This window comes from Felis catus, chromosome D3 (assembly GCF_018350175.1).
Source record: "Felis catus isolate Fca126 chromosome D3, F.catus_Fca126_mat1.0, whole genome shotgun sequence".
Lineage (NCBI taxonomy): Eukaryota > Metazoa > Chordata > Mammalia > Carnivora > Felidae > Felis > Felis catus.
The window spans coordinates 79,631,969-79,776,147 of record NC_058379.1 but is presented as its reverse complement, the minus strand read 5'-3'; the positions used below and the strand labels follow the sequence as shown (position 1 = coordinate 79,776,147).

The 144,179-nt window shown below is 44.9% G+C and overlaps 1 protein-coding gene and 2 long non-coding RNA genes across 9 annotated transcripts; 2 read left to right on the top strand and 1 right to left on the bottom strand.

Moving 5' to 3' along the window:
* Nucleotides 1–38,699: 38,699 nt before the first annotated feature.
* Nucleotides 38,700–117,388, top strand: RNF152 (ring finger protein 152). Of its 7 annotated transcripts, XM_023242060.2 has the most exons (5): nucleotides 38,701–38,838; nucleotides 40,116–40,239; nucleotides 40,891–41,003; nucleotides 47,679–47,787; nucleotides 109,635–117,388. In XM_023242060.2, the coding sequence occupies exon 5, from the start codon at nucleotides 109,782–109,784 to the stop codon at nucleotides 110,391–110,393; it is 612 nt and encodes a 203-aa protein (XP_023097828.1). In that variant the 5' UTR covers nucleotides 38,701–38,838; nucleotides 40,116–40,239; nucleotides 40,891–41,003; nucleotides 47,679–47,787; nucleotides 109,635–109,781; the 3' UTR covers nucleotides 110,394–117,388. The 7 variants fall into 7 exon arrangements, with proteins under 7 accessions (XP_023097832.1, XP_023097828.1, XP_023097831.1 ...); XM_023242063.2 differs by lacking the exon at nucleotides 40,891–41,003; XM_023242061.2 differs by lacking the exon at nucleotides 47,679–47,787.
* An 8,273-nt stretch (nucleotides 117,389–125,661) lies between these two features.
* Nucleotides 125,662–126,892, bottom strand: LOC109493070. Its single transcript, XR_002147097.3, has 3 exons — nucleotides 126,840–126,892; nucleotides 126,125–126,282; nucleotides 125,662–125,964 (listed from the first exon to the last, which is right to left on the bottom strand). It is a non-coding gene; the product is annotated as an uncharacterized LOC109493070 (long non-coding RNA).
* A 745-nt stretch (nucleotides 126,893–127,637) lies between these two features.
* LOC123381085 lies at nucleotides 127,638–137,701 on the top strand. Its single transcript, XR_006587573.1, has 2 exons — nucleotides 127,638–128,097; nucleotides 137,456–137,701. It is a non-coding gene; the product is annotated as an uncharacterized LOC123381085 (long non-coding RNA).
* The last annotated feature ends 6,478 nt before the right edge of the window (nucleotides 137,702–144,179 follow it).

Here is a 144,179-nt window from a genome sequence, read left to right as displayed (position 1 = left end):
GTCTCCCATGGTCAGTAAGATGCCAGATATCAAAATATTGGAATAAAAGACATGCTTAATACATAAAATTTTTGTCTACTACACCCCCATGTTGTAATTTTATATCTTTCTCTGTCCTCTGTATTTGCTATAAATTGGTAATAAAATCTGAAGTCTTGATCAGATTCAAATTCTATTTTTTGTGACTTCCATTACAAAGAACATGGTATCCAGTGATCTTTTTGTTATGCTAGCAGCCATCGATGAGCAATGTCTAGATTAATTATTTAATTACGAATTGCAAAAGAGGGATATTCTAATCCTACCATTCCTTCTTTATTTACTAGCATGATAATTTTTTTCTGTAAAGAGATATGTCTTCTCATCAACTATTCCAAAACCCAGAGATGGATCCCATAGGAAAGGTAGATTAAATGCTTGATTCTTTCCCCTTTGTTTACCTGTTTTCAAAAATGATGTGTCGTTAGCATCCTCTGAAAGTGACCGGTGAGTTTGTTTTGTACATTTAAACATACATGATCAGTTTCAATCCGCTGTGGTTATTCTTACTGATGCTGCAATTGTCCCAGGTTAGGCCACTGGAAGCTTCTTCACATTCGCTCCTAACTCATTTTGACAGAACACCAGGGGCTTCCTGTCTTCAGAAATGAGAAGAGTTCCAGGTATCTGTTATACATTTCCTCCCTCACACCTGGAATCAACCATACCCCAAAAAGCCCTGTTCCTTTTAATGGGAGGGTATATTTAGAAACTGTAATCTTATTGCTTTCCAGGGGTCATCACTTCTGAGTTGGTCATTGCCTTTATCAATGGATAGAACAAGGAAAAACATGTATAAATAATTGGTTGGCATGTTTATTAAGTATCTTTTAAGTACTGTTTTTCCCTATCATTTTTTCTTCTTAGATGTGATGTGATGTGGGCCGGGAGCGAATGGTCAAGAAAGAGTTCTTGAGATGTTTTCAGTGCAAAAAGGTGTTTTTATTAAAGCATGGGGACAGGACCCTTGGGCAGAAGGAGCTGCACTGGGATTGTGACAGCAATTGATTATATACTTTTCATTTGGGATGGGCTTAGGGATAGCAGTAAATCTCCAAGGAATTTGGAAGCAAGGCATCAGGACCTTGAGGGGCTAGCTGTTGTTAAGATAAGGTCACTTACTACTGTCTAGTGAAAAAAAAGCATTAGTCATGAGACCCTTCAGATGTGTGTCAGTGGGCCATATGTTTGGAGGATGGTTGCTAACATATACCTTGGGGGGTAGAGATAAAGAGAGTTTCCAAAGGGATATTTTATATGTTAAAGAAGACTTACAGAATCCTGGAGGTCAGGCTAATGTCCACCTAAGGTTGCCTTTTGCCTCTAGCAAAGTATTCACTTGGAGGCAGCTGAGTTCCTGGAGGAAGGTCACTCTGCCTATCGCAAAGTTGTCAGGGGGCTGCAACTTAGAAGAAAATTTAACTTTTCCCCTACATTTCTTTGCCTTTGTTCTCCACATCACTTCCACTGTTTTAGTTTTTGGTTTATCTTTTCTTGCTTCTTCTCCTCTTTTCCTTTCTTTCTTTCTTTCTTCTTTTTTTTTTTTGTATAAGCAAATTTTAAAAATATAAACAAACATTTATTCTCTCCCCCATAAGATAAAGATAGCATACAATACACGCTTTTCTCCAGCTTGATTTCTTCACTTAATATAGGCTACAGATCACTAAATATGACTATTTTAAATGCTAAATAAAATACGAGTTCACAGGCTCTCATCCACGATTTCCAAATTCTCAAAGGTCTGAAAAGCCAAAATTTTATTATAAGCTTGCAGCAAACTCATTTGGACAACAACAACAAAAAAATCAGACCCAAACACATGTAAAGTTATTTATTGTCTTTATTTTTTATACTTGTGTGCATTTATACTTGATACATTTTTGATGCTGGAATGTTTAATATATGAGTTGTTAAATAATATATGGCACATGTACTGTATTACCTTCCTGAAACCTGAAAATCAGGAATTCTGAAATATATCTGGTTCTAAGGATTTCAGAAAAGGCATACCGCACCTGTAAAATCTAAATCACTTACTAGTAACTTTTAGACACTTTTCCTTCTCCCAACATCTGTTTTTGGATTTCTTTTTTCAGTTTATTTTTTGTTTTTTGTTTTGTTTTAAGTAATCTGTATGCCCATTGTGGGGCCAGAACCCACATTCCTGAGGTCAAGAGTTACACGCTTCACCCACTGAGCCACCCAGGTGCCACAGAGTTTTTTTTTAAGAATTGTGTCTAGGGGCGCCTGGGTGGCGCAGTCGGTTGAGCGTCCGACTTCAGCCAGGTCACGATCTCGCGGTCCGCGAGTTCGAGCCCCGCGTCGGGCTCTGGGCTGACGGCTCGGAGCCTGGAGCCTGTTTCCGATGCTGTGTCTCCCTCTCTCTCTCTGCCCCTCCCCCGTTCATGCTCTGTCTCTCTCTGTCCCCCCAAAAATAAATGAACGTTGAAAAAAAAAAAAAAGAATTGTGTCTATAAAACTTAGCCTCCCATTTTAATATAACCAAGTAAAGAATGTGACTCTCTCAGCACAGCTTGAATGGAAACCAGAAACCCATGGGTTTTCCCTGCACAAGCCAAGACTGAGTGAGGTGGTAAGATTTCCCCGTAGGTAAAGTAACCCTAGTGGCAAAGATTTCTGTGACAGGCTTGAAGACTCAGCTCTTAAGTATTTTAAATATAATTTTAAGTATAATTATGAAGCATATACATTTTAAAGAAAACCCTGGCTGGAGTGTTTTCATAGAATTCTCAGCCTTTGTGGACCCCCTCTGTGTTAGAGTATCATAGAATTTTGAGGTGGAGAGAACACTGGTGGTTGCTGGTAAGCATCTTCTAGAAACATTGGACCAACCATGGCCTGAACAAGAAGCCGTTCCTAACTTTGCCTGTTGCTTTTATGAGGAACCATTGCATATATGGTACTTACAGAGGGCAGGTATGAACAATAACTGTAATACTACCCTACTTTATTGCCAAGTGGTCAGAAGTATTACATTATAAGCTTTATCTGGGAGGTAACTTTTTCACAAGTGAATAAACAGACCTCTCTCCCTGGGACAAGTGTATAACCTGCAGAATCCTTGCCACCCCTCCTTGTGAAAGGATTATTTGTCCCTGCCCCATTGACAGAGCCGTTGAACTTGCTCTGGCCAACGGTCTGTGAGTGGAAATGATGTGGGCCACTTCTGGGGAAAATCTCTGAGAGCCAGCATGTTATTTTCCACATGCTCTTTCCCCTCTGTCACAAAAATGGCAGATTCAAGATAGAAACTGCTCCATCAACCTCCATCTAAGAGGCAGCATGGCATGGCACAAAGCCACAACCACCCTGTGATGGACATGTGGTGTAAGTGGAGAATAATCTTAGTTATAAACCACTGAGATTTTGGGGGTGTTTTGGTATCATAGTATAACTTAACTTACGCTGACTGATCCCCTTGTCAGTGGTCAAGCAGCCAATGGTTAAATGTGACAGGCAGCCCCGATGTCCTGATGAAATCCTCCAGTTTTTACTAGAGACGACAGTTATCCTTTGGTTTTCTAAAACTCACTTTCCTTACCTGTTCTAGTTCTGAAATCGCGTGAGACACCTAATTAATATCTTGAAACTTTTTGAGATCCTATACATATGGCAGATGCTAAGTACGATGGGACCAGTATCTGTAGATATTGCAAGTGTTAAGTATTATAAATATGCTCCCCATCAGAGTGGGAGTGAACACAAGGTGAGTGAGAAATTAGTAATCTAGGAAGTAGAAGAAAGATGAAAGGGAGACAAGAAGTACGTCATGATGGATGAATGTGTTTGGTATTTTAGTTCTCCTTGCTCTGAACTGACAGAGAGGACTTTGGCAAGAAAGGTGCTTTCATCAGTCTTTCTCATCTCTTTCACCAAAATGAGATAGGAAGATCTCAGCTCATGAAAAAAGACTTCAAAAATTAAAAAAAGACCACTCCTAGGATGGAATTTTTATTTTATTTATTTATTATTATATTTTTTAAAACCATTATGCCTTATTAATTAAAATATATTAAGTTCCCACATAGACTAAGCAATGCATTTCAAATCCATTCCATAATCCTTCTTCAAAATGCAGGATACAAGAATTAAAAAAGTATTTGTGTGCTGATATCATGACGTGGGGGTAGTTATTCTCATAAATTTCAGGCCCCAGGTAATTCTGAAGAAATGTGGATGTACAATTGTCTGCCGTTTTGGGGAAGGGTTAGCTCTTCTCTTTCTGTTAACTAGGAAGACTTCTTCATTTCAACCACATCAACTCATTTTTCTAACTATTGCTATTATGAAGATATATCAGTATTTTACTGGACAGCCACCCCTTTTTCCTTAAACACCAGCTGGTAAAGCCTTTGATGTACAATATTCAGGAAGCTTTTTAGTTTTAATAAATGGAGGAGAATGATGTTCTCAACACCTATTTCACATTGACTCCCATCAATGTTATAACCGCAAACAGCATCTCCATTTTAGGTTTTCTTCATATATTGTATATTCTATTGCCCACCATCTTCCCTGAAAAACTAGATGCACATGAATCCCACACAATGAAGAAAGGCATCTCATATCTTTGATGCAGCAACAATGAGCCACATGGCTTCAACACCCACTGGGAATCAACGAATTTTCTGAAGTGATTTGACAGTAGAAATACATTAACATTTGCTAGTCATAAACCTCAAATAGGGTCAATGTAAAAAAAAAAAAAAGAAAGAAAGCACACATTGAAATTCATTATACCTATGCAAAAACCCATCCACTGAATCTTTTGAAGCAGAGTAGCATATACATTTTCCAAGTGTTTAATGTTGCATTATCCCTTATAATAAGTATTTTGATGTAATGTCTGAATAGAGTGACTGATGTCCTGCTTTCTACTTGATTTCTGTGACATTTATTGACATTTGATGTTCAAGTAAACACTTTTCGGGATATTTGTGTCTTTCAAGTTGCTTTCTTTTATGCACACTCTGGTGCTTACTAAAGTTATGTATTTAAAATGAAGGTCTTTCCTCATTCATTATGTTTGTAGGGTTTGACTCTAGTTTGCATTTTGGGGTGTTGAGTAAGGACTGAATTCCAGTTAAAGGCTTGGCCACTTTCTTTACATTTTACAGTTTTGCTCCTGGACGATAACTGATATTGAGTAAGTTGTGAGTTCCAGATAGAGGCTTGCACTAGGATGGAATTTTTAAAGTTCAATTTTAGCATTGTATCTTTCTGCTCTATATGTTCATATGAAAATGGTGAGTTTGGCGATTAAAGGGCCTTCTCTCTCTTTTCTCTCCCTTTCCCTTTCTCTTTCATTTTGTTAAAGGAAAACCCTTAGGGCCAAGCTATCCTGTTAGTACCCAAGTCCATGTAAGAGGGTGTGTTATAAAGGCTCTTGTAGCTCAGATAGTGAGAAGTTTTATTTTTTTCTTATTTTTATTTTTTAATGTTTATTTATTTTTGAGACAGAGAGAGACAGAGCATGAACGAGGTAGGGTCAGAGAGAGGGAGACACAGAATCTGAAACAGGCTCCAGGCTCTGAGCTGTCAGCACAGAGCCCGACACGGGGCTCGAACTCCCAGACCGCGAGATCATGACCTGAGCCGAAGTCGGACGCTTAACCGACTGAGCCACCCAGGCGCCCCTGAGAAGTTTTAGATGGACTACTGAAGTCTGTATCCTCATGGACTGGGTAACTGTTCGGCCCCAGCATGTTTATTCTAATATCTGTGGATCTTTGAGGACATTAATGAAGAGTGGGAGATGATATGATAATAAAGAAGCTGGAAGAACTCATCCTTTCCAGGAATTCTATTTAGTGCTCCCTGTTATCAAAGTCACCTGAGTCAGTGTGTCTTGTGCCAGGAACATCTTGCCTCTACTGTCTGTTGAAAATACAAATTTTCTCAACAACAACAACAACAACAAAATACCATGTGTATGTATCAGGAGTCCATAAACATTTGTTTATTTTTATCTTTATCTAGTTAAATTTTTCTTTTTTCTTTCTTTCTTTTTGTTTTTTGGTTTTTTTTTTTTTTTTTTAGAAAGCACGAGCAGGGGAGGGGGGTAGAGGGAGAGAGAAAGAGAATCTCAAGCAGGCTCTATGTTCATCATGGAGCCCAACATGGGGCTCAATCCCCCAACTCTGGGATCATGACCTGAGCTGAAATCAAGAGTCGAACACTCAACCTACAGAGCCACCCAGGCACCCCCCCCCCAAACATTTATCGAGTGCCTACTGTGTGCCAGAATTTCTAAGACTCATCCCCGAAAATAGCAGTTTGGAATAACTTCAGGATTGGCACAAGATTTCAAGTCATCTTGGACCCAACTCATAATTAGAGAACAATAGAAGAGATGAGAGTGAACCAGCTTAGCTTATAACATTTCAATTTAAAATGTGAATTGGAAAGTCAAGACCCACAGGTAAGCAACTAAATGGAAGAGGCTCTAAGTGGGCACGGGTCTGGTGGTCTCTGGACTTTTGGGCAGCCGAGTGGCCAGGATCAGAGGTGCAAATCCACTAGCTGAGATGCTCATGAACTCACTGACTCGCTCTGAGAATTTTTACTGCCATGTAAAACACGCATATCTTTTGAAGGGTAATTGCAATCCAGTAACTGCAAGGAGCCACACTTTAATGGACTTGGAAGTTCCAAAAGAGGCAAATAACTTTTTGAAGAACACGGAGCATATATATTTACAACCCCAATCCGCATTCTGTTTCACTGTATAGTTCTGACATAATCGCAGGGAAAAATATCCTTCATTCCATCCTGGTGTCAGTATCAATTCAGTTCTTTAAATGGCCTATAATCTGAGGACAGCAAAATATCCTTTTCCTTCCATCAGCTTTTTCTTGCTCACAGATAGATGTTTGAACAGGTATGAGAGAAGTAAGTTCTGACAAGCAATAACTTGCAACTGCAGCCGTTTGGGGGAAAAAGGAATCAAGGTAAGTTCAATCCACGGCAAGTAGAAGCCTATTGGCTATTGTCAGAGAAGCAGGATCAAGGACCAAAGGCTAGCTCTCCACCCAGCCATAATTTACCACTTTATTACTTCCCCATAGCAGCCTGGAAGGCACAGGGAACCCTTGCCTTATGTAGAAACACTTCTCTGCTGAAACACTAATTGGCCAGAGTCAGGGAGGTTAGCTGGGCTATTTCTGTGTTACTTACAAGGCACCAAAGACACGAAGGCGTTTTTATAGGCTAGAGCCGAACTCAGTTGGGCTTCACATATTGCTATTAAAAGATCATTTGTGGGGCTCCTGGGTGGCTCAGTCAGTTGAGCCACCGACTCTTGATTTTGGCTCAGATCGCGATCCCAGGGTCATGATATGGAGCCCTGTGTCAGGCTCCATGGAGCCTGTCTGGGATTGTCTCTCTTTCCCTCTCTGTTTCTCTCCCCCCACTCACATGCTATCTCTAAAATAATAAACAAACAAACAAACAACAAACAAATAAAATAAGCATTTGTGAAAGGTGCTAAGAAAAGAGATTAAAGAGATAATTAATGAAACATATCAAAATAAAGCCTTGCCCTAATGCCCACTACCTCTGCCCCATTCTAAGTAAGGAACTTATTCTGTAGCTCGTAGGGCAGGGTGGCAGGGTCATCCATTGATGGGATTTAAGTCCCAGTAGTGCAGTCTTTGATAGCATTTACTTTGCTGGGATTTGGGATCGGGTAAAATAGGTTAAAAACATGTGCAGTTCAGGAAATGGGGAGTTATTGATAAATGGCTTAGAATTTCATTAAGAACTGAAGGAAAATGGCAATGAATCACAAGAAGGAATGCTGCCACTTTCAGGTAAAGAGCTGGCAAGTTTTGATGATCTCACAAGACCAATCAGCTGTGCGTGCATTCTCCATGTCGTAGTTATCTACTACTGTGAGACAAGTGACCCCAAAACATAGCCGCTTAAAAAAGAAAACACAATCATGTATTTTCTCTCACAATTTCTGAGGGTCAGGAACCCAAGAGTGACTCAGCTGGTGCTTCTGGCTCAGGATCTCTCATGAGGTTGCTGTCAAGAAGTCAACCAGAGCTGTATTCATCTGAAGGCTCAACTGGGGCCAATCGACCTGCTTTCAAGATGGTTTGTTCCTGTTGCTCTTCTTGGCTGGAAGGCTTTCTTGCCAAGTGGACTTCTCCATGGGGCGGCTCAAGTGTTTTCACAACATGGCAGCTAGCTTCCCTGAGAGAGTGGCCTGTGAGTAAGGAAGAAGCCACAACACCTGTTACAAGCTTTCTCAGAATTCCTATGTGGTTGCTTCTGTCATATTCTCTTTGTTAGAACCAAAGTGCAACTCACACTCAGAGAGGGTGATTAGGACCCAACTTATGAACGTAAGAGTAGCAAAGAATTATGAATGCATTTTATTTTATTTTTTTAACATTTATTTATTTTTGAGACAGAGAGAGACAGAGCATGAACGGGGGGAGGGCCAGAGAGAGAGGGAGACACAGAATCTGAAGCGGGCTCCAGGCTCTGAGCTGTCAGCACAGAGCCTGATGCGGGGCTCGAACTCATGGACCGTGAGATCGTGACCTGAGCAAAGTCGGACACTCAACCGACTGAGCTACCCAGGCGCCCCTATGAATGCATTTTAAAACTGCTGCAGAGTAGCGTGAGTGGTATGGCTGCTTAAGGTCCAACTTCAGCTCAGGTCATGATCTCGTGGTTTGTGAGGTTGAGCCCTGCCTTGGGCTCTCAGCTGTCAGCATAGAGCCTGCTTCAGATCCTCTGTCTCTCTCTCTCTCTGCCTCTCCCCTGTTCATGCTTTCCTTCTCCCTCTCTTTCTCTCAAAAATAAATTAAAAAATATATTTTAAAATCAAGTTAAAAAAATGGGGCACCTGGGTAGCTCAGTTGGTTAAACATTGGGCTTAGGCTTGATTTCAGCTCAGGTCATGATCTCATGGTTCATGAGTTCAAGTCCTGCATCAGGTTCTGTGCTGACAGCACAGAGCCTGCTTGGGATTCTTTCTCTCCTTCTGTCTCTACCCCTCCCCTACTTGTGCTCTCTCTCAAAAATAAAATAAAACTTAAAAAATAAATAAACAAAATAAATAAACTTAAAAAAATCAGCAGTAATTGGGTTCCTGGCTGGCTCAGTCAATAGGGCATGTGATTCTTGATCTTGAGGTAGTAAGTTAGAGCCCCACGTTGGCCGTGGAGATTACTTAAAAATAAAATCTTAAAAAAATACTGCCACAGTAATGAATCACTGGAAGAAATTCTGTCCCTTTAATGCAAAGAGCTTGCTATTTTTGATTATCTAATATAAACAATCGTTCATGCACTCTCCATAGTTCAAACTTCGATCTTTCTTACATGACAGCACTAAAGAAGAATATCCTTTTAGGTGACAGGTGACAAGGAAAGAGTGAATTTGTCTGGAAGTTTTAAAGAAAATAGAATTTCCCAGTTGACTGACCTGGGGATGGGTAGGTCAAAGCCATTCAGGAGCCTCAGTAGACCTGCTGCATTAGAACCACACCAAGTCCATTCCACTGGTATCAGATTTGCCTAAATATTCTTAGCTGTTTTTGTGGCTTGAACTTATTATGGTTTCTTCTACCCTTGATCAATGATGGTGCCTATTCTATGTTGTGCTTGTTCTTTGTGGGACCAGAAATTTGGGGAATGAGAAGTCTGACCACACATAGAGTATAATGTTCAATTCTAAGCTAAAAAAAAAAAAAAAAAAAAAAAAAAAAGGCAAGAGCATCTGATAGAACAGGGTGGAGGAGACCCCTAGCTGTTCTGTGTGCAGAACCCTTGAGGACCCCTGGGCATTTTGACCTAGAGAATGTGCTGCCCATATTCCCTTGGATCTTACCATGGAAGTACTTGCTGGCTGAATTGCAGCTTCCAGCCTATCCATCTCTTTGTTTGAAGGCTTTTTCTGAAAGCTGGAGCCCAATCTCTCTCAAGAGCAGCCCTCAACTAATAATTGATGGGCGTCGGTGTGTAAATCCCCAGCTTCCTCAATCTTTAGGTGGGATAACCCTGAGGCCAGTATTCTACGCTGGCTTCCATGGTTTCCCAAGGACTGAGCTCAGGTTGTCCACAGTGGTCATTGGCTTGATAACACTCTTGTTGACTGCTTTCTTTTCCCTCTCGGTTCCCTCCTCCTCTACTGCTGCTTCCTAGACCCACCTCCCAGATACTACTTGCATTTGAATACATCCTTATGAAAGAGTCTGCCTCCTAGAGAACCCAAATTAAGACAGTGAATGATGTGACCACAGTCTTCAAATGTGTGGATGACTGTCATGTAGAAGAGTGATTAGATTTACTATTCAAATGGGAGACTTAGGAGGTATCCGGTTGGCTCAGTCAGAAGAGCATATGACTCTTGATCTTGGAGTTGTGAGTTTGAGCCCCACATTGGGCATAGAGATTACTTTTAAATAAATTAATTAATAAGCAAACTTTCAAAAATAAAGGGGGAGGCTTAGAACCACTGGATAGTAGTTATTAGGAGGTGGGATTTGGTTTACCACAGTTCAAAAATAATAAGATGCCCATGATGATTAATTTTATGTGTCAACTTGACTGAGCTAAGGGATGCCCAGATAATGGGTAGAACATTATTTCTGGGTGTGTCTCCAAAGGCGTTTCCAGAAGAAATTAGCATTTGAATCAGTAGACTGAGTAAAGCCGATGCCTTCACCAGTGTGTGGGTGAGCATCATCCAATCTGTTGAAAGCCCAGATAGAACCAAAAGGTTGAAGAAAGGGGAATTCACTCTCTACTTGGGCTGGGACATGCATCTTCTCCTGCCCTCGGACGTGGGTGCAGCTGGTCCTCGGGCCTTCGGTGTCAGACTGAAATAGCCCCAGCTTTCCCCTCTCTTCAGCTTGCAGACAGCAGATCATGCCACTTCTCAGCCCTGAGAACTGCTGAGCCAGTTCCTATAATAAATTTCTTCTTATGTGTATTTATATCTATCCTAATGTCTCTGTTTCTCTGGAGATCCCTGACTAACACAATGCCTAAAAACGGATAGGGGTGCTTTGGGAAGTAATAAATTAAGTATTACAGGGGGTGTTTATGAAGAGGCTGGTTAACCACCAGGGGTAACTAATTGATATGAAACCTAAACTAAGTGCTTTTGAAGGTCAGAGGTGGGTTTACCATGATGGTAATGAAGCCAAAACTTGTGGATTCTCCTCTTCACAGACCCTTTCAAGGCCTAGCAATGGGCTTGCATGGCCACACATTTTCATAAATGTGCAGGTCTTTGTGTCACTATCGATTAAGTGATACACTATCTTTGTATCACTTTGTATCACTATCTTTGTATCACTATCAATAGTGACTTTTTTAAATTTATTTTTTATTTTTTTAATGCTTATTTATTTTTGAGAGCAAGGGAGAGACAGAGTGCAAGCAGGGGGTGGGGCAGAGAGAGAGGGAGACACAGAATCCAAAGCAGGCTCCAGGCTCTGAGCTGTCAGCACAGAGCCCGACATGGGGCTCAAACCCACAAACTGAGAGATCATGACCTGAGCCAAAGTCAGATACTTAACGGACTGAGCCACCCAGGCATCCCTAAACCCAGCCAAAATTTTAAATGTGGCAAAAGGAAGTATGTTATTAGAAACCCAAAAGGTAATCTGAAATAAAATGGTTGTAGTATTTCTCAGCTTTTTAGAGTTTCTATCTGTTGACATTTTTTTTCTCATTTAAAAGAAAATTCACTTTTGTACCTAATTTTGCATTCATAATGTGCCCTCCTGTTTCTTTTACTTCAAAGGACCCACATATGATTGGGAACTGCCGCTGTCTGAGATACTTTTTGATTCTGAGATTCTGAGTCATGAATCTTTCTGCTTCCACAAGCTGAAGGGTAACTATGTTGTTGACTGTCTGATAAGGAATATTTTGTGGAGTAGAATAATGAGGTGTGTGGCCTTCTAGCCCTAAGTGCAGAGAAAATTCCCAGACGTACTTTTATTTATTTTGTATTTATTTTTCTTATATTTTTTAATGTTTATTTATTTTTGGGAGAGAGACAGAGTGCGAGCAGGGGAGGGGCAGAGAGAGAGAGGGAGACACAGAACCCAAAGCAGGTTCCAGGGTCTGAGCTGCCATCACAGAGCCTGATGTGGGACTTGAACTCACGAACTGTGAAGCCATGACCAGAGCCTAAGTCGGACACTTAACCGACTGAGCCACCCAGGTGCCCCTATTTCTCTTATTTTTAAGCAATACATACATACACCCAGTGTGAGACTCGAACTCACAACCCCGAGATCAAGAGTCACATGCTCTACTGACTGAGCCAGCCAGGCGCTCCTCCCAGGCATGCTTTTAATAAAATCTTGAAATACAAAGTCAAGGCTGGCAAGACCCTCTGCTATCTCTCTATGACCTTGTCCCCTTAGAGGGACATCATTTTGGATGCCTAGCCACACTTTCTACAAAGATCACATAAACTAAAGGGACTCTATAAGAGAGTTACTGATAACAAAGAAAGCGAAATGGTAAAACTATTCTTTGGAATGCTTTCTAATCTATATGATGCTGCCCCAGGGATGAAGAAAGTCAGTGCTTATATAAATATGTATGAAATATTAATCTGAATGATCAACCTGAGGAGAAAACCGAATAATAAGACAATGAAAATTGGCCAGTTACAAAAGTGGGTTAAACATTCCTTGACTGAACAGGGATAAGGTTATGTGGCTATAGCAGGAATTGGCAAACTATTGTGCATAGACCAAATTTGCTCCTGCCTCATTTGTAAATAAAATTTTATTGAAACAGCCATATTCACTTATTTACATATAGCATATGGCTGCTTTCACGCCGTAACTTCAGAGTTGGTATGACAGAGACCGTAAGGCCTGCAAAACGTAAAAAAAAATTGGCTCATTGGCCCTTCATAGAAGATGTCTACCAACCTCTGGTCTAGAGCTAATCTTTGAGCTAGACAAACTTAGTTTCTGTGGCAGTTTGTAACATAGATATGTATAGGGAATGATTCTTATTCTGTAAAAAAATTCGCAGTAAGAGAGATCTTCATTTTGTTATTAGAACTTTAAAATTGAAAAAAAAAAAAACTTTGACATTGAAAGTTGTGAAGCTTCTCTATTCAGGCCAGGCTCTTAATCATGACTGCAGAAGAGGAGAAAGATCATATTTAAAAATAAGGCTTAAAATTTTTTTAATGTTTATTTATTTTTGAGAGACAGAGAGACACACACACACACCACACACACACACACACACACACACACACACACACACACACACACATACATAGTGTGAGCAGGGGAGGGGCAGATATGGAGGGAGACACAGAATCCAAAGCAGGCTCCAGGCTCCGAGCTGTCAGCACAGAGCCGGATGCAGGGCCTGAACTTGTGAATCATGAAATCATGATCTGAGCTGCAGTTGGACGCTTAACCCACTGAGCCACCTAGGCGCCCCTTTGGTAAACACCTGAGCTCAGCTGCACCCATCTACCTTGCCTGCATCACTAACCAACACTGTCCCTACAACCCACTGTGTGTGTATGTCTGTGCATATGTACCTGGGTGCAGGTAAACGCACACACACACACACACACACGCACACACACGCACACACTGGGCTATGGCTGCACTCGTCTGATAGCTCTCTATACTCCTTAAATTCATGCCTCCTATGTCCTTGCTTGTGCTGCTTTCATGCCTTTCTTGTGGCTTAAAATCACTCATTTGCCCCCAAACTCTAGCTGTGAAGAGCACAAAACCAAATTCCTTTTCTTGTCCTTGGAGCGTGCTTGGGAAATGTGCTCCTCTGCTTCAGTCTCCTGTTTCTGAACTTTCATTCCCCTGCCTCTGGGTGAGTGAGCAGAAATTCAAAGGGTCCAATCAGTGCTCTACTGCTGTGGGTCTTCTGAGCTACCTTTTTAATACGTAGAGGAGAATCCTAAATTCACCGAAGTGCTAGCATCTGCAAAACACAGGGAGGTTTTCTGGCGCTCTTTCAGGCAAGAACTAGTCTTTTTAACTTCAGCCACAACTTCCCTGCGAGCTCAGGCAGGGCAAAGCTAATGTGTCATTCTCTGAGTGGCCACCGATGCACCCAAGGGAGCGACTGGCAGATGAAGGTATGTAGCCTACGTTTATTGTGGGAAAGAATGAATGAACATGGTGGCGTGGATATAGAGGAATTCTTAGTAAGGAGGTGAACTATTAGAATCAGATTGCTGTTTTACTGGCCCGTTAAACAACTTGGGCATGTCTGGCCATTCCTCTCACACAACTTGTTTGCAGCGATTGCAACCCCATGGCCCAGGGCGGGGCTGCCATCTTGCACAACTCTGGTACACTCAGTGTGCAGGCTGACCCGCCATATGCAGCTGGCCTGAGGTAGTGCTAAGTGCATGGGTTTTGAGGTGCACATTGCCAGGTTTGATTTCCAACTTCAGCATTTACTAGCATACTGACTCTGTGCAAGTTCCTTCAATTTCTCCAGGCTTTTATTTGTTCATCCTTAAAATGGGTGAATCATACATCATTGTGTTGTTATAAAGATGATATGAAGTAAAGTATGACACTTAAGAAAAGGGCAGATGCTCAGGGCGCCTGGGTGGCTCAGTCGGTTAAGCATCCGACTTCAGCTCAGGTCATGCATGGTCTTGTGGTTCGTGAGTTCGAGCCCCACATTGGGCTCTGTGCCGACAGCTCAGAGCCTACTTGGGATTCTCTCTCTCTCTCTCTCTCTCTCTCTCTCTCTCTCTCTCTCAAGATAAATAAACTTTAAAAAAGAAAAAAAATGGCAAGTGCCTAATAAATAAGCTTTTTGGGATATGTGTTTGTGGTTAGTTGTGAATCTTCACTGGAGATTTACGTCGCTGTCAACGATCTTTGTATGGAACGGGTTTCGATGCTGTTACACGTGAACGTTACTGGATTCGTTCCCTAGGACTGCTCTAACAAGTTATCACAAAGTGGGTGGCTTTAACAATAGAAATTTATTGTTTCTCTGTTCTGGAGGACAGAAATCCAAGATCAAGGCGCTGGCAGGGCCGTGCTCCCTCTGAAGGCTGTGGGGAAGGATCCTTCCTTGCCTCTTCCAGCTTCTCCTGGATTCTCACAACTATTGGCGCTTCTCGGCTGGCAGCTGGGTTGCTTCAACCTCTGCCTCTGTCATCACCTCCTTCCCTTCTTTCCATTATGTCTGTGTCCAAATTTCCCTCCTCTTATAAGGACATCAGTCATTGGATTAAGTCTCACCCAAATCCAGTGGGACCTCACTTTAACTTACTTATATCTGCAAAGACCCTATTTCCAAATAAGGTCACACACACACTTACCTGGGCTTGAGGCTCAAACATCTTTTGGGGGGACACAATTCAACCCACAATAACGACCATGAACATAGTTTGGCAGGGAGGAGAAGATTCTCTTCAGGAACCCATAACCTTGGACAAGTCACTTAGCTATCTTTTGTCCTCAGTGTCCTCATCTGTACCATCCGTGAGATGAGGAGATTGGGTAATGTACTCGCTCACATCCCTCAGTCTTAATGCTTTATGGTTTTATGAAGGCTCTCAGATTCCAAATCCAGTAAACCCGAATTCCTGAGGTTCTTCTATAATGGTGGTCTGAGATAGCTGAAGGGAGGACATCGGCCTCACGAGTGGGTCCTGTGGTGGGTGGCCTTCGCGGGTGAGTCCATTGGCCAGCGGGGATCCCACCTATGGTGCTCCCCTCCTCTGTGCCCCAGGAGCAGCTCCTTGACAGCTACGTTCAATCTATGAGGGCCCTTTCCCACCAAAATTTGTTCTTTATTCCCTTTTTTTTTCATTCAAAACCACTGATAGTAAATTTGATTTTGACTTTTGCAAAACCTGCCTCCATTTCAGTAGATTGCTTTAGGGTCAATCTGTGTTTCGATCACTACTGTTGGCAAGTTTTGAACATATTAAGAGCCAGGATAGGACGCGCAGATTTTTTTGGAGGGGCGGAGCAGATAGGAAAGCCCACACAGTGGACTTCATATGTGTTTATGTTCATTCCATGCAGAGGAAGATGTCCTTGTGGTTCATTGGCTTGACCATGGCCCTTCACATTCACATGCCACTTGAACCTGAAATAAGGGGGAAAAGGTCCTTTAGTCTAGCAAATACTCCATAAAGAAGACGATTTGTTTCACACATGTGAAGCAATTGAACATATTTATAGCTTGGAAGAACCTTTAGGATCTCCCTAGAGATTTACTGTTAAATAACTTCTAAATCCCAATGCTACTGGAGTCTTATAAGTCTTGCGGTTTTTATTATGAATGATATCATTACCTAGGAAATAACCGCCTGAACCACATTCTTTGTAAAAATTCTATAGAATATACCTCAGAAGTATATATTTTTCTGTAAACAAGCATTAAACAATATAAACTTGCTAAATTGATTATGCAAATTTTGTAAAAATAAACAAATACAAGCTGCATAAATATTTCTAATATCTATATATTACATACGCCAGGAACTATATTTTACCCTTCTATTAAGTTTTGCAAGTATGGATTGAAAATAATAATGATGATGAAAATAGTCAAAATAGCATTGCAGAACTTTAATTGAGAATAATATAGTGCTCTGGAACCTGATAATGAATATAATAAATCTCACACCACAATGCAATTAATTTCCCGATTTATTAGGAAAGTGTTTGCAAAGGTAAAATTCAGCCTGGTTCCTATTAATACAACACTGACCTTGAATTAGTGGCATCTGAATTAATGAGGTTTTGTTTTGAGGGAAACTTTTTTTTGTTTTTAAAACAATTTATTTTGATTATATTAAACTTTTTTGTGTGTGTGGTTGCATCCATGATGTCGTCAGTAACTCAAAGTGCCCACTCATGGGAGCCAAAGATGTCCCCCTCAGAGCCACACTGGCGGAAGCATCAATTGTGAAGACATGCCCAATTCCTGTTATTTGTGATCCTTGCGGGTTACTTTAATCCTGATCCAGTGGTTTCTTCCGCAGTAGTCTGCTGTCACTGTGGAGGCGAGGCAGAGGGGTACCAAGTAAAGAGCTCAAACCCTGGAGTTAGACAGACCTGAGAGCTCAAGTGACATTTCCACAGCTTACTGGCATATGACCTTGGCCCTCCTTGACTTCTCTGGCCCTCAGGGTCCTCATCTGTAACATGGATCCTATTGCATAAGATAGTTAACAGATGGAATGGGATAGAGCAGGGACCCCACTCTTCAGTGTTAGCCAGTGGGGTGAACGAGCCCTGGGTCTCACTCTCCTGCCCCTGGCAGTGACTAACACTCAGAATCAGCTTGTAGGAAATGTGGATGGAACAAAACTCAAATCTCCACTAGATACGCAGGGGGTTTGTGGAGGTGAAAAGGAAATGGGCCTTATTTGATCTTACTGTGGGATAGTTGGTCTGGATTAGAGGATCTCACAGCCCTTTGAGGTTTAATGCTAGATAAGAAATACATGTTTTACTTCTGTCCCAGGTCCTGGCACAGAGCTCCTAAAACCCTTGGAATTTCCTGAGGTATAGGGGTGATAGGAGCATCTTTTGTCATTTATAATGAGCTCCTCTTAACTACTCAACCTGAGTTTCTGCTAATGAGGTGACTTTTGGCAGAATCCCTAGACAGCTTCAGGATGGGGGTTGGTGGCCGGAAAGACCAGGCCATGATTAGAAGGTTGGAACTTTCAGCCCTACTCCCTGACTCTGAGGAGGGAGGAGGGGCTGGAGTTTGAATTCAGTCACCAACGACCAAGGATTTACTCAATCATGCTGCCATAATGAAACCTCCATCCATACCCCTAAATGAGGGAGTCTAGGGATCTTCCAAGTTGGTGAACCCCTCCATGTGCCAGGGGGATGGTGTGCCCCAACTCCAGGGAGACAGAGGCTCCTGTGCTCAGGGCTCCTCTGGACCTCACCCTCTGGACCTCTTCATCTGGCTGTGTTCATTTGTACCCTTTATAATAAACTGTAGTAGTAAGTATAGCATTTTCCTAGATTCTGGGAGTTGTTCCAGGTAACCATCAAAACTGAAAGGGGGGCATGGGAACCCTAGAATGTATAGCCAAGTCGGAAGGAAGTGCGAGCAGCCTGGGCATCCCATTTGCACTGGCATTTGAGGCGAGAGTGGTCTTATACTAACTACTCCGGGTAGTTAGCATCTGCTAGATACCCAGTCAGTGATGGAGAATCAGGGACTCTGAGAGCCTCCAATGACCATTTCTGATAAGTTTTGCAACCAAACCCACCCGTGTCTCTTGTTTTCAAACCATTACCCAAGAGGGGTGGCTGGGACAAAGTTTCTCAGGTACTAGGCTGCTGCAAAGCAGGCACGTGTGTGTCTCTTCCCAGTTTCCAGTGTGTGTGTGCAATGACACCGATGGGGAGGGTCAGCTCTCTCCTCTGGACAGCTGTTACCAGATAGGCATCTTAGGGTGAGAAATCAGTGGCCTAAATGAGCAACCGGGAGCCAAGGGTCAACAAAATAAGGACGTGGGTTATAAGCCAAGGGCTTCCTTGAAGGGCAAAAGGGGAAGCTGTGTGTAAGACCCCTCATAGGTACCCTACTTAGTATGACAGCCTTGCAGGTATGTTCAAGACGCTGGCTGACCCAGACTGAAAATATCTCCCTTGTTCTCCAGGATTTTCTCATTCACTACGATTCTTTCGGAAAGTGGGTAGGGTAGAACAAATGTAAATAAACACATAAATAAATATATGCCATCTTCATTATCTTGTTGCATCACTAGGATGAATCTCATTTTCAGGAACTTCCATGCCCCTCGGGAATCATGTGTCTCCCCCTGTGGTTCATGCTCTCAATTTTGAAAAGCTTTTCCACAAACCATTTTCTTCTAGTTCTGGGCCTATGAAGCGAAATTAATTTACTTGCCTCCTTTCTGTGGTGTCAGCTCAGCCCTGTTAAGTTGGATGCTAGAGGACATGTGTTATAACGCTCCATGAGAACGAAAAAATGTTTTCCAGCTTGTAAATTGCTTTTTGTTTATTTAATTTTGTCTTTCACGGACTATATATTCAGCATATGCCTCTGGGGTCTTTTGTACATTAACAATTCAAAAACCACTGACCTATAATCATATTAAAACTCCCATTTTATCTCCAGTTTAACCATAATAGAATCCTCTTACATGAGTTGGGCAGAAGCCTTGTGAATAGATAATCTTGCCTCTAAAATGCTAGGGCTTTATGAAGTAAGTAGGGATTATAAATTCAAATTGTGAGCCATTTTATTATTGTAGATTCTGTCATTATCATGCAATTACCAAGCATTCCAAATTTTATTGGTTGATCCATTTAGCTATCTCCTGATCAGCTCAGTTGTCGTGTTTTGTTTTGTTTTGGTCGCTATGACTGACCCTGCTAACAGGAGAAAATGAGTGTAGTTCACAGTGCAGGTGACAGATGAGAACTGGGCATCTCAGTGATTGAAAATCAAGAGACCGTTTTCACAACAACCTGTGTGGGTTGTCATCACTTAAGCATTTTGACCTTTTAAAAAGTAGCTTAAGCCTGGGACTTCTGAAGGCTAGGCTGAAATTTGTTTCTCCAGCTAAACTTGGTCCTTACTAATCACTGGGGCTAGTCCCTTTACCTGTTTCTGAGTGGAAAAGTGTTTGTTTAAAACCACAATTACACTGACTGTCTGCCAGGTTTTGATTATCCAGACAAGTCGTAATGTCATCTTAATGACAGCTTGGTCTGAATTTTATTATTCAGTTTTATTGGCAGTTATGGGGGCAGAAGGGAGAGAAGTCTAAAGCTGCTGTTCTCCGTGGCCGTTCAGTCAACCTTTTGTGTGGCTGTTTATTTGATTTGATTTTTGCACCATTATTTGGATTACCGTGTAGTTAAGCCAGCCGGGTCATTACAACTGCTAACAGAATCAACTACGTAATAGCGTATTTCCTTGACCGTGTTAGGACAAATGAGGTGACATTGTAAGATTGCGTAACTAGTTTATTAAATGCAACGATCTCAGTGGATACAAACAGGACATGGCGCGATTTTTTTTTTCCTTTCATGGCGTTGCCAGTTCTCTGCTCCCTGATCCATGATGGCACAGTGGACACATCTCATTGCTTAGGAGTGGCTTTCAGTTATAAGAACAATCTCACTTAAGTAGCTATGACTCATTTTCAAGGGTTAAAGTGTCTCTTCTAGTCGAAATCAAAACTTCAGTCTCCCATTCAGTCCAGAGCTTCTTCCTCCCGGACTCTCAGCCTCACCCTCTGGGCTCAGAGACCCAGCAGGGAAGGATGGGTCTTCTTCCTCGTTTCTTTGCCGTCCTAGTGTCTTTTTTTTTTTTTTTCATGTTTATTTATTTTTGAGAGAGACAGAGACAGAGACAGAATGTGAGTGGGTTAGGGGCAGAGAGAGAGAGGGAGACACAGAAATCCGAAGCAGGCTCCGGGCTCCAAGCTGTCGGCACAGAGCCCGAGGTGGGGCTCGAACTCACAAGCTGTGAGATCATGAATGACCTGAGCCAAAGTCAGGCGCCCCACCGACTGAGCCACCCAGGCGCTCCATCTCCCAGTGTTTTCTTGAGGACACCCCAGCCTCTCTGGTGGGGGCTGAGGCGGGGGTGGCTTTTAGTACCCTCCCATCTCTGGCCTGGAGTGGAAGGAAGCTTTCCCTCTTTCATTTGGTAACTTTCTCTAATTACTCTTTCTTATTTCTAGTCTTTCTTAAATAGGCTGCAGATGGACTTAGGACAACAAGAAAAGTCCCATCAAGCATCTGTTTACAGACACAGACATCACAGCGCACGTGGATTCCAGCGTAGAAACCTCACCTCACATGATTAGAGAGATCTTCAGAGAGCAACATTGTTCCTAGAAGCTCTTCAGTTTACTAGGAAAGAGGTGACTGTAGAAAGCGGGTGTTGAGAAGAATAGCCCATATGGACCCCTGGATGCTGTTGTTTTGCCTTTTAGGGCCCAGAGGATCTGGGTGTTTTCTTTGCTGATCTCCCTTGTGCACGTGATCAGGTGACATTGGTGTCTGCGCTGATAGGGGTGGCTCCTGTCTCCTTTTGGTACCACCTCTTGGGCAGTGGGTGGTCCAAATAATGTGGAGAAGAGTCCTGAGTTTGTGCTGTCTCTGCTTTAATTTGTGTACATTTTCCTTTAACTACTCTGCTGGGAACATTAAATCAATGTGGATGATTTTTGAAGAATGTAATCTAGAAAATTCAATTATTTAGCGCCTGGAAGGGTTTCAAAGATTAAAATGCTGTGCAAAAATGTGTAAGCATTTATTATTAAAATTAAACAAATGTTTTCTCCATGCAATTAAATTGCATTGTCAAAATGGTGTGTTTGACTCCTCCAAACACATTTTGTGTTATTTTTATTTGGACTTTTTCTAATGCTCCCAGGCAGAATTAGAAACTTCTCTCCTCTGTTGCTCCCATAGCTTTGTCTTTATATCCCTATTTTAGCTGAATTCAATTCAATTTGATTTTATTTAGTTTCAAATAACACTTATTAAGTGTAAACTCGGTACTAGTTACGGTTCTGGGCTCCAAGGAACAAAACGTTAAGTTGTACCTTTCATCAAACTACAAGTGTGTGTGTGTGTGTGTGTGTGTGTGTGTGTGTGTGTGTGTGTGTGTTTTAACTTTAATGCAGTTAGTTCCCTGGTAACAACAAAATTCAAAGGAGGCAGAGGGAAGGGAACGAATGCCTATCAGCATTCCAGGTGCTGACAGCTTCAAAGATGAATGATTTTGATTGCATTGAATTAACTATGAAAGCTTTCAGCAAAACTGAGTCCTTTCCCTTTTGGAAGGATTCATCTTTTTTTAAGTTTATTTTTGAGAGAGACAGAGAGAGAGAACACAAGTAAGGGAGGGGCAGAGGCAGAGGGGGACAGAGGATCTGAAGCAGGCTCCATGCTGACAGCAGAGAGCCCGATGCAGGGCTCCCACCCACGAACTGTGAGACCATGACCTGAGCCAAAGTCGGACACTTACCCAACTGAGCCATCCAGGCGCCCCTGGAAGGATTCAAATCACCGTGGATGGGGAGAGAAAGGACTTCTCCCGCCTACCCCCATGGAAGAAGCACAACAGAGAAGGATGGTGGCAAAACTTGCCTTTCGTTAGTTTTGCCCTTGAAATTGGTGAATACAGTTCTGCAAATTGGAAATATTTCCTAGGTTTCCAGGTTGCTCAAGCGCCCAGCAACTGGGCCAGGCATGATGGCAACTTTCTTCCTAAAGTCAAGCAGTTTTCTTCATTTTCTCATATAACTCCGACTTGTTTACAGAGGGATGATCCTGAATATTCAGCTGATATTCAGAAAAAAATATTGGTAAGGAACAGCATTCATGGTTATAAAGTCATTGCAAAGATAAGAATTGCAGCATCAGGATTTTGGCCTCGACCTTTGAGTATGAGCAGACATTTTTTAAGAGGGAAGGACATCAAATAAACTAAACTAAGCCCCCCAAAATTGTGTATTAAAATTACAATACAAAAAGACAGAATAATAATCACAAACCATTTGCCTGTGTTAAAAAGCGCAGGATAAGGTCACCCACATTGTAGATACTTACTATTGAAAGTTCGGATTCTGAAAAGGATGAGAAAAACATTTTCTTGTTTTCTTCTCATCTATAAACCTGTGTCACAGCCTATTCAAAACTCCTCAGAAGCAAAAACGCTTTTGAAACGACTTTTGTGAGGCTGCAAGTTTGATAGAATACGAGGTTAACTGAGTGTAAAAGACCAATAAAATAAATAAATGGTGAAATATAGGGGCAAAAGAAAATGAAGGGAAGGATCACAAAATGAATGGGGTAATTTTGCCTTTTTTACGTGCCCTGGAACAAATATGGAGGATGTGAAGCTTCCTCCTTTGAGAACTTGAGAGAATCTATTAGTAAATGATCTGGTTCTGGAACCTTAGTAGGAAGTAGTTCTTTGACAGTTCTTGTTATTGCTTTACTAGTACATTATGGTATTTCTAGTTTCAATTTTGGAAATTTCCGTTTTTTTAGAAAATTGCCAGATTTTGAAATTTATTAGCACAGACTTGAATATGGTGTGAGAATTGCATATGCAAGTCTATGCTTATCTATTTAAAGTCCCCTCCATATTTGTTGTCGCATACTTCCCCTGTTCTAAATTTGTGGTGGTGTTTTTATTTTTTTCTTCATTTAACTTTTCAGATATGGACTACTTTGCTTATTTTTTCTCACATAGAAAGTTCTCGAATTTGTTGACCAATCCCTAATTTTATTAATTTGGGCTTTTTACCTCTATTATTTTCTTCCTTTTCTTTATTTTAGGTATCTTGTAATCTTTTTCTAGCTTCCACATTCAAATAACTAGATTTTCTTTTTTCAACCTTTCTCGAATAACAGTGAAAGCTTTTAAAACGTCAAACTTGTTTCTGGGCACAATTTTGGCTAAATACCTTAAGTTTTAATATGTGTGGTTCTAATTTCTGTTTTTTCTAAATACTTTGTATTTTTATGGTACCATAATAGAATGTGTATTAGATGTCAGATGGTGGAGTGTTTTTTGTTTAAACTTCTATTACTTTTTTATTTGTACTGATAACAGAGAATGTGACCTATAATATTTTTCCTATCTGGAATTTATTGACATTATCTTTTTTTCTTCCTACATATTTAACTATTTGTGTGTGTGTATATATATATACACATACATATACATGTCCACGTGTGTGTGTATTCCATGGATACATGTAAACTAGTATTCTTAAACAAATACAATTGTTAATTCAACCTTTCTATATACATTAGTCAAATACATAATTCTTTCTTCATTCTAGATTTCTTTCTTTACAGTATCTTCCTCATTGGTATATACATACATTTAGGTCTCTACCAGCCTTAGAGACTTTTTTCAATGCTGCTACTCCTTCGAGGTAGTTCTGGCTCTCACCTGCACTGCACTGATAAGTGTTTAGAAGAGTCAGGTACTGTATCCAAAATCTATAAAGAACTTATCCAGCTCAACACCCAAAAAACAAAGTAAGTGACGAAATGGGCAAAAGACATGAACAGACACTTTTCCAAAGAAGACATCCAGACGGCTCACAGACACATGAAAAGATGCTCAACATCACTCATAATCAGGGAAATACAAATCAAAACCACAAGGAGATACCACCTCACACCTATCAGAATGGCTAAAATTAACAACTCAGGCAACGACAGATGTTGGCGATGATGCGGAGAAAGGGGAACACTTTTGTACTATTGGTGGGAATGCAAACTAGTGTAGCCACTCTGAAGAACAGTATGGAGGTTCCTCAGAAAGTTAGAAATAGAACTACCCTATGATCCAGCAATTGCACTACTAGGTATTTATGCAAAGGATACAAAGTGCTGATTTGAAGGGGCACATGCACCCCAATTTTTATGGCAGCACTATCACCAATAGCCAAATAACGGATTGAGCCTAAATATACACTGACTGATGAGTGGATAAAGAAGATGTGGTACACACACACACACACACACACACACACACACACAAACACACACACACTGGAATATTACTCGACAATCAAAAAGAATGAAATCTTGCTATTTGCAGCAACATGGATAGAAGTAGAATGTATCATGCTAAGCAAAGTAAGTCAGAGAAAGACAAATATCATATGATTTCATTCTTACGTGGAATTTAAGATACAAAACAGATGAACATAGGGAAAAGAAGATAAAAACAGAGAGGGAGGCAAACCTTAAGAGACTCTTAAATCCAGAGAACAAACTGAGGGTTGCTGGAGGGGAGAGGAGTGGGGGATGGGCTAGATGGGTGATGGGCATTAAGGAGGGCACTTGTTGGGATGAGCACAGGGTGTTATATGTAAGTGATGAATCACTAAATTCTACTCCTGAAACCATTATTAAGCTGTATATTAATTAACTTGGATTTAAGTAAAATAAAAGTAAAATAAAACTATGTTAATAAAAAAAATAAATTGAGAAGAGATTAAATAAAGTACAGATCAGAATAACCAGAATAAAATTTGAATCAAAAAAAGGAATCAAGGGGCGCCTGAGTGGTTCAGTGAGTTGGGCATCCGACTTCAGCTCAGCTCATGATCTCTCGGTTTGTGGGTTCGAGCCCCATGTCGGGCTCTGTGCTGACAGCTCGGAGCCTGGAGCCTGCTTTGGATTCTGTGTCTCCCTCTCTCTCTGCCCCTCCCCTGCTCATGCTCTATCTCTCTCTGTCTCAAAAATAAGTAAAAACATTAAAAAATTTTTTTTTAAATAAAAAAATTAAAAAAGGAGTCAGGTACTCTTACCAACTCCAGTACCTCACTACTCCTTCTTTTCTTTTTTTTCTTAAAAATTTTTTAAATGTTTTATTTTATTTTTGAGAGACAGAGTGAGACAGCATAAGTGGGGGAGGAGCAGAGAGAGAGGGAGACCCAGAATCCAAAGCAGATTCCAGGCTCCAAGCTGTCAGCACAGAGCCCGACGCGGGGCTCAAACCCACAAACTGTGAAATCATGACCTGAGCCGAACGCGTAACCGACTGAGCCACCCAGGCGTCCCACCCCTCTTTTCTTTCTTAAAATGCAAACTGTTAAACCTTCTTGGAGGACACACCCTGAGGAAGGTGTAGAGGTGTGAGCAGATGAGATCTATGATGTTAAAGAGCTTGTGCTGGATTTGAATTTCGAAACTCTCATCAAGATTCTCTGACTTGGCTCGGTAGAAGTCAGCGTCATCCCAAGGCTGGTTAGGAAGAGTGGAGAACAAAGGCAGAGTAATGGCTTCTCAGACCAGAGCTTCTATTACATCTTCCCTTCTTTTGCCTTTACCAGCAAAGAAAGAGTGGGAGGGGGAACCTGACACTTTGAGCATCTCTGGTGTTGAGCATACAAGAGTGGACAGCAAGATCAGTCTCCATGAAGCTGGAAGGTGGATACCACAGAAAGCTTTTTCTAGTGACCCAGAGAAGGAGAAAAAGAAGGTTGGCCGATTATTTGTAGCTGTCAGGTCCTCTATCCAAGGTGGGGGGTGCTGTGTCCTCTCCGCCTACTTATGGAGACATTGCTACCCTTTTTTATGGACTCTCAATCCCCTGCCTTGGCAGACAATTCTTATCTGTGTTACAGATAAAATTTTTCTGGGCACTACCTCACCCTTTCTCAGCCCCAGCTGACACCTTACAACCACGTGAAAGATCCAGAGCCAGAACCACCTCGCTCAGCCACTCCTGGATTCCTGATCCCCAGGAATGGTGAGAGATAATATTTGATTTGGGGGGAAGCTTCTAAGTTTGGGGGTAATGTGTTACACAGCAATAGGTAACCGTTATAGTGCACAAGAGCTTTACAAAGATGTGCAATGAGGGTTAAAAGAAAGAGGGGTCATGTCCCCATGGGAGGATAGTAAAAGCCTCCAAAGGAGGGGCATGGCATTTGGAACTGGTCTTGTAGAGAACTGAGCATATATGTGCGTATGGAGGAGAGAGAAGAAACATTTCAGGAGAAAGGGCACGGAGATAGAAAAGTGAAGGTCATGTTCAGGGCAAGACACAATCTCCACGATCTGCAATCTATGGTGCAAATAAGGACTAGTGGGCGATGAGGCAGGTAAGGTGGGCTGACACAGTAAAACACCTGTGTGGATCTTTTTTCTTGCCTAAACCACTAAGGGCGGTCATTTGCCCCTTGCACCTCTTCTCTTTCTTTATGGAGTTCCTTGGTGATCTCATTCACACCTAAATTTTAACCAGTTTCTACCTGGTTTGCTTTGAAATCTAGCCGAGACCTAACCTGAATGATTCAGTCTCTCACCTCCAAATGCATGCTGATCTTTTCCACCTGGATATGCCACCAGTATCCCAAATAGTTTTGGCTCCTAAATTCATCTTCCCCTCCAGCCATCCTTCGTAACTGACCACCTTAAACCTCAAGGATGGCACTGCTACTGGTTGTTTTCCCAGAGACCACTAAGTGGGGAAAGTTGTGGGAATCCAAAAAGAGAAGTCTCTTGTGGAGCATTTCCAAGGACGCAATTTAATGCCATTGAATGGAAGTCTGTGGGACAATGCAGAGGAAGCAAGGTCTGTATCGCTACCCTTAGAGTTATCCATCCCCTTGCCCCAACACGTGTGCTACACTTGCCTGTTACCGTCTGTGGATGACTATTTGAGATCCCGTCACAAGCAGCCATTTTCCATTGATTCTAACCCTGAATGCAGCTGTGTGCATCGAATTCTGCACTTGGTGAGATGAGGTTCTTGGGAAGGACAGTCCCTTGGGCTGAAGACCTTGTCATGCCATTGGTATTTTTCTGCAGTTCGTCATTGGATCTCATCACCTCTGCCTCCTCTTCCCTCTCCAGAGGTTCTCAGCCTCGCTGCAGGTTAGAATCTCTGGGTAGCTTTCAGTAACTCCCTCACCTAGTCCACACTGAAGACCGATTAAGTCACAATATCTGGGGCTGGGGCCTAGACATCTTATTGTTTGGAAGTTTATCCTGTGCCTCTGATGTGTAGTCTGGTGGTACTGGTGGATGAGAAACAGCATTGCCTGGGGATCTGATGCTGACCTAGCCTTTAATTCCTGGGGAAATCATTCACACTTTCTGAGAATCAATTTGCAATTCTATAGAAGGTGATAATATTTGCCTAGCAGAATTATTGAAGGGGCAAATGAAATAGTGGTGTGAAAAGCCATGGTAACTGTAAAGAACTAGGTACTGTTATTAGGATTGTCACACTCCTGCTGCTCCCAGTCTGATTCCAGCCCTAATCACCTTCACAGGCACTAGGACTCTTTAGCTGTGTCCGTTGCCTCCAGGATCTCTGCCTCCAATTCCTCCTGCACACCAGGGTCACATCAGCTTTTCTAAATTCTGCTCGTGCTCAAAGACTATCCTACTTTCCATTTCCCATCAAACCGATACATCCTCACGTTGAAACCCAAATTACTTTTGTAACCTTATCTTCTATTTCCTAAAAGGGTTCATCTGCATCCAGATATCTAGCCAGCCAACAAATGTCTTGAATTTCTGCCATATGACAGCACTGAGCTACAGCTCTGGGGTAATGCAAAGATGAACCAGAGGTAAGTGAACCAAGAAGGTGACCATCCAGAAGCTCATATAAATGCTTCGTTTTAGTTAAATATAATTTCGGAAGAGCAGAGAATGCCTGAAATTCAATAAAAACAAAAAACAAACCACCTAATTCAAAAATGGGCGACGGACTTGAACAGACACTTCTCCAACAAAGAAGACATACAAATGGCTAATAAGCACATGAAAAGATGTTCAACATCACTAATCATTAGAGAAATACAAATCAAAATTACAGTGAGATACTGCTTCACAACCACTGGACTGGCCACTGTAAAAAAGAGAGACAGAACTATGTGTTGGCAAGGATGTGGAAAAATTGGACCCCTTGTGCACTATCGGTGGGAATGTAAAATGGTGCAACTACTGTGAAAAACACTATGGGTATTTTGCAAAAAATTAAAAAATAGCATTTCCAGATGATATAGCATTGCACTTCTAGGTATATATCAAAAGAATTGAAAGCAGGCACTTGACAGATACTTGAACACCCACATTTATAACAGCATTATTCACAATAGGAAAAAAGTGAAAACAACCCAAATGTCTATTTGATGAGTGGATAAATTAATGGTGGTATATCCATACAATGGAATATTACTGAGCCTTAAAAAGGGAGGAAACTCTGATACGTGCTACAACGTGGATGAACCTTGAAGACATTAGACTCCGTGAAATAAGACACAAAAGGACAAATGTTGTGTGATTCCACTTATATGAGGTACTGGAGAAATCATTTTCATAGAGACAGAAAGTAGATGGCTGTTGTCAGGGGCTGGGAGGAGGGGGGATGGGGAATTATTATTGTTTAATGGATACAGAGTTGCAGTTTGGGATGACGAAAAGTTCAGGAAATGGATAGTGGGGATGGTTGCACAACAGTGTGAATGTACTTAATGCCACTGTAACCATACATTTAAAAATGGCTACCATGGTAAATTTTATGTTATGTACATTTTATCACAATAAGAAAAAAATGCTGTTTCTCTCTGTTAGGCCTTTGAAACTCTGTGTGGCAGTCCATCTGACATAGTTTCTCATATAAAGACTGCTCTCCCAGCAGAAAATCAAAGCATACTTGTGGAAGTGGCATATTGGGACGATTTTGGTTATAGGTAGCAGAAAACAATGCAAAGTGTCTCCTACGATAGGAGGATTATTACCTCGTGGGATGATAAATATGGAGGGAGAACACTGCTAGGATTGCTTAGCGTCCAGGCAAAGTGATGTCATCAGCCTTGTCCTTTACCCTCCTCTCACCTTTAGAATGTTCTCCAGGAAGCTCCCCTTGTTACAAGACAGTTGCCCCATCCTGACATCATATGCAGATCAGGTAACATCCAGCAGCAAAAAAAAAAGGGAACTACTTCTCCCTCCCAGAGTGCAGAACTCTTTCCTAGAAGCCTTCCAGCCAACTTCCTCTTGTGACTCATTACCCAGGACTGTGTCACGTACTCATCCCTAAACCAATTCCTGGCAAAAGAAATGGCACTACCATGAGTGACCATGTGACTAGGCAGGATTGCCGAAGTCACGTGGGGTAGGGTGGATGCTGGTTATGCTATATGGAAAGAGAGCAAAGTAGAGTAACAGGTCACAGGCAACCACTGAATCTTGTGAGAAGTATGATCCTGGGCAACTTACATAAATATCTCCAAGTCTCACTTTCCACAACTGAGGGTAACAATACCTACCCCAGCTGGGTGGATGGGAGGAGTTAGTTAGGTGATGTTTGCAAAGTACCTAACAGAGTGATTATACACATTATTGCATTAAACATACTTCATTACTCACAATGAAGCACAGTAAGTGCTTCATAAATGGTAGCCGTCATTACTGTTCTTCTCCCAAACATGTAAATGAGCATTTGCTTGGCTATCATTTTTATTTATTCAGTTTTTAAAGAGGTAATTTTTTAAGTTTATTTATTTATTTTGAGAGAGAGAGAGAGAGTAGGGAGAGTAGGAGCAGGGGAGGTGTAGAGAGGGAGGGGAGAGAGAAAATCCCAAGCAGGTTCTGCGCTGTCAGCACTGAGCCCGATGCGGGGCTCAAACTTATGAACTGAGAGATCACGATCTGAGTGGAAATCAAGAGTCGGACGCTTATCCGACTGGGCCATCCGGGCGCCCCTGCTTGGTTATCTTTTCTAGCTTACCCAGTGTCGGTAAGTACTCAGGAAATAAATGGCACCTGGATATCCCACCATGGGTGTAGTATCCAATTCTACGTGAACAGGAGTCCTAAGGTACATTAGTTTGCTAGGGCTACGATAAGAAAGTGCCACAAACTAAGTGGATTAAACAACAAATTTATTATCTCAGTTCTGGAGGCTAGAAGGCTGAGATCAAGGTCTTGACAGGGTTGGTTCCTTCTAAGAGCTGTGAAGAAGGGATCTGTTCCAGGCCTCTCTCCTTGGCTTATAGATGGCCATCTCCTGCCTGTTTTCACATCATCTTTCTTCTTACGTGTCTGTGTCCAAATTTCCCCTTCTTACGCGGACACTGGTCATATTGGATTAGGGCCCACTTTAATACTTTCTTTTAACTTACGACCTCTACGAAGACCCTTCTCCAAATATAGTCATGTTCTGGGGTACTGGAGCTTAAGACTTCATACAAACTTTTTTAAAATGTTGATTGATTTTTGAGAGAAAGAGAGAGAGTGTGTGTGTGTGGATGTGTACAAGCGGGGGAGAGGCAGAGACAGAAGGGGACAGAAGATCTGAAGCAGGTTCCATGCTGACAGCAGAAAGCCCGATGCGGGGCTCAAACTCATGAACAATGAGATCATGATCTGAGCCGAAGTCAGACATTTAATTGACTGAGTCACCTGGTGCCCCAAGAGTTCAACATACAGATTTTGAGAGGACACATTTCAACCCATAACATAGGGTAAGTATAGCTATTAGAAAGTCCATATGCCTGAAGGCCCAGAGTGAGAAATCTCAGGTCACGTCATAATTCTTTATCCCACCATACCCACCTCCCTCCCTACTATGATTTGGAAATAACCCTAAATCCCACTTTGGCTGAGCTGGAGTAGCTAGGTTATAACAGAAATGTGAAGAAACAACTTCGGGAAAATCCCCTGAGAGCTGATACAGGAAGCTAGGAAGCATGACTCTGGAAGGGAAAATAGAAACTCCTGATTGGTCATCAAAACGAACATTTATTAAGCACTGATCATGTGCAGGCATGAGCCCTCTATTCTATATGATGCTGGGGTGTGTGTGTGTGTGAGCGGATGAAAGGAATAAACAAGAGTTCTAGTCTTTAAGGATATGTTGACGTGCACATGGCAGCTTGCTATGATGTAAGGCAGACTGCACTAAGTTCGAAATAAAAGAACAATGATAGGCCACAAGAATTCACAGAAAGTAAAAATGAATCTGGTTGGAGAAATTTGAGTGAGCTTTGAAGGGACAGAAGGTGGGCACCTGGGTGGCTCAATTTGCTTAGCGTCTGACTCTTGATTTCAGCTCAGGTCATGATCTCACAGTTTGTGGGTTCGAGCCCCACGTTGGGCTCCATACTGACTCTCTCCCTCTCTCTCTGCCCCTCCGCCACTCTCAAAATAAGTAAATAAACTGAAGGGACAGAAGATCATGGTGAGAGAGATGTAGACAGCCTTGTAAACTTGAAAGCACCAAACCTTTGGGGATTGACAATTATAAATGGTCACGTAGCCGCATAAGGTTCAAACAAAGGGTGAGGGTGAGGAGAGGGAAGAACAGATCCACTTGAAATCTGGGGATGATTTGGGGCCCTGAAGTACTATGAGCCACTGTGTCAGGCTTAGAAGCCACTTGCTGACCGTGGGCTACAACAGGAGCAGCTTGGAAGAGGCTGAGATGCATTTCAGCCAAATGCAGTGGAATTGCCTGGAGACTGTGGTCCACGGCGGAAATCTTGGTGCAGATAGTCAGGGGAAGTGCTTTGGGTTTGGTAGACCTGGGTCAAGTTTGTATTCACCATTTACCGGTCCTGTCTTATTGGGCAAGGTATGTCAGTGGTGTAGGCATCAGTCTCCTTGTCTGTAAAGTGGGGGTGATCATACTACTACATCATACTTGGGAGGATGAAATACTGTAGGTTATGGTCAGCAACATTATCTAGTACACAGGCCCAGTTACTGTTCACCAACAAAAAGCAAGTTATCCTTTACTGATTTTGGACTTGATGGTTCTCTCGCCCTGCAGCAGAATAATTTGGGTTCTTTAGAACAGCCAAATATGAGAACGTGCCAAACCGCTGTGGACAACGGTGAAGCAGAAAGGTTGGGAATGGAGTGGAGGGTGCTTGACTCCATCTCCCTTCCCAGTGCGCTCCACCCACCGGGAGGGAGAGAATCAAGAGGAAAGACATTAAAGCAAAAAGAGTAGAAAGCATATAGAGAATAGCCTATTAAGCATTGCGCTATCCTGGCCCCTACAGGGGTCTGACCTCTAGGTCATGCAGACCAGAGGTTGACATCTCTCCTCCTGACCACTAGAGGGTGCCCTGACTTGACCCTTGGGATCCAGAAGGGCCTAAAACAGATGTTTGCTTCCTTCGTGTTGGAGAGACTGCAGCTCAGAATGACTGTGGCTCAGAGGGGAGACAGTGGGGAGAAGGGGCGGGTGAAGCTGGGTCTGGACCTGGGTCGGGTAAAGGGGTGCCAGGTCAGCTTGAGTAAGATGCAGGCTAGGAATGGAGTATGGAAGGATGCATTGCCGAAGGACTGGAGCCAGCTTCGTGGACCAGTAGGGCAAAGTGGTAGATGCAGACTTGGGTCTGAACAATGGTGGTGGAACCTCCTTGTCGTTGTTTTCCTTTTCTCCTGTCTCAGGGCTGCACCACTGTGCCATCCGGCAGCTGGATCAGCAGGTTAGCCGAGGGGAGATCAGTGGGTTCCAGGAACCTGACAGCCGGTGGAAAGGAAAGATAGGGAGGACAGTGACTGATGGGCATGGGTGAACAAATGGATGAAAAGAGAATAGGACAGATGATGGAGGGGAGGGACAGCGGGTAAGAAAGGAGCTGCATAGTCCAAATCTTCCCTGGCCGATCGGATGTGGTCCTTCCAGCCCATTAGGCAGTGAGAACAGTGTCTCATGTTGATGGTACAGTATAAGGAATTCAGTTTATAATGATTTCCCTCTACTGTACTTAGAGCAGACATTAGCAACTGACCGGTGGATATGAGGATCTCGCTCAACCCCAAACTGTACAAATGTGATGAGAACACAGCAGACACCTGCTGTTGAGGGGGGTGCCTAGAGGACTTTGGTATCATAGTCTAAGGCTGACATTCAGCCAGGACGCACCAAATGGCTATATTGTTGATGGTCATCGTCCAAACAAATTGGTAGATGCCTAGGCCTGCAGCCGGTTAAACATGTTGACTATTACCCTGACTATGCTCACATAACTCTAGACAGCTGCTCTATAATGTCTGCTGTACCTATCAAAGATGAGGCTAAAAACCAATGAGTTGTCTTTGTTCAATCCATCACCACTTTTAGAAAAGCGATCTAGATGTAGTTCCTTGAAGGTCCTATGGGGTCTCCAGAATACTTCAGTATTTTGTTCCCGAGAGGTCTCGTTGTCCTTAGATCCAGAGTACCTGGCTGTCAGTAGGTAAGAGATTTAACAATGTATCCAATAGAGTACCTTTCTCACTTGGTATACCTTATCAGAATAATTAGTCTGTCGGAATTGGCTTCAGTAGGGCCCCCAAATAAAAACCAGTTTTGAAATGTGCACCCTCTTCAGCAATCATTATCGGTAAACTTTATCTAGACTATCGTTTAAGACAACTTTTTTAGACTCTTAAGAAGATTATATATGCCCTAAAGTGGCAAATATCCCATAAGGGAAAAGTAAATTTGCAAATTGAGTGAGAAAAACTCACTCTTCTTCCCTTACTTTCACACAGACCACTGTATTTCTGAGACTTCTGGTCACCAAAGGTATGGGTTTTTCTTTTTCCCCACAAGCAATTCTCTGTGACACCAGCTGGGTGTCCTACAAGTCAACTCCATTCTCACACTGGAGACACAGCCAGATCCCACAGGTCGAAGGTTCAGTCCCACAAGCCTGCTGCCCTGTCTCCCAATTGCAATTCCATGTGGTCACCTGAACACCTGACCACCGGTGGGCCATAAAGCAGACGTTTATGGCCCATCACTTCCTCCTCAGTTTCAATTAATTTGCTAGAGTGGCTCACAGAACTCAGGGAAACAGTTTACTTACTGTTTATCAGTTTATCATAAAAGGATATGATAAAGGATACCGATGACCATCCAAATAGAAGAGATGTGAAGCAGAAGGTAGGTGGGAAGGTGCTGGGAGTTTCCATGCCTTCTCTGGGTGCTCCTCTCCCCCGCCCCCCACCCCCGACTTCTTCATACTCACCAACCTAGGAGCTTTCCAATCTCTGCTTTGGGGACTTTCATGGACACTTCATCACATAGACCTACTCAATAGTTAAATCCATTTCCAGCTTCTCTCCCCTCCCTGGAGAAGGGGATGTGGGGCTGAAAATTCCAAGCTCCTCCTCATGGCTTGGACTTTCGGGTGACCAGCACTCAGCCAGGAGCCCACCCAGAGTCACTGTATGAGAACAAAAGACATTCCTATCACCCTGGGAATCCTCAGGGGTTTAGGAACTCGGCATCAGCAACTGGGGGCAAAGGCCAAATATTAGAACAAAAGATGCTCCTGGTGCCTTTATCACTTAGAAAATTACAAGGGTTTCAGGAGCTCTGTGCCAGGAACCGGGGGCAGAGACCAAAAATACAGTTTCTGCTATTTCACACAAATCACTTTGGTTTAATTATCTATCAGGAAGGATGATAATGTGTTTGGTTAAATATGGCTCCTTCGCTCATCACTGACAGCATGTGAAAGCTGGCTGACTGCGGGGTGCTTCTTCGATGTTTCCAAACAACTCTACTGAGGTATAAAATGCATACCACGAAATCCACTTGGTTTAACATTTTTTGTAATGTTTATTTATTTTTGGCAGAGAGAGACAGAGACAGAGTGCGAGCAGGGGAGAGGCAGAGAGAGAGGGAGACACGGAATCTGAAGCAGGCTCCACGCTGTCAGTGCAGAGCCTGACGTGGGGCTCGAACCCATGAGCTGTGAGATCATGACCTGAGCCAAAGGCGGACGCTTAACCAACTGAGCCACCCAGGCACCCCTGAATCCACTTGTTTTTAAGTGTGCAACTATTACTGTGATTCGGTTTCAAGATGCAGTTTTGACATGTAAAACTCATACGTGTTAGACAACTCACCTTCGCTGTTGGGCTGGATTAAGATCTTTCGGGGTTGTAAGCATCCAGCAGGGTTTGCTTGTTCCTTGTCCTGATTCCCCTCTTTCTTTCTCTTCTCCTCCCCCTGCTTCCTTCCTTCTCTTCTGCCCTCTTCATGTGTTAGGTGCTCCGGGTAGAAGGTGAAAGATAATCCCTGCCCTCAAAGAACAGTAAGACAGTCACAAAATCCATGAAAAGACATCATCACATTCTTCTGTGAAAGACATCATCCCCCATAGAAGGGGTGTCTTTGGGGTTGTGGGGTCACATTTGTCTCAGCCCCACCCCACCTTCTCAGAGACTTAAGGGCTCAGGCCAATAAACACTTGTTGGGTACCTGGGCTCAATGCTGCGAGTATAAAGATGAATAAAAGCTCATCCCTGTCAGGATTTAAACAGCTTTAGTTCAACCTCAGGTGACTAAGCATCAGTCAATGTTACCAGTCTGACTGACCTTGTGACCCAGTCCTGGTCTCCCGACCTTTGCCCGTGGGAAGTACAGACCCATCTCTTGGGCGCTGTCTGATAAGGGCTCACTGCCTGCCCTGCCTCCTCACTTCCTGCAGTGAGCTCCTCGAAGGGCCCTCCCTGGCCCCTGAACTAAAATTTCAGATTTCTTCCCACACAGAGACTTCATCACCCCCTCTCCTGCTCCTCCCTTTGCCTTTCCACCCTCCAACGTGCAATTTATTTTACTTATTTGTTAGGCTGTATATTCTCTGCTTTCTCTGTTTGAGCGTGTGTCCTGTGAGGGCAGCGATTCGGGTCTGTTTTCTTCTCTCTCCTGATCCTAGTCCGTACTCAAAGAATGTCTGTCCAGGGGCGCCTGGGTGGCTCAGTCGGTTGAGTGTCCGACTTCGGCTCAGGCCATGATCTCACCGTCTGTGAGTTCGAGCCCCATGTCAGACTCTGTGCTGACAGCTCAGAGCCTGGAGCCTGCTTTGGATTCTGGGTCTCCCTCTGTCTCTCTGCACCTCCCCTCCTCATGCTCTCTCTCTCAAAAATAAAATAAAAACATTAAAAAAAAAAGAATATCTATCTGTCCAATGAACTCATGAATATCCGATCTTTATGTTGTTCCTCAGGACCAGCGCCCATCCTGATGGGTGTCTCCGTCTGGCGTGTGAGGCCAGAAGCTTTGACCACGCTGCCCGCCAGCTTGCAGCTCCAAACCCTGCCCGGCCGTGGCCGCCTTGCTCCTGGACCGGCCTCACTGAACACTCCGCTCAGACGTGTCGCTGCCTGCTCCTCCCCTGACTCAAACGGTTGCTGCCTTCCCCGGGGGAGCTGCCCCCAACTAGTCTTAGAACTGGCCTATCCCAGTCTGCCCCAGTTAATTAACCTTCTCTACGTGACAGCTTCACAAGACTGGACAGAAGGCAGAACACCCATGATGTCGAGTGAATTAAAATGCCAGCCAGCGGGAATGAATGAGTAAGGACGCAAGTGACCCCATACCACGCCGAATGCGCGAATCCTCCCAAGGGGTTGTTTTGAAAGCAGCTGAAAGAAGAGTTTAAATATTTTGGAATAATTACTGGTCTCTGAAATTAGCTTCTTAAAAGTAGGCTTTAAAGACCCTCGTGTATAATCATAATATTTATAGGCTAAACTTTCCCGGTAAAATATTTGGGTGTGATAACTTACCATCCTATTCCAAGTTCCTGGTCACCATCAGAGATTTCAATACTCTCGTTAGCATCTCATTGAAAAAAACCTTTTTTTTCTCTGCCCTGAAATTGAGGCCGAAAATAAAGACTCCTAAAGTCTGCTTCAAGAATACCTGAGGCTTTTAAAGCCCCCATCTAGTTTTCACTCCTGCCAGGTGCAGCGAGGAACTTCAGGGAACGAAGGGAAAAGGGGTAGTAGCCAAGTGAACGCTTTAGTTAGGAGAGAACTGACAGCCATCGAGCTATAAACCTGTCCCTGGGTGACTGATTTCTGTATGTGCTTGGTGACAACACATTTGGAAAGACCATTAACAGGTTTTACTCGTGGAACAAGGAGGGTCGATTGAGTACATTTTGAATTTTAGTAGGTCATACAGGGCCCCCTCGTTGGTTCACAGGGTTTCCTTTCCTTGGGAGAAGCACTTCAATGAGCTTTTGGCAAAGGTTAGCATGGGAGTTCTTTCTTTGTGGACAAGACAGTAGGACAGAAAGACAGCTCCACTCCAGCAGGAGTGGAAAGGCTGCATATGCTCTGTTGATGGATTCAGTAAAGCCCTGGTGCTGAAGATCCGGGCAGGATGGTCAAGGCTTATCTTTACCGGAGTCATAGAATAGAGTTTTGGATCTTCATTCTGCATAGACATCCTTTAAAAAGAGCACGGATACCCTCCTCTACGGGCGACTCCCCCCTCCTTCATTCCCCAATTTTGCAGTCACAACAAGAGGCAAGAGACCAGGTCTTTACATTTCCTTGGAGGAAGTAGTCATTCTAAGCAGGGTTTCAAGGTGGAGAATAAGGTGGGCCCCGGTGGGTCGCACCTGCCATATAAGCCTCAGGACTTGCACCTGCCTCTTTCCTACTCCCCGACCCCCTCCCAGGGAGCGAGGTGGTGATGTGTGTGTGTGGGGGTGGGGGGGGAGGTAATCTGTTCCGGCGTCTCCGGACGCGTCCTCCACTCCACAAAGGCAGGACCCCTCCCTGCTTGGATTACGTGAACTTTTAGGGGCAGCCCAAAAGTATCTGAGGTGACGCGGATTCCAGTCCCTCGGTCGCCAGCCTCACATTTGTCCCCGCCAGCCTCTGCCCCCACCTCGGCTCCGCTCTGGAGCCGGCTGAACGCGGCCTCTTCACACCTGATCGTCGCCCAGGTCCCCCCGCCTTGCGCGGGGGGGAAAGACAACGCCGAGGTCCCGGCAGAGGTTGGGCACTTGGGGCGTGGCCAAGGGAGCGCGCGAGCCAGCGTGGGCAGCTCCGCGCTCGGGGTGTCGGTGTGGCAGGCCGGACTGACAGACGCACGTCCCGGACCCGCCGCCGCGGGGGCGTGGAGGGGGGGGAGGTGTCGGAGGAGGTGGAGCCGCCGGGGAGGGGCGGTGCCGCGGGGAGCGGAGCCCGGCCTCCCGCCCCCACCCCCTTCGGTGCCTGAGTCTGGGCGGTGACACAAAAAGCTCCCGCTCGGAGCCGAGCGCCTGGCGGCGGTGTCCGGCCGGGAGCGCCGAGGGCGGCGGGCAGGTGGGGCGCCTCCCGCAGGGTCGAGCCGGGGGCAGGGGCTGCGGGCGCCAACGCCGCGCCCCCCGCGCCCGCCCCGCAGCCTGCCGCTGCGCGCGTCTGGCGGAGCGGGTGGCGGGCGCGCCGGGACCACCCCGCGATGCTACCGCTACCGCCGCCGCCGCCTCTGTAGGGAGCGCCCGAGCCCGCTGCGGAGAGAGGTCGGTGACTTTCGGTTTGTTTCTCTGCTCTGGCCCTCCCGGTTCGGGGGCGGCGAGAGGGGCGCGAAGGGTTGGATGTCTTCGCCCCCACGGCGGCCGCGCCCGGAGCCAGGGAAGCGGGGAAGGGGAGCCGCCGCCTGGTGTGTCGGGGGGCGCCTTTTGCACAGTGGATGGGGGGAGTCGGGCCGCAGGGGTCCCGGGAAGGGGAGCGCGGGCCACAGCGGGGCGGCCCCCGGGCGCCGGGGACGGGGTCCCTGGAGTTGCGTGTCTCCGGAGCGCTGGCGGAGTTGGGCTGGCGGCTGGGGCGGGGGAGCGGCGCTGTCGGCGGCTCCTCGGAGTCCTCGGATGCCCCCTGGAGCTCCGGTCCGAGGGAGCGCGTCTCGTGCCCGCGCCGCGCGCGCCTCTGAGGGTGCACGTGCGCGCGCGCCCCAGCGGCGCCCCCACCCCGCACGCGCCCCGGGATGGTCCCCTAGCGAACCCCTGGTCGAGCGCCTTCCCCGCCCCCCAGAAGTTGCCCTCGCGCGCCACTCCGCCGCCCCGGAGCCCCTCTCGGGAGGAGAGGGAGCAGTGGCGGGCCAGATGTTGGGGGGTCTTTTGTGCGGACCCACGTGCCTGGGGCGCCTGCTCCTGGAACGGCAGCGGCAGGACAAAGCAGGCTGGACGCGTGGGACGCTGCACGCGAGGCGGCCGTCCCCGAGCCCGCCTAGGGTGGGGGTGGGGCGGGGGGAGCGCTGCACGGTTTTGGAAAGAGTAGAGAAATCGGCTGAACAGAGTGACAGTGACTTGATGAGGTGGCGGACAGGGGCGAAAGAAAGGATGCTTGTGAATGCAGCGCCGCTGTGTGTGTGTGGTGTGTGTGTGTGTGTGTGTGTGTGTGTGTGTGTGTGTGTGTGTCTGGGCGGGTGACCGGGCGCCCCGCATTCCCATATAACCTGGTTTACTAGTATATTTTGCTAGTGCGTGTTTGCCCCAAGATGTTATTCTACGCCTTCTCGTCTTTCTTTCCTTTTGAGGGGTTACGGTTGCTGGTAGAAGCTGTACCACCGGGGAACTTGGGGGCGGGGGAGACTGCAGCGGAGTGGGGGGAGGGGGGTATTTATCCTGTAGAGACAATTAGGGAGCGTTACGCCCCCTCCGCGGCTGGCGGGCGCTCCACGCCTCCGCCGCCTTCCTCCACCTCCCGGTGCACCCACTCCACCGCCGCTGGCCGGGGAGGGTGCTCGGATTTCTTTCTCTGCTGCGCGTATCTAACCCTTACTGCATGTATTTCACTGCAGGCTGAACAAAGCTCAGGCTCAATTGTGCTTCCTGCTTGTCAGCCTCTTGCCTCCCAAACGCGTACCGTTTCCACTTGATGTCATCATGCAGAAGGGGGTGAAAGGGACTCGGTGACAGATGCAGGTAACCCCCAGTAGTCTGGGTAGCCGCCTGGGTGTCTCTGGGTCATTTGGGCCAGCAGTGTTTGCACGGGGCTGTTTGGGTGGTTTCTGCATCCATTCCTTTGCTGTCTGTGTCGAGGAGCCTGGGGGCTGCTGAAACTCCTGGGTCTGAGAAGGAAATTGCAAATGACTTGAAACCTTCCTTTTGAAAAAGTCATTGAGGGCAGGGTGCCTTTGGGGTCGAATAAATTCCACCGGGTTTCTACTGATGGGAATTTTGATATAATCAATACATAGACAGTTGTGTCTGAATGTGGGGTTTGGATATATGCCTGCTTTCTTATCTGTAGTGATACATTTTGGCTCCAGTCTGGTAATGGATATCGCTTGTTGAAAAGGTATGGCTGGAAGGCCGATTATAAATTTGACCAGTGCTCAATTAGGGCATTGGTCAGATGTAGTAACCTTCTTACGAAATAATGTCTCTCCTCCAAGCCTTCATCGTAATAGTGTTGGCAATATCAGGAGGGACATGCCAGCAGTAAGTTAACTGGGAGGTGGAAGGGAGGGCAGTTGGGGGAGCAGAAAGAGAACAGAGAGCCGGGAGCGTTAGTTAAGTTTCCATTTACATAGCCATGAACCATTAGGCTCTCGGTCTGCATTTTATCTTTAGGTTGTTGGTGCTTTTCCAAAAACTCTGGCCAGTACCTTTCTTTCCAAGGATAGTTCTGCTTCGATGTCGAGCTAACGAAATCTGGGGTTATCTCGATAGAGCTCCATGAAAAGGTAACCTTCAGACATACCAGGACACCTTGGCACTGGCATTGTCTCCTAGAGGGCAGAGTCCTGGCATCCTGCACGAGGAGCAGAGAATAAGAATGGTGATGGGGGTGGACTCCAGGTTTATCTTGCTGGGAGAAGCGATTGCGGAGGGCCCCGGGCTCCTGGTGCTCTGTCTTCGTGCACTGCAGCCACAGCAGTGCCGTGGCTATGGCAGCCTCTCTCGTCACCATTTCCGCCCCCAAACCCACAGAAAGATAAAATTGAAAAACTTGAAACGTGTGTCATTCACCTCTAGGGTAGTTGTGTTTTGAAAGGGGACTTTGAAAAAACAGGAGTGGCACTGGCATTGATCCCTATACTCAGAGCATCCAGGAATCCCTGGGAGAGGTGAAGGAGTTATCTGGTCTCAGCTAGAACAAAGGCCACCGCTTTGGGAAGATCAGGTTTGTAATGGTGTTAGGATAGAGGTACTTTGACAAGTAATTTTAATGTCAGCAATAATGCAGGGTGTGTGCTGTGTTCCAGCAAGAGGAAAAGCCACGTGATGGGATAATAGGGAGTGTTAATAATGCAATAGAAACAAAGGGTGTGGTTTTTTTTTTAATAGAAAAAATAAATACCTCACACACAAAATTCCCCATGGGAAGACCAGTTGCCTGCACATGTAAATGCACGTCCAAGAACAAAGATAGCCATAGTGCAGTGTTAGGTTTCCTGTGGTTTTAAACTGTGTGCGGTAACAAATCATAATAAAGTGTTGTATTGATGCTTATTTTGGTTTTTCTTTTTGTAGGTGGAGGCTCCCCGCCCCCAGATGTCTGCAGTAGTGTTTAGCTGTAGGCTGGGGGAGCCCTAGAAGGTTATCAGACCAACCTTTGCGTCCAGTGCCCGAGTCCTTTCTACAGTGTTCATTTAATTCATTCAGCAGATGTTTATCAAGCACCTGATAGATCATAGACTGTGAAAGATGCCAAGGGGTGGGGGCGTGGGGTGTCTGGAGACATAAAAATGAACCACCTTCAGGGAGCTTCTCAGAGACCTGATTCTGATTAAATTCAAAGGAAGCTAGAGAGAGAGGAACAAAGGGTGGTATTGGACTGCTGAGGGACTATGATCATTGAATACCTCTTTCATTGGGGAGATCACTACTTCATAAGTGACCGGACCTGTTGTCCGAAGGTGACCTTTTCTTCAGCTCTTCAGCTAAATTCCACGTGAATGTTTAGATTTCAGCATTGTTGAAAGGTCATTCTGTTTCATTCTTTATTCCCTCAGAGTTGCTTGAACCTGTCTATCCTGTCTGCACCCTCTACTTTTCAAAGAATTACTTGAATTTTGAAACAAACCCTGCTTTTTTGTATTATCTGATTTAGGAAACAGTTGGTGGGAGTGGGGAGGCACTTTTGCAGGTTCTGTCTTTTATAAACAGTGACGTATTGGCAATGTAGGTTAGGTTATGTTGCAGTAAGAAATCACCTCCAAATCTCTGGCTAAATACAGATTTCTTTCTCTCCCATACGATGTGTCCTGTGTGGTCAGCAGGTGGGACCTGCTTGTCATGGTCCCTCTAGGACCCAAAGTGATGGAGGTGTGACCCTGAGTGTGTGTGTGAGGTCCCTGCAGTGTGGGAAAGGAAATTCTGGAGGATCTTGCTGTCTGTATTCACGACACCCATGTCACCCACAAGTGACTTATGTTGCTTTGGCCACAACTAGTCCTATGATGCCATTTAAACCCCAATTCAATATTTCTCTCCCTGCAGAAGGGACGGCTGGATATAGGTGAGCCTCTCTCATGACCTCCGCAGGTGGTGTGGCCTAGATGAGGTTATAAAGTGTGTTCCTGTGGGGCTAGCTCATGCTTTGTAGACATTGGGTGTTTACGAGTGCCAGTGCGATGAATGAATAATAAATATCTTAAGGAATTTGGTCCTGCCCCACCATGGTATTTACTGATATGTTGGTGTTATATATACTAATGTGATTGTCCATTGATCATCAAATAAAAAATTAAAGTGTTCTCTCTTGTTGCCTGTTTTGAGTAGTTGTTTATTCTGAAGCGATAGGCCAGGAGGTAGTTCCAGGGCTAGTTCTAGGAGGTTCTGTGTTTAGCATTATGTAATAGAGAGCTGTTACTTACAGACTTTCTCTCCCTCACCATCTGCCTCTTGTCTAAGACTTCCTGAGTTTGTCTGGAACAGCCTGGGGTAGAGAAGGAGTGGTCGTGGGCCTAATAAGGGCCACAACTAAGATTTCGAGGGGGCAGGCGTGTGTGTAGGGTGGCCTTGGGTCACCCCCTTGTTACTCTGATGTTTAGAAAAGGCACTTTGGATATGTGCTGTTTTCTGGTCACGGGACCAGCAGAACACCAGGTTGGGTTCTGGCACATTCGTGCTTCCATCAGCAACCACGTTGACAACGAAGGTGGTCAGTTTTAAAGCCTTCCTCACCACGCTGTCCCTCAAAATGGTTGGGTGCTGAGGGGCAGGCATTGCAAGGGGCTGTGGATTAAGCAGTTGGTGGCTGGTAGAGAGAGTTTGCTGTAGGACGCGCCGGTTCCTTAAATACCTTTGTTGGTGTTGTGATAAATGCACGCATGGATTAGAATTTTTAGGATGTGATAAGTACCTGCGGCATAAGCGTGGAATTTAACAAAATAGTATTGCTTCTGGCTCAGTAATCACCTTGCTGAAGTCATTTCTATAAAGACAGCTCTCCCCAGACAGGCGATACGGTAAAATGCCTGCTGGCCCCTGAGTCACAGAGGCTAGAGGACATCAGTGTTAGCTTCAGAATGCAGAGGTTACCCTCTGCTTCCCTGGGGTGACAAACTATTGCCTCCAAATGGAGGGAAAGTGGGGAATGAGTGGCGGAGAAACCAGCAGGGAGAACCAAATATAGCCCATCCGGGACCTCCAGGAGCCAAGTCGGGGTGCGTGGGGGCTGGGCTGAGGGCGAGGCGCAGACCTAGCAGAAGGGGAAATGAGGCCCTGAGAGGCTAGGCTCGAAATATATTTAGGAAGCTCCAAAACACACGTCTGTATTTTGTTTGGCCTCTTGAGCACCCGCCGCTGTAATTGCACGACGAAGGCGGCCGTCCAGGTGGACGACACTTGCGGAGTGGAGGTGGCTCCTAGCGCTACCCATCCCGAAGGTGTGGTGGACAAAGCAAAAGGGAGGAAGGCGTTGATCTTCCTGTTCCCCCACCCCTGGCTTGGTGAGCCACGAGGTGTTCCAAGGAACCCACCTTCGAGGTTGAAATCTCCTTCGGATAAAATAAGTCCTTGTTTGATGTTTAAGGATTTTTTTTTTTTTTTTTCTGGATGACCTACTGTCATCGTAAGACGTAAGGCCAGCCGTGTGTGCGACTCGTTTCTCCTTTGGGTGGTCGTCGAGGCCTGTGGTTTTTCTGGCCCGGACCCTGTATGGCTGCTGAGGCTTGGAGTGCATTTTTTATAGAATCGTGGGGTGGGGTCTGGGGGGCTCCTTGTGATCTACTGGGAGCGGAGAGCATGAGTAGGACAGGATGCCTTCTTTGCCACTGGATTTATTAATTCCTGCGTACCTAACACTCACTGCAAACATTTCGCATGATAAAAGTTATTCTGACATCACACAGGCTTCCTGGGCTATCAGACTGCTTGCGGGGAAGGTATTGATCAAATGCAGACGAGCCTCTGGTGGAGGCAAAGTCAAGATGAGGTGGAATCTTGGAGGGCCGTGCTCTGTCCTGCTGTTTTCTGATTCACCTTCCATTTATAAATCCAGATAACCACACTTAATACACTCCTCCCTGAGGTTCTATCAGCATTGATGAGGTTTTGGCAAAAGCTTGGACAGATAAGTGTGAAAATAGGGAGTATTCTTATTAATATTGAAGTTCTGCTGATTAACAGATGAACTTAGATGTCTCCTTACTGACAGATCCCCTGTCTCCCTTCATTTCTGTCCCCACCGCCATATCCCAGATGGGGACCTCATTTCTCTGGACTGTAAGAGTGGGTACCCTTACCTCCTGGCTTTTCCACCCCAATCCATATTACAAAATGCTGATACCCTCAGGACAGTAGGCCGTTTTAATTGTTCATTCCCTTGCTTAATACGGAATGGCTTTCAGTGGCTTCTGCTTTTTGGGGACGAAGTTCGTATTTTTTTAGTCTTCCCTTTAAAGTTTTCCCCACCTAGACCCCAGACTTCATGTCCATCCCTGACTTTGGCTCTGCCTGACTTGAAAATGCCACACTAGCTGGATGGTTAACACACTATTCCCCCCAAATGCTTTGCATAGCCTGTTTTAAAATTCTGGAATATTCCATAGCCTGCAATGTCCTCTCCCTATACTCTGTCATTGAAGGTGTGACTGGCTCTTAACTCTTCTAAAAAATTTAAGTCTGTCTCCTTAGCCCATCGCAATCCTTCACTTCTTCCAGGTTCTCTGACAAAATTGCCTACGTCTCTCATTTCATTCAACATTCATTCATTCGTTCCACAAAGGGCACTTGTCATAGATTGTCTTGTATTATCACCTGAGATTGAGGTGTCTTTTTCTTTCTGTTTAATTGCAAGGAACAGAAACCCACTCAAGCTACTTCACGTAAAGGGAGATACACTGAGACGATGTCCCAGGATGGGAATGGGACTTTTCCAGGCTCTGCTCAGCTGGGGGGAAGGGTGAGGGATCTGGCTTCCTCCAGGGGGACCTTCGAGCTGGTGGATGTAGGGACTGAAACCAGCAAGATCTCCTTTCTCTTGCAGGCTCCTCAGAGATGAACACTGGATGAGGTTTGAACCTATTTTGTATTCCCCACCATGTGCGTACAGCATAAGGGCTCAATAAATACTCAGTCATTGATGAATCTTTGACAGCACAGAAATGATCTCGGCCCACTGCGATAAAGGAATTATGGATGTTTTTGGTCATAGACCTACGGCAAGTTAAGAAGAAGAAAACTTCTTTTTAAGAGCCTCCCCTACTTGCATTAATAATGATTAAATATCGAATCAAATTAGAGTTGCCAGGCTGCATTGTACGTCTCAGTGGTTGGGAAGTGAACATTCTCACTGAGGGTCATCATTCTAAGAAAATGAATCGTTATTGGTGGTCTGTTTTTTGATTTTAGTTTGTCTGCTTCTTCCAAAACAGTAACAAAACAAACAAAAATGTCTTCTCCTTTGTGACATATAGCAAGCCGTGTTAGAACTTTACATCCCATAATCTCAAGGCCACCCCACAATCTCAAGAAACAGACTGTGCTGTTTGGGTTGAACCTTAGCGGGTGACAGTTGCCCACAACTGACTACCATGTCTCCCTTTGTAATTAGCTTTTAGCCATAAATGTCTTCGTGATGGACCTCTGGTTTGCCTCGCCTCTTTTGATTTTGGAATACTCATTCACATGATAGAAACTTTTGTTTAACACTCGGAATGCTTGATCATTATGGATAGCGTTATTATGAAAGAGGAAATGTGTTCAGCTGCTTGAAGAAAATGGCCAGGAATACATTGACGTGAAAATAATGTTCTCAGTTTGAGGGATAATGAATGGAGCAGAGATAAATGTCTCAAAAACAAAGTGTTTGGTGTGATATTCTCTTCCAGTTGTGTTGCTCTGGGATGGGTTTGTAAACTGCTTCCTTGCAGGTTAAAAGGGGTTGGAGAAAAACGTGGATAGATCTCTGTACCTTGTTTAGAGAATTTGCCCCTTTGTTGCATGAGACATCAGGATTATGGTCGTTTTAAGTGAATAATAGCTAATGCAACCATACAGGTAGAGAGCCATCCTTATCTGGGGCAAGAACTTGTCCATCCAGTCCTTCTTCATCAGGCTAACATGTAAGAAACCGAAGGTAGGAATCCATCTATTCACCTCTGGTGATGGGTAAAATGGCATTTGAAACACTGAGAATCAGTGACTTAAATTTTTTTTGTAAGGTTTATTCATTTCTCAGAGACAGAGAGACAGAGCGTGAGTGGGGGAAGGGCAGAGAGAGAGAGGGAGACACAGAATCTGAAACAGGCTCTAGGCTCTGAGCTGTCCGCAAAGAGCCCGATACGGGGCTCGAACTCATGGACTGCGAGATCACGACCTGAGCCGAAGTCAGACACTTAACCGACTGAGCCACCCAGGGCACCTGGGCATGAGAATCAGTGACTAAACTCCATGTTAGATATAAAATTGTGTATATTAATTTTATTCAAATACTCAGTGCCTGCCATTTGCTGGGCACAATTCTGTACAATTCTAAGTAAAATCCTTGCCTTTCCTTAGCTTAATGTACAAACTTGTAATTAATTTGGTTTTCTGCCTTTTATTTTTTGTAATGGTAAAGCTAACAGGGGACAGAATAAACCAAATGCATCTGATACTCTTCTCTCTCAATTCTTGATCCCTTACCATCCATACCCACCTTACTTGATCCTAATTTAGTTAAGTGATTAAAAACATGGAATTTTTGAAGCAAGATGGATTTGGGTTCAAGTGTTGGCTGTGCTGTAATGACTTTGAGTAAATAAGGTCTGACTGGGCCTTGGTTTCTTCATCTGGAAAATGGAGGGGCAGTCAATCTCATTGACTTATTTAAGAGCAAGTCAGATCATTTACATAAGGTGCTTAGCGTGTTGCCCTGTGCATTGTAAACACTACATAATGGCGGCTATTATTATGTCTGTTTTATTTAGCATCTACCATCCACCGGTCTTGGTGTTCAGTTCTGGAAATCTCAGGATGAATAGTTGCGCTCTGAACTGAAGAAGCTCGTTAACCAGCCAAGAGGATAACCACATCTAAGTAACTATGGCCTTTGGCATTTTTATGAGGATTTGCTTTGTATGTCATGTCATCGGAGTCTTGTCATTGGAGAGTCTCTGTAAAGCTTTGCTTAAATGATGTGGGGTTTAAAAGGATAGGCCTTCTCAGGAGGAAGCTGGAGGAAGCAGGGAGGCTGTGAGACCACCTGCAGGGAACTCAGGCTTTCCGTAAAGAGCACCAGACCCTCTTCCTGTGGCCTCGCTCCTCCCAGGCAAAGCGAGGGTCTGGTTTCCTAGGGTCTGGTTTCCTGGGATGTAGGATGACACAGTGACTCAGCTTGGCCAGGACTAAGAGGATGCCCAGGTTGAGGGACTTTCTGTTTTAAGACCAGAACAGTCCCAGGAAACCTAGGATGAGTTAACCACCCTACTTAGGGGTCCTGTCCAGGTTCTGTGACTGTCTTAGCATCCTGAAGCAGGCTTTGGGGACACTTCACATGGTTACAGATGCAGCCATCCTCAGAAAGGAGGTAGGAGAGAACAGGACAGGATAAGACTGCAGAAGGCCAGCGTGGCTTTGTCAGTCGTTTTATTTATGGATCTTTTTTTGGAATGGGATCTTTGTTATTATTATTGCCATCTTTATTAAAGAAGAGATCTCTTTAGCACAGGCAGGAAGGAAAACTGGACTATACAACGTAAAGGTAAAGTTAATGGGATCTTTTAAAAATGCTCCACAAAGCACGGTATTTGCTGTGCCTGGTAGGGTTGTGGCACAGGGCTTGGGGCACCGTTGACATTCAATAAATACTTGTTGAGGGACTGGTGGAGTTTCATCTTTGAGAGCTGGGTTCCAATTCAGGGCTGGGTTGCTGATCTTTATAGGATTTCAGTCTGGGCCCTTTGACAGCTGATTTGAAAATGCATACACCTAGATCTGCTCTGGGTTCCTTTGTTGTGCAGATAACTCGTGTTTTTATGTATGAGCTTATGTTCTTCTTGCCTGTTTTTTTTTTTTTTTCTTCTTGGTGGAACCATGTGATGCTAGCTGATGAGTTGCCGTGTCTTTTTGTTTGCAGCTAAGGATGCTTCTGGAATGCGCACATGTTGTGAACATAACAGTAGTGTGATAGGAGTGCTTGTGTGCACAGTGCCCAGTGCTTCCCTCCCAGAGTTGAGGGAGAGATTTCCCGAGGAGTCTGTTCACTCCAGCGGGGGGGTGGGGGGGGATGGGGGGGAAGGTGGGAGGTAGGGGGGGTGGGGGTTTGGGGGGTGGGGTTGGGGGGCGGGAAGGGAACTGGGCCATTCTACTGAGTGGAGATAGCTGGAGCCTGGGCTCCAATTTGCCAACATTCCCTCTTCCTGGATCTCCATTACTAACACATGGGATTGATGGCAACCGATAAGGCCCTTGGATAAGCCACAGATTGTTCTAGTCTTTAGCTGATGCCTCCAGTGATAACCCTTTGTGTTCTGTTTCTTTTTGGGAAGTGTAACTATTTATCTGGGGATGTTAGGACCTGCAGCAAATTGCCAGAAACAGTAATTAGCTTGGTAGGTCTGCAAAAACCCCATGCGCATAGCACCTGAGGGCAATTGCTAGACAGTCACGTCTCAGATTCCTGTGTAATCACTTCTTGCACTGATAAATCGTATTCATTTATGTTCCTGATAAGCTAGATTTCTTCGTGGGCTATTGCTTCACCTGAGAAAAAGGTAAATGGTTTGTCTATGGAAGGGGAAACTCACAGGCAAGCAGAATTCATTTGCAAAATTGCCTTTATTTCTACACACGGATGCTAAATATTAGTTGAGAGAGTGTTTCTTTGCAGAATCACCCGCTCTCTCTCTTTTTTTTCTTCCAACAGTGGAGTCAGAGCTATCAAAAACAAATCGTTCACACATCTTGAGTTACGTCAAAATAATAATACACAAGGTATTTGAGAATCGCATCTTACCTCAGTCATTCATTCCTACAAGGAGGTCTTTGATTTGCCAGGAAAAAAAATGCCTTCACCAAGGAGTTAAAAAGAATATGTTCGATTTTACCCCCAGATTTATTACATCTTATTTGTGGAACCTGTCCGTGGAGAGCGCCAAACCCTGTCTTTAAGTTGCTCCTTAAAATAACACCCTCAGGAATCAAGGCTAGTCTGGAATGGAAATTGAAAAACGGATGCTGTCCAGACAGTTTAGAATTCCTTGTAAATTAGGAAGGCAGTGGTAATCAATTTGGAAGCGTAAATGTGGTTCGGCCTCGGTTCTCTGGTTGCCTTGGCTTTCATTTTGCTGCTTGTCCTTGACTCATGGCAAAGGGCATCGCCATTAGATTCTGTTGCTACTCTTTCTAAAGGTGAATGGACTTCACATGGATGTCCACTTAGAACAGCCTAGAAGTGGGTTGTTCTCGCTGCAGGAGGAAGCAGTTCTGCACGGGCTGATGTTCCTCTGGTTCTGGAGTTCACTTCCCTCGGTTTAACTTCTCCTTTGAGATTCTGACTTGTAGAGAAACAAATTTCTTCCTTTTATGAGGCTTTTTAGTGCTAGGTGACTGGTGTCGCTCGATATAATCTATAGTACTTAACAGCTAAATACACTTTGTTTTCCCAGAGCTGATCACAGCGAAAATGAGAAAAGGAGAGAGAGGGACAACAGTTTGAGGGAGGAAAGGCGAGTTAAAGCGAATAACGGGGTAAATAATTGTGTAGGAGTGTGGTATTTTCTAAACTCAATTTTAGCTTCAAAGTCAAGAACAACTGTTGTTTACATGGTGCTATTGGCTTCGTAATTAAAAGCATCTTGCCCAAAGCAAATTGACGTTGTTATTAATAATGCATGTTCTACGAAATGACATGGACGTTTATCAGATGCTTCCCTTCCCAGACTGTGTTGGATTCCACAGTGTTTGGATTGACGACTGAAAGAAAGTTGGGGGGCGGGGGATGGAGGAGATACCTATAGAGCAGAGGTGACAGATAATGTTTATCATAGGCTCCAGGCACAGCCCTAACTGCTTTAAGCATGCTCTCTGAGAGGCGGTAGATCCTGGAAAGTTAGGTGTCTTGCCCAAGGTCACCTGGTGAGTTTATGTCAGAGCTGAGATAGGCATTTGTGTGCTCTGTGCTCTGATCCACAGCCTGGGAGCCGCATTCACAGCTGAGATTTGGGATTGAAAAAAAAAAAAATGCGTTAACACTTTTTAAAAAAATGAGTTCGGTGTAATATAATTTAAAAAGAGATCTGACTGCTGCGCTGTTCTGTCTCTGGGAACCAAGATGGATGATTTGGGTTCACATCTGCCTCAATCAGTTTGATGTTGACTTTGAGGCCGCATGGTTTGGAGAGTCGGTGATGGGATCTGTTGGGAAATTTGCAGTGAGATTTCTGACTGTTATCTGAGCTTTGCCCTGTGCTAACAAGTTTCTATGTAGTTTGGTGGTGTGAATTGTTCCTTGAAGGGCCACTTGACTGAGAGCTAGTGCGTGTAGCTGGGAGCTTAAGACTTTCATGAATATGCTACTAAAAACATTGTTTGAACAAAAAAACATTTCTTACAACCCCTTCTCCCCTGGTTACTGTTCTACCCAACACCAAAAGAGGAATAGATTATATCCTTTCATATCGCCATTCCTTTGTTCATATAGTTTCCTTGTCCTGGAGTGCCTTGTCTGCCTGTCCCCCCACTGCCCCTTCCCACTAAACACCATGTCTGGATGGAAAGCTGTAAGTATATGCTTGCTTCAAGACTCCCTACTCATTCCACCGCCTTATGGATTCTCCTCCAGCTATCTCAGGAAGAAGCAAGAATTAGTTTTCCTTCTATATGTTCTTAATTTTTATTTTGTTTTATTTTAGAGAGAGAGGGGGGAGAGAACCTTAAGCAGCCTCCCTGCCCAGCACAGAGCCCCACACGGGGCTCGATCCCATGACCCTGGGATCATGGCCTGAGCTGAAAATCAAGAGTCGGACACTCAACCGACTGAGCCACCCAGGCGCCCACCCCTCCCATTTGTTCTTTGTAATCCCACTTACCTCTGTGTGTGATAATTTTGTATGTGGTTACCTCCCTGCTCCACTGAGAATTCTCTGACTGCAGGGACCTTGTCTCGTTCAGGCATTTGGATGAATGGATGAAAGGATGAACAAGTGAATGAACAAACTTGATATGTGGATTTGTTGGGATGGATTAGAGTGTATCTCCATGAAAAATGGTGGTAGACCTGAGCATTGACATGTCATTTGATTTTGGTGACTGGTTAGAGGCTTAGCAGAATCTCGACAGTATTGATATTTGGGACTGGATAATTATTTGTTGTGGGGAAACTGACCTGTGCACTGTGGGGTGTTTAGTAGCATCCCTGGGCCCTACCCACTAGATGCCAATGCCTCGTTGTAACAATCAAAGATGTTTCCAGACATTTGCGATCTTTCTGGTCATCAGGCCAGCTGCAGGGAGAGTTGGGGGGAACCGTGAGGCCCCAGGGTATGATGGAGCCACGAGATCGAAGAAGCCTGGGTCCTGAATGACTGAGTAGAGTAGAACCTCCCTTACCAAGCTGCACTGGAATGCAGTGTGAAGAAGCGATGAAACCATTTATTGCATTAGGCCAGTGAGATTGGGGGGTGCTTTATTCAGGCAGGCAGTCCACCCTGCCTGACCTTCCCTGACATTTGGATGAAGAAACCTTGTTGGAGCGCCCACGCCCATATTCCAGGTAGTAAGTAAAAACAGACGTTCCAGCCATGGAAAAAGGGACAGATATTTTTGTTTGTTCTTGTATAGCGTCAGTCTTAGTGCTCTTAAGTCTTTTAATTTCTGTATTTTGTCAGAAAATGAGATAATGATAAATGTGACTTTGTTATTTCCACCACTCTGGTAATTCTGACCTGTGAATGTTGAGCTATAAATAACTTTAGTAAAAAGTAATAAAACATCAAATGTCCTAGCGGGTTTCACTTCACTGTATATGTGTGTCTGGAATGCAAGCTCCAGTTGAGATATTTGTGGCAATTTATGTCTAACGCATTGTAACATTTTTGGGGAGAAAAATGACAGATGTTGATATCCTACAGCCACAGCTGTTCCCCACACCATGAACTAATAAGTCTCTGTATGACGCGATGGGCTTTGAAATGGACTCATATACGCTTAGTCCAGCCGAATGCCGTAGATTGGTGCCCAAAAGCTTGCTTATCAGACAGAATTCAGTGCATAGTTCTCGATTTCTTTTGCAGCAATTAATTGTATCTGTGGTTGTGTCTACACAGAGCCACTGACCAAAATGCGTGAGTCAAACGGTTTCGTTTGGCATCCGTCTGGAGGACAACAGCGGGGTTGTTTGGGGGAGACAATGGCTGTTTGTGGGTGAGCCCTGCGGTGGCTGAGGGCTTTGTGTTTGGTTCAGTGGTCGAGGTGCCTGCTCTGTTTGCACAGCATCCCCTCTGCGGTACAAAGAGCCACCCCTGCTGAATTTCACCCTACCTGTCAGTCGGTCAGAGAATTCCTGTCGGGAAGTAGGGTAAATGCGGATTGACGATTTTAAGATGGGAGAGGCCCCCTTTCGAGTAAGAGATCCTCTTAGGCGTCTTAACTACCAAATAGCAGATTCTTGTGTTTTTCCCCCATAGAGAACGCCTTCCAGTAATAAGACTAACTTACATGGATGGCACTGATTATATGCTAGGCTCTGAGTGTTTTGTATGAGGTGTGTGCATAATTCTCGCCGCAGTCTGAAGGGGAAGGTACTTTTAATATCTCCATTTTAATTTGTTGACGAGAAACTGAGCCTCCGTGACTTGCCCAAGGTCACAAAGTGAGTAAATGCCGGAGCGCGGATTAGAACTCAGCCACAAATGGCTCCAGAGTTTGGGCCGTCGGCCACTGCGGTGTGCTGCCTCAGATTCTTCATTCTGTTCAGGAGACTCCCTTTCTCTGAGATGTTCCGTATTTTCATGAATCCAGCAAACATCTGCATATGATGCTTACGAAGAGTTAGTGATAGGACTGCTTTATTTTTGCATTGTTTGAGCATAATTTCCCAATTGAGCTGTCAACCGATACTCTTGGGTCTTCTATAACTCTTGGCACAACGCTTCCTTGTAAGAAGGGTACTAACGTAGTGCGTTGGCTTGATTATTTTCACACAGAGATGCTCCTTTTGGAGGTCACCTCTGTCGGGGTAAGAACACATGTACACAAGGGACTCACGTGCCAGGTGGTACTGGATGAAGTGATACTGGGACTCGGAGGGGAGAGATTACTCCGGCTAAAGGATTTAACGTAGCTTCATGCAAGGTGATGCTCTTGAAGTGCAGGTAGTAATCCAGGCGTGCGGGTGGTAGAATGACATTCCAGCAGCAGCAAGGTGACAGGGGAGCGTGGATGTTGTCTTCCGGACACCAGATAATGCTTTATGACTACGGCGTGGAGGATGTGAGCCGGATTGGTCGGAAAGGATTGGAATAGCTGGTGGGAAGGTGGGGGGAGGGGGGACTTTGGGACTCGTTTGGTTGGAAGTCATTGATGGTTTGGGGGCTGGGGATCATGCGGGTTTGAAGCTGTGCTTTTGGAAGCTTCATCTGGCAGCGGTCAGTGTGGATTGGAAAAGACAAAGCTGGGGAGACCAGCTGGGGTCCAGAAAAGACATAGTGAACACCTGCACCCCAGGAAGAGGGCCACAGGAACAGAAAGGATGCATGAATGTGAGAGACACGTCAGAGACAAATTTAGTGGAATTTTGGAGACCGGTTCAATGAGAGGTGGGAGGTGAATGAGTTTTCAAGTCTGGGGTACTGGGTGGATAACAGTAGCAACTGTAAAATTACATGGAAAAGACCAGATTTGGAGCAGATCAAGAGTTCTCTTTGGAAATGGCATTTGGAAGGGAGGTCAGAGCTGTACCTTTGAGAATAATCCACATCCAGATGGCCGTTGTGAGTCTGAGGTCGAACCGTGTTGCCAAGTGGGAGAGAGAGCCTCTGTGAGCTGGCTGTGAAGGATCGTAGGTCGAAAGGGAGGTGGGAACAAAGAAAACACATTTGTTTTCTGGAGCAGAGGATACTTGCATGTATTGAGAACTAAGAGTGACTTCATGTCATAGTGTAGCTTAACTTACACGTATTCCCGAATTGATTGTGATTTCTCCTAGACTTAAGATATTTGAGCTATTTTCCATGCATGTAAATAGCGCATGAAGAGTGGTCCACATGGGGCCCTGCCTGGAATACTGGGAATGCGGATGGACGATGCTCGGCTCGTCTGAACCGGCCAACTCACCTGCCCCTGGGCAAGTGCAGGCTGTCTTCCTCTCGTTGCCTCCTTGAGGATGCTTGCCTTTTCTTTTTTCCTCCGTCCTTCTGTTCAAATCCTGACTCTTCCTTTGATACCCTGTTCAAATCCCATTTCTGAATCCCTGATGATCGCTACCGAAAATGACCGTCGCTGCTTCCCTACCTCTTGCAGACCTAGCATAGGTCCCGGGGGCGGCCAGCTGCTGACTGACGATAGATGTGGGTTCTGGGAGGGCTGTGCCTACCTCGCGCATCTCTGCATCTCAGGGACCTGGCTTATTTTTTCCCACCATGTTGTCACAAGCTGTTGTCATATAAACTGTTAACCTTCTGTCTCTCACTGGGTCTTCATCTCCTTAGAGACTGCAGTGATCTAACGCTTTCTTACATCTCCCCCACTATTTTGGATATGGTATCTTTTTTTTTTTTTTTAATTTTTTTTTCAACGTTTTTAATTTATTTTTGGGACAGAGAGAAACAGAGCATGAACGGGGGAGGGGCAGAGAGAGAGGGAGACACATCATTGGAAACAGGCTCCAGGCTCCGAGCCATCAGCCCAGAGCCTGACGCGGGGCTCGAACTCACGGACCGTGAGATCGTGACCTGGCTGAAGTCGGACGCTTAACCGACTTCGCCACCCAGGCGCCCCTGGATATGGTATCTTAATGCTACTAGTTGCTTAAGGACTGGATCATTGGGAAGTTTTCTTTTCTCTTTGGGGTCCTGTATCTTGGTAGTTGAGTCTCGTATTGGCAATTGGAAGTATGATATGTCGGTTACCACCCCTGGCTCAGCTTGTATTCTACTCAGAAGATATATTGACTGTCTTGATTGATTCTTCTCTCTCTGGTCAGTTAACGCGCTGTGAAACTAACAGCAAGGGGATCATACGGGGGCGAATGGCCCTGTAGTGTGGCCTTCGGTTTCATGGAAGAAGTTGAGGGTAGATTTTCAGGAACCAAAATATACTTGGAGCCTAAATGGGTAGGACAGTAGTAGAGGCCTGAAATTAGTTTTTCTATTTCTAAAATTAAATTAATGAGATGAAATTCATTTAGCATAGTGTGTGGAGGGCTCACAAATATACAGAGTAAAGCTTCGTGTTTAGATAGATGAGGAAAATCTTTTGGGGACAGGAGAGGCTTTCCTTTTCCTTTTTTTTTTTTTTTTTTTTTTTTTGTCAGACACCTAACCGACTGAGCCACCCAGGTACCCCTCTTTTGTTTTTTATTGTTTATTTTTGAGAGAGAAACAGAGAGACAGAGCACGAGCGAGGAGGGGCAGAGAGAGAGGGAGACAAAGAATCCGAAGCAGGCTCCAGGCTCCGAGCTGTCAGCAAAGAGCCCGAGTGGGGCTCGAACTCACGAACTGCGAGATCATGACCCGAGCTGAAGTTGGCCGCTTAGCCGACTGAGCCACCTAGAGGCGCCTCCTTTTCCTTTTGTGGAGTTTGTTTACTAGTATGATCTCTGCCCCATCAGTCTCAAAAACTCTGGTATTCAGTGCCGATTAGTTCGAATCTGCTGCCCTGCGCTCTGCTCTAGTTGGTTCCGTGGTCTCAGAAAATGAGTCTGCTTTCTTTGGGTTATGGAGAAGGAAGGAACTTTATAGACTGTGTCAGGTAGACTGATGTGCATAAGTGGTGGTTGAATAATCAGTTTAGTACATTGGCCGAAAAAGAAGCAAATGGCAGTGGCATTTGGAGATGACATACGGAGATGGCAACATTTTGATAAAATTTTATTTTGGTTTTTTAAATGTTTGTTTATTTTTGAGAGAGAGAGAGAGAGAGCATGCACCACGAGTGGGGGGAGGGACAGAGAGAAAGGGAGACAGAAGACCTGAAGTGGGCTCGGAGCTGAGAGCCCAACGTAGGGCTCAAACTCAGCAACTGTGAGATCATGACCCCCGCTGAAGTCTGACGCTTAATGGACTGAGCCACCCAACTGCCCCTATTTTATTTTTTTTAAGTAGGCTCTATGCCCAACGTGGGGCTCGAACTCTCGCCCTCAAGATCCAAGTCTCACGCTCCACCCACTGAGCCAGCCAGGTGCCCCTGGAGTGAAATTTTAAACAGTGAATATCTTTGAATTGACGTTATAAGTTAAAGAAGTAACTGCTAACTTTGCTTGGCGGTAACTATGTCCAGAGCATTTTGCAAAGCTCTGTGTGAGTTATCCAAGCTAATTATCATGATAATTTAGGAGCAGGTTCCGTGTTTAGCCTCATTTTTTGGATGAGCAAACTGAGACACGGGGAGGTTTGGTAGCTTGGTCAAGATTACGCTGCCGAGTGGCAAAAGCAGCTTGCAAACCCTGAGTGTGATGGGTGACAGCACTGGTAACTGAGAGCGTCACGATACGGTGGTCTTTCCAGACTTCGCCTTAGTAGTTATGGAAAAGTACCAATAAAAAGAAACAGCGGCTATTACAAAGAAAATATACTCACAATAAGCGTCTTTAGAGTAATGATTTGCTGGCTACAAAGATGAACGCGATATTAAGGATGAAATACGAAAACTTTCAGGGTTTCAATTTCGGTCACTCTGTGCTGTAGTCATAATAGAGTTGTAATTAATTATCTTATTGTGGCTATTTTATTTCCACACCAGAAATTCATCTGGAAATTATAGTGCAACAAATAGCTGCTGAAATCATGATGGTAGTAATTATATCCATGACATAATTGTGGAAATATAGAATAATGAGGTTATTTTGAGGGAAGTCCGCATCAGTAGAATAGTGAATGCTTTTCAAATGTAGAGCAAGCCAGAAAGGAAAGGGGCCTAATTGTGGATTTGTAATAATATAATGGAAATAGGTGAGTTTTCAGGAATATTTTGGAGACTAAAAATTACACTGCTCAGAGTTAATGTGGAACTTTTAACCAGATATTATCAAGGTCATTAGTAATATTTTTGGCTCTGGCGGGTTTTTTTCTTTTTTTTTTTTTATTAAGCATTGTTAATCTCTAGACTATTGTTTTATGAAGCCTCCCGTTTCTAACATTAGAAGTAACTTATATCCCCAGGTTTGCTGTCTTCCCTGCTGCAGGATCCCTTTACGGAGTTTCCCCGTTAGAGGTTTTATCTTCCGCTGAGAACACCTCCAGAAGTCAGGAACTTACAGCGTCCCAAGTAAATTGTTCCACTTTATAGTCAGGAAAAGCTGAGCCCAAATGAGGTAAGTGGGTAGCCCAAGGTCTGCCCTTCAGAGCTGGGCCTTGAGTTAGCCCTGACGGAATGTGCCACGCTGTTCAACCCTGGTCACGCTCCAGGAATCATTCTGTGTCTACCCCAGCTGCCCAGCCTTTTCTTCTGATAGTACACTATCAGCAAACCATAGGACCCTTTCAGTGGGATCTTACCCCATGGGCCTGCAGGGTGTCTTTGGTTTTACCATTAGAGATTCATTCCTTGTGGTGTGGTGAAAAGAGCAGGGGGATTGTGGTCTCTTGGTAGACTGAGGGCTGTATCCCTGCCCTGCTAATTCATCAGCCTTGTGATCCTGAGCAAGTCCTTCTGTGTCCTCATTTAAGATGAGACCGGTTAGTACTTACTTCAGAAGGTCATGGTGAAGGTCATGGTTAATGATGATAAGTGATGTGCATGGAGCCCTTGCAAGGTGCCAGGTGCTGTTTTAAGTATTATGTATATGTTCACTTACTTACTTCTCAGAACAGCAGTCTGAGGTAGGAGTCAGAGGCAGGCCCAGAGAAAGTAAATGGTATGTCTGAGGGCTGAAGCTGGTATGAAGACAGTTCGTTATAAATTAGTTCCTTTTTCTTTTCCTTTTGGGTTTTGTGTCCATGGATCCTTTGCTAAAATGTGAGCGCCCTCGTGAAGGATGACACAGTCACCTAATCACTTGGATCGAGCATTTGCCAGCCCCACGGGGACGCAGGTGCAGAGAGGGAGTGGGCAGGTATGATGGGGGTGGGGTAGTGGGAGGAGAGAGAGCACCAACACCAGGACCGAATGGGCAGACACGGGGAGACCTTGAGACACTCCGTTGTACCTGGACCGATTGGCCTTGGATGAAGCTGGCCCCTTGCTTTGCCTTCACTTTTCTTTTTCTTGGATCTGAAGAGGTCAGGTCTCCAAACATGCCGGCAGGAAAATAAGACTTTGGTCCTTTTTCTTGCTTGGTTAACCTTACAAGAACTCCTCTCCTTTCCACATCCTTATAAAAAAGGGGGGGGGGGGAGAGAAAGAAGAGTGACGTCCTGGAGTAAAACCTAAAGGGAGTGGGGATGGGTCGTCATTGGCTGAGACACAGGCCCCAGCCTGGACTCGGGAGCAGTGCGGACGGTGGGGCCGTGAAGTCTCTCCTGAAACGGGGGAGCAAGCCAGTGGCGCAGAGCCTACGGACGAGGGGACAGACCCAGAAACATGGAAGGAACACTGCACTTTCTCTGTTGGGTAGAACAAAACCAGAGCAGGTGAGGCCACTTGGTTGAAAAGAGCTGTGTGGGAGACAAGGAGACAGAACACATGACATGAAGTGTTTTTTAAAATCCGTCCTTGAGTGTATTTGCGACAATAAATCCCATCCTCAGACTCTGACCAGTAAAGGCTGTTTCTCTTTGGAGTGTGTAGGCCAGCGTCAGGGCCCAAATGACATTTGGCCACCGCAGGGTTCCTGTGTGCTCTCAACTCCACCCCCCACTCTAGCCTCTTTATAATCCTGAAAGCAGGAGATTAGTGTCAAATGTGGGTCCAGTAAAACAGTATTTCCTTACTTCCAAATTATTTCTTTCCAAGCGAGAGCAAGGTTTAGGAGCAGTGGAGAGAGACCATATGACAAGATACATGGTGAGGCCCAACTTGGGTTGATAGACTTGCCCATCTTTTTTTCCCCATGGATTAAATTCAGCTAGTGTGTATAAGCCTCTATCAGAAAATACAGATGCTTGGGGCACCTGGGTGACTCAGTTGGGTAAGCGTCCGACTTCGGCTCAGGTCATGATGCCACTGTTCGTGGGTTCAAGCCCCATGTCAGGCTCTGTGCTAACAGCTCGGAGCCTGGAGCCCGCTTTGGATTCTAGGTCTTACTCTCTCTCTGCCCTCCCTCCTCCCCCCGGCCTCCCCACTCATGCTCTCTCTCTGTCTCTCAAAGGTGAATAAATGTTAAAAAATAATAATAATAAAAAAAGAAAATGTAGATGCTTATAGTGAGTCCTGATTACACTGTCACTGTTGTGATGGTGGCCTGTTCAAGACACATGCTTATAAGCTTTCTTATTTCGTCTTTATATCATTGTTGTGTGTATAGTTAGCAGTTGAAATTTGAGGCTAGAAATTTCCCATGTCTGTGGATTTTACACACTAGGATTTCGTGGTAATTGAAATAGTGAAGACAGGGGTTTCCTTTAGCGCATCATCCTTACAAAGAAATGGCGGGCTTAAGATGTTCACGGAACAAACAAGCTTACCTGCAAGGTGTTAGAAGATTCTAAAAATGCTTTCGAAGAATTTCAAATCTTATGAAAGACCTATATTTAAATTTTCAAAAAAGTGTCTATGTTTGAGAGAGAGAGAAACCAAGCACAAGCGAGGGAAGGGCGGAGATAGAGGGAGACACAGAATCTGAGGCAGGCTCCCCGCTGTCAGTGCAGAGCCCGACGCGGGGCTGGAACTCCTGGACCGCGAGATCATGACCAGAGCTGAAGTTGGACAGTTAACTGACTCAGCCACCCAGGTGTCCCAAGACCTGTATTTTCATAAACAATGAATACTTTTAGTTCTTCTGTTTACTCACTAACATGGGAACTCTAAGAACCTCAAGTATAGGCAACGCTTTACCTGCTTAAAGTCTTGTGTGAAGCCTCCTGTATGCCATTGACCTTCTCAGGCAGCTGCTTTTGTAATGCCTGCTCCTGACTCCCCTCTACACTTTCCTGCTCTGCCTCTTTCCTCCGTGTAAGCACAGGGCATGCTACCGATTTGCGCTTTTTGTCCATTTAGTGGACAACTTTGACGTTACTTCTAAAACCTGCACTTATCCTTGCGATCCGAAATGGCTTCTGTGGAGGCTCCGGGCAGCAAGTGCCCTGCAGGGTCAGCTAACAGTGATCAGGCTGCAACCTCCCGCCATCCTGCATTCTCTGAGCTGACCCTGGGCAGGTGTGGCTGCTCTGGAGACCTTGAATAAGCTGGGAGGAAAAGGGAAACGTTGGAAACTATTTAAGAAAGATATCCTCTGATTTCACTCACATGCGGAATTTGAGAAACACAACAGATGAACATAGGGGAAGGGGAAGGAAAAATAAGATAAAAACGGAGAGGGAGGCAAAATAAGAGACTCTGAAATCCAGAGAACAAACTGAGGGGTGCTGGAGGGGAGGCGGGTGGGGGGATGGGCTAAGCTAAATGGGTGATGGGCATTAAGGAGGGCACTTGTTGGAATGAGCACTGGGTGTCATATGTGAGAGATGAGTCACTGGGTTCTACTCCTGAAACCATTATTATGCTGTGTGTTAACTAACTTGGATTTAAGTTAAAAAAAAAAAAATGCTTGTCCCTGGGAGAAACACCTCTGAACATAGTGTTATAAGCCTACAGTGACCCTTGAAGCTGACCTCCCTGGTCAGCAGGTTCTGAAGGGAGGTGCTGGATACAAGGAAAATGGGGAGAGGTTGGAAAAACCCAGCTCCGTCCATTACTGTGAGTCTCCTTGGGAGGTTTCGTGAAGGAGGCTGGGGCATCCAAATCACATCCCCGTGCCCCACCCCATGGGGCTCATTGAGTTCTAAGAAGGTGAGCAAAACTGATTTAATATAGAGCCTGTTTCAGCTAGCACAGTAGTTTTAGGTTAATTCTCCATAGTGGCGGAGTTGTGTTTTTATGTGCGTTTTAAGTGTTTTCCCAGTACCGTGGGGTTCCTCAGAGAATTTCGTGCATTGTGCATTCGTACCCGTTTTATGGGATTTAGGAGCATTATTTTATATTTTAAATTATTACCGTGAGTTAGGGTTGTTACGTTTGCTTCTCACGCTGCGTTGCTGCTGGTATCGGGGTTTATCTGGTGCCGATTTCCTAGTCGGGAGTGGATGCCCGCCTGGTAAGCCTGGTACCGTGGGCCGACCAGCCTGGTTTACATCCCTTCACCCTGCGGCAGGGGCCACAGAAGAGCTTCGGGGAGTGGGTGCCCTCCTTCCTTAAAAATGAAAAAGGAACTTCTTCACCTGTCTCTTTGCTCCCCCTCCCGCTGCTAGGAAACAACAATAAAAAGCAGTCTGAGTTGTGGATCCAGCTGTCAAGTCCTTGCTTTTGTGAAGCCTGGGTGACTCTTGAGTTCCCATTCTGAAGATTATCTCTTGCTGATTTTAAATCCCAAGCAGGCTTGTTGCATGAAGCCACAGGCTGGTGAGCAGATAGATAGGTGATCTCTCCTTCGTGTGGTCGCGGTGTTTGAATGCTTAATTGATAAAGTATTCCCTGACAGAGCGTTTCAAAAGTTCACATAAGTCTGCCACCCCCTCGTCTTCACTTTTAAGCGACTGAACGGAGGAGTCATTTGGGGACAAGCTCCTGAGCCCCTGTTGTTTGTTTTTGGGTTTTGCTTTTTTTTTTTTAAATGTCCCTGATGATTTGCCGTAAGACATTCGTGAGTTCCAGAGGTTACAGACCATCTCCCCATGGCCTCGCTGAGCTGTGGGAACACAGGAGCTGGTCGTGGGAAAGCCGGAGCTGGGGCTGGAGAAGGTCACACACACGCTCGAAGGGCGTCCCTCATGTTAGTAGGAAGTCATGAATTGTCAACTAAAGGAAAGAACATGGCACTCCAGGTGCATAAAGGTGGGGAGAAGAGACCCCCCCCACCCCCAGCGGGGACGTGGAGGCTGTCGTAGGAGGAGAGGTAGAGGGAGAGCATGTGGATGGAGGGAGGTGGATGGAGAAGAGTTGGTCAGATGAGGCTGGAAATGTAACTAAATCACCAAAGGACCCATGAAGCCTGGCGGCTATGTGGGCCCTCCCCCTTGGTCGTCAGCAGTGAGTGGGGATTCAAAGCAGTGGCCTGATCAGACGGTTCAAAGTGTGGGAAATTAGGCAGAAAGTGTGGGTGTGAATCCCAGCTCTGCCGGTTACTTGCGCTGTGACTTGGGCAGGTGTTTGGAACATCCTTGTCACCATCTCTTGCTCTGCAACACGGGGACGATGAGGACACCTTCCCCAAGTCGTCTCAAGGATAGAGGAGTCACCATATGTAAATCCCGGGCATGGAGTGGCACCCCTGAGGGCTGGTGGGGATCTGACTTGCCACTTAGGGGCAGCGCACAGGACGGTTGGAGTGCGGCAGAGCGGGGGGCTGGGGGGACCTGGTTTGCAGGGATTTTTGTGGCCATCTGGAATCAAATCCCAGATATGTGCCCTGTGGGAACCCTGAGTTCCTTTGGAGGCGGTGTGTGTGGTCAGGAATATCTTTGACTGCTTTCTCCTCTCTAGGCTGGGTTGTGAACCCAGGCAGTGGTTGCGGGAACAGACCTGAGAGAAATTTCAGGAGGCAGAGTAACCTGGGCTTGATGAAACTTCAGAAGCATTATATTATCTTGTCTTTTGGACAGTGTGCTTACTCCAGTGCCCGATTGTTCTAACGGGGAGATATGTAATTGGATCTTAGCTGGCTAGGCTTCCTTGCAAACTAAAAGAAAATTGCCATTTTTAGAGTTGCATGCGGGTTCCTTTGGGGAGATGTGGACAGATATCATGGGGATATTTGCCTTTAATTTAAAATGAGTTTCCTTGGAAATCCATCGGATTATATGTCTAAACTCTAATGTCGAGAAAACTCTTTTCCGAGGCACAAAAGTATTAGTCCATTATGAACCTCTCTGAGGCAATAGAGACTCTAAGTACTAAATTCCACAACGGAATGGAGGCTGCTAGCAGGCGATTATTGAGGACTTGGGTTTAGGCAGTTTGCAAAACAATTCAGCAAAGTATATAAAGGCAACGGGGGGAAATAGTATTGCTTTTTTTGTGCTGCCAACCAGGTTTGTCACATGGATTAGTAATTTAGATAGGAACAGCCATGAATCACTGCTTAGAGTTTCGCATTTAATTTTATCCTGGAAGCGATTTCCTTTCAAATTCTCGAGCTGTAGTTATCATTAATGAATTAAACATTATGAAACCCAGAGAGCCACTAATTCATTTTGAAATAAGTAGACATTTAAATCTGAAAAAGAAACCTTAAATTTTGTTCAGTGGTGTTTAATATTTTCAAGCCGACAGCATGTGGAATGGTATCTCACGGACGTGTTTTCCCAGAGAGGCTGGTACTAGGGGTACGTGTGCCTGACATCTTGGTGCAGGTCTGGGGCATGAAAGAAGAAATCAGGTTTTCCCCATGGCCAGTGACTGGGTGTTTTCCAGAGGGGAGAGATTTAAATATTTGGAAAAGGAAGCTGATTAGAGTCAGAGCTCCCCACCCAACCAAGGTCCTTATCTCCAGTGCTTTCCTGCTTAACCCTTTCAATCCTGTCCTTTCGTGGGACACCTGCCGTCTCTCTGCGTCACTGCCTTCTTCTGCCTTACCAAGTGCTGCTTTGGGATAGGGCTCGCGCAGTCATCGAGGTCGTTGGACACAGGCTGTGGGAGCTCCGGCCTCTCAAACACTCAAGACCAGCTTCGGGAAGGCACGTCCTCGTGCAGGTGACGGCTGGGCAGGGGCTGGGTGGTTACACGGCAGCGCTTGAAGATTTTAGAGCACACGGTGAGATAGCACACAAAAGCCAGACTCCTTACATTTCAAGCCTGGAAAACATGGTCAGTTTCTTCCCTTCAAAGACTTCAATGTAAAGAGCTGGCCAGAGAATTGGCAGATTGTGTCTACCATTATGCGAACGTTGTTATGTTCAAAAAAGGGTAAAGGGGCTACGTGTCAAGGCCAGCAAATTTGATTTGGACATGGAAGGTGTCTAAACTTTTGTTTAACTTGTCTTCCCCCCACCTCCCCAAACAAGATTCACCCCCATCTTACCCCTTTTGAAAGCCTTTTGCTGTGTCAGCTGAAGTTATTTTTGGAATGGTCATCTGTGGCAGCCTATGGTCTGGTCTGAGCCTCAGTTTCCTTGTCTGTAAAAGGGGATGATAATACCTGCCCTCCTCTCTATTACGCAAATGGGCATAATGGTTAAATGAGATCATACATATGAAAACACTTGTCTAGTACCTTCTTAAGGATGTGAGGCAGAGAGGTGCCACGAGGCTCAGGCTGGAGGAGGCAGGACTTCCTCCTCCATTCCCTCCCCTACTTAGGGCCTTCCCCTACTTCGTCTCCCTTCTTAGGGGAAGCCAGGTTCCTCTGAGGGACTCAGGACCTTGTCTTTCTTCCTCCAGTTCTATCAGGTGGGTGGCCCTGGTGCGAAGGATGCCCCTGAGCACAAACCTGTATTTCCTCTTTCCTATTTGGTGCTGCTTCCAAATCGAGAGGTTTTTGTGATTCCTCGGTTGTTCATTTCCACCTCATATTAATTTCCCAGGACTGCCGTGACAAAGTACAAGGAACTGAGTGGCTTAAAACAACAGTAATTTTTTGTCTGACAGCTCTGGAGGCTGGGAGTCTGAATTCAAGGTGAGAGCCGGGCGACGCTCCCCTGCAACCTATAGGGGAGGACGGCTCCTTGCCTTTTCCAGCTCCTGATGTTGCTGGCAACCCTTGGCTCAGATGCATCTCATCTCATGCCTGTGTCATCCCAGGACCCTCTTTCCTCAGGTGTCTCTTCTCCTCTTGCCGAGCACACCAGTGGTGTTGGATTCAAGGCCCTCTCATCAACATGACCTCATCTTACCGAATGACATGTGCAGCAGGCCCTAATTCCCAGCAAGGCCACATTCTGAGGTACGAGGGGCTAGGGCTCGAACATACCTTCTTTTGAGACTCCCTTCAACACCCCCTACATGCACACACATACACACATACACACACGTGGATTGCTACTCATGCACACCACAGCTTCAAGTCCCTTTCCAGAGGGTAGCACGTGCCACCCTGGACAGGAAGGCAGCTCCCCCAGCTCTTTCCAGAACCGGTAGCTGTGACATTATGTCTCTAGTGACTGTGTTGCAGGGCCTCTGAGAACATGGTCGGTGAGGCCTCTGCTGCACTTCGGAAGAAACTCAAGAGTTTGAATTCGTACCAAACAGCCCTCTCATGCTCTGTTGCCGATTTCACTTAAGTCAACTAAGCCTGAAACCAAGAAGCTTCGATGGTACCGGTGGGAAGTACCAAAGTCCTTCCAATTTTATTGGAGACAGTTGGTTTTATCAGAAGTACTGAGTTGGGAATTTTAGCAAATGCGTGCTCTGTCCCCTTCTGCGCAGTGGAACAAGTATGCGGTGGCCTCAGAGTCCAGCAGGCAGGTGACGGGCTCGCCAGGGAGCCCCAGCGCATGTCCATAACAGGGGGCTGGCACACATGAGCCAGAAAGGACATCCTCTGCCCTCCTGCACTGGGTAATCGACATAACTCGGTGTGTAAGACACCTGGTTCCCCCCAGAGAGAGTTCATACTGTAAGACGAAGCCGGGAGACTCTGCGTTAGCTTTCATTTTGCCCCCATCTCGCCAACTGAACTTAGGCACGGCTCTTGTTAGAATGGGATCCTAGGTTTCTCATCTCTGTGTGAAAATAGTGAAATTTGCTGCATCATGATGTCTGCAGGGCAATTAATAGGTTGCTGTATGCGAGCTGCTGGCAGACCTCAAGTAAATAGTGAGGGGCTGGTGACGAGGACAGCCTTTCAGTCGCTCTGCGTCCACCAGTAAATAGGCTAAAATGGAGACATTTAAAGAAGAACGTGGTCTGAAATGCAGAGGGCTGGTGGAAGAGCTGCCGGTCTTGTCCTTGGGGCCCAGCCAGGCCCGGAAGGAGTGCGGTGGACTTGCCCCGTGGGAGCCCTGGGAGGAAGTCCACCTGTCAGATACGATGGAGAGGCCACGGAACGTCGGGGACTCGGCGGCGGCCCCTCGGGATAATGGGTTGCAATGGGAAGTTGAAGGAGGCAGAATCGGGGAGTATTACCAGAGGTGGCGGTATCTCAGGGACAGTCCCAGTCCTAGAGTACAGGGTTGAAGGAAGGGTGGTGGATCCAGGTGCTTGGGGGAGGGAGGGGCAGCCAGGGGTCCAGTGAGCTTCAGACCTGGAAGCCTAAGGAATCAAGAACGCGAGTGGAGGTAGAGGAGCCCGGGCAGGATGTCATAGCCAAGTCGGCATTCCGGGGGGACTCGGGTGGGGTCCCAGAGGATGGGACCAGAGTTACCTAGGCGTCTCCACTAAGGTTGGGGTTGATCCTAGAAACTGGAGTAGGTGGGAGGGATTCATTCGTGACACAAGAGGCCTGGGGCAGCCTGACTCCGAGTTGAGACAGACCACGTGTGGGACAGAGCCATCACCCTACCCTGCTTCACTCGTTTCAATAGACTTTGTAGACTTAGAGATCCTAAAAATAAAGCTCAACTCACACCCACCACCCGAGCATAGACTGGGGCTGTTTTTCCTGCTGCTGTTGTTTTAGTTATCTGATGACTTAAAGTAACAGGGCAAATGCATTATTTTGGAAAATGCTATGTAAAAAAAAATTTTTTTAAGTTTTTTTCCTTTTTTTTTAATAAAAATTTTTTAAATGTTTATTTATTTTTGAGAGAGAGAGAGCAGGGGAAGGGCAGAGAGAGAAGGAGACACAGAATCCAAAGCAGGCTCCAGGCTCTGAGCTGTCAGCACAGAGCCCGATATGGGACTCCAACCCATGAACTGTGAGATCATGACCTTAGCTGAAGTCAGACGCTTAACCGACTGAGCCACCCAGGTGCCCCAAGTTTTTTTTTCTTGTGTGTGTGTGTGTGTGTGTGTGTGTGTGTGTGTGTGAGAGAGAGAGAGAGAGAGAGAGAGAGAGAGAGAGAGAGGGAGAGGGAGAGGGAGCGCGTGAGCAGGAGAGGGGCAGAGAGAAGGAGAGAGAGAATTCCAAGCAGGCTATGCATTAAGAATGCAGAGCCTGATGCGGGGTTTGAACTCACAAACTGTGAGATCATGACCTGAGCCGAAATCAAGAGGTGGACGCTTAACCAACTGAACCACTCAGGCGCCTTGGAAAACACTGTTGAACCTAGATGTTTATACACTTCCGTGACAAATTTACCTTAAGTGACTATTGATTAACAGGGCTGGGACTGCGAGGTGTTTTGTGATAGAGTGCTGTCCAAAAATAGAATGAAGAAAGGCAAACAGCCCTGTCTTTGGCTGGCCAGGGCCTGGAAGACGTGGAAGTAATGTGGAATTATGTGCTACTTTTCCGCTTCGTACAAGCAGAACATGGCCATGAACCATGAGGCCTGGGCATTAAAGAAATCCATGTACCCACAATGGAATATTACTCAGTCTTAAAAAAAAGAATGAAATCTTGCCATTGGGGACAACGTGGACGGATCTAGAAGGTATTTTAGGCTAGGTGAACCAAGTCAGACAAAGGCAAATGGCATATGTCACATATATGTGGGATCTAAAAAACAAAACAAAGAAGCAAAAACAGTAGTAGACTCCTGAAAACAGAGAAGAAACTGGTGGTTGCCAGAGGGGGAGGGGACAAAACAGGTGAAGGGAATTAAAAGATACAAACTCCCAGTTATAAAACAAGTCACGGGGATGAAAAGTCCAGCGTGGGGAATAATAACGTTGCATGGTGAGGACACTTATCGTGATGGGCAATGAGTGATGTATAGGGTCGTCGAGTCACTATGTTATAGACCTGAAACCAGTATAACATTGTATGTCAATTACACTTCACTTATAAAAATGTAAAAAAGGTAATTGGTAGGTTATGAGGAGAATTGCAGTAATAACAACAGACAGTGAGGAGCATTCTCTTGCCTGTCTCTGCTTGTAGGCAAAACCCTGTTGATGCAGGTGTTGAAAATTTACTTCATTTTTCCAGGACTCAACCCAGAGTATTCTGAGGCCCTAAAGGTTCAAAAGCAAGGCCCAGATGGAATGTACGACAGCTTTTGATGCAAAAATTCTTTTAGTGTCACCATGAAAACAAAATCACATGGGCAGTGCTTCATGTCCTGAGGGAGGCATCGAAATAAGGAGGTGGGTGGTCGGGAGTTGGGTGCCTCGCCTTCGGATGAATCATTTAATTTCCTTAGAGTCTCAGTTTTCCCATCTGCAAAATAGGGAAAATTGTACACTTCCTCCCTTTTACGGTATTGGGTCATGGACACAACACTGGAAACTGATATGTTATACAACTGGTAAGTAGGGGTTATCAGCACAAAGGTAAAAAGTCAGCTTCTCCCCCTTTTATGCCCATTCCCCTGCGTCTTATTTAAATTATATTCACTCCAGAGTTTTGATTGAAAAATGCTTGTTTTCCCGTGTTTTACTACTTAATTAATCTAAAGTGTTGCCCTGAGTAATGGCACTATATCTAGACGAGGGCTGTTCAAAGAGGAGAAATTGTGCAGAAGGATGTTTGTAAATAATGCTTAGGTGACACGATTGTGATAATTATGGCTTTTTGAAGATGAGTTTTATAGCAAGTCTTCAATTTTCCTGTCACTTGTTTTCTGGGCTCTCCCACTTAAGCAGGCACATTTGTTTCATGGAACTAGCTCTTCGGGGCCCTGAATCCCGGGAGAGCTCAGCAGCTCTGTGAATCCACTTTTCATTTTCTGTGGCTAATTTTGCAGACTTTCAAGAGGATGCAGGTTGCTTTACTGTCCCCTTTCCCCAGCCCAGGTAAGGACAGAAGGAAGAAGGTGTAGCAAATTCCTAACCACTCAGTCTCCAGCTCATAACGAATAGCCATCCCTGCCTCAGACTGACCTTGAACGCTATACTGGACCCCCAGTGGCCAGAAGGGGCCCTAGTGATGATGCTCCGATGATGCTTTGGGTGGAATCCCCAGCTCAAGGTTGACCCCTCTCCCCATTCTCGCACATCCCTTCTCTGTCTCTTGGGAGGTTCTGAGCCCTGGAGGCGTCCAGAAAATGAGGACCCTCCTGCAGGGTTGTTGTATGAGCACCCTCAGGAGTCTTTGAAATAAACTCTCGGGACCCCCAGGCTTTGTAGCTTTCTCAGGAGAGGGACCCAATTTTCTATTTCACCATGTTGTTCTCCAGCTTTTTGTTGTTCAGGGTCTTGACCATCAGTGTCATGTCTTTAGTTTATTTACCAACTCAGTTGGAATCTAATTCCAGATAGAAGTCAGCCAGTAAACTTTGTTAATGGCTCTTTTTGGAAGCTTCTAGAGTCACCATTGGAGGAGCCCTTGGAGGTCATCTTGTCCAGCCCTCTCACCTTAACCAGTGAGAACCCTGAGGCCCAGAGGAGTTGAGTGGCTGGTCCAGGTGAATTAGTGGCGGAACCAGAACACGAACCCAGGGCTCTTCAACCACCTGGATGTAGGGAAACATGGATGTAGGGAAACATGGAGTAAAGAATACTTAGCAGGTGTGTTCTCTTTTAGTTTAGCCAGCTTATACCTGAGTCACATGGATTAGAACATCCTCATTTTATTACAAGTTTATGGTTGACTCCTGGTAAACCAGAACTCCCGTGTAAAGCTACCTTGTTGAAAAGCTTTAAAAATGCATTGGTGTACTTTTCTGAATTAGTGGCCCAAAGTGACTCCTAGTTGTCAGGGGATCTTGCTGCCCCTAAGAATCATTCCAAAATATTGGTTATAATTGTATAAAATGATCGCTTCAGAGCCTGGATTTGGCATGAATAAAAGCCACGAAATCTATTTCAGCATTCCTCCTGTCTCCCACCATATTAGCTTATTTAAAATATACTATTCTGGTTGTTTGAATTATTCCACATGATCTTTAAAGCCCTGTTTGTTGTTATGTTATAGTTTTGGGTATGAAGTCGACGAGTTATCTTAGTTCAGGTAAATCACGTAACTTGCTCGCATTATACCAGTTGCCTTCTGATGCAGCAGGGATATTTTTTTTTTTCCCTGACCTACCATTTTCACATCAGATTGAACACAGACTCGGGCAAGGTATAAACTTGGCAGTGAGATTTGCTTGGCTTGTTTACTTTCTCCCATTGTTAAAGTGGCTATGATTCAGCACCAGGTTCTTCTCTCCCTGATGTGCTTGGGAGGAGGGGTATGTGTGACCCCAAGGCATCAGTGAAAGTGCGACCATCATATGAGACCGTCCTTTGTGTGGAAAAGCCTTACCCACTGCTTCCTGATGACTCTAGCTAAAATAATACCACCTTCCAGAAAAACCACGGAGATTCTAAATACATACCACGTCCTCAGTTAAGAAGATGGAAGGTAATTCTGAACAGCATGCAGGATATAGGGGCATCATGCTGGTTTCAAGCGTGCAGGCTATGGACATCCCTTATAAATTTTTCTCGAGATGGGTGTTATATATGTATGTGTCTTAGCAAGTTCATGTTGTTTTGGTTTCTTCAAACTGAGAGCTCGCTTTTTCTCTGCATGTACTTTCTTGCGCAGCTAACTCTGAGATAGTTATGACATCATAGTCTGTATAATGGATTACTGCCTCAGTGGGCTTGCTGGTTCTTCCGGCCGTAGGGAAGGGGTCTGGCTTGGAGCGTGTTTACCAGTGGTAGTGCATGGAAGTTTCCACTTGGCGTGTACTGGCTGAGGAACTGAGATAATGACTGAGGCTGAGTGAAAACACTTCTTGTTAGCAGTGTGGTGAGAGCTTGGAAAGGAAAGTACTATTGCAAACATCACCTTAGCGTGGGGAAGCAACACTTGCGGCAGAGGGAAAGTGGGACTTAGAAATATGAGATCAGATTTAAATTCAGCCCGGCCCCAGACATGAGACCTGGTTAAGTCATGCAGCTCTGAGTCTGAGTTTTAACTGACAAGTAAGGACGGTGGGCAGGGGCGACGGGCAGGATGGTAGTGGTGACATTTGCCTTATTCTGGGGCAGGCTGAACAATGGCCCCCCCCAAGATATCCTTGTCCTGATCCCCCGAACCTGTGAATGTTACCTTACATGGCAAAAGGGACTTTGTAGAAGTGATTAGGGATCTGGAAATGGAGAGGTTATCCTGGATTATCTGTGTGGGTAATCGCAAGGGTCCTTCCTGAGGAGAGGGAGGCAGTGAAGGAGCCATGCCTGGGTCGAACAATGCAGGTGGCCTCTAGAGGCTGAAAAAAGCGAGGAACAGATTCTCCCCTCAGGGCCTTCAGAAGGAACCAGCCATGCCCACACCTTGACTTTGGGTTAGGGAGGCTCTTTTGAGTCTGGCCTCAGAAGAGGCCCCTCTGGCCTCCAGAACTGTAAGAATAAATTCATGTTGTCTTAAGCCACTAAGGTTGGGATAACTTGTTATAGCAGCAAGAGAAAACTAATACCTCCTAGTGCTTATAACGATTACATGTGACTTTGTATTTCTATATCTGTAAATCTCTTTCTTATATTTGTAAGTGCTGCATGGATTTGAGTACTTTTAAAGTGCATTTTTATATTCATCTGAATTTCCAGATTAAAGTGGTATGGAGATGTCAGGAAGACCAGCAGAACAATTTCAATTATGCAGCGAAAGATTGTGTCTGAAAATTTAAACTCATGTTATCAGCTAATTACTAATTGTGAAGTTGTTCATGGTCATTAGCATCTGTGAGTCACTTAGTTGAGCAGACAGGTGTGCCCCTTGCTTTCTGTACCTGTGGGTACCTCGGATGTTCTGTGGAGTCACTGGGAGGGCTTTTAAAAGTCCCAGCGTCCAGACCTCACCCCAGGACAATTAAATCAGCATCTCCACAGGTGGAACTTGAGCATTGGTGTTTTTTAAATCTCTCCAAGTGATTGTAGTGTTCAGCCAAGAATGAGACCCACTGCAGAGGTATGTGCCTGCTAAGTAAGATTTTAAATCAGTTTTCTGAAGTCTGACGACCTAGATGTTCTTTTGAGTTTTGGCGAAAATGCTCTGCTGGGGACTCTGTGTTATATCTTTCAATGATATTAACATAATCGGTTTATGAGCTGTGGTATAATTCTGGCAAGAAATACAAAAGTCTAGTTAGCCAACAGCTCCTGAGATGTTCAGCAGATTGGTGTGCCCACAATTTCAATAAGCAAATACTTTTCTTGTGTTGCCCAAAGGCTTTTAAAAGCAAAAGTGAGGGAGAGAGAAGGATGTTGAGACCTTCTCCGTAAATGGTTGATCTCCTTGAGAATTGATAAGAATTGTATTTATTCACGTTATATGTCCTTACATTTCCAGTCTGGAGGAGAAAATAATCATTTTTGAAATTTCTTCCTTTGGAACCACTGGTGGCAGAAACTGTGGTCTTTGAAAGTTGCCTCCCTGTGTTCCTGGGCGCTTTGAGCTGTGATGTGTCGCTGAAGGCATCTCTGGGCTGCCTGTCACTAAGATGGCCCTTGTCTCTGACAGCAGGTGATGTTACCTGCATCTCGTATGTCACAGGGAGGGTTTCTAGATAAAATTGTTTTTATAAATCACCAGGTGCTATGCGAATGTTGCGATTGTATTTTCAGTGGGAATTCTGGGTTGAAGTTAGAAAGCTGATAGAAAGCCTGTAGCATAAACTTATATTCATGTATAAGAACAGATAGAGGTCCTTATTTTCTAGTGTTCTAAGGTAGTGACCGAGGAGATGCACTGGGTCTTGCACCTGTAGATGGCATGTGACTTTTTAAACATTTTTTTTAAGAGAGAGAGAGAGCATGAGTAGGGTAAAGGGGCAGAGAGAGAGAGAGACTCTTAAGGAAACTCCATGCTCAGCGTGGAGCCCAGCCCAGGACTCGATCCCACAACCCTGGGATCATGACCTGAGCTGAAATCAAGAGTCGGATGCTCAACCAGCTGAGCCACCCAGGTGCCCCAGCATGTGATTTTTTTTTTTTTTTTTTTTTAGTGGTCATTTAGCTAGTTGGGTTTAATTTTCTTTTCTATAAATGAAAACACTAATGATGTTTTGGGTGTCCAAATAGTAGGGCCGTACTACAGTGTATCTCTGGTACTGTTTAAATCTTGGCTCTGAAACTTACTGGCTGGGGGATGCTCAGGAAACTATTTAACTTCTCTCTACCTGAGTTTCTGCATCCTTAAAATGGGTGAGTGAGATACCCTCTCCCAGGACTGTTGTAAGGATTAAGTGAGGCCCCTGGAAAACTTGGTACCATTTCTGGATGTGTCCCATAGATCTGTTCTCCTACCTCCTCACTCAAATGTGGGACAATTCAGGAACCTAGGTAAGTGTGTTTTCCACCTTTCTTTCTTCCCTCCATCTCTCCAGTAAATGTTTATTGGATACCTGCTACTCATAGGAACTACACTGTGGCTACAGTATTAATGTGAAGCAGATACTGTGTACCAGAACTTTAATGGTTTAAACGTTTGATTTAAAATATTGATACAAAGTGGTGATGGGGCGGGACCGGCTGAGCAAAGCCTGTCTGTTTCTGTGAGATCAGAAATGTAGGACTGCTGTGGTTTATCTGTACCAACCAGAGTAAGATTGTAAGATGTTTTTTATAATTGTGGATATCAGTAGATGGCCTTGGGGACCAAATACAGGAAGGTCGTAGGCATGTTGCTGATGCACTGAGTGGTTGCCTGGGAAATGGACATGGTCTCTGATCTGATTTGCCAGATAATCAGTCATTTATCAAAGCAAACATTGTGACAAGGCGTTTTTTGTGTGCTTGGCACTGTGCCAGCTCTCCGGGGCCCGGGGAGGGATGGGGGTGGGGGGAGGGAGAGGGCTGGTCCCTGCCTGGTGGAGCTTCCTGAGTATCAGAAGACTTTACAGTTGAGGGCTGGGGTACTTCATAGTGTGAATGCTGGGTAGAAGCTTCAGGAAGCTTTCACCAGATCCCTGAGCTCAAAGAAGTGTGTGGGGTATTTTATTGTTCATGAAACTGTTTATTTTTTTAACCTGTATTTTGGGTACCATTCATTCACAAACAGATTTACTTTGTTGTCATGAATTATATCTTTTTCATATAGTCCAAAATGAAATCCTCTTGCCCCCAAATTTCCCGTAGTATACCTTTCTTGTACCCTAATCAAGTCTATGTAGCTTGACCCAGCTCTTCAGTAACTTGGGTTTTATTATCTATGAGAGCTATTAATCAAGTTTGCTGGAGATCATAATATCCATTTGTGTTATTTTCAACTCTGCTTATCAAGACTTAAAAAAAAAGAATTATTTTAAGGTCATAGAATAATTCTGGAGAATGCTCAAAGAAATTTTGCATTTTCACCAATTCTACTTAGAACCACCTATGAAAAATGATAGTGAGGATTATAATGATGATAATGATTACATCGGCTTTCAAGTGGTTATTCTATTCCAGATTAATATCCTGAGGGCTTTGCACACGCATTCTCATTTTATCACCCAGCAACCGTGTGAGCCCAGGCTTTCCTAGTGTCCACGTTTACAGATGACGCACACAAGGGCACAACAAGGTTGGATAAATTGTCCAAGTTCAAATGGTTCGCCATTGAAGGTCTCCCACTTGACTCCAGATGCGTCTGACAGATGTGCTTTCTACACTACTGTGTTCTTGCTTTGGGCAAAATGCGCATGAGGTGGTTGGGGAAGCAGAGCCTGTAGAAAAGACAGGAAGGACATATTAAGTAATTCACTTCCATATATCCCTGACAGGTTTGGATGAAGGGTCACTGTATTTAAAGAGATACAGACAGCTGAGAAATTGAGTATTGCCTCAGGCCCCAAAGTAAATCATTGATAGAACTTAATCCAGAAGCCAGGTGCTTTTCAAACTTGTTCCGTGAAGGCTCGGTGGACGCGCCTGCACAATCTCCATCGATTCAAATGAGTTGAAGAAGGAGGGATCCATTTTGTTACAGGTAACCTGAAGTCAGAGGTTTAAGAATTTTTAATTTGGATGAAATTCTAAAACTGTGCGGGCTTTGGCACCTGTTTGGGCAGACTGGGCAGATTGGGCAATGCCAGTTTGGGCACATTACCTCAACTGAGCAGTGAATACTTCCTTTGTGTGGCTGTTGGGAGGAAGCGGGGCTGGTGGCACCTGGAACTTTGTCGGTATTCTCTATAATCGCTCACTGATTGGTCACTTGTTATGCATTTGAAATAACCTCAGGGAGAGTTGGGTTCTCAAAACTCTAATCGTGGGCCTAGGGAAGTTCTTCAGGGTCAACTTGAAGGTAGCAGAAATGGAGACTTTCTAGAAAATTCTCTGGCCATACCACACAGCAATTGCATCTCGGTTTTTGCATGTTGGGTACCGAAGACCATTTGCTTTGGAAAGGGCACTTCGTGCGTAGGTTGTGAGCTGTTAATCGCTCCCCTCCTTCCAGTGTTCCACCCAGGGCAGCATTTCCGTGACACAGACTTGGCTCCTAACAGCTAGCAGTGAGGAGAAACAAGGAAAACTCTCGGCCCTTATCCAGGCTCCCTTTCCATGCCCTTCCTGGATTGGTCAAGACTCCAGGACCTCCACTGGGGGTGTGCCAGACATTCTCCGTTCATCCCTCCAGATCAGTCTCCCATCTTCCCAGACCTTCTTGGGCTGTGTCAAGGGAAGCCAGCCTTCCTTGCCCTCTGGCTTCAGGTTGGGGTTGACTACTGGCTGGAGATAATAGGACAGAGAAGAGAGAAGTCGGAGCCCTCCTCTGCTTTCCCACACCCTTGCTCCCTCCCTGCCTGAGCCCCCATTCCCTCTCTCTATTAGCTCCTGCTGGAAAGAGCCCCTTTCCGTGTTCCAGAACACCAAGCTTTTACTTACTGTGGTGACAGTTCCCTTCTCTTGCCCTTCAGCTCTGGGGTTGATAGGGGCCTTCTAGTGTTGCTAATCCCTGGGGGCCTTGAGAGGACCCTCACCCCTGCCCAGACCTGCATATAGTCCCTTCCTTAACTCTCTTCAGATACTTCCCAGGAAGCTATAGCTGTGTCCAGCTTAAGTCATGGACAGACTGGATCGCTATGTGTTACCGGCATATGGGGTGCCTGGGTGGCTCAAGTCGGTTGAGCGTCCGACTCCAGCTCGGGTCATTATCTCACGGTTTGTGAGTTCGAGCCCCACATCAGGCTCACTGCTGTCAGTCTGTCAGCACGGAGCCTGCTTCGGATCCTCAGTCCCCCTCTCTCTGCCCCTCCCCTGCTGGTGCTCTCCCCAAAATAAATAAATATTTTTAAAAATGGTAAACATACGGGGTGCCTGGGTGGCTCAGTTGGTTAAGCACCCGACTTCGGCTCAGGTCATCATCTTACAGTCCGTGGGTTCGAGCCCGCGTCAGGCTCTGTGCTGACAGCTCAGAGCCTGGAGCCTGCTTCCGATTCTGTGCCTCCCTCTCTCTCTGCCCCTTCCCCACTCGGGTTCTGTCTCTCTCTGTCTCTCAAAACTAAATAAACATTAAAAAAAAATTTTTTTTAAATGGTGAACATGTGAGTGTCGCTTGTTGTTTTCTTACTGACTTCCAGTTTAATTAGAGGAAGGTGATGGTAGAGGAGGGGTATTAATTAATTTATTTTTTAAATTTTTACTATATCTGACATGTGCACTTCTCTTTTAGGATATGGAATCGTTCACACATGTGGTATGATTTTAGTGGTCAGAAAACTTATGGGAGCCTGACCTCTCTTGCAAAAATATTGAGAAACCTAGAAAACTTTGGTCGTGGTGGGACAGAGAGAGAGAGGACAGAGTCAGTAAGAGCCTTCCTGGCCCCCGTGGCGCTTTAGTTGGCTGGTGTGATAGCAACCCCTGATGTGATAGAGCAGTTTTTCAGTGGAACATCTATCCGGGATGTGCTGGACACAGTTCTAGAGGCTGGGGATGCGGCACCAAATACAAACACACGTAGAGCCCATGTTCTGGGGACTCAGTGGGGTGACGCCGAATAAAATAGGTGAGTGACACACGGTGTTCGAAGATGATGCGTCCAGAGAAGGATAACCGAAGGAAGAAGAGAGGGGATGTTGGGAGGCACTGCAATTTTTAAAAAGGCAGTCAAAGAAGACCTTCTTGAGGAAGTCACCTCGAAGGAGGTGAGGAGGAAAACCCATCAGTCAGTATCTGAGAGCAGAGCTGGCAGGCAGCGGGGAGAACAGGCCTGGAGCAGAGGGAGCCAGGGGTCCGCAAGGGGAGGCCCCGAGATGTGACAGTGATGTCACGGGGCCCTGTGGGTCATTGGAAGTACTTTGGTTTTACTTCTCACGGCACCTGTGGCTATCCTAGGGCTTGAGGGAGGAGTCCGTTGCTCTGACTTTTGTCTTAACGTACCCTGGATGCAGTACCCAGAGTAGACTGTAGGGGGCAGAGGAGGGGTGCGGGGAGCCAGACCACCATCTTGCCAATGCTCCTGGCGAGAGTGCTGGTGGCCTGGACCAGGATGCAGCAGGGGAGTAGGGAAAAGTGGTCCGATTCCAGACATTTGTAGAGTGAAGCCGATGGGGTAGGTGGAATATGAGGCATGTGAACGAGAGGAGACTGGATGGGGCTGAGGGTTTTCACCTGCACTGCTACAAGGATAGAGTTGCCAGGAAGTGAGATGGGGAGGACTGTGGGGACAGCAGGTCTGGGGCTGTGTTGAGGGGAGACCAGAATTCCATGCTGGATATGCTCACTTTGAGAAGTTTATGAGGAACCCCAGTGGTGATCTCAGATGTGTGACTGTTGTCAATGTTTGAATGGTAATTTTAATTTTCCAATTATATTACCCTTGGCAGCTGGCTTTCTCTGAGGTGTGTTTTAAGAAAAAGAAATGTGTAAGAGTGCCTGGGTGGCTCCGTTGGTTGTGTCCCACCTTGGCTCAGGTCATGATCTCACTGTTTGTGAGTTCAAACCCCACATGGGGCTTTGTGCTGACAGCTCTGAGCCTGGAGCCTGCTTCAGATTCTGTGTCTGTGTCTCTCTCTGCCCCGCCCGTGCTCTCTCTCTCTCTCTCTCAAAAATAAACTTAAAAAAATTATTTTTTGAAGAAATGTTTATACCATGGCTGTAGTGATTTTGAGAGTAAGCCTCAAGGCAGACTCTGCAATGCCTATATTTTCCATTGATGCAAAGCCATCTTTGCATAGTTAACAGATTCAAGGACACTTGTGGGAATTCATCCTCAGCCAAGAGACTTCTGGCACTGTTTTACCAGCTCCTACTATAACTACACCAAACCTTTTTTAGAGCACAGCTGCCTTCTATGGCATTATGCAATGAGGGTTTCGAGTCAGCCACAAAAACAGACCTCATGCAAATGGAAATAGCACATTTAGCAAGGTTCCTGTTTGCTCTTGTGTTAAAACTCTCCTGCCCTTTCAGATACATTTTTCCTTTAAAGATAATTCTGCTACCTCTTTCTTGTGCTTTTCTCTCCATTTCTTCCTTCTGATGTATTCCTGAAAGTTCTATTTTCTTGTTGGTAATGTCACATTTGCTCCCAAAGGGAAGTTAGGCGGCCAAGTAGAGGAGAGGATAGCAGTGTTTATCGAGCAGCTGGCTGCTGGACTGGATACCTTAGCAATTACCCGTTTCATCCTCAAAACAGTATTTTGAGCGAGGTGTGATTCTTCTTGCTTAACGGATGAGGAAACTGAAACTCAGCGAGGTTAAATGATTTGCCTAAGGCCGTGTAGCTAATTAGTGACGAGCTGAGATTCCCATTAGTGAATTTCCAAGGTCCAGGGACTCTGCTCTGCCCAAAATTCTGTCTTCGGGCACCTTAGTGCTTCTAGATGTTAGTGCATTGCCTCATCTGGACTTACCGATGCAGAAGAGGGGAGCAGGACTAGTATTTCTGTGCCCGATGCCTCTTTCGTCAATGCTTCCACATGCTTCCACCATGTTCAGTGGTGGTAGGCGGGGCGGCAGGATCTCAGGGCTTACAGTTGAGCAAACAGTAAGGAAACGCACGGGTGAAAAGCAACAAGTGGCAGGAGCAGGTGCATCACAAGTGTGCCTTGGTCTGTTTGGGACCACTTCTACCTTGCCCTTCAGCCTCTAAGCTGAAGAATAGTCCAGCCAGGGAGGTGAGGAAGAAGGCTCTGGACAGCAGGTGCAGCAAGAACAAACAGAGGCAGGGCTGAGCCTGGGTAGATGAGCTAGAGGTGCAGGTGTAGTGGGGAGGGAAAAGAAGTGGTCTAGGGGAGACAGAAATGGTCTGCTCTGTAGTACTGAACGACCGTTGTGTCTTTGACTTTTTATTTCATGATCCCATGGCTGCTCTTCAAGTTCGTTTTTTGGGGATATTTTTTAAAGGTTAGGAAAAAGGGGCGCCTGGGTGGCTCAGCCGGTTAGGCATCCGACTTCAGCTCAGGTCATGAGCTCGTGAGTTCGAGCCCCGCGTCGGGCTCTGTGCTGACAGCTCGGAGCCTGGCGCCTGCTTCGGTTTCTGTGTCTCCTTCTTTCTCTGCCCCTCCCCCAGTTGTGCTCTGTCTCTCTCTATCAAAAATAAATAAATGTAAAAAAAATTTTTTTTAAAGGTTAGGAAAAAGACCAGAAGAAGCGTGAGCGCAGATGGGTGAGGGTGCACGGCTGCTTTTGAGCGGGCTTATGCTCAGGCTCATCACGTGCAAGTATGACTACTGGGAGGACAGTTTTAACTGGGAGGAATGCAAGATGGGCTGCCTCTGCTTTGGGCAGCTAGTGTCCCAGAGTGAGGAGTGTGAGTGTTTGGGGGGTACTCACATAAACCTGGCAGTGTCTTAAAGGACGCATGTGCCTCCCCATGTAAGATGAAATGATAAAAACAAAACAAAACTACGTTGTAAGGGAAGAAATCTTTTTGACTATAAACTTCACCCTTCGGCACGTACATAGATGAAAGGTTGATGTTTTCTAGCACAAAGCTTCCAGATGGCTTGGTCGGCACGCGCTGTATGCCCAGCTGGCGTGGCCCCGGCATGTGGAGCTGGTGAGAGGTCTGGCACTCCAGGCCATCTTCGTTGTTTAACTAGATTCTATCTGAGATCCCTAGCATTTCTCTTCTTAGCACAGTCAAAACTGTCGCCTCTACAAGTGAATAAGAAAATCATCTCACCCCAACCTCCCTACTGTTATAAAAGTCTTACAGTATCACCCGTATTTTTTTGCCCTTGGATCCACTTATGGATCCCCAGGTCCCTTGGATCCACTTATGGATCCACTTCTCCCCCGGGGAAGCAGGGAGAATAAAATGAATGAAATAGCCTGTTTGTTACGTGCCATCTATAAATTGCTCATCACCAAGGTGAGTAGGTGAGTGAATGCGCTTTTGCAAGGCCACTGTGAATATCTAAGGGTCATCAGAGCTTTTAAAAACTGAGATAAAATGCATTTCGCTCATTCCCTTAAGAAATCAAGTCTCACTGTATCTTATTACTCTCGTTGGAGATACAAGTTTCAAGTACCTGTGACCTACAGACTCATGTTATTATTACTTTCATTCTCTCATAACCTCTAGAGTTACTGTGTAGGCACAAGATGAATCACTTGTGATTGGACAATCTCTGCTAGCGATTTAGGAAAAAAAAAAAAAATCTGACCTCCAGGTAAAAATGCCGCTGTGAATGCCCTACAGTCCCAAACACATTCCTCAAACATACAACAATAACCAACACACGAGAAACCCCAGAGCCACTGTGTTGGCTTATTCCACCAGATCGAGATGATGAATGTCCTTTGCCATAGTAGGAGGTGGGCGGCAAGGTATTGATTTTATGATTGCCAGTGTTCTGTTACTTATAACTCTTTTCCGATTAGTTGTGTGAGATTTGATAAAAGGCGCTTGCTCATAAATTTGACTTGGACCTCCATACAAAATGCTAAGCATCATTTGTGCTTTGTAGAGTTTTGCCCTTTGTGCTGTTTAGACACCTAGATGCTGTAGGTTTTTAAACAATAGCTGGCAATCCTAAAGAAGTTAATGTCTAATTTGGTGAGGCTCACCTTGGGAAACCAGTGAAAATGGCTAGAAACACATCGTGGGCCTAAGTCATTTCCAGCTAGAGCTGGCTTTTTCTCTTAGGGTGTGCAATAGCTGAAAAGTTTTCTCAGTCACTCCAAAACGGTCGTTGAGGGGTTGCCTGGGTGGCTCAGTCGATTGAACGTCCAACTCTTGATTTGGGCCCGGGTCATGATCTCATGGTTCGTGGGATTGAGCCCCGTGTTGGGCTCTGTGCTGGTGTGCAGAGCCTGCCTGGAATTCTCTTTCTCCCTCTCTCTGCCTCTCCCCCATTCATGCTTTGACTCTCTCTCTCTCTTTCAAAAAAAAAAAAAAAGTGGTTGTTGAGGCATCGCTGATATACACCCAACATAGGTCATGCTAAAATCCCTCCGACAGAGCAGGTCGGCAGATGGCTGGCCAGGTGTGAACTCCAGAATGCAGTACACTTGGGAGGAAAACCCGTCGAAACCACTTCCATTCTGTGGAGTCAGGTGGTTGCGGTTGAAGGGGCTTGCCTGAAACAGTCAGGAAACAGGAAGCGACCCGGGCATCTCACCCAGGAAGGCGCTCGGTAGTCAAGCATTTGCTCTTTTGCCACGAAGGACGGGATAGGCCGGGCAAGAGGCTTGTGTGGGTCCTAATTTTTGCGAAAACAAGTCTCTGTGGAGACAAAGCCCTTGTGACTGTTGGCCTGAGTCTGACAGCTGCCAGGCTTGTTAAAATGACAGCAGGATTCAGAAGAGAAACGGGCAGCTCGGAACACGGGAGAATGTGTTCTGCTTTTATGTCTGGCGCGCGGTCAGCTGTCAATTAATAGAACTGCTCTGTGAGTTAGAAAAGCAGGCCACAAAGGGTCTTTCAGGAAATGTTTATAATGTGGAGTTATTCTGACCCTTGCTGTGTTGGCTGCAAAATGGAACAATGGCTTCTTCCTAACAAATTGTCCAGTAGGAAAAAGTGTAGTGGTGGGAATTGTTGGTTATGTTGGTAACAAACCGAATGTGGTAGATTTGCAGTAAAAAGAAAAGTAAAAACACCAGAGCTGAGTTCAGTTTTGTAATTTGCTGTTACAGTCCTTGTGCTGGGTTTCAAAGTAATGCCTTCTAGCATATTCCTCGGGTCAAATCCAGCCTGCCCCCTGTTTCTGCAAATCAAAGTTTTGTTGGAACCCAGGGCATCCGTTCGTTTGGGAATTAGTGTGTGGCTGCTTTCTCCTACAGTGGCAGGGTTGAGTAGTTGTGGCAGTTACGGTGTGGCCCGCGAAGCCTAAAATATTTACTATCTGTCCCTGTAGAGGAAAAGTGCGTTGACCTCTGTTCTAGAAGTTTGCCACTCAAAGCAGCATTGGTGATTCGTTGGCACTTTGACGTTTGGGAAGCGCTGGCCGGGGGCAGGGGTTCCTTACCTGGAGCTTCAGTGATCGAACTCCCTGAGGTTATGGGCACATTTCTGCTGGGGCACATGCATACTATTCTGCACCTCTACCCTCTCAGACACAGAGGAATCTGCACCCGTTGTCACTTTCTCAGAATGGTTTGTAGCCCTAAAAGTGAAGAATCATTAGTCTTGAAGAGGGAGACCTTGACTCAGAACTCATGGATTCGTGTTTGAAATGATGGTTACAAAGATCTCACTACTGTACACCAAGAGAAGTCAGACCAACTTATGCTTATTTATTTATCTGTTCTTAAATAAAGAATGTAAGATTTGCAGCCCAGTATACAGCAGTGAGATATGACATTTCCTAACTATTATTAATGGACAAGGGACTGTTTCATGGATATTGGTTCCTTGAGCCTTAATAGCTAGTGTCATATCACATTGTGGTTCTGGAGATATTTATTACGTGCCTCTCCCATTTGGAAAAATGAAAGCTCTGAGGTCCAAAATTATAGGCCTTGGTGGTGACTTTTTATGGGTATCCACTAGAAATGACTGCTAGTTAGCTTGACAACGTTATTAAACATCCATCATGTGTGGAACCCTGTAGGAATTTCCAAGAAGCAGAAGATCGACTGTATGATGGGCTGGGACTGACTTCTGATCACCTTTCCCATGAACGGCTGTTTCATGTACTCTGTGAGCCTTTCTCACCCCAGGTTAGGCACCTGTAGTAGGTAGTAGGAACCAGAAGATTTATATATCATTTTCAGGTTACATATAAGGACACGTTTCTGGGGATGGAAGCTGAGCAGATCAGCAGAGGAAGGAATAACAATGGTGCTTTTAGCAAAAACTGTGGTGGGATGCTGGGGTGGCTCAGAGTTAAGTGTCTGACTCTTGATTTTAGCGCAGGTCATGATCTCACGGGTTCGTGGGTTCAAGCCCCGTGTTGGGCTCCGCACTGACAATGCAGAACCTGCTTGGGATTCTGTCTCCTTCTCTCTGTGCCCCTCCCCTGCCCTCTCTCTCTCTCTCTCTCTCTCAAAATAAATAAACATTAAAAAAAAAAACAACAACTGTGGTGTCAGAGGTAAGAGAAAGTGAAGAAGCTCAGAAATGCAAGCCTAGCTGAGGAGCCCTGACTTTGGAACCAAAATATCACCCCCACAAGCCTAAAAAGGTACATATCACTTTATTACACCACTTTAAACTTTTTGTTTTTAATCCATTAGAAATTAATATAGAGAAAGATGGACTGTTACCAGGAGGACCATAAATATTTTATGGTGCTGTTTTTCAGTGGGAGACTTCTTCTCTGGGACAAACAGGTTCCTGGGGTCCTGGGTTCTGGGAGCTGGGATGGATTGTTCACAGCTTTTGGGCTGCCTGGGACCCATGGACTCTGAAAGTCCACCTGGGAAGCCAAGAAGTTAGAAGCGAACACACAGATTAGTGTGACAAGGAGAAAGACCAAGGATGACACAGTCAGATAGAACTAGAAACTCTCAGGCCAGAGCATGAGGCTTTGGAAGAGGAGAAGGAGCCATGGGAGACAGGACAGGACCTCTGCTTTGTAGGCATAGCTTCTTGGAATGTGGGCTACGAAGAAAGGACACACCAGTCCAAGTTGCAGGATCCTAGGCCATTTAACTGGTGTTGTCCACTACATGGAGGCAAGACTTTGGACATCTCCAGTGGAGCTCAGCTCCTAGCAGTATCCACTGACAGGGCCTGGGAGCAGTGATAGCTGATGACTGTGAGCACCCCTATGGTTAATAAGATCTTGGTTTCTTTCTTTTAAGGATTAAAACCAAAAATTTTTAAGTACTGTCTTCACCCAGCATGGGGCTGAAACTCACAACTCCGAGATCAAGTGTTGCATACTCTATGACTAAGCCAGCCGGGCGCCCCACTTAGATCTTGGTTTCTAAATGGCATTCTGCAGCTGAGAGGAATGAGCTCTTGGGAGGAGTGGCCGATTCTGGGCCTGGGACAGGAAAAGTATAAGATGAGTCTAAAGCATCTTTTTATGTCACAAAGTAAGGAAGTGCTCAAAGAGCGATGGGGACATAGGAACCAGCCTGAAAGGAGCCCCCAGGAGCCACATAAATTTACAGCATGAGGATAAATATGGCAATAATGAGTCCTAACTCATTGAAAAATATAAAATCAATGAACCCATACTAGTATGAATAAAATAAATATGGAAAAGAGGACATTCGAACAGAATGTCAACTAATAAATGTAGAAGAAAGGGTAGAATTAAAAATCACCATCTGGCAACCATCGTGTTATAGTTAATTCAGACAAGAAATTTTAAAGCATGCTAAGGTGAGTGGATGAAAGTTTGATAAGGAATAAGCTTTATAAAGCTTCAACATATCTCTCTACAAAACGCTTGTTAAATACAAAAGAGGGTGGGGCGCCTGGGTGGCTCAGTCGGTTAAGCGGCCAACTTCGGCTCAGGTCATGATCTCACGGTCCGTGAGTTCGAGCCCTGCATCAGGCTCTGTGCTGACAGCTCAGAGCCTGGAGCCTGTTTCAGATTCTGTGTCTCCCTCTCTCTGACCCTCCCCTGTTCATGCTCTGTCTCTCTCTGTCTCAAAAGTAAATAAACATTAAAAAAAATTAAAAAATACAAAAGAGGGGAGGGATTAAAGATTGACTTTGCAGTGGAGAAACTTGGGAGACACAAGTGATCAAATTAATATAACATAACCACCTACTAGAATTCCTTCTGTAATTCTTCTCTCTTCTGCCCACCAAATAAAATGTATAAACTGAATTTGTTCATGAGAAAACGTCAGGCACACTCAATTGAGGGATATTTTACAAAGTAACTCTTGGTAATTTTCAAACTGTGAAGGTTATAGAAAGTCAAGAGAACACTGAGGAATGAAGAATTGTGACCTGTAAATACAACCTGTGACCCTGGATTCTCTCCCTTTGTATTATTAGGACATTTGGTGAGATTTTCTGAATTTAATAGTTGTACTGCTGTTAACGTAGGAAATACTTTGAGCATATGAGAGTAAGGGACTTCAGGTCTGCAACTTACCATCAAATGTTACAGGGAAGGGGGAAGTTATTTGGTTTTTTGCAAGGAGGTGGGGGTCCTATGAGTAATCATTGTATTGAAGTTGTGGAAGCTGATGGCAAAAGCTCAGCTCGGATTGTTGACGGGTGAGGAAGGTTGAGAACAAATTGGCAGCCCGTGTTGTCGTGTTGTCGTTAGCGGAGAAGCAGGTACCAGTAGGGACAAGAAGGACAGAGGAACAGATGGGGAGTAGTCAGTTTAGGATAAAGAAGCTCAACGTACAAAAAGGTGAAAGTCCTCCAGGAGGGATTAAGTGGGTGGCAAGGAGGTGAGTCCTGAGAAGAGGATGGGGAAGACTCTGATAGATCTGGGTGGGGAGGGGAAGGAAAGCAAGGACCTTGAATGGGACTTTGAACAGCAGACATGCATCAGCTTATGTGCTAGTTCTTTGCTGGAGCCTCCAAGTGCCTACCTAGTCAGTGGCGGCTCTTCTGTCTCTTTGCAGTCATTGTTAGCACTGTCTGAGGATGCTCTGTGACTGTTTGTAGATGCCTTGGGGCCAAGCTGGGTGGGAGGGGTGGCAGGAGAGATGGTTTGCCAGGGACTAAAGAAGGATCACAGCAGTTAATTCTAGAAAGAGAGGTTGGTTTAAGTTCACACTGAGGTACATTTCATTGGATCTTGGTTCTCTGAGATTCATTTCTGCTAATACTAATGAAAATCAGGCTGGCTTCAAGTACAGGCTGAAATGTGAGCATTTAAGTATTACTCCTGCACCTTTGGTTATAGGGCTGAACTTTGGAGTCCTTCTTGTAATTGGATTTCTCATCTCTTGAACATGAAGAGTTAGAAGAGCCCCAAATCGGGGCGCCAGGGTGGCTCAGTTGGTTAAGCCTCTGACTCTTGATCTCGGCTCAGGTCATGATCTTACAATTCATGAGTTGGAGCCCATGTCGGGCTCTGCGCTAACAGCACGGAGCCTGCTTGGGATTCTCTCTCTCCCTCTCTCTCTCAAAATACATAAACAAACATAAAAAAAAGAGCCCCAAATTGAATAAATAGGATTGTTCGTATTTCATATTAATTTAATTCACCAAAGTTATGGATGCCTAGCATGTGCTTAAAAGCTGTGGTTTATAAACACAAAGAACACCCATTTCCTGCTCTAGAGGAACCAGATGGGGAGGGGAGAACTGAATGAACAAGTAGTTACAATGCAGCATGGGAAGGGGATTCATAGAGGCTGTACAGGGCTGAGGAACTCGCGAGGAGGGAGCCTCCAACTTTTCTTTTTTTTTTAATGTTTATTTTTGACAGAGAGACAGAGCATGAGTAGGGGAAGGGCAGAGAGAGAGGGGAGACAGAGAACCCAAAGCAGGCTGCAGTCTCTGATGTGGGGCTCAAACCCACAAACCATGAAATCATGACCTGAGCCAAAGTCGGAGGCTTAACCGACGGAGCCACCCAGGCTCCCCTCCTCCAACTTTAGAGGGGTTGTAGAGGGAAACTTTCGAGTCGGGAGGAACAGCGTGTATGTTTCTTCAAAGAAAGGCACAGAGGCAAAGAACCAGGAGTTGGAGGGTGTCCTGGAGCCTAGGGGAAGGTGTGGGGGTGGGAGACGGAGCCTGTGTGATTAATGGGGACGAGGTCTAAGGACCCTGAGTACCACTCTAGTGGCGTCTAAAGGAAAGAATGCCAGGAGCCCTGCTAGACACTTGGCCTGGTAAAATAGAAAATTAAGATAAGCACGAGGGGCACCTGGCTGGCTCAGTTGGTCGTGCATGCAACTCTTGATCTTGGAGTTGTGGGTTCGAGTCCCACGTTAGGTGTAGAGATTACTTAAAAATAAAATCATAAAAAGAAAGAAAAGAACAGCACAAAGCCAGTGTATTCATTTGCTCAGGCTGCCATTACAACGTAGCACAGGCTGGGTGGCATTGACAACAGAAATGTATATTCTCGCAGTTCTGGAGACTAGAAGTCTCAGATCTAGGTATCAGCAGGGTTGATTTCTTCTGAGGCCTGTGTCCTCGGCTTATAGATGGCCGGCCACCTTCTCCGTGAGTCTTCACGTGGTCTTCGAAATACCTGTCTGTGCCCTCATTTCCCCTCTTGACAAGGACGTAGTCATATTGAATGAGGGCCACCCTCGTGACCTCATTTTATTTAACTCAATCACCTCTTTAAAGGCCCCATCTCTAAACGTGGTCACATTCTGAGGTGAGAACTGGGGTTAGTACTTCAACGTGTGAATTATGGGGGGGGGGGAGGGACACAATTCAGCCCATAATAGGAGGTTTTATTTTTGTAGATCCTCCCAAGTTTATGAAGTATGACTGGCAGCTTTTTGAGACGCGTACGAGGCTGGCTTTAGCTGTATTTAGCTTTCTCTCACCTATAATCTTAGAAATAGAAGGACTAACTGAACAGGTGGAATGGAGATGAATTTTACACATTTGCAGGCATCATGACACTTCACTCCCAGAATACATCTCCTGAGAACAAGGACATTCTCCTAGAAAATCACCGCATGACACCCAAGAAATTCACCATCAGTTCAATAATATCATCTAATGTAAAGTCCACATTAGAATATGTCCTTTATCACTGTAGAGTCACTCCCCCCTCCCGTCCCCGCCGCCAAGTCGTGGATCCCAACATGGTTCCTGCATCTTCTTAGTCTCTTATAATCTAGAACAGTCTCCTTGCTTTTGTTTTCCTTTCCACAATGTTGCCAGGGTTGAGGAGCTCATAAAAGTCCTACGCGTCTTGTTCCTTGTGATTAAATTCAAGATGAACATTTTGGCATGGTACCTCACAAGCAATATTGTGTTCTTCCATGCACCGCTGTAGAAGGCACATGACATCGGTCTGTGCCATTATTGGGAGGTGCTAAGTTAGATCTTTGGTTAAGGTGATACGTGCCAGATCCCTCCAGTGTAGAGATGCCTTTTCTCTTCACCATTTAATAAGCAATCTGTGAGCTGATCTTTGAGGCAAGTAAATATGCTATGCTGTCTTCCAGCAACTTTTCAACCCAGTGATTTTTAGCGTTTATGGATGATCATTGCCCAAGTCAGTCACTACATTGGGGGTAGCAAAATGGTGGTTGTAGAAATGAATTTGTCATTTTTCATATATAAGCCAGGATTCATAATTAGAGAGAACTCCCTCCCCCTTCCTCTCTTTCTTCTTCTCTTTCTCCATTTTCCCCCTTTGGTTATGTTGGCTCTGTTATGATGGTTATGTTGTCTATCTGAGTTCAGCTCGGTTGTTTAATTTTATATGTTTTTTAATATATTTAATTAATTGTATATATTATATATTTTTATATATTATAAAATATATATTATATAAATTATATATATAATTTAATCTATTTAATTTTAGGGTTTGATTTTCATCGTTTTTTGATTTAATTTTTTTTGAATATTTAAAATGTCTACATGACTCAAAAGTCATGGCTGTACAAAAGAGACACTGAGAGAGGCCTCACCCCCAAGCCCTTCCTCTCCATTCCCACCACCCCCTTATATGTGGCCATTTACATTAATTGGTTCTCTGTTTATTTCCATAAAAATAAGCAAATATATCTTCTTATTCGCCTTCTTTCTTTCACCTTGCTTTGTTTTTTTCCTTCCACATAGTATATCCAGGTTGTCATTCCAAAGTCATTCATAGCATCTTCCACATTCTTCTGTATGACCACATACCATGCTACTCCAACTGAGTGGATAGAAACCAATTAGCTTCTGTGAATGGGAATTTAAATTTCTACCCCCCCCCCGCCCCCCCAGCATAAGGCTGTTACAAATAATGGTGAAATGAATTACCTTGTGAATGTTTTATTTTGTAGTAATGGAGGTGTATTTTCAGAGTGAGCACTTAGCTCACTAAGCTAGGTCAACAGGTAAATGTAATTACCTAGGAATTACTAGGTCAACAGGTAAATGTAAATCACACAGAGCTTTGTCAGATAATGACACCCGCCCCTCCTGCTGATGTGTTCTCCCGAGAGCAGTGTGTGTGTGCCTGGTGTGGGATGGATTGTTAGAGTCCTTTTTAGTTAGGGGAATGATCAGTGGCTCTCAAACCTTAGTTGACATCACAATCAGTCCTGGAGTTTTTGCATTAGTACCACACTCCCAAGCACTGATTTATTCAGTGGTCAGTGGACATTATGAGGCATGGGAAATGATTTTATAGAAGTACTAGTTTAACATCTAAGTTTGTTAACCAACACAGTAATCCCTTCCTTTAGCTTACCATTCTAGGAAGAAGTAAATGAAAGCATACTGTTAATGCATGTATCTTAACCAAGTTCATGATTCCTGAATTCCCTACAAATACTGGTGACCGTATGTCCTTAATTTTTCAAAAGTGGCCTGATTTCAGTTAGTTTTCATTTAGTCCGTAAGCATTTATTGAGCTCTTACTGGATGGCAGTCATTGCCTTTGTACTAAGGAAAGGATACAGGACAGGCCAGATCCCTGTCCTCAGGTATTCATTCTGCTTTGGGGAGATGCAGGTAAACAGGAGTCCTTTGAACCCCTCAGTTGGTCAAACACAGGATGTAAGTAGGTTCCTGCCCGGAAGGAACTCTTTCCAACGGGGGAGACACAAGTAAACAGAATATGAGAACGTAGGAGTGGCGCCTAACCCAGCTAGAGGGGTAAGAGATGCTATCTTGGAATGAGTGGTGGACATCTGGGCTGGATTTTTCCGGGCCAGAGAAGGGGATGGCATTCTAAGCTAAGAGAATGATGTGTGTACGGGGCCTTGGAGGCAAGAGAGGCACGTTGCTTTTACAGAAGTGCAAGTGGCTCAGAGTGGCTGGAGGGTGGATTTCAAGCCAGAGCGTGACAAGGACTTGGTTAAGCAATCAAGGGCCACATCAGTTGCTCCAGTGCCTGGTGGTGGTAGGTGCTCAGTAATCCCCTGGATGGCTGATTGCACGAATGACGACTTGCTGATTTGGGGAATAAAGCAGTTTTGCATTAGTGTTTTGCTAACCGCACCCATAATAAAAGGACTTGGTATTCCCAGTGTATATGATATTTCATCTTGTGGATGAATTTTTTTTCAATGCACCTGGCAATCAGGTTCTATTGAGAAGGGTGGCCTGGATGATGTATTGATTGCCCCATTCTGGATTGATGGGCAGAAAGAAAAATCTCTGCAAATTGTTGTCATGACGTTTCTGTCTCTTTATCTGCTTATTATAATCCAGCTTCAGGGATAGAAGGCATTTTAAAAATGCATAGTCCCTTTGGCCTTGAGAGCCCTAGAATGTTTCCCATCAGCTAAAGGAAAACAAACAGATGAGACTAACAGCCTGGGCCTCGAGTTCAGTGATGTTAGCTCTAGAATCACTTCCTCAGGAACATGTATTTGTGTGTGAGTCTGTGGTTCTGTGGTTTCATTGATATTCCATTGACGGGAAGACACAGGGATTGCGACACTTAAAGTGAAGGACGGGAGTTCCTGTGGGCACTGGGACTGGATTGCAGCTGCCAGGGTGGGGGTAGAGGGGCAGTGGGAGAGGTAGGAGGAGCGGGGAGGGGGGTGGGAAGGGTGTGCTGTGCATCACCTTAGATTGGAATTTCTTTGAGGCTTTGCTACCTCTTGCCCCTTTCAATGTAGGTTAGATTCAACCTTGTTTTATTTTAAGTTACTCAGTAATTTGAGAGCATTAGAGAATTATTTTCTGAAATAGACTGGCGGTCTCAATAAACCGATATAATCTGATTCCCATGACCTACATCAGCTAATGGTTTGTGAGACATCTATTTTCATTGAAATTTGTATTTGTTGTTTTTACTCCTATTATTGTTATCTCGCTGTGTTTTAAATTCAAAAGTAGACTTTGGTTAATAGAAAAAAAAATCAACATTGCTTTTAGATCTATTTTGTGACGATTCTGAGAAAGGTAAGTATGAGAATTTTTTTCCACAAGGGATATGAAAACTGAAACTCAGGAAGTTAATTGGTAGATTAAACAGGCTTAATTTAATAGGGTAGTACATGGCTACTTGGGAAATATTTCTGTCTTAGTGAACTAGGATAGCACTTTTCCCTAAATAAGACATTGATTACTGTAACTGAACTACTAGCTTAGGACAAATATTGTGTACTGTAAGGATCGATCAATTGATATTTTTATGCTTTAAGTAGTTTTATAGGTAATTTGTATATACATGTATACTTAAAACAAAAATTAAATATCCATGTTGTGAGTAACAGTGAAGACTTTACTACAGAATGATTTTATCCCAACCAAAAAGTATCCTTTTGCATTAGTTAAAAATTATTGTGCTGATCATTACTGATGAATTCAGATGTTTAAGTGACTGTTAATAGTTTAAAAATGTGACAATATTTTACTTCCCCTAAAATTGAATATATTTGATTTTATTATTGTAATAATTATTACAATAATTTGATTTTAATTATTGTAATAATCACAATAACTGTAAAAACTAGTTTAAGAATTAGGAATTGCGTCTTTGAGTTTCAAAAAAAAATGAATCGGGTTTTTATGTGGCCTATACATAAATATTCTTATAGATCATGACACATATATATCCTTACAAGTACATGCTATATTTAGAATATGTATTCACATTCTGAAAAGGTTACATAATTAAGAAAATGTTTTGGAACTAAATTTCCTATTTGATCTTTAAGCTTTAACATTTAACAAGAAAATATTTTTTTATAGAAGTCATTTACATGTAAAGTTTTTCGATAACATGAATCACCGCCTTCTAACAAACTTAGAAATTGCATTTTTACAGTGTCTTTTTGCTTCAAGGGTACTTGGTGAGAGCAGGGTAAGCATGATTGCTTGATTTTTTTTTTCCCCCTTGAAGCTTAAATACTTTGTGTGTGGTCTTGGATGTAAAAATTTGGATAATCCATAACCTCACATTTTAGTTTGGGGCTGCTTGAATATCCTTTTTTTTTTTTTTTTAAGTTTATTTATTTATTTATTTTGAAAGAGAGAGAAAAAGAGTACAAGCAGGGGAGGGGCAGAGAGAGAGGGGGACAGAATCCCAAGCAGGTTCCGCACTGTCAGTGCAAAGCCCCATTCGGGGCTCAAACCCACGAACTGTTTGATCATGACCTGAGCCGAAATCAAGAGTCAGATGCTTAACCAACTGAGCCGCCCAGCTCCCTGGGGAAGTTGAATAGTCTTCTTATCGAGGTAATAAGAGAGTGAGAGGCAGGTGTGCTCTTTTATCTGGGTGTTATTTCATAAACGAGTGCCCGCTGTATACCGTCTACTGGGCTTGGCAAGCTTTAGTAATCTGTAAAGATGTGTCTGTTTGAAGAGGGGGGGGGACCTCAAAACTGAATAAGCAAGAGAGAGATGGTGAATCTGAGCATTTCCTTGCACGGAGTTGGTAATCAAGCCAGGGTTTAGAGAGAAAGGAATTTACAAGGCAAAAAATGGCTTGGAGCCTGGTGACAGTTGTTATTGGACAATGTGGTGACCTAATAAACCACTCTAGCCCGGCACCATAGAACCTCATACAAGTATTTTACTGTGCCTTTTCAGAGAGAAGAATTTGAATACTGCTAAGTTTTAATCTTTGTGAAGTTAGACATTTGTGGTTCAGTCTCTTCTCCCCTGTTTTTTCTAGAAGACCCACTAATGAAAATACCCATCTCTTCATTGTCTAATAATTGACTTGGTGAAATATAACTTCATATAAATAAAATTATGCAGTAATGCTGGTTTCCCAGTGGTTGTCTAAATTTCACATAGAAGTCATGACTTGAGCAGTTAAAAATTTTCAAAATTCACAATGTATTGGCCATTTTTGTAACCCTCAGACCCTGTGCCACATTTCAAGAAGCAGCCCTCCTCAGAAGTCTGACCTCTATCCAGTAGGCTGAACCAGAAACCTGGGGATCTTTCCCTCCCCCACTCTGTGTTACCAAATGGTCTTATCATAGTCACTAACTCGGAAACGTATGCATGAGCCCTGGTGCTGCTGTGGTCAGCCTCTCATCCTGGGGAACTCAAGGGGGCCAGACGGATCAAAAGCGTAGCTCCTGGCTGGGTTGGCCAACACTGTTGCCAAGCAAATTTGGATAAACTTGTTGCGAGAGAAGCCAATAACTCACGAGACGAGTTTGGAAAAGAGAAAGGGAGAAATGTATTTCAGGTGCTATCAGCCTGGGGAGGCAGCAGGCTCAAGCCATAACAACTGACCTCTATGCCGGCAAGATGTCCATTGGGACTTTATAGGAGAAGTTCAGGAAGATATGTGCAAGACAGCAGGCAGGGAGCTATGATCACAGGTGGGGGTTGGTATGTATTCAGCACGTGATCACAGGCAGGGAAGGAGGCATGTGGGGTGTGGTCTTCTAGACATTACCTTGCTATCTGGGCTTTTCTGGCCTGGCGATTAGAATGTTACAGTCATTGTGAGACAGCTTGGTCGGTGCCTCAAGAAAATGCGGTAAGAAATGAACACAGTGGATTTCAGCTAGAGCATGAGTTCAGCTGTCTTGTCTATTTCTGGTTTTAACTGGTTGGGGTCTACAGTTGAGCGGGAGGGCTGCCTGACACTCCCTCTCCTCTCTGTCTAATTCTAAGCAGCCTCAAGTCCTCTTCAATTGCTCTTCCCCCTTCCCTCCACCCCCCTGACTGCCTTCCAGCCATGACCACCCCCTTCACTTGAACCCCTCCCAATTCATTCCCCAAACTGCTGCCCAAGGAGCTGTACCAACTAATGCACGACGGAATATTACTCAGCCATTAAAAGGAATGAAACTCTGAGAACGTGCCACAACATGGGTGAACCTTGAAAACATGCCTAGTGACATAGGCCAGACACAAATGGACAGCGATATGATTCCACTTATATGAAGCACCTCGAATAGGCAAATTCATTGAGAAACAAAAGCAGCACAGAGGTTACCAGGGGCTGTGGGGAAGGGGAAGTGGGGAGTTACTGTTCTAGAGTACAGAGTGTCAGGGAGGAAGAAATTCCTATTAGACCTATAAGAAAGACCATTAGTAGGGAAGTAGAGGAGATGTTTGCAACACAAAGGTTGCTCTGATAAGGAGATAAGTTTCTTAGGTAAAGAGGACTCTGTTAACAGCTCTCTTCTTGGTACAAGCAGGCAATTGACAGGGAGGTGAAGAGCATTTCCTGAATCTGTTGGGTTTGGATTGTTTGGTTTTGTTTTTAAGTGTACTTATTTATTTTGAGAGAGAGAGAGAGAGAAAGTGAGCAGTGGAGGGGCAGAGAGAGAGATGGAGAGAGAGAATCCCAAGCAGACTTTGCTCTGTCAGCGTGGAGCCCGACGTGGGACTCGATCCCGTGAACCAGTGGGATCATGACCTGAGCTGAAACCAAGAGTCAGACGACTCTTGAGTCAACTGACCGAGCCACTTAGGTGCCCCTGGATTGCTTTTAACTTGTAATAATCTTCTTCATGTCAAAGTGGCCCATCTTGGGGTGGCCTACCCGTGGCCCCTACAAGAGTTTCTGTTTGGGGTGATGGGAAAGTTCTGGAAACAGTGATGATGGTTACCCACCATTATGACTGCACTGAAGGCCACTGAGTTATATACTTTAAAATGGTTAAAAAGAAAAAAAAAGGGAATGCAGTTATGATTGTGATATTCCTCCGCAGTGAAGTCTTCACCAGCCCTGTCACTCACGGGATAAAATGCAAACTCTGAGTAACAGGAAGGGGAGCAGCCATGTTTCCATTCCTTGGAATGGAATCGAATTCCATAGAATAAGATGTGCGGCTCCTGCCTGCCACTGGGCCTTTCTCGGCACCCCTTGCTGAGGATTTGGAAGGAGGAGGGGAAGAGCCCCCGCTGTGGTTTGCTTTCTTTCCTTCCCCATTCCCTTCCTCTTCCTCTCTCTCTCTCTCTCTCTCTCTCTCTCTCTCTCTCTCTCTCGCTGACTTATTTGCCCTCTTTGGGGGCATGTTTTGGTCTCTGTTCCTACTGCCACCTAGTGACCTGGCCCTTCCCAGCCTGCAGGGACAGCTGCTGTGTTCTGGGACCAGAATGCAAAGAAACAGGAAGTGCCATTTGGCTTTGGGGCCCAGCCCGCTTCCTCCAGTCTTGCTTGAGTGTAGCCAAGGCTGTATTTTCAGTCCCACCTGTTTCTTTGTCTGCCTTTCTGTTGGGCTCGGAGCATGGAGGGAAGGGCTGTGCTTAAGTGACCGATTGGTCAACATACTGCTCAGACCACACCGCCTCCCCGTCTTTCAGGCTCTGTTTAGGCCTCCTCTTGTCATCCTTATCAGACAGTCGTCATGCCGGGAGGGGCCACCAGGGTGTCAGGCGCTGTTCTAAGTGTTTTACATGCGTTAATCTGAACAACCTCTGAGGTAGGCGCTGTCATTATCACCTTTTACAGACATAATTTGGGTACTGCTGGAGGCCACAGGTTCTGATCACTGCTCCTAACTGCTGGTACTGCCTCGTCTAGGACTCGGTGCTGTCGCGTATGCTGTGTCCTCATCCTTGAAGTTAAAATGCCACCTTTTCCTGAAAAAGCTTCCCGGGCGTCCCCAGACAGACACAGCTGCTGCTGCTTCCCTTGCCATCCGTGCCCCTACCGTAAGCCCAGACCACACTGCGCTGCGGTTATTCGCATGGTCATCGTTGCAGGAAGGGACCCATCTTTTTCTCTTTGGGTCCCCCAAACCCAGAAGAGTGCCTTGTACTGCCTTGTACTCGGTGCGTGCCTTCAGAGTACTGTTTGTTACTCTATGGTTGTCTCTGGGGAATAGGAAGCTGATTCAACACCTTCTTCCCCAAAGCACCGTCCTAGGTCATCTGAAAGTACGCTCAATATTACCACTCCCCCTAAACCTACACCTACAGATCAGCTTTTAAATTTGGAAACAGAGTCCAAGATGGAGCAGGGATGGGGCAGGGAGGATGGACCGAGGCACAAAGGGACCGTCTGGGGTGACGGAAAGAGCTTGATTGGCATAGTGGTCACGCAGCTATGTACAGTTGTCAAAACTCCTTGAACTGCACGCTTAAAATACGTGCATTTTATTGTCAAATATTACTTCAGTGTTGACGTAGAAATAAATCTAAGGAAGCAAAGGAGAAATCTTGTGGATTTCTTGTTTGGTTGGGAAGGATGGGTTAATGACCGGTGGCATTTGGTTGCACTACCATTCAATATCCAGTTTGGGGGAGGGGTGTACTTTTTTCTTCCTACCTTGCTTAAGTGGAAAATCAAGTCTCATTGAATTGCTGCAGCTGAATGTCAGAAAAAGCAGAAGTGTAGCACGCAGGCTGACAGCTGACTCCCCCCGGGCCCCCCCATGCTGCTTCCTGGGTTTCGCTTAGTGCCGATGCCTTTAGGAATCCTTAGCGACTTCGGTTTGAGACTTAACTTATGCCATGAATCATCGAAATTGACGGCAGGGTAGAGAGACTGCAGCCATAAATGCACTCTGCTCAAAGAGAGTAATCTTATGAATGGCTTCTGAATAGATTTATTTAAAGAGATAGCCATAAAACCCACCAGGTCTTTCATGTGCTGTTCCTTCCAAATGTTTAGTATAGAATGCTTTCTGGGTAATCTGAAGAAATTTAAGAAATATGTATTTTTTAAATATGTAAAAGTAGATGAGTCCCAATAGTTAGATTTTTTTTTTTTTTTTTTTTTTTTTTTTTTTTTTTTTTTGGTTGAGCCAAGACTTTCCTGTCCTGCACCCTTTCTAGCCTTAGGGCACCTCAGATGAGTGGAGCTGTCATCATCATACATGTTCCGTGGCACCTGGAAGGAATTCTTTGTGTGTCTGGGAAATTTACCCAATGTTCCTTCTTGATAAAGGTGAACGACCATAAGATGCTACAGCCTAAAGCTGAGATTCACCCAGCCGGATCTAAATTTGTCCAGGGGCGCCTGGGCGGCTCAGTCGGTTGAATATCCGACTTCGGCTCAGGTCCTGATCTCACCGTTCGTGGGTTCAGACCCCGCATCGGGCTCTGTGCTGCTGACAGCTCGGAGCCTGGAGCCTGCTTAGGATTCTGTGTCTCCCTCTCTCTCTGCCCCTCCCCCGCTCACACTCTGTCTCCCTCTCAAAAGTAAATAAACATAAAAAATTTTTATAAAAAATAAAAATAAAAAATCAATTTGTCCAGCTGTTTCTTGGCCTGCCGTGCCTGTGGAGACGAACAGAGGATTGTGTCCACAGTTAGACCGTCAAGCGGCATTACCATCGTGTCTCTGGAGTTCCATCCAGTTAGGGGCCATCTTTAATCTGGAGCGGTCACGATGAATTCTAGAGTTCTTGCCCATTTTGTTGAAGTACTAGATCTGTATTTCTAAGTGTGAAGGAAGTCTGGAACCCTACCTTTATGCTCTCATGAGTGGTCTTAGTACTTGTTGGGACGGGTGACTGATGGAAATTGTCTGTATTCTTTGCTCACCTCTCTTCCTTCCTGTTTTTGCAAACAGTCATTTGAAAAGGCATTGCTTCCATAAAGCTGATGTTTTCTTATTGTCTCCCCTGAATAACTATGAAAATATTTTGCCTTCTGTAGCTTGACAGGAACGAGGTGAGACAACGAATGTTAGAGCAGGAAACTGATGCGAGGATGGGTGTCTGTGGAGTAATATACTGAGTTTAGGGGATGAAGGGCAGGGCTGAGGAGGAATGATGGAGATCTGGGGTCAGCAAACCATGGCCTGTTGGCCAAATCCAGCTTCAGCCTGTTTTTATAAAGGCACTGTTCCTTGTCTGTTGTCTATGACTGCTTCCACAACCTTGACTGCAGAGTTCAGGATTTGTGAATGAGCCTGTATGACCCACAAAGCCTAAAAGCCTTAGATACCTATCTACCTCTTTTTTTTTTTTTTTAATGTTTTTTCATTTTTTGAGAGACAGAGACAGAGCGTGAGCAGTGGAGGGGCAGAAAGAGGGAGACACAGAATCGGAAGCAGGCTCCAGGCTCCGAGCTGTCAGTGCAGAGCCTAAGGCGGGGCTTGAACCCACGAACTGTGAGATCATGACCTGAGCCGAAGTAAACGCTTAACCGACTGAGCCACCCAGGCGCCCCACCTCTCTACCTCCTTATAGAAGAAGGTTGTGGGTCCCTGATATAGATAAAATGTATTGGGAACACTTTGAAAAACAAATTGCCTGAAGGCTTCAGTTTGTGCTGGCATTGGTGGTTGGGCAAGAGAAAAAGCATGCAATGCACATGTGTGACTCACATTTTGGAGATGGAAATACATACATAGGAAGTCTGTCTGGGGCCTTCAGGGGTCCCCTGTCCCCCGCATGAGAAGAGCAGGGGCCATGGGGACCCACAGCAGAGAGGGGCCTTGGCTCTCCAAGGAGCTTGCCTACTTAGAGCCTCACGGTCCTTAATGCACAACTCTAAGCGCTCAGACCCTCCTCCCCAGTGATGACCTAATGGGCTGTCTCTAAACTGCCTTGAGGTGCCACCTCAAATCCCTGCTTCTCTTGAGGCTTGGAGGCTCAGAGCCCACACTGCTGTCTGGGGTGATGCCCACATGAATCAGATGTGATGCTTAATCCTCAAAGAAAATGTTGGTGTCCTTCCCTCTGACTCTTCTGTTCTCCAGTGTCATCGGAGTAGAAAGAACAGAGGGCCAGCTGGTAGCCTCCTTCAGTTCCAACAGCCTCTCTGGCTCTAACAATATCTAACACTATCGCTATCTATCTATCTATCTATCTATCTATCTATCTATCTATCTGTCTATCTATCTGTCTATCACTATGTATCTAACACTATCACTAACAGGTAGTGATAGTTCTTTGTTTTGTAGTTCTGTCTAAGCCCTGTGCATGATCCCTTGAACACTACGATCACTTGATAAGCAGCTCCTTTCAGTGCTCTGTCTGCCCTCCCCCCCTCCCCTGTGGATCTCTCTCCGTAGCTCTTCCCTCAGGTGCACATCCAGGCTCCTTGAGGGCAAAGGTTCTAGTTTGCCATAGTGTCCCAGTGCCTTGGGTAATGCTTGGTACACGCTGGGTTCCCAATAAATACTTGCTGAAATGTTTTGCCTTAGTAGATGACCAGCCATTGAGAAGGCTTCAGATTTTTGTTTGTTTTTCATTTCTTTGGCTTTACTTGTGTGCCTGACTTGTCAGTTCCTTCAGCTGTACTCAGAATTCTAGGAGTTGGGGTAATTGATCATTTTCCCTTTGTTCTGCCTGCCTGTCTGTCTGATGGCATCTTTTATTATCCCTTCTCTCCAGGGAGCCTGGGGAATCCCATGACAGGTCTTTATATCTCTTCTCTGTGTTTATGAGTGTCTGCAACTTTTCCTTGACCGTTACTTGGTGATCAGAACAAGCAAAGGTGAGGCAGTGTGTCTGATTTATGCCAGCATTAGCCTCTGTGTGAGGGGGACAGCTGTGCAGAATTCTTTTCAAGGGAAAGCTGGGGCCCACCTTCACCCGATAGCAAGTTGGGGTAATAGCGGTATCTTACTTATCTAAGAAGGTTATAGATGAGACATAAGATGGTTATTCTTTGGATTGTTGCTACAAATTGAAGTTGTGGTTGTTTCTGTTAGCGTGTTAGCTCTAGTTAGACTCATTCGTTAAAGCAGAGGCACAAAAGAAGAAATTTCTAACGTAAGTTGCCTCCCATTTATTGAGATGGCTGCTCTCTCACTTAGATGTGCATTCTTACGAGATCATTAACATGATATGTACAAATTATCTGTCAGGTATTATAAGCACAGAATAAACAGCCTGATAACTCTGTCAGGCCATCGGAAACCCAGCAGTGTGAGTGTGTTCAGATGGTAGAACTAGGTTTGCTAGAAGGTACTTTGGGTGATCATCTAGTCTAGCGCCCTCTTAGGTGAAAACACTGCAGCTCGTGGAGAGCTGACTTGCTTAAGGCAACCCATCTGATTAGGGTAGAATTAGAGCTAAAATCCTCACCTCCTGACCCCTAAGAGCAATCAATGAGTGTTTGATAGCTATGGGAAGAAACAAAAACCAATGGTTATTATCACTCATGGCCATTCTGAAATTTGGCTTTAATTCCTAAGATGTTTTGATTCCAATATACTTTGATTTTAAATACGCATTGCCAGATGATGGATGGGTCAGATTCGTTCATCTTTCTTGTAACTTCTGCGTAAATGAGATGTGCCAGGGTGAACAACATCTCTGCAGACTGTGGTTCCATCTCAGCTGCTTGGTTGTGTGCATTTTCAGAGGACAGAACTGGCATCTGTCCCGTGGCCTGGTCCATTTGGACTGCAGCAGTCCCAGGGGCTGACCCCGGCATTCTGGCTAACCTGCTGCCCTCTGCCTGCCTAGCCACGGTACCTCTGGCCCACCCTGCCTGCCTCTGCCACCCAGACCAGTCTGGCTCCAGACCATTCCCTGATGCATCTTTCTGGTCACCCAAGACTCATAAGTGACAGTGTTCACTTTCTAGATTCCTTACATCGTTAAATACAGCAGACCAATGATGGTCAGAGGAGGAAGCAATGCAGATATTCGAGTTTGGGTTGATGGAGTTCTCATCTAAAATTTGTCAGAGTCCCAAAGTCCACTGCCTTCTCCATTAAATCAGAGATAGTTACACCAGTGGGAGTCTGCATGTATTGGGCAACTGTGTCCTGAAAGGCTTGGTCTCGGCTGTCAGAGGACGAAAAGTCAGTGACACATCTGTCACCGCCAGGCTATTCCCATTCTTGCCCCTGATGAGAGTGTTTGTGAAGAGCCAATGTAACTAAGTGGTCTTGCCAGCTGAAATACCAAATTAAATGGAACTGTATTTATTTTATTTAATCCTGTTTCCAATCCTTACACTTTCTCAAAGAATGAAGTGAATTATCTGCATCAGAAAGACATGCTCTTTCAAAAGAGTAAGCGAGGCAGGACAGTGTCTAGTTTAATCTTTGACTTTGACTTTTGTTCAGCATAACCATTGAATTTAAGGTCCTCATGGAGTTCATCAGATGGGACAGCTCAAGGTCAGCCAGATGTAATCACTGTCAGTTCATGCCACAGTTCTGAGGGAGGCTTCCCAATTAATGTCACGGCCACAAACCTGAACATTTTTTTTTAATGTTTATTTATCTTTTTAGAGAGAGAGAGAGAGAGAGAGAGAGAGAGAGAATGCGAGTGGGGGAGGGGCAGAGAGAGAGGGAGACATAGAATCCGAAGCAGGCTCCAGGCTCTGAGCCATCAGCACAGAGCCCGATGCAGAGCTGGAACTCACAAAGTCCAAGATCATGACCTAAGCCGAAGTCGGACGCTTAACTGACTGAACCCCTCAGGAGTCCCATGTCACAGCCGCAAATCTAAATCAGAATGAATGAAGAGTCTTAAGAGTGCAAGCAGAATAAAACTGTCTGCATTACTTCATCAGCTTATTTATCCTTGTATACCTGAACTTGTAACAGCAACTGGGACTATAAAAATTCAGTATTGGAGACCTTTGCTGTTTTACCACCCACTAAATTCATGGTAGCGCTTTATCATGCCTACACCTTTTATAAAGGTGCTTAAAATTATACAGTTGTTTTTAAAAATGAGGAAATTTTATTTTGTGAAAGTGGATGGATCAATGTTGTAAAGCATCAGCTATCCATTGCCCCCAAATGACAGCAACATACACAACCCTTTAGTTTTGGACATCCCCACCCCCACCCCAAATTGCACCTCCCTCTATTTACACAAATCTCAATTCATTTTTGAAAGTACTTTAAACCAGGGCATGAGCTAGTATTGCATTCAATGACTATTCAAGGCCTTTGATCTGTATATTGTACTGCTGACATCATTTATGAAACTAAGTACTGTTTTATGAAAATATGTTTGAAAATAAGTTCTATCTTATAAGTCATAATTTTCTTGAGAATGCTCACCTTTAGCTGCTATTCCTCTTTTTGTGATCTGATTTTTGATCTTTAGAGTCAAAATAAATGGTAGTGACGTTTAAAAATTGTTCTAGTTGGGGTGCCTGGGTGGCTCTGTCGGTTGAGTGTCCAACTTCGGCTCAGGTCATGATCTCACGGCCTGTGGGTTCGAGCCCACGTCAGGCTCTGTGCTGACAGCTCAGAGCCTGGAGCCTGCTTCGGATTCTGTGTCTCCCTCTCTCTGTGTCCTTCCCCCACTCCTGCTTTCTCTCTCTCTCTCTCTCAAAAATAAAATAAAAACATTTAAAAAAATTTTAAAAAAGGAAAACTTAAAAAAAAATTCTTCCAGGATATTTCCACATACACCTGTTTGTACGCATTCCACTAAAGTGCACTTTCCTTTTAAGTGTAATGAGTGTCTTATTTGAGCGTGTATCTTGCTCCTTTAAGGAAATAAACATCAAACTCCAGTTTCTAAAGCTTCCGCCAGTGTGTGCTTTGTGTGTGATGCATTTGGCCAGGATCTCTGAATTTATTTTCCAGCTTACGTGGGCCTCGTTTCCATTCCCTTTCTTCCGTAGTCGACTCACACCTTTCCAGTTTCTGAAGAAAGGGAAATGGGACGATTCACCATTAGCTCCTCATAAATTTTCTTCTCTTTACCTAACTAATCATCATTATTACTAATTATGCTGCAGAAAATACACTGGAATGCAGACAGGCTGGCCTACCATAGAGCAAATCCATGTATAAATCAGAAATGCGGCCTTCAAAATGGCTTGAGTGGCTGGGCATGTAAATTGGAACTGTTTCCCCATTCTGTTCTTGTGCTCAGCCTATATTGTAGGGCCTAGCCTTCCTCGGATAGTGTTGGAAATCCAGTGGTATAATCTAATTTTAAGGGAGCTCAACACCAATTAGGTGAACATTACTTGGCACATAAATTCACGAATAAAATTGCATGTTGGTTTTGTTGAAAAGTGATGGTGTGGCGGGTCTTGGGGCACTACCGAGGCGAACACCGGCATGCCTCCTCCCAAGCTGTTCAAAATGGCAGCTCTCTGAGAGTCAGGAAGTGCTCTCTGGGCAGATGGCGCACAGCACTGGAAGGCGTCTGGGGTCAGGGGGCAGAGGGAGAGCACCAGCACCCTTTACTACAGCACAGTACTCGAGCTCTTTCAACTCACTTGATCTTCAGCTACACCTCCGTCTTAACTCATTAGCCAGTGAAGAAGCAGGCTTCCAGAGGTTAAATGACCTGCTCTCGTGTCACAGCTGATAGTGATACGGCAAGGATTTGACCCAGGATTCCTTGAGGCCAAAGCCCCTGTTCTTCCTCCTCTGCTAAGCTGCTTCCCACGTTTTTATATGCAAGTAAGGCAAATAATTTGGCAAGAAGGACGGTTAATAAATCGGTGGTCACTGTTTTCATTTTGGTGTCAGGAAAACCTTTTTGTTCCAGCTCCGTGTATATTGAAGGTGGTTGTCCTAAAGGCCATGGTTAAGCAAAGCTGTCTCCAAATTCACAAAATTGCAGGAGTCTGTGCTTTTCCGCATACCTCTCCCCGATGTTGTCATTTCTGTCACCATAGCTCAAAGCCGTCAGTCCTTTGCATGCGCACACATTCGCATCTCCCTATGGTCTGTAAGACTGTGACCTTAGCTCTGTCCACGGGCTTTAACGGTAAGAAGAGATAAGAGCATTTGCCAAGGTTCACCAGCAAACCTTGTTGTCTTGTTTTTGTTCTTTAAGAAAAAAAATAAATTCACAGGACGCCTGGGTGGCCCTGTCTGTTAAGCATCTGGCTCTTGGTTTCGGCTCAGGTCATGATCTCAGGGTTCGTAAGTTCGAGCCCCTCATCCCATTCTGCGCTGACAGCGTGGAGCCTGCTTGGGGTTCTCTCCCTCCCTCTTTGCCCCTCCCCTGCTCACGTGTGCACGCAAAGAAAAAACAAATTCAGTACCTTGTGTATGAGATCAGCAGATTCTACCCTAACTGCTAACATAGTGGGGATTTGCATCCCTCACCCCCCACTGCAGCAGCCCGTGGACGTGCCCCTTTGTGACGCCACACACTACCTTCACCTGCACCTGTGGCTGGTGCTCCCTGTGTTGGATGGCGCAGCACAGACCGCCCAGCTTGGAGTCCTCCTGCCTCCTGTGCTCTCTGTTCTCAAAGCAAAGTGTCTCTTGATTCCTCTCCCTCCAAGCTACTAGCTTGCCCCCTCACTTCACACCGTCTCATAAGGGACTCCAGTACTCACACACTAGCACCCTGCAGACGCCAGTATGCCCCTGATACTGCCCTGAAAATGCTCTCAAAAGTACTAATGCCTTTGCGGTCGCCAACGCCTAAGGTTCCCTCTCCATAACCTTGTGCTGCTCAGACGTCTTTTTTGCCGGCAATACGTGCTGGGATATGTTGATGGGTTTCCTTCTACTTCTGTCCCAATTCTTCCTTTTGATCAGACTTAGCTATGTGTTCCCCAAGGGTATCTCTCTGTTCTGTTCTGTTTTGTTGTCTCTGGATGACAGTTCTTCTCTGTGGCCATCAGCTGGGTCTCTGAGGTCTAAGCCTGACCCTTGTCTGCAATATCAGCCCCACATTTTCAGCCTTTAAAAAGAGATATGATTATGATTATGATTTTTTATTTTAGAGCACGCGAAAGGAGGAGAAGGGCAGAGAGAATTTTGAGAAGGGCAGAGAGAATTTTAAGCAGGCTCCACATTCCACATGGAGCCCACCACAGGGCTCGATCCCACAATCCTGGGATCAGGACCTGAGCCAAAATCAAGAGTTGGCTGCTCAACTGACTGAGCCACCCACCCAGGCACGCCTCAGCTTTACTTATTTATTTTTGACTCTTTCATATCTTCCTGAATAATTTACTTCGTATATCTTCCCCGCACTCAAGTGGAATAGGGCCCAAACAGAACTCATGGTCATTCTCTTGGGATCCCTGTTTCTCTTAAGGATGCCACCCTCCTCTCAGACTTCACTTGTGACTTCTCCCACCACAGCCCTGCATTGCCATATGCGGCCAGCTCCCCACCGGCTTCTCTAGAACCACTCGGCACTTCTCATCTCTTCATCCCAATTGCCACTGTTTCCTTCAACTACTCATTACCTCTTGTCTAATGTTATAATAGCTTCCCAGCAGGTCCTTCCAATCTATCCTGAATATGACTACCTAATGAATCGCTCTCAGACTCATAACCCTCTGGTGTTTTCCCACTGCCCGCTACAAAGTCCCACATCCTTGGTCTGGTGCTCCAGGCTGTCCACAGTCTGTGGTTTGCGTGTGGCTGTGCTCACGCTCCCCTCTCCTCTCCCTGCAGGACTGTGCTCCCCAGCTGGGCCCGTGGGAGGGTGCTTGCAGGTTCTGTGTGCATTTTGTTTCTTTCAAAGGCATCTATATCTGAGACCTAAACATAACAGCTAAAACTATAAAACTCTTAGAGTGGGCTTTTTAAAAAAAATTTAGAGAGCGCCAGTGGAGGCGGGGCAGAGAGAAAGGGAGATAGAATCCCAAGCAGGCTCCACACTGTCAGTGCAGACCCTGACATGGGGCTCAAACCCACCAACTGGGAGATCAGGACCTGAGTCGAAGTCGGACATTTAACAGACCCAGGCACCCCAGGGTGGGGATTTTTTTTAAGTAGTTAATTAATTAAAAAATATTTTTTAACATTTACTTATTATTGAGAGACAGAGAGAGACAGAACATTAGCATGGGAGGGGCAGAGAGAGGGAGAGACACAGAATCCGAAGCGGTCTTCAGGCTCTGAGCTGTCAGCACAGAGCCTGACGTGGAGCTCGAACTCACAGACCGCGAGATCATGACCTGAGCTGAAGTCAGATACTCAAACCGACTGAGCCACCCAGGTGCCCCTAATTAATTTTTTTAATTTGCATCCAAGGTAGTTAGCATATGGTGCAACAATGATTTCAGGAGTAGATTCCTTAATGCCTCTTACCCATTTAGCCCTTCCCCCCCCCCACAACCCCTCCAGCAAGCCTCTGTTTGTTCTCTATATTTAAGAGTCTCTTGTTTTGTCCTGCTCCCTGTTTTTATATTATTTTTGCTTCCCTTCCTTTGTGTTCATCTGTTTTGTATTTTAAATTCCTCATATGAGTGAAGTCATATGATATTTGTCTTTCTCTGACTAATTTCGCTTAGCATAATACCCTCTGGTTCCATCCACGTAGTTGCAAATGGCAAGATTTTGTTCTTTTTGATTGCCGACTAATCAGAGTGGGCACTTTTAAGTTACTGTAGTATTAGGAAAAAAGTCCTCTAGCCAGTTGCTGCAGGTTGAGAAATAACTCTGTAATTGCACACACTCTTTCCTTTGCTCACACTGAAAATAAACTGTCCCCTGATTTTCCATGCCTAAATATCCTCTCTATAACCCAGATTTTTCATTGAGCCGTTCCTGATTCCTCCAGCTCCCCTAGGGCGTGCATCACTTTGTATTTATATTACAACTGTTTACATACATAAATGGTCATCTCTAGGCTGGGAGTCTCCTATGGGCAGTGATAAGGTCTTAGTTACAAGGGACAAAGACAAATACCATAATGCTTCACATGTGTTAGATGTTCAATAATTTGAATGAATAAATGAGTGGGAGAGGAAATCTATTCATGTTTTTATTCATACGTAACCTTAAATTGCTTAAGAGTAGGATTTGGATCTGATTTATCCTTATATCCTACAGTAGTTACTAGCATTGTGCTTTGTGCATGATAGATGCTCTATAGATATTTATTTCTTTACTTTTTACTTTTTTCAGCTCTATTGAGGTATGATTGACAAAACTGTTAAGGTGTGCATGGTGGTGATTTGCTACACATACACATTGTGAAAAGACCCCCATCTAACTGATTAACCTGTCAATCACCTAATATATATCTTTTTTCCGGTGACAACACTTAAGGCCTACCCTTAGCAAATTTCCATTATTCAGTAAACATGTCTTGAATCAGTGGATAAAGACGCAGTTGATTATGATACGAACTTCCTGAATGCCGTTACTCTATCTGACTTTCAATAATTGCATTTAGGCACTCTCACTACAGCTAAAATGTTTTACGATACGTCCCTCTTTTTGACTGTCACTGTGAATTTTTGCCAGTGATTATTTTTTACTTTCAGCTTTTTCTGCATTTGTAGTTTTGATTTTTAACCAGTCATGTTGTTGGCAAGGAGTACCCTCTTAATTTCACAAAGGAAGTTAGAAAAAGGTTTGCTTTTTAAGAAGCACGTGCAGGAGCTTTTCCGTGTCATTAGCTCGTGGCTCTGGGGGCAGGTGGGGTTCTTGGACTAGCAGTTATTTCTGCAATAGTGGTTGGGTCGTTCCTTCTGGAGTCACCATGACTCCATCCAGAGACGCGTAATTTGGATGCTTTCAACAGGAAACAGGGTTGGGCAGCCTTCGTTGAAACACTGGCACACTAGCGGGTTCTTCAGACCCCGGTTAAGTTGCTCTGCCTCCTTTTGAGACCAGCAGGCTAACACTGTTTTTGCTGTTACTGTTTTATGGTGGGGGGCTGCCTACCATCTTCTCTGACAGCCTTTCACTACTTAATACTTGGTTATGACTGGCGAGTTAATAGTATTTGCTTGGGGTCCCGGTGCCGGATGCAAGCCTAAACAGTAATGAAATTAGAATTGACTGAAAGATACAAGTGGTCTTTATGTGCGTTTGTGATGCCGCTGCCTGAAGGTGCGATGCTACTGCTGGTTTTTGTTGCCGTGGGTTTGGGGTTTTGTTTTGTTTTTGTCTCCTTTAAAACCAGATGACAAGAATTACTTTGTTTCAATGATTTGGTGGGAAAAAAATAACAGATGCCTGTGTGTGCTGCTTTTTGGAGGCATCGTTTTAATTTCCTATGAGAGAGGAATAGTTCTAGCCTGTATAAAATGAGCGAGCTAGTTACATGGAGTCCCTAGGTTTGGGAAGTTGCCTGAATCTAGCAATGAATACTTACAGTAGGGTAAGTAGTGTCAGGAAAAGAAGACCAGAGGGCCTAAGGAAAGACCTTGACTTTTAGGAAATGCTAGAAACTTACCGAAAACAGGAGCATTTCTCCAGTGTATTTTAGAAGAACAACCCAGGGTCCACCGAAATACACAGAACGGGATCAAGACTCCCCCTTTATCAAACATATGGGGCAGCATCCACGGCCATGAAGGTGTTCCCTTTAGAAATGAGCCAAGGATTTACCGTAAGAAGCCACCCAGACAACTCATTTACCTTCCATGGGACGTTACAAGCAGGAATCCCGTAGCCTCACGAGTGGGAAATTTTTACACTTTTGACCCAGTGTCAAAACGTCTGAACGGTGGTGCACAAGTCCATCAGATGTGCTGACCATCTCGGCTTGTTTGAAGTCATTAACTTTTGTGCATTTTGTTTGTTTGTTTCCTCCAGAAATGAACACGCCTGAGCATGCCCTGTGCCTGTGAGCTACCTGATCTCCTCACGACTTTGGCAAGACGACAAGGAAGGCGTGGGGGTTCTGGACTCTGAGAACACACTCCTTCCCCTTGGCCTTGGCCTTCCCGCGCCCAGCCCACCATGGAGACGCTCTCCCAAGATTCCTTGCTGGAATGTCAGATCTGTTTCAATTACTACAGCCCCCGGCGAAGGCCCAAGTTGCTGGATTGCAAACACACCTGCTGCTCGGTGTGCCTCCAGCAGATGAGGACGAGCCAGAAGGACGTGAGGTGCCCCTGGTGCCGGGGCATCACCAAGCTGCCCCCGGGCTTCTCCGTGTCGCAGCTGCCCGACGACCCCGAGGTCCTCGCGGTCATCGCCATCCCGCACGCGTCCGAGCACACCCCGGTCTTCATCAAACTTCCCAGCAATGGGTGCTACATGCTGCCCCTGCCCATCGCCAAGGAGCGAGCGCTGCTGCCCGGAGACATGGGCTGCCGCCTGCTGCCCGGGAGCCAGCAGAAGTCCGTCACCGTGGTGACCATCCCGGCAGAACAGCAGCCCCTGCAAGGCGGGGCTCCCCAGGAGGCGGCGGAGGAGGAGCCGGACCGGCGGGGCGTGGTGAAAAGCTCCACCTGGTCCGGGGTGTGCACTGTGATCCTGGTGGCCTGCGTCCTCGTCTTCCTTCTGGGCATCGTGCTGCACAACATGTCTTGCATTTCTAAGCGCTTCACTGTGATATCCTGTGGCTGAACGGGACTGCAAGGGAAGGAAGTCTCTCGTGGGTGCCAACTGGGGGTTGAGCAGGTGTTGGTGATGGGGTCGCAGTGAGGAGATGGGGGGACGACGCTGATCGTTTGGTGCCGAGCGCTGGCCTCTGGGCCTGCCGCTTGATGAACCGCAGACAGACACGAAGGGTAGATGCGAGGTCTCAATGACACGCCAGGCAAATCATTCTGAGCATTGGCGGCAACAGCTTCGAAGACGATTGCATGCATCCTCATAATCATTTATTAAATGGACTGTAGTTTATGATTTTTCAAAATCATGTTACGAGATAGACAGACGTATTCTACTTAGACGTTAAACCGTGCAAGTGCATACAATGTGATCTTCTCTAAATGTGGTAGATTAAAACCAAGATGCTATGTATACAGTAGAATTAACCCTGAGAATCCATGTAAAAATTCAGCGGCAACACGCAGCGCCGGTTTCTTTCCCCTTTTTAACGGAAACCCAGCCTTCCTTCAGTTGCTAAGGCTTTTTATACTTTTTGAACGGCACCCACATTAAAATAAGTGAAGTGGACAGTCGTTTTTCGAAGACAATGTCTGAACAAGTGTTTCCAGCGTGTTGCGTTTTGTTACGTACCTTCAGTTTTCTTCCCTTGTAATTAGAGCTCGCTATGTGTTTATTAAACGGAAAGCCCAACAGGGGAGCAATAAAGTGAGTAATCATGAGAAATGCCTAATCCCACAGGAACCCTGTATGCCAATTTTTCTCAAGCCATCTCACGAAATAGGGATTTTAAATGTAAATATTGCGTATTTGTGTGTGTGCGTGTGTGTGTCATTTGATTTACCTCAGGTTTTGAATCTTTTCAGAAGAATCCCGGGAGTAAGACTTTGTGGGCCTGAGTCCAGGGTCTGAAACGGTGGCCCCCTCTTGAGCACCGGGACCCACACAGTGAAGTGTCACTCGCATGTCACTTCCAACATTTGCTCCTCTTCTATGCATTCAAGTCCTGTATCCTGTGAGGCACGAATGGAGAGGAACAGAAGAGATTCTGTCTCTTCTCCCGATTTGGAGGTATCGTAATAGATACGAGTGTTGTCCATCGATGCCAAACCTAGACTGGCATTTTAACAGACAGTCCACGATTACTTTTTGAAAGATACTATTCCATGAGAGCTGAACCATTTAGAATTCCGGTGTCCTCTTGCTGGCGTAAGTGAGAAAATCTCTTGTATTTCAACATACGTTGTTATGGAGAAAAGTGACAAGGTAAACTAACAGCTCACATTCCCAATTTCAGTGGACCGGTTCCATCAGAAGTTCTCAAATATTTTTCAGTGTGTAGTAAGTCTATAGATGCTCATGAAGAAAGATCTACTGTCATCAAAGGGTAAATTCCTGTTCCTGGATGTGTGTGCGTTCAGAAATAGCTATGAGTTTGACAATTCTCTTCTAATTTCTTTTATGGAATTCATAAAGCAAGTGTATTTGAAAGCTCAAAGTAGAAATTAGGTTAAAATGCCATTTTATTGTGTAAGCTATTGGGCATTATACAACAAATAATCTAGGATTTATTTGGTATTAATAATTTAGGTATCATATTAGCTAAATACTATCCTCTATTACGTAACATAATATACTGTTGGGTTAGTGTCAATTTCTCAAACTCTTCCAGGCTGCCATAATGCATGTCTGACCTAATTTCTATTCCTCTTGGAGGAAAAAAAAAAAAAAAAAAAGAAAGAAAGAAAAAACACACCAAAATGTCTCATTAAGAATGCTACGTTTCAAATGGGCTTTTACCCTTGCAATTTTCAGCCAGGCCATATTTAAGTTAATTTTTTGAATGATAATCTACATCTGTTTACGTACAGTAGGAAATGACTGGCCCTGTAGTGTAGCGGGTCCTAGAGTTCTACGTGTTAAGTAGGTTATTTGTAGACACTAATGTGTGTGATGATACAGCGCCCTGTGTTTCTTAGTGCAAAGCTGTAGAATAAAAATGTCCACGTAACTTAAAAAACAATCCCATGCTAGAGCTTCAGTGAAGCAGTGCAAAATTAATCGGCTCTGTGATAGATTCTTGACTTTACGGTTTAAGGTAGCGAGAACACCTAAACCAGAATTTTTTGTGTGAGACTTACTGACATGAGAAATCCTGTTTAAATGGATTCTGCCTGCAGTTATTCATGCGCTGCTCGTTAAGGTGTGCATTTGTGCACACACGTGCGTGTGTGTGTGTGTGTGTGTATGTGTGTGTGTCATATCTCAGCCTGCAGATAAAGTTTTCCTAGACTTGATGTTTTCATGATGGTTGACATCCCACTGCTCTGGCCTCTTCCGACATTTACCCACGACACTAACAACTCATCTGCCCCCTGTGACAAAAGTCCAGTGACACAATCAACCAGAAGTCACAGTTGCACATCAATGAAAAAGTCACAACCGAAAGCACAGAAAGTTGGAGCTGAAAGCAGCCTCTGCTGGCTTCATTTTGTACATGAGTCCGTTGAGGCCCACAGAGGGACGTGGCAGCTTGCAATTCTGCAGCGAAGGGGAGTCGAGAACTTTGCACTGTAGTTCTCTCTTGCTCCTGCCTAGGCCAGTTGACATCTCTGTTGGGCGATGATCTTTTTGAGGGTGGACGAATACACTTTACTAACTCAGCTATTGCTTTAGGGTTTTTTTTTTAAATATATATATTCATTTTAGTTAGCATCTACCTCTCTGGAAAATGACAGGAGGGTTGATTGAAGGAAGAGTATAGACATTTAACAAAAACAACGCGATTTGAAGTTTTGAAATTGCAAACCATTGGTTCCCCTCCCCCTTCTTATATAAAGGACAATGAGTGTTGTGTAAATAGTAAACCTTAAGAAGCATGAATTTTCATCTTTATTAATGATCTTGACATAAGCAAGAGAATGCTTAATATGTTAAATAGAGCCAAGTATGCTATCAAAACAGCATTGTCTTTGGAAAATTTTTGTGTAATGACCTGGGGCATAAGTTGTGATGAAAAGGCAAATTAGTTCTCAGTTCCGGTCATAGTTTATGATTAGAAAGCTAAAAGGTATTTTCTTTAAGAATATAATTAAGTTTAATCTTGCGCATGACTTAAGAGTAGGTCCCTTGAAGGTTAAACCGTATGCTGGCGCAGCCTTTGAGGTCTAGTCTGTTCAATAGAACTTTCTCTGATGATGGAAATGGTTTATAACCTCTGCTGTCCAAGATAGTAGCCACTAGCCACATTGGCTAGTGGGCAGTTGGAATGGGGGGAGTACAACTGAGGAGCTGGTTTTTGCATTTTATTTAATTTTAAGTTATTTAAACATAGTCACTCACATATGGCTGGTGGCTACCATAGTGGACAGTGCAGTTCTGGAGGGCTGTGCACTGGGATCTAGCATCAGAGTGTTAATAGAGTAACAGAGTAAGGCCAAGAAGACAGTTGGTGGTTTAGTAACATGCAGTTGGTTGAAAAATTCCTTTCTGGGCTTAAAAAGTATATGATCTCAAGTATGACAATAAAAATGTACTGATCGCCCTTAGGGGTTGTTACTTACGTATGTTGGGCCAAAGAATGATCAGCAAAGCTTAAAGAGTGCTTTATGAAGCCCCTTTTCTGGGATCATTAGCTGCATGTGAATCTATCGTCCCCAAATAGTAGTTAGACAGTAGCTGTAAGATGTTTGACTTGCAAGCTATGCATGACCTGTACTGTGAAACTGTGTTTAGGGTCTTATGTCCAAAAAGTAAATGTTACAGAAAAAAAAAAAAAAAGTCGAATGAAATTCCTCTTCACTTCTATCATCTTACTCAAACTTCTCACTGCATTAGTAAGGTGTGAAATGTAAGAGCAAGCACGTTTTGCAGTGTTCACGGAGGGTTTTCGTTTGCCCTTGAAGTCTGCCAGCTTGTCGTTGTATTTGGTGTGGGCATATGTGGGCATCCTTTTTCAGGTGCCAGACTAAAACGTAGGTACGATTTTAGAATGAGATTTGACACTGTTTTATAGTCTCTTTGGTTTTTCCTTTCAGTTATCACTGGACAAATTAAAAATTTGCAGCCTTGCTCAAAGACTTTTATTTTTTACATTAAAAAACATTGCCCATGGAATTTAAAGACTTGAGGGTTATTAAAATGACTAAAATTGCTTTTTAAGTGAGTAGAGGAAAGCAGAAAATTCCGTTGGAAATACGTTTTCATAGAAAGATGAGACTCTTCCTGATAGTATGGAATTTATTCCAGTCTAGATTTCATAAACATCGCATTTGTTTCGACTGAGCAGAATCGGTGAATATTTTTTTTTCCCTAGAACTCATCCGTGAGCATGACTGTTCTTTTTAGCTTGGTTTTTTGCCAAAATGGTAGTTTTTCTTTAGGCTTAAGAGGAACTTAGAGGTCTAAAGGCTATTGGTATGAGGAGTGATATCGAAAAGGTTTGAATTTCTATCTTGAGAAGAATACTGCTGCCAGCCAATCAGTGTTTTCTTTCCACACAAGAAGTCACCAGTCAGTTGATCTGTTGTCCTGGACCTGGAAGGAAAGACCGTTCCTTGCCATTTCCATCTAAAAGGTAACCCTTACCAAAACAGAAGCTCCAAAGAATTAAGTGATCAAGATCACTCAGTACCTATTGAAAATAGTAGTCTATTTCAAAAGCAATGAAGATCAGTGAAATTTTATTAAGCATGAAATACTTCTAAAAAAAATAAGTGGCAATTCAAGCCATTGATTTTTTTTTTCTGACCTGATTCACTGTATAGGGATATATATCTATATCTGCACACGTAGGTATAGACATATATGTAGATACACACACAATGTAGCTGTAATAAGAGTTAAAAAATCAAGTAAAAATGTTATTAGTCATGTCTTCCCACTTGTGGGTTATATGATGTTGAATTTAGATGTTAATTTCTTGGCACATGCTATAGGCTGCATACATTGTATCAAACCAACCACCTTTGGGAATGTCTATAGAAATAAACCCATGAGACTTTTCAAATATACAAAGAGGTGGGTTCTACTGTATACATTTTATTGGAAAGCCATTGATGACTGAAGAACATAAACAGGTGGGGCATTTAATTTCTGTCTTCCAAATGGCTTGTTTTTTGGCTCTGCTCAAGCATCATGCGGGGAGTACCATTATTCCTGAACTCTTGCAACATGGCTCCGATTTCTCTGCGCAAGTTTCCTTGCACAGTTGGGCCAATGGGTTTTTCTCTTTTTCCCTTTTTTTTTTTTTTTTTTTTCTTCAGGATTCACTGCCTGGGGTATCCCACTATGTATCTCTCACTTGTGATGTAGTGGTGCTTGAAAACACTCATCTCGTTAGCTGGACTTTATTATTCTAGTCTAAGATTTTTGATACTATTCATATTATGATCTTTTTAGGGACAATCAGTAATATTTGGGGCAAAGTACAGAGGAGTCTCTCAAAGTCTGTGACAGCATGTATTTTCTTTGTTTTTCTGGGGGTGCTCTCATAGCTGTCCCTGTTCTTCTAGAACACTGCTCTAAATTCATCACCACAGGATGTAGGGCTAATAGCTCGTGTGGAAGTTTCCTGTGTTCTTCCTGTGAGTTACTGGGTGATTCTAACAAGAGTTTTCCAAAGGGACATTCGGTTTTTAATTTGACATTTGCTTTTTGAGAATCCAGAAGTAAGACAGTTGAACGTGTTGGTGGTAAAGGAGCATGGGCTATAAGAAGGAGGAAATGGATGAGGCAGATGCCCCCATGAGGGAAACAAGTATCAAACTCAATCTGTGTCATCTCTGTTTAAGCAGTGGGAGAACAGGCTGCTGTCTTACACTGTGCTTCAGAAAAGTCCTGGTCTGATGTTTCTGGCTGAGAGACAACCCACCCACTGTGTGGGAGCAGTGGGGACGTGATCTTGGATCTATAGCAATAGATAGGCAGATCTGCCCAAGACGGTGAGAAAATACTTGCATAAAAGGAGGGAAGTCTATAATGGGATTATGGGTCCAAAACCAAATATAAAGGAGCTGAAGGTCCATCATGGCAGAAACCAGCTGAAGAAAAAAACACAAGGACAACTAGGAATAACGTAGCCAAGCACGATTTGTCATTCTAGAATGGCCTGCCGAATTCAGTTCAGGGTGTTGAAGTTGAAGACATCTAGGGAATGGGCTCAGCTGATGAGCGGATCCAAGGAGGACCCCTGGGTTGTCCCCACACCGGTCAATTTGAGAGCTTGCTCTTAGAGGTGGTTGCTGAATCATTACAGACAAACTCTCACAATGGCCTCTTCACAGTGGAATGCCATGCCTGTGCCTGTGGATGTATCCTGACTTGAGTAGGTTGATACTATTGGGAAGACTCGTTCGAGACTATTTTGGTTTTTCTCCTGGTTGTTGTCATTTATTATATATACAGTTTTTACACCACCACGTGTTCCTGTTTGCCTCACTTGACGGTTGCAGGTGGGGAGGCTGGTTTCAGCGTGGGGCAGAGGAACTCCCCGACGTAAGCCATGCAGCTGCTGCACAGGGTTCCTGCCCTTCTTCCAGCTCCACTGGTGGGTTCCCTGGCCCTCTGGATAACTAATACTCCAGTCAAATGGCTAGATTAATGCTGCTCAGAGGCTAACTCAAGTCCTTGACGTGTTTCATTTACAATTATGTGGATTATTTATTTTGGGAGCTTTTCTTTTAAAGGGCCAAATAGCCCTACAGATAAATGAGCTGCTGGGCTGTGTAGAAAATATTGTTCAAATGTTGCCAAATAATTGACTTTGGAAGGGGGATATCAAGCTGCTGTTTATAAATCTGAATGTCTTAAAAGCACTCTTGCTTGCTCTCTCTGTTGTAGATGGTGTCTTAGCAAGTCCTGAGGTTTTCCAATGAACCCCATTTTAATATATGGTATTTTTGTATGCCAAACTGGTGTCTTGTCCTTTGTATATGTGGTAATGTTGATTTTATGACTACTGTTAAAACACATTTGCTATGATTAAAATTCATAAAACGATTTCAAACAGACTCACGCGTTTGTTTCCTTTTTCTTCCCACTCCACGGAGAAAAAAAAAATTGGCTAGAATTTTCATCATCAGCTAGTCTAAGAATTTTAATAGACTCAGGTAATAAAGCAACAAGGAGCTCCCGAGCCAAGAATTTTAAGTGGAGGTGACCTTCAAGTGGCTCCTCTGAGAAGCCAAAGAACGCATTTGTAATGAGTAAGCCCAAACGTGGTGTTGCAACTTGGGTTTTCGTGGCTTCTGGTGGCCCTACCTTTCTCTTCTACTGTTTAGAAACGGCATTGTGTGTGTCCGACCCCAGGTGGACCATCTTATTGTACTATGTGTAGAACAACTTCACACAGGCTCCTGTGTAGTGAGAGGTCTATCTGGAGAGGTATCTTTTAGTGTATGTTTTCATCAGTGGGGCAGAGTGTTTTGGAGAGCCTTTAAAAATATATATATATTTATTTCTTTTGAGGGGGAAGGGCAGAGAGAGTGGGAGCGAGAGAACCCCAAGCAGGCCTGCACTGTCAGTGCAGAACCCTACACGGGGCTCAATCTCATGAACCTGGAGATCATGACCTGAGCTGAGTTGGACGCTTAACCAACTGAGCCACCCAGGTGTCCCCGGAGAGCCTTTTTTGATAAAAGCATCCTTTCAGTAACTCTGGGTCACATGAATGAATTTCAATTTAGTTTAGCAAGTGGCCCAATCCTGCTTGAGGGGTCATCGATGATCTGATACGCATGCATGCTAGAATAAGCATGACCAGGCTCTCTCTGGACAATTCAAACATAATCCCCATAGTTTTAAAAGTGTGAGATTACTGTGATTCAATACCCACTTCTTGTATCAAAAAGCAAGCTTTGTATTAGGGAGTCCAGATTTTTGAAAATAAATTTATTTAGCATCTTTTAGAATTCCTGGTATGGATTTCCCTGGTCTTAGAGTGTGTGTGTGTGTGTGTGTGTGTGTGTGTGTGTGTGTTGGGGAGGGGAGGGATTCCCTTATTGTTAGGGCTGCTTTCTCATGCTTGAATTTTTCTTTCAGCTGGAGAAGGAGTCGACTGGGAGGGGGCAGAAAGGCATGTAAGGCATTTATTAAATAACTTACGCTCCTCCATTCCAGAACTGGATTGATTGCGCCTAGAGCCTTATCTGGAGACTTCTCTGTAGACTTCGTGGGAACTGGGTGAATGAGTGGGGATCGCAGGCGAGCCCCACGTGCATGTCTTGTCTGAGAACGCCCGCGTTGGCAGTCTCTTCAGATGCGACTCTGTTCAGAAAGCACAGGTTTTCTGCCTCTGGGTGTAGGGTTGGACGAAGGTCGGGGTGGCGGGGGGATCCTGTATCCACTCTGAGGTCTTTGCCACCCTGGCCCCTCCCAACAACGGGGCACTGCGCATGAGCAGCGAAGGGTCGGGAGTGGATGGTAGAGGACGCCAGGAAGTGATGGGAGCCGGGCCTGGTGTCCACGGCATATGCCACCCTCACCTTCAGTCCTTACATACGTGTCGCCTCCAAATATCCGGCCAGATTTCCTGAAGCCTGTCTGTCTGCCAGTGCCTTGTTTTTCTCAATGCTTTTGTTTCCAATGATGGCTGTTGAAGAAAAAGCCATGTTCCGTGTACATAGTATAGCACCAAGCTGGGTAGATGGGAGCTGGGGGCAAAGGAACTGAGATCCTGGGAGCGGACTGAGCCTCTGGTTTTCTTTTTATACCTTTGAAAACTTTTGCACCATGCTTGACCCAGAAAACGCTGTAGCTGCAACTAAATTCAGTCTCTCTCATTCCTCTTCCTGCTCCCTGCATTCCCCACCTCTTCACACTATTTTGCCTCGATAAATGAATGCTTCTATTATTGTTTGCAAGGGCAGGTGAATGTGGAGGTGCGCATGTGTGTGCACACATGCATGTGTATGTGTATGGTGCGTGCATGCATGCATAGGAACGCTCGATGTTCATATGAAATGCATGTGAACATTTCACAGACTCTTGGCACAGAGGTTTTTAAAGGTTGAAAAAGTGAAGATCTTTAGAGATAGATCAGAGTAGAGGAGAGTACACCAGTTGGGCTGTAAAGAAAGGATAATTTATATATAATCACTTGGGAAAATAGGGAGGAGGAAGCTCCCCTTGGGCCATTCATTCCTCCACATGGCATTTCCGATGCTTGCCAGGCACTGATGCTGCCAAGATGAACAAGATGGAAATGGCCCCATCCTCTTGGACCTCACAGTCCTGTAGGGAAGACAGGCATTAATAAATAAATACTGTTGGGGCGCCAGGGTAGCTCAGTCAGTCAGGCGTCCAACTTCGGCTCAGGTCATGATCTTGCAATTCATGGGTTCCAGTCCCATGTCAGGCTCTGTGCTGACAGCTCTGAGCCCGGAGCCTGCTTTGGATTCTGTGTCTCCCTCTCTCTCTGCCCCTAACCCACCTGCATTCGGTCTCTGTCTCTCTCAAAAATAAATAAACATTTTAAAAATACATACATACATACATACAATTTATGGCCATTGCAGAGGTATGTGGTGTTTAAATGCACATAATAGGGAAGAGGTCAGGCTGAGCTGGTGGGTTCAGGGTAAGGCATTAGTCAGAAAAGGCTTTCTGGAGGAAATGGCTTCTAGAACGAGATCTGAAGGATAAATTGGGGTCAGCGAGAACCATTTGTGAAAACACATTCAAGAAGGGACAATAAGAGACACAGGAGGCATGATGCCTTTTATGGAGGCAGAGTTGGCTTTTCTTGCCAGGCTCCCTGCCATCTGTGCGTTGCCTTATGCCGTGTTGCATGGCGATTGATGATATTTCAGTATGACTCTCCAGTCCCCAGAAATAGCCACAAAAGAACGTTTTACAAAAGCACAGCCATGGGGTCTGTTTCACGGGTAGTTATTTTCATCAGACATCACTGTATGTGAAACCCGCTCCACAATGAACATTTCACCTCGCTGTGCTCACAGAACACGTGGTTGTTATCCGCCTGTGCCATGTGCAGAAGAAAAGGACACGTCGAGTCTTTTGTTCCAATAGTTATGCTATTAGTTTCTGAGCCAAATAGGTGTCGAGTCTGATCTTGCTGACATAGGCTATGGGTCAACCGCTATCTAAGATCATGTCTTGAGAAAAGCATTTCCCAAGCTGTATTTTGAGATAGTTGTAGGTATTATGTGAAAAATGTTTTGTGGTTAAATAAACTGGGATAATACTGGGTTAAACAGCTTTTTTTTCTTAATTGCAGAACTTTTCAGAGACTTTAACGTACGCAGCATGTTCTCTAGAGAAACAGAACCAATAGGGTATGTGTATGTGTGTGTATACTCTCTCTCTCTATGTGTGTGTGTGTGTGTGTGTACATATATCTATATAAATCTATCATATTGTATACGTATCTATCTATAAGAGTTATTTTAAGGAATTAGCTCATGAAATCACAGAAGCGGTCATCTTCAGAGTAAACCAGTAGGCTGCAGACCTAGAGAAGGGTTAATGTTATAGCTTGAGTCCAAAGAAGTCTGCTGGCAGAATTCCCTCTTCCTCAAAGGTCAGTATTTTTTTCTCTCAAGATCTTTGATTGAATGGACCCACCCACACTATGGAGAACAATGGGCTTTACTCAAAGCCCATTTAACTGTTAATCTCACCTAAAAAATACCTTCACAGTAACATCCAGACCAGTGTTTGACCAAATATCTGGGCATCATGGCCTATCCCAGTTGACACATACAATTAATCATCACAATATGCTAAAGGGCCTTGCAAATCTGGAAAAAGAAAACATAATACGTATCACTTTCTCCCAATTGAGGTGAGTAAAGAATCCATTATTTGCAGAACACCTATTAACATCTGGTAAAACACAGTTTGGAGACTACTAACCTTGAATAATGATTCACAATTTGACTTATTCTAGAGAGTTAAAATATGGCTACACACACACACACACTGCTTAATTTTTATGTAATAAGATTAAACCATTAGCTCGTATGTTTGCTGTTTAAAACAATAACATGTAAATGTAAAATAACCCAATACTTCTATTCGATTTACTTTCATGTTATATTGTAATTTGCATGCTAAAACTCCGTGTTCTGCACACATGACTGATGAAATGTTCCCATATCAGTAAATTATGAGGGGAACTATGTATACATCTGCTTTAGTAATAACAGAATGGATGATTCATACTCGAACAAGTGCATACATACCAGAGTAATTTTGGAAAATTATAGACTAAAAATTTATAAATATTCAGTACTACATACTATGGGGTTAAAAACAACCCACAACAAACTAAATTGATAATGAGGAACAAAACTAACAATAATTTGCTGTGAAGAAGCAAGAAGCGTGGCAATTAAAAACCGATTATTCAAGGCAGTCCTGATAATTAATATGTATCCTTCCCCCAAATTGTAGGAATCCAACCATTTGCATATGCGCACATGTAATTGGAGCCTTGCGATATTAGTAAAATACTGAATTAGAGCCATGCCTAAATTCTCTAAAATCTGAAAAGCACTAATTTTGGTTTAAAAATACCAAATGTGGCAGAACATATGTAGGCAGTTATTAATGAGTTGATTTCACGCAGTCACTTAAGAAGAAGTTTTGAGATTGGCAAGGGCAACCCATTAGGAAGATATGTTGGCCCTGCCATGGGCAGAGGTCCACACTTTGAAAACCGCTGCATAGAGGACTAGACAAACAAACAAAGGAGTTTACGAAGATATGTACGACACATAAATTAAAAATAAATTGTTTTCCCATTTCATAGGAAATCATTTTAACAGAAATATAAATTTCATGGAATGAAATCAATAGTTGTAATAGTTACTTTCCATATACCCAATATATAGGCAATATAAGGACTATCTATGCTTCCATAAATTTCTATCAGTTTATATATACTTTACTTTTTTAAGTTTATTTATTTTAAGAGAGAGAGTGGGGAGGAGCAGCAAGAGAGAGAGGGAGAGAGAGAGAATTGAGCAGGCTCCACATTGCCAGCGCAGAGCCCGATGCAGGGCTCGAACCCACAAATTGGGAGATCATGATCTGAGCCAAAACCAAGAGCTGGGCACTTAACCAACTGAGCCACCCAGGCACCCCAGTTTATATATACTTTAAACACAATTGGCCCCACTGCACAGTTAAATTACATCCCCACCCCATTTAGGGCAAATCACATCTCGTTTCTAGCTGTACATCAGGCAACCAAGAAATGGTCCCTAGTTTACCCATGCTAGTCTGCCTCATTCCCCAGCCATCGTAAAGGTAACATTCATTCCAAAGTAGAAGGTTTGCACTTCCTCAAATTTCAGCTGAGCTCCTCCAGCCTTTTCCAAAGAGATTTGGTGACTTATCTCTTATATACAAACCGTTATTAATTTCAGAATGACTTCAGTTTATACAGTTCTGAAAAACAGGGTTTTGCTTTAAAAAAAAAAAAAAAGAAGGTGGGGCTCTGGGTGGCTCAGTTGGTTGGGCATCTGGCTCTTGATTTCGGCTCAGGACATGATCCTAGGGTCGTGGGATTGAACCCCACATTGGCCTCTGTGCTGAGTGTGGAGCCTGCTTGAGATTCTCTCTCTCCTCCTCCCTCTTCCCCTCTCCCATGCTTGGGTGCTCTCTCTCTCTCTCTCTCAAAATAAAATAAAATAAAATAAAATAAAATAAAATAAAATAGAGGAGAGACTGAATATGTAAATTTGGAGAAGCAGAATTAGTGAATTTGGGGTTACATGGGGAAAGACTTCCTATAAGAGAATTTGAACACAGTACCACTGACAGAGGGGTTCATGTTAATGCTGCCTGGATTTTCCCCTGATGGATCGGGACCTATCTGTGCTTTGCACTCACCACTGCACCCCCCAGCACCCAGAGGAGTGATCGAGGCTCAGTGAGTATTTGCTGAATGAATGAGGATATGAGTCAGCCTGTCTGCTGGGATAACTCGGCGCCAGCAGGCTTCAGATGCGCCGGCAGCTTTGGAATACCCGGGTGGTTGGGATTCTCTTCTTTGCCGATCTCATCACTTTCCACACTTAGATTCTTGCCACTGCTGAGGGGAAGAGTTTGCTTTCTCTTTCCTGCCCATCAAGCCCGTTTTAATGAGCTGTTCCTGTTCAGCTGTCTTCCGGCAATAAAGTCATTTCCTCTTCCTTAAACTGTTCGTGCCCAAGGCTGAATGCCTTGGTGACTTCACTTGTTCATCAGAACTCACTGATGTCAGGTCTATACCAGCCCTCTCACTCGGCCGCCTACAGATGTTGCGTTTCCCCGTGGCCTACCTGGGGCACACGACCGCGCTCTGTTTTGTTGTACTGAACGACGGTGTGTGGTGTGTGTCTTAGGAGGGAGGGGGAGGGTCTGGATGAGGGAGTGACGGGCACGAGAGGCAGCCGGCGTGGAACATCGGAGCAGGCGCTCACTCTCGGAGGCCTCCCTCACCTCATCCCGGGCCCAGCTCTGGGAGGAGAGGGGGCAGTTGTGTGTGAGGGTGACTGTGTGCGTGTGAGTGTGAGTATGTGAGTGTGAAAACAAGTGTGCGCCAGTGTGTGAGAGCTTGGGTGTGAGTATGACTGTGCATGTGGGTAAGTGTGTGTGAGCACGAGTGTGCATCAGTGAGAGTGTGAGTATGAGTGTGGGTGTGAGTTTCAGTGTGAGTGTGGTAAGTCTCTGAGCAGGAGCACAGCTGTGTGAACGTGAGCACGAGTGCGCATCAGTGTGTGAGAACACGGGTGTGAGTATGAGTGTGAGTGTGGGTAAGGGTGTGAGAGTGAGCATGTGTCAGCATGAGTCTGCATCAGTGTGTGAGAGCCCGAGTGTGAGTGTGAGTTTAAGTGTGGGGAGGGATGTGAGTGCGAGCGCGTGTGAGCATGCGTGTGCACCAGCGTGTGAGAGCATGGGTGTGAATTTGAGTGTGAATGCGGGTAAGTGAGCAGGAGCACAGCTGTGTGAACGTGAGCACGAGTGTGCATCAGTGTGTGAGAGCCTGGGTGTGACTATGACTGTGCGTGTACATACAGGAGCCTGAGCATGTGGGAGCACGAGTGTGCATTGGTGAGTGTGTGTGAGAGTAGCGAGTACGGGATCGAACAATGGGATCGAAAGTGAGAGCCAGACGCACGTCGGTTCCGCCAACACTCGCGGGGCGGGTCTCCACACACCGCATGTGCTCAGGTGGAAAACAATCTGAATTATAAGGTGATACCTTATCTTTCCGGTGGGAAGAGCTAAAAAAAAATATGCAAGTTAGGCCAACTTGAATATATAAACTTTTATAGGCGTAGATGCCAAATGTCTGCTTTAAACATAATTTACCTTAATTGTACAAGAGTCTTAAATCTTGGGTGACGGTTCGCTCTTTGCCTTTAAAAACAATTCTGTCAGGTGACCTCCGCAAAAATTTAAAACTAGCGGTTTCTTCGTATTGCCATGGAAATGATAATAACGGTGTATGATTTGTAGGGTCGTTGTGAGGGTTAAAACATTTGATGCAAAGCAAGGGCTTAGGGCAGTGCCTGCCTGGTACCTTGCGAGGGATCCACCAAGGGCTGAGGCACGAATGCGCGTGTGGGCGAGCGAGTTGCTAGCCCGGGTCTCATCCAGGCTGAGTTTTGTTCTTCAAAGTACACAAACCTCATACTAGGCAAGACAATAGGGATGTGAAAATTTGGGCTACTTTCTCCTTTCCTTTAGGAGCGGTAAGTTTTGAGGTAAACAATCTTGCCTTCTCTTTGGGCAGATCTAGTAACTGTCAGGTAACTGTCACCGACTCCACATTTGAAAAGACCTGCACTGGGGCACTTGGGTGGCTCAGTCGGTTCAGCGTCCGGCTTCGGCTCTGGGCGTGATCTCACAGTTTGTGGGTTCGAGCCCCGCGTCGGGCTCTGTGCTGACAGCTCAGAGCCTGGAGCCTGCTTCGGCTTCTGTGTCTCCCTCGCTCTGTGCCCCTCCCCAGCTTGTGCACACACTCTCTCTCTCTTTCTCTCAAAAATAAATAAATAAACATTAAAAAATTTTTTTAAAAAGACCTGCATTCAAATTTCAGTGGAAGGGTCTAGAAATGTAAGGCGAATTGAGGCTATGGAAAAAGGCACTTGAGAGACAAAGCGTCCAGAAAATAACAATAACTAACTGTGCAAATAAGACTGCTTTGTTTTTTAAATTTTTTCACGCCTTTGAGCACAGTTTTTTCCCTGTTCTCACTTTTTCCCAAACCAGAAGCCTGTTTCATTACGGTCTTCACTTTGCTCTTCAAGACTGAGTGACTTTAGGTGCGTTTAATTCAACTGGATTTATTCGAGAAGCTCAAGAACTAATTTATTTATTCTATTTATTTTTACAGCATGCCCATTACCCAGGGATTCTGGGCACATATAAATGATATGCTTGGGATTGGCAAACAGGAACTGGTGATAAATGGACAGGGAGCAGACTGTCTGAAAGCATTAGTCAAAAGGACTCTTCCCTTCCAGAAATGCTTGGTTAAGCAGGTCGGTCTTGCAGTTTTCTTGGATCTTGACATTTTATGTGCGCGTCGCTTGCCCGTTTTTTGACATACACAACAAGCACAGCGAGGTCCCTGGGTGGAGGTGGGGCAGCCAGAGAGGACCCCCCAGCAGGGCAATGAGTGGGACCCAGAGGCAGGGGGCGGGCCTCCCCCCCCCCCCCCCCCGACCTCCGCAACCATTGTGCAAAGGCCCGGGCTCTGTCCCCTGGAGGAGGTCTGTTTTGCAACTCACCAAGGGGAGGATTCTGGGGCGGAGGATTCTGCACGTTCTCAAAAGGTCATGTAGTTTCAACCCAGGTTCAAGCAGAAAACATCAAAGATACCGGTCCTCACTTGAGGGGAGGTCAGGAGCACACTGAAGAGGAACCCAAACTGAAGATCTCTTAAGCGCTGCTCAGGAGAAAAGCACGAACAGCGACATGATCAAAGAGGAACCAGAATGTTGTTTTGGCTGTTTTGGTTAATTCTCTCCTCAGCTGAGGAGACCCATTGGACACCACACTGTCCCTGTCATTTGCTGTCAGCCTTTGAGCAGGTCACCTCGTCTTTCCAGGCTTCTGTTTCCTTATCTAAAAAAGGAGGAAGCTGGCCTGCAGTAGAGGTTTTCAGAGAACGTTTCCTGGGAGGCCTGGGGGACACCAGTGGAGGGCAAGAGGAGGACTGGGAAGGTGCCAACCATATTTCTGTCTGGTAAAAGGAATTCTATCGGAAGAAATAAGCTTGAAAGTCACTTTTCTTGGGGCGCCTGGGTGGCTCAGTCGGTTAAGCGTCCGACTTTGGCTCCGGTCATGATCTCACAGCTCATGGGTTCGAGCCCCATATTGGGCTGTGTACTGACAACTCAGAGCTTGGAGCCTGCTTCGGATTCTGTGTCTCCCTCTCCCTCCCGCCCCCCAGCCCTGCTCTCTCTCAAAAATAAACGTTTTTAAATAAGAAAATCGGGGCACCTGGGTGGCTCAGTAGGTCGGGCGGCCGACTTCGGCTGAGGTCACGATCTCGCGGTCCGTGAGTTCGAGCCCCGCGTCGGGCTCTGGGCTGATGGCTCAGAGCCTGGAGCCTGCTTTCAATTCTGTGTCTCCCTCTCTCTCTGCCCCTCCCCCGTTCATGCTCTGTCTCTCTCTGTCTCAAAAAGAAATAAAACGTTAAAAAAAAAAAAAGAAAATCACTTTCCTTGACAAATTCTAAGGAGATTTCTGCCTTTTCTCTAGCCAATCTTTTCCCACTAATTTGTTTGACCCCAATTTGGGTCTAAACTTGAGGTGTGGGCAACCTCTCCCACAGGGGTTCAGGGAAAGATTGCCAACATAGTCTTCTTTAAGTTTGTTCTCCTGGGACACCTGGGTGGCTCAGTTGGTTAAGCGTCTGACCCTTGACTTCGGCTCAGGTCATGATCTCGCAGCTTGTGGGTTCGAGCCCTGCATCAGACTCTGTGCTGACTGTTCAGAGCCTGCTTGGGATTCTCTCTCTCCCTATCTCTCTGCCCCTCCCCGGATCTCTCTCTCTCTCTCAAAATAATAAATAAACTCAAAAAAAAAAAAAAGCTGTTCTCCCTACCAGGTGATTGTGGGGGTTGTGCCCAGAGGCTATTTGTCATTTTTTACAGACTTTGATGAGAGAAAGTGGCTGATTTTAAAGAAGCAGCTTCAAAACCTTGTGGTTTTGAATGTGCCACTCAGCCCAAAGTGCTCTCTAAATGGAAAAAAAAAATTATTACAGCAGGACTAATCTCTTTTTACAGCAATAAAACGCAGACCCAGTCATATAAATACAGCGGTGGAACCAGCCAGATTTAACTCTGAATGGAAAATGTTTTCAACAAATAGGTCTGGGAGCCTCAAATAAATGACAGACTTAGCAAGAGGTAGAAGATGTGACTTTGCCCTTTCGAAGGCACTCACTCATGTTTGGGACGCAGGCGTATGGAGACGCCAAACAGAATCAGTGTGTGTTAATGAGCTAAACAAGGCTCACCTCCCAGCCTCCACAGATGGTGGAGAAGCCTGAAAGCAAATTAAGCCTAAATGGGTCACCAAATGCTTTTCGGTTCTTCTTAGGGACCAAGACGGATCTTCACGGCCCCATCGGCCTTTCTATCTAACACAGAGATTTTACAGATTTTACCCCGGCAGCGCGAAGGAGGCGAAGGCACCCTGTGAGGTGCCCCACAGATCCTTGTGATTCACCGTGTCAGCGCTGTGTGTATGGGTAAGTGGACTCACCACTTATTTAAAAAACAAACCAGAAACAGCCCTGCATTCCTTCCCCTTTGCTGGGCCGTTTGTATCTAGATCAATGACTCCAAGAAGTCTACAGTTCACTCGAAGTTTTGGCTTTCGTTGACATTTTCCATTCCCCTGACCAATCACCGGTTGTCAAACTGACTTTCATTTTGGGGGGATGCATAAACAGGGAATTTGTCTTGAGCTGTTGACGTCATGGGGTGCGGGCAGGGGGGACACCTGGTCCAGGGTAAGGTTTGGGTGTAAGCTCAGGCTTCACAGCTAGTTCTCTGTGTAGCCTTGGGAAAAATGAATTCACCTCTCTGGACCTCAGTCTCTGCGTTTGTAAAACCGAGGACGGTAAAACCTAGCACCTTGCACAGATACTCTAGGGCTCTCACTTGTGAAGATGCTTCAAAAATATGCAAAATATAACATGTATTAATGAAATGCTTCAGTTAACAGTAAATGCTCATTAAATACCTGTTAAAGCAGTGGCTACAGACTAAAAACATAGGAGCACCTGGCTGGCTCAGTCGGTAGAACAGGCGACTCTTGATCTCAGGGTCATGAGTTCAAGTCCCACACTGGGTGTAGAGATTACTTAGAAAAATAAAATCTTAACAAATAGACTAAAAAAAAAAATGAAGCATAGAATTTGTTTATTTTTCTTGGACATTCTTATGGCCACTGCCCTGGTTTTAAAGCTCATCGAGATTCCAGTAGGTTCTTGGCTAATGTCCCTGCCTTCTCTGCTTTATCTCTACTAACCACTTGAATAGTTTGTTTAAGTTTATTTATTTATTTTGAGAGAGAGAGAAAGAGAGCACACACATGAGCAGGGAAGAGGCAGAGAGAGAGAATCCCGAGTAGACTCCCCACGGTCAGCACAGAGCCTGAACCAAGGCTCGATCTCATGAACCATGAGATCAGGACTTGGGCCAAGATCAAGCTTCAGACGCTTATCTGACTGAGCCAGCCAGGCACCCCCTACTACCCACTTCGTATACTCTTCACCAATGCTAGCGTGAGCTTTCGAAAACCACGGATCTCTGAGCACGCCCCTCTCCTGGTTAAACCCTTTACTGGCTTGGTCCCATCGATAAGACCAGGGTCCCCAAACCTTAGCATCACACGCAGGGGTCCTCACTCCTCCCCGCACCTACCTCTCCAACTCCAGCAGCGTTTAAGGATTTTAAATGTCCCCTGAATGCAATTGTCCGTACAGTGTCTCTCTTTCCCTTCCCGGTGTGACTGGGAACTTCTCAATATTCTAGCCTTGATGTCGTATAGGCCGGGAAGCTTTTCTGACCCTCCGAGAGAGGGTTCATCCGTCCCTCCTCTGTGATACCTGGTATCTTACGTACCTTTCTTCTTGTGAAAGGCACTATCATGGAACTTGTTGGCTTACATACCTCTGTCTCCTACTGGACTGTGACCTTCCTGTGGGGAGGGGCCTAACTTAGTTCCTGTGTATAAGGGGTCCGTAGAGAGCCTTCTCCCTTGTATCTTTTCTCACACCTGTACTTCTCGAACAGTGCTTGGCTATCGAAAAAGTTGACGCTCTTGAGGCTCGTGAGTGGCATGTCAGAATTTCTGCCCCGACGCTGAATGGCCTTGTTCAGTGGCTTAGATCCCTCCTTGCCATCTACGCCTGCCCTGTTCCTTCTTCTCGCTTTTCCTTCTTTCCTTTCAGATATTTCTGTCAACTTCCCTGCCGAGAGTTGTCTCTGTGATCCTGTCATGTCAGGTGTCCTCTAGCCCCAAACTTCACTATGACCGCCGTGAATGGGACCCGAACAGGGAGCCGTGCAAGGGCTCTGTGGCAGCTTTATCTTCTGATAGTCCCGGGTCCCTGAGCAGCCCCCGGTTAGCCAGTAGGCCACAAGAACTTATTTAAAGACATTATTTAGGGGCGCCTGGGTGGCGCAGTCGGTTAAGCGTCGGACTTCAGCCAGGTCACGATCTCGCGGTCCGGGAGTTCGAGCCCCGCGTCAGGCTCTGGGCTGATGGCTCGGAGCCGGGAGCCTGTTTCCGATTCTGTGTCTCCCTCTCTCTCTGCCCCTCCCCCGTTCAAGCTCTGTCTCTCTCTGTCCCAAAAATAAATAAACGTTAAAAAAAAAATTAAAAAAAAAATAAAGACATTATTTAGAATACGCACGCACAGATATAAAATCAGCCCCAAGTTAAGTTTCCAAAACGTTTAAATGACTAAAACTGCTCCGAATGAATGGCTCCTACTGTGTTGTATATCACATGGGATATTAGCGTACATACGAATTACTATTCTCCAGGCTTTTTGTGTGAGAACTCTAGGGCACGGAAAGGTTAAGCAGCATTGCTAGAATCATACAATAGTTGATGGTGTTGTCAAAATTCAAATCCAGGCAGTCTGAAAACCATAGATTTGGATAATCAGGACCCTTTCTTTTCGAGAGAGAATTAAAGCTTTGAATGGTGCACACGTAGGTGGTTTTTGTGCTAAAAATATTATACTCTTGGTATATATTTACCACTCAAATGGGGGGAAAGTGGTGAAGGAAACAGGGGGAGCGGAACAAAATAAAAAGGAAATGAGATGTTTGCAACAGCATGGCTGGACCTTGAAACGTTATGCTTGGTGAAATAGGCCGGACCCGGAAGGACAACTATTGCATGATTTTGCTTACGTGAAGTGTGCAGAGACGGAAAGCGTGATAGAGGTTCCTGGGGGCTGGTGGGGAGGGAGGGAGAGGCATTGTTTAGTGAGTAAACAGTTTCTGTTGGGAATGATGAAAACGCTCTGGAAACGGACGGCGGTGGTGGTTACACAACATTGCAAACGTACCTAACGTCACGCAGCTGCACGCTTCAAAACGGTACGAAGGGGACATGTTATGTGCATACGACCGCAAGAAAAAATAAAATACGAAGCAAGGTAGCAGTTGTATAATCCTGGACAACAGCTTCCTCTTGAGGCAGCCGAAGGGGCCTGACGTGTGATTGAGGGCTCTGCCATTTGCTCTCAGCAAATAGAATTTAATGACTCACGGCCACCCCCCCCCCTCTTCCGCAGCCCTTCAGTGTGGCAGCGGCTCAGGACCATTACTGTTGACAGAGCAAAATTAAGTATGGGGGGGGGGGGAGGGAGTATACATTTCCTCTTCAAAATTAAGGAATTATGCAAAGGAGGTGTGCTCTACCTAACGTCAGTTTAATCAGAGCTAACTATATCCGGCACCCAGGAAAAGTGGAGTCTCCTGAAATGCAAAGGGTCGGCTCGAGCCTCCCGCCTGGCTGACCTAGGTCAACAGGTGCCACGCTGCAGCCCAGTCCAGCCAGAAACTGTTCTATCTGACCTGCCAGAGTGTTTGCCTGAGTGGCCAGCAGGTTGAAATCTGGCCGTTTCTTACAAACGCGGGCTTCTAGCGTTTTCCTTGAAAAATCGGAAGGTCGGGCAGCGCGGCCCCATGCTGGTACGCAGAGGGGGTCGAGGCTGTCCCGTCCAGGCTGGGCACCTTTAGTACCTCCATCCGCTCCCTCGCTCACGTTTTCTGCTCAGCCCCCTGCACGTGTGGGTTCCTCCCTACCCTTCAGCTCATCTCCTCAATAAAACTGCCCGGTCCTCCAATCCCGCCCCTTGGCAGCTCTTGATTCCTGTAGCACTCGCTGTGCCTACGCCACTCTGGGCCCTTATCGCGTATTATCTTTTAAAATGTCACATAGACATGACAGAAAGTTCCAGACTCTCTGAAACGGCAAACGTAATTATTTTGCACTACTCTCCATTTCTGCCTTAGAAGACACAGTCACTCATGACCCAAACTAGATCGTTAAGACCCTTCAGTGCATTAAATCATCGGATTTTTTTTTTTTTTTAGCACCAGCATGGGTTGCGTTGGTGTCAGTAACGAATCAGTAGGTTTGGGAACCTCTTTAAGAATGCAGATGACTCGTGAGTTCAGCGATTTAGAGCATTGTGCTAAGGCGGCCAACAGCAGGGACTTCATCCCTTGGAGAGTCAATCCATTGGTCCCATCCTGCGGACACGAACCGTATCTCATCCTCTGGACAATACCCATTCTTGCTCAACGGGCAGAAAGAGTGGCAGACACATGCAAATCCATCGCCTAGTCCTGGGGAAGAATTCATGGGCTGGCCTTGTTATTTCTGTACGAGGAGGCTGTCCTTTAGACAGTAAGGCATCTTTACAAAAGAAGATGGCAGCTATTCGTTTTTAAGCTCATGCTGCAAAGTTTTGAGTGAATCAGTGACGAATTGATGATTATAAGCCAATAACCGATATTAGTTAGATGTTAGGAAGAACGGTGGTTTCGATATGAAGAAAGAAGACCAGGACAATCCGCAATGTGAAGATAGAGTGTGTGGAGTTCGTTGTTATTGAGAAGTCACGTTAATTTATAGGCAAAACATTTTTGATCTGTAAAGAAAGAACTAAAATCAAAGAAAACTGCCGGGTAATTGAGTGTCAAAGCCTTGTCCCTTTGTAGTTCAGTACTTTTTGGTAAAGTCAAATTTGGGCAGTCCTTGCTTTGCACAGTAGAGCATTAACTGAATCACATGCATGTTAGAATCAGGACCATTCAGTTCTGAGATGCACAGGTTTCAGTAAATATGGTAGCAGGCAAAGCGAGGAGTCCAGTGAAGTCCAGTAAAGATTAGTTCTATCTACAAAGAATGAGGGACAATTAAGGAAGATGAGAGAATATTTCCATGATCACTGAAATAAACTAAAGAGCATACGTTATGAGTTATTTAATATTTCAGGTGAGACACTATTTTGCATTGATAGTTTTGTTGGTAAATGCCAAGACCCTCCTTCTGACTTGTCAATCAATCCACCCAATACACTTTATATCAGTCAGCATAGTTAGGTTATGCATAGTAACAAACAACCCCTAAGTCTCAAGGCTGAGCACCACCAAGCTTATTTCTCGCTCTTACAACACTGTTTGTGGGTCTAGGTGTCTCAATCTAGGACAGATGCCCTCTGGGCAACATCTCAGGATCCAGACTGAACGGAGAGCCCACCATTCCATAGCTCTACCTCCTGGAACACGTGACCTCCTCAGCTGGCAGGGCAGACGAAGAGGGTCTCACACTGGTCATTAAACGCTTTGGCCTGGAAGTGACACGCTTCACTTTTGCTCCAGAACATAGTCCTGCCTAACTGGGAGGGAAGCAGAGAGATGTTATGCTGTCACACACCCCAAAGGAGAGGCAGAGAAGAAACGGGTGAGCAGTAGACATCGCTACTGCCCCTTTCCAATCACCTGACACTTATATACCAAACTTATCTGGTTAATATTCTAATTTGTTCTCTATAAACCTAGCTAGTTTTGAGGAACTGGCAATAAACATCATCACTTTGTTTAGAGATACAACTAAAAAGAAAGAAAGAAAGAAAGAAAGAAAGAAAGAAAGAAAGAAAGAGAGAGAGAGAGAGAAAGAAAAGGAGATCCTCATGCTTTCGTGTGTTCAGCAAACATTTGTTGAATGCCCGCTATGCACACTGGTCCAGGTGCTGGGATTCAGCAATAGTCAAAACACATAAAAGTCCCATGTTTTTGAAAGTGTATTCTTGTGGGGGAGATAGACAATAAAATATATGCATGACAAATATACATATGACAAAAACAGTTGGCATATACTGTGACTTCAGATGAGAATTGGTGTCACGTCGTGATGAGGCCCAGTGGAGAGAGAGGTAGCATGTGACTGGGGTGGAGTGGAGCCATTTTGGATAGGGTACCCAGGGAAGGCCCCCGTGAGCCCGATTTTGTGTAATTTTTTTTTTGAGTATTAATACATGGCAGGCACTGTGAGGGAGAGGAACTGGATGGGTTTATGATACAGATTCTACCCCCAGAGGGTTTTACAATGGAGGAATGAAATGGGGAATATATAGACTATAATAAAGGTTAAATGAGAGGTTTTTTTTTTTTTAATTTTTTTTAAACGTTTATTTATTTTTGAGACAGAGAGAGACAGAGCCTGAACAGGGGAGGGGCAGAGAGAGAGGGAGACACAGAACCGGAAGCAGGCTCCAGGCTCTGAGCCATCAGCCCAGAGCCCGACGCGGGGCTCGAACTCACAGACCGTGAGATCGTGACCTGAGCTGAAGTCGGACGCTTAACCGACTGAGCCACCCAGGTGCCCCTAAATGAGAGTTTTTAAAAACAAGAGTTAATATTTACTATCAACTCCCTGCCAGGCACGTTCCATGATTTAATGTATTTACCTCTCACAACCACTGGCCACCTCGTTTTTCAAATAGACAGACATAAGCTGTGACTCCCAGAAGGTAAGCAACTTGTTCAAGGTAACATATATAAGGAGCGGCCGAGCTGGGCCTCAAACCCAGTTCTCTGCCTCCAAAGTTGTGCACCTAACTACTGCGCCCTACTGACTTCCCTAAATGTGATCAATATCACGGCAGAGGTGTAACTGAGAGGTGAGACTCTATTTTTATTTGAGAGAAGGGACATCAAGGAAGACTTCTTGGAGGAATTGGTGTATCTGGGCCTAGGTGAATTCCGGGGATTCAAGGAGAGGGCATTTGAGGAAGTGCAAACATAGACAGAGGTATGGAGTCACGAGGGCTCAGGGCATGTTCGGTGAGGAAAAGAAGCTTGTGTTTGGCTAGAATGACTGCATAGAAATATGGAAACGAGCTTGCAAAGAAAATTTGAGGTCATATCACAGAAGGTCTTAAATGCCAGGCAAAGGAGTTTGAACTTTGTTGAAAAACACCAAAGCAATAATAGCTATTGAAACTTTTGAGCAGAGAAATCGAATGAGGAAAGGCCGTGTCCTGAAAGAAATTAGCCGGCCGGTGCCGTAAAGAATAGATTAGACCGTTTGGTCGGGGAGATCAATCAGGAGCGCTGGAAAGGGCAGCGTCAGTGGAATGGAAAAGCATGACATGAGCCGTCATTTCAGAAGTAGAATGGAGAGCATTTGTAAGGAACGTGGGAAGGGAGGGTCAGGGAATAGGGAAGGAAGAGTAAAAGATAACAGCCTGGTGAAAAGTCTAGATAATTCTTTATTTTCTTACAATTTACACTTTGTTTCTGCTTCTATCACTTATCTTTGATCCCCAGACAGGAGTCAAAAAAAGAATTTTACTGCCGTCTTTTTGGGAAATCCAGTGAAGGCAAATGGAACAAAGCTACTTGAATTATGAGCTGTACGGCTCCACATCTCTTCTCCCAATGAAAATCTCATTAGCCTGCCATTTGAAAACTAGCGCATTCGAATTTGACTTTGTTTGGCTTGTGCAGTTGGATCCCTTTAAAGCGATAGTTTTTCAGGAGTGTGGCAGGAGGCCTGAAATTTCAATTAGAGAAGCCAGAGGTTTACCTGTTGGAGGAAAGAAGGTATTATCTTCGTGTTGCTAGGTGATGGGTCTCTAAAGCAATAGTTCGGTCTTAAAGGATCAGAGCTCTTTCCAAATTCCGTTTCTTTTGAAAGCAAACATCAATTTAAAACTAACCCCAGATGCCCCACTCTGGTTCTATAAGGAATAAAACCACTTACCTGCCGTAAATCCAGCAAACCTTCTGCTTACCCCTTCCCCAGACTAGATGGCCCTAATTTACATGGACGACCAGCCTTTACTCTTTCCGTACCGTATGAGTAAGAACGACAACCAAGAGCAACGCCAAGGAGCCATTCTCACTGCCCTTCATGCTCCGTTCCACTACCATTCTATGACACATATACTATTTTTTCCCCTTTAATAGATAGTGTGATAGTTAATTATACCCATCAACTTGGCTGGGCTATGGTGCCAGCTGTTTGGCCAAACACTCATCTAGATATTGCTGAGGAGGTATTTTGTAGATATGATTAACGTTTAAATGAGTACACCTTGAGGAAGACAGATGATGCTCCGTAACTTGGGTGGGCCTCACCCAATCAGTGGAAGGCATCAAGAGCAAAGACTGAGGCCTCCCGGAGTGGAAAGTGTCCTCAGGAGTGCCACGTAGAAACCCCGCCTGAGTTTCCAGCCTGCTGCTCTGTGGAGCTCTGACTCTACGCGGCAACGTCAATTCTCAGAATTGCCTGCCTGCCAGGCTGTCCTGCATCTTTCAGACTTGCCAGCCACTTCCTTAAAATCGATCTCGATCTCCATCCGTAGCCATTGCTTCTGTTGCCCTGGAGAACCCTGACCACTACAGAGTGAGAAAGGGAGGCTTCCATAGGCCAACTCGTTCAAGGTCACCCAGGTAGCGAGTGGTGGAAGCAGGACTCGAGGGAAGTCCGCTCTCATAACCACTAGACTAGACCGCCTCCTGTGCCAGGACAGGGAGTTCTACTCATGCCGATGATATTCAAACTGGAAACAAAAAAAAATTTTTTTTTTAATATTTATTTATTTTGGGGGGAGTGCAAGTGGGGGAGCGCTAGAGAGAGGGGGACAGAGGATCCGAAGAGGGATCCGTGCTGACAGGCTGATAATACTGAGCCTGACGTGGGGCTCGAACTCATGAACTGTGAGATCATGACCTGAGCCAAAGTCAGACGCTCAACTGACTGAGCCACCCGGATGCCTCTGAAACAAATTTTTGATGAATTTTTGTCAAATCCCCAAGAAGGAGGGGCAGAAGCCAGAAAATGACAGTCTTCTGGCTTTCCTCTCTTTACTGCACTTCCTCTCATCTCTGAGGGGCAGTCTGATCTGAGTCCCCCTGGGAGGTGTACTCTTCTCTTTCTTGACCTGGTCCCCGTGAATGCTGGGTCTTCAATCCCCTTCGCGTGGTTCTAACAATGATTCACTGCTAGTTTCCTAGCTTAAGGAAGAGGAAGATAGTTTGGGTTTGAGTCCTAGGAGAGAGAGATTCCCAGCAGTATTGCAAACATCTTTCTCCTCTCTTAAAGATGCAGGGGTGTGGTCTGTGTGGAAGTTAGGGATGTATATGAAGACACATTAAGGTAGGAAAGCATGGGCCCCAGAGGGGGAGACTCATACGGTCCGGGGGATGAAATGTGCACCTCCAGATCCCAGACCTCATGAGGGGGTGCAGTACTCATTGCAAACAATTAGAGCTGAGCGTATGTGGGGCCCATGATCAAAGGCGGAACGTCTCATAAAATAGCAATTTCTGGGAGATTCTCACCTAAAAATCTATACCTAGCAAAGGAATATTGGAGTGGATTGTTTGCACAAATGCCTCTATAATTTCCTTCTCTGCCCTTGAGTAGTGCCCTCCCATACTGACTCTGGGCTTGGCCGTGTAAGTTGCTTTTGTCAAGAGGACAATAGCAAATATGACACAATCACAGACTTGAAAAGTAGTTGAGCATCGGGACTTGCTCTCTCTGTGTTTTGAAACCCTGAGGTCACCATGTGAAGGAGGCCAGGAGACTGGAGGATGAGATGCCACATGGAGAAGAGATGAGCCATCCCAGGAGGAAGGCCTTAGACCAGCCTGTCTGCAAACCACCAGTCATGAGCAAGGCCATCTCATCAGTTGGCCATGGCACATGAGAGGGCCCAACAGAGATCGGCTGAGCCAATCCAGAAAAAACTCCCAGCTGACTCACAGAATTATGAGCTGAATAAAAGCTAAATTGTGTTGTTTGAAGCTGCTTCATTTCAGGGACGTTTGCTTATGCATCATCAGCTAAGTGATAGATACTAGCACCCTTCAATAAAGACCCCATTTCCTCCTAACAAAATTCTAAAACATATCTATCAACTGAAATAGACCCAACATACCCATAAGCTGTTCGCCTTATGAAAGGAACTCGAATTCACTTCTTTTCTATATTTTACATGTGATTTATGACTTATACCTCAACCATGCAATTGTTGTATCACTCCAGTATCAAAGCACATTAACTTTCTCTCAAATCAGAATTTAGTAATGAAGTGTATTTCATAGTGAATTTTAGAATGTCCTTTTATCTTGATGTCAGTCTAATGAAAACCATAGTGATGTCAATATCATTCAAGTTTACAATTTACCTAACATTTCACATTTCCAGAAGTATTCAACTGTTGTTAGATAATTCCAACAACGTTTTGGGTAAGTGGGAGAGTACATATTCTAATATGCCACTAGAACGTAAATTCTATAAGGGCAGTGCTATTACCTGTTTGGATTATTGCTTATCCACAGCACCTAGAACCTGAAGCATAGTAAATGCTGGATAAATACTTGTTTAATGAATGAATGATTAGGGACCCAAGAGACTTGGGTAAGTAAGCATGTTACTCCCTTATGGGCGCTATGAAAAAACACATTTTTTTTTCAAATTTTCTATTCTCAGTTAAATGGATAATTCCCTTTGTCCTACTAATGATCTTTCCAGCAAGACCATTAATGTCAAAAATATTCACATAACTACTTTCTAGAAGTACTATGTGAATTTTCCTTAAGTTCCGTGAATTGTCAACCATTCCAGAGAGTTCCAGATTGCCACAACTTGTATTATCTCTATATATGTTCCCTTTAACCTAAGAAGGAAGAGAACCCCCCAAGACTTCCAATAATCGGTAAGGCCATTCATTATGTCCAAGGCATAAACCACGATGGTGAACAGAGCCATTTTCATTTGAATGAATGCCTGCTACTTTAGGGACAAGTGTTGAGAAAACCTGGAAGAGTTTAGGCTGTGGTTTAATCAGAAACTATTTTTGCACAAAGCTGTTGAAGTCCAGTTTTGTAGATATTGGTTGCACTAAAACTGAATTCTCAGCTCTGCTTGCACCTTTGAATGACTCAGTTCATTTATATATATAATTTATTTATATATATTCTATATGGTATATGTGAATGGGTACATGGGGACTCTTTGGACTAGGATCAATTTTTCCGTAAACTCAAAACTGGTCTGAAAAGATAAATTCTATTAATTAAAAGAAAGAGGAGAAAAGGAAAGATGCCAGCACACACACACACATACACACACACGCACACACGCATGCTGATGCCTAGTCCCCAGACCAAATGAATCACAATTTCTAAAGCTGGGATCTGGGCATCCAGATGTTTTTTAAAGCTCCCCAGAGGCTTTACAAGCCTGCAACCAGGTTTATGAGGATTTGCCTTAAGGATACCACCACTTTTCTGGCTGGTAGAAGTAGCCCCTTGATGGCAAATGGGTAAAGAAGCTTGATTTTGCTTCATAATGCCTATTAGATGCTGAGTGGAAATGATGTATGGAGGTGTTACAGGACCAGAGTTGAGCTCATGTCTGGAAATAGGGAAGCACTATTAAGCAATGCATTAATCACGTGCTTACCCGAGACTCGTCTAAGAAAGAGCCCCATTGCAATCAGTGACTATTTTATTAGAACCTCAGGTGCCTGTCTGTGCAAGATAATGGGCTTGAATTTAGCAACTGTGCGCACAAAGGGTTCAAGGAGACAGTTCCCCTCCCCCATATGTTTACAGTGAGATAGTCTTGGGTTGGCTCAGGGTCCTAATTACGGTAATAACCGAGCATCCTTCACAATAAACTGCACGCAGGATCCTAATTAATGAGCTCAATTCATCTGAAGTAAAGAGTCCACCTACTGTGCAAGAGGGACGCATATCAATCAAGCCCGAGTGAGACATGGGGCCTGCAGAATGTGTTCTATTAATGCCATTTAGCGTCTTTTATCAGAGGCTTTCAGAGCACTTTATAAACATTAACTCTCACTGCACTCTTGGGAAAGTTACTGATAACGTGCTAGCTGTGAGCAAGCAAGCTTAGCCTTGGCTCTCCCGGGGGTTCTGGCTTGTCGGCAGCTGGTGGGGTCCGGGGATACTCTGGGCTCTGCTCACAGCCCCCACTGGAGAAGGGCCCAGGAAGGAACAAGCAGCAATTGGTGGAGGGAGAGAAAGAGTAGGAAATGTAGAAAGTGGCGTTTCCGGTCCAATTCTGACTCACATTGGTCCTTGAGGCAAATCTCAGATTTCAGCGTCTCCACCGAGAAATAATGATGATACCTCGTCCCAGTTTCCAAGGACTGTCTCAAGACGGGCACTCAATCTCTTTTAGGAGCTCTGCCTGCTCTTTCAAGCCCTGAACTGTGGTTCATCACCCCCTTCCCCAGGCAATACAGTAACACAGGAAAACGTGGTCAGTTAGGCAGGCCTGAGTTCAAACGCCAGCTGTGTGGCCTCAGGCTGATTACTCAGCGTCCCTGGGCTGCGGTCTCCCTACGCCTCAAAAATGAGGTTTATGGTACAACTTATCACAGAACTATTGCGAAGATTTAGTTAAAGGAGGATTAGGATCCCCATTAGAATTCGGCCTGCACTTTTCCACAGCATGCCCACTGATTTTGACAGTGTTCGTAACACGGTTTTCGATAAATGTGACCACGATTACCGTTAGGTTTGCCCTATCCCCGGGTGGAAGTCTGGAGTAGAGACACCAGTTAGGAGACCATCATGGAATCCTGGCAACAGGGCATGGGGTCCTTGTTCCGAGAGGTGGGCAGATCTGAAAGCTATTTAAGATAGAATGGATTGGTTGGCTGCCATTTAAATCCGTGGTGCACATCTTGGAGGCCTCCCTTTTGGCTCCTGTTCCTGTCCTATCCAGGATTCCCCATTGTGTTCATTTTCTAGGGCTGCTGTGGCAAGCAACTGCAAACTGGGTGGCTTGGATGAACAGAAATTTATTTTTTTTTTCAGAGTTCTAGAGGCTAGAAGTCCCAAATCAAGACTCCCTCTGAGTTGCCATGTTTCCCTCCTAGCTTCTGGTAGCTCACAGCAACCCTCGGCATTCGTTGACTTATAGACGTATCACTCCAGTTTCTGCCTCTGTTTTCACGTGGTGTTCTTCCCTGTGTCTCTCTGTGCCCAAATGACTCTCTTCTTATAAGGAAAACAGTCATTGGTTTAGGACCTAATCCAATGGCCTCATCTTAATTCGATGACTTCTGCAAAGACCATTTCTAGATGAGGTCACTTTTACAGGTACCAAGGATTAGGAATTGAACATATTTGGTGGTCGGGGTGGGGGGCAGGGAGACACAGTCCATCTATGAGACCCTTTATGAGTAAAGACCATTCAGTAGCCAACAGTGTTGTTTCATTTTTATGACTGTTACCGCCATCACCCTATAGATGCCTTTCTCCCTCTAAGTAGTGTGGGAAGGAGGGTCTTGGCAGGCAGGGTGATGCAACTTCCCACATTGAGTGAGCCAATGTCTGAGCTTCGAAGGGGCTCTGAAAGTTGGGATCAACCTCCAACAGGCTTTGGAGGAGGAGATAGGGACTCCCTCACCCAACCCTCCCAGGCAAACTCCAGCTGACTGCCTACTGGCTACTTAAAAGGCTTTGAGGCACTAAAACTGATACCTTATCATCTAACTACATATGTCATTCCAGGATCTCCTGGAAGTAACTTATCATATTTGCTGATATTAAATACTTTTACAACAAATGCAATTCAAATGCCTCAAAAGCAGACTTCAAAGGGCATAGTCAACACCAGGGTTACCACGTCATCCCAAAACATTTACTACCAATGGAAGTCTACTCATTTGAATATTCAAATCCTTTTTCCTAATACACAGATCAAATTACCATTAAAATATTTCTTTTTGGCCCTATTAAGCTCTCTGATGGTCCCTCAGGCAGGGCTCTATAAGTCTCTTCTCAGGACACTGGCCTGGCTTACGTGGGGATTTTCCAATTTCCCAGAATCAGCATAATCGACAGGATTATAACTGATGAGAAATGGTCAGAGAGAGAGAAGTAAAAGATGATGCGAACTTTTGGGTTTGGGAACTTAATGGTAATTCTGCCATGTCAACAAATGGCATATTAGAGAGAAGTTGGTATGTGTGCCATGTGGAGGGGCCAAAAGTGAGTTCAAGTTTGGACCTGTTGAGTTTCAAATGTACGTGGGACATCCAAGTAGTGATGTCCAGAGGGCCGGTGCCTATGAGTTTAAGGTACTGGAGTGAGATCCCTACCGTCAATGTCGACTTAGGCATCGTCAACATAGGATGGTACCTGAGGCCAAAGAGTAGATAGGATCTACTTAGAAGGTGGGCATAAAGTATGTGAGAATAAAAGAGCACCCAAGATGGAACTGGGGGCCCTAGCACTGTGCACAAGGGAAGAACGACCATGAAGAAACCTGAAGGGGAGGTTGGGAGTGATTCCAAAGGTAGTAGACACATCGGGAGTTTGGTGGGACAAGAGAAGGGCAGGAACAATTTGAAGGAGGAAAAGGTCAACCGGATAAACTCCTGCTTGGTGGTCTAGCCAGGTAAGAACTAAAAAGCACATGTTGAATTTTAGAAGAGGGTTGTTGATCGATTAGAGAGGACGCATATCTGAAGGTAGTGGCAAAAGAGCCAAAAAATAGATTCTACGAAGTACAAAAAATTATTTGAAGACTGTTGGCCAGAAAGAGGTGAGAGAGAGAGGAAGGGAGGGCTTGAAGGTCTAGGAGAGAGAGAAAAGACAGGATGATGAACAGAATGAAGTCCCTGAGAAAGCTGGGGATGATGTGATCCAGAGCCTTGGACTAAGGGAGATCGCTTCTTCTTTCATTTTTGAAAAATTGTGGTAAAATACATTTAACATAAAAGTTACCATCTTAGCCATTTATTTATTTATTTATTTAGAGACAGAGAGTGCATTTGAGCAGGGAGAGGCAGAGAGAGAGAGGGAGAGAGAGAGACAGAGAGAGAGAGAGAGAGAGAGAGAGAGAGAATCCCAGTCAGGCTCTGCGCTGTCAGCACAAAGCCTGATGTGGGGGCTTGATCCCATGAATCGTGAGATCATGACCTGAGCCGAAATCAAGAGTCGGACACGTAACCAACTGAGCCCCCCAGGTGTCCCCATCTTAACCATTTTTAAATGTACAGCTCAATGGCAGTAAGTACATTCACATTGTTGTGCAAACATCCCCATCGTCCATCTCCAGAATTTTTCTCATCTTGCAAGATTGAAACTGTACCTGTTCAACAAGAACTGCCCCCCTCCTGTTTCCTCAGCCCCAAGAAACCACTGTAGTACTTTCTGTCTCTATGAATCAGACTACTGCAGGTACTTACATATAAATGTCATCATACACTGTTTGTCCTTCTGGAACTGGCTTATTTCACTTAGAATAACGTCTTCTACATGCATTCTTGTTGTAGCATGTGTCAGAATTTCCTTCCTTTTTAAGGCTGAATAATGTTCCATTGTATGTGGGTGCCACATTTTATTTATCCATTCATCCCTGTATGGACACTGGAATTGCCTTCAACCTTTGGCTATTGTGAATAACGCTGCTGTGAACACGGGGTACAAATATGTCTTCTGTCCCTTTCAATGACTTTGGGGACATACAGAGAGTCACATTTTTTATAAGGTGTCTCCCATATCCAGACGTCAGCCTGACAGGTCTCCTGGACTCTGGCCTCCCTTCCTGAACCACCTAAGTATCTGCAGAGAGGCTCTTCTCCCCTCTCCTGTCCCTCCTCCTCCTCTCTTCTGCCTCTGATCCTATTTTATCTTATTTTCCCTCTGCCCGTCTGTATGTAACTCAGTTTTCAAAGTCACATCTGTATAGCCTTCCCAGAACAGAACATCACCACACCTCACATCCACTATAGGCTGAATGTGTTCCCCCCAAATTTGTAGGTTGAAACCTAATTCCCTGTATGATGCTATTAGAAGGAGGAGCCCTTTGGAGGTCATTAGGTCATGAGGGCGGACCCCTCATGAATGACATTAGTGCCCTTGTACAAGAGATGCCAGGGCGCTCCCTCATCCTTGCCCACCATGTGAGGACACAGTGAGAAGTCAGCCATCTATGAACCAGGAAGCATGTCTCACCAGACATCGAATCTGCTGATGCCTTAATCATGGACTTCCATGGGGCGCCTGGGTGGCGCAGTCGGTTGAGCGTCCGACTTCAGCCAGGTCACGATCTCGCGGTCCGTGAGTTCAAGCCCCGCGTCAGGCTCTGGGCTGATGGCTCAGAGCCTGGAGCCTGTTTCCGATTCTGTGTCTCCCTCTCTCTCTGCCCCTCCCCCGTTCATGCTCTGTCTCTCTCTGTCCCAAAAATAAATAAAAACGTTGAAAAAAAAATTAAAAAAAAAATCATGGACTTCCA

Coding starts and splice junctions, on each gene's coding strand:
- RNF152 (XM_023242064.2), top strand. CDS start 109,782: ATGGAGACGCTCTCCCAAGATTCCTTGCTGGAATGTCAGATCTGTTTC.